This window comes from Nycticebus coucang, chromosome 13, assembly GCF_027406575.1.
Source record: "Nycticebus coucang isolate mNycCou1 chromosome 13, mNycCou1.pri, whole genome shotgun sequence".
In the NCBI taxonomy this organism is placed as follows: Eukaryota; Metazoa; Chordata; class Mammalia; order Primates; family Lorisidae; genus Nycticebus; species Nycticebus coucang.
Genome location: NC_069792.1, coordinates 48,387,610 through 48,531,788, shown reverse-complemented (window position 1 = coordinate 48,531,788; position 144,179 = coordinate 48,387,610). Strand labels below are relative to the sequence as shown.

Below are 144,179 nucleotides of genomic sequence, written 5' to 3'. Positions count from 1 at the left end.
GTTTGCCTTTATTGATGTTTATAGGAAGGCTCCTTCTGCTTGTATTTCAATTTCTTATAGTTATCTTGAGATGTGATGACATTGTATTACAGTAAAGGGAAAAAAATATCTGTTTAGTATGTCAAAATTCTTCCCTCATAATAATAACTGTAATACTATAACTGTATAATATTATAACTGTATAATATAACTATATATTATAACTGTATAATATAACTGTATAATATTATTATAACTGTATAATATAATATAAAATAACTGTAATAATAATAATAAATAACTGTAATACAAATTTAATCTGAAATGCCCTTATGCATATCAGTAGATACAGTTTAGATGAACATTGTGTTTCCTCATACATCAGGATGCTGGTGTATGGGAATATATATATATGTGTGTGTGTATGCAGAGTATCAAACGTGCTAAGTTCTTGGGGGGTTTGGTGGATAAAGTAGTTGAAAAATATTTAGTATGATCTGAATAACATCACTGCTAGCTACACTTTAACATACTGAGTTTCAGAAAGAGTCTCTATAGATTAGAATCAAAGTAGTAAGGGCTGGAGTATGAACATATTTTAAAATGTTAAAAGCATGGGGGTAATAAGTTACAAGTTTTTGGAGACTAAAGAAAGAGATTTATCTAAATGTTTTTTCAAGTCAAGTGGAAATAAAAGTATGATGTATTGAGCAAAACAAATCAAAAACAAAAATGAATTCCAGAATAGTATTTAAAAATGAAGTGAACCTCATTAAAGGGAGAAATATATAAACATAGATGTAAATGTGGTGTGTATGTGTATATGTGTGTATATATATATATAGATATAGATATAGATACATAGAAGGATATATATTAACAAGGTGAGAGAGTTATTTCAGACTTAGGAGGCAGGTTTTGTTTCATTTGTTATAAACTGATTATACCAGAAAATGTGTGGATATTAAAATGTCAGAACTATAGGAAACTCTTGATGTTCTTAATCATAAACCAAATATATAGACAGATTGGGACTACACTTTTTAAAAATGTATTTTTATACCAGCAAATACTACTATGGTGCTTATTATCATAAAAAGAAAGCAGCCACCCAAGAGTAAATAGAATTTATCACCTTCTTAGACCTCACGGGCCTTCTTTTCTTCTAAATAAAAATGTAGGAAAGCTTGGGCAATTTTGAGCAACTCACAGAATCTTAGCAGTCGCTGAAATACTGCACTAGCACATTGCTGTGAAGCCTTGAAAAATAAATGGACTGTCCATGTGCTCTTCAGTGAGGAGGTAAGTACTATCCCATTGATCCTTTGTATTTAGCTGGGTGAGTCTTGCCTGTCCTTTGAAGATGGAAAGTAAGAGATAAGCCCAGACTGACTGTGTTAATTTTTTTTTAATAATTCTTCTTCTGCATATGAACTTTTTGAAAAATGCCAGAGCCTTAAACACATTTTTCTTACATGTAATAGTACAGGGCATCTCAAAAATCACCTCTGAAGTTGCCATACATAGGGAAAATGGGAAATTATCACTAAAGGTAATTTTATTTCCAAAATTCATTACAAAATTTTACAAAGAGGTGGCCAACACGTATAGAATATTTTGTAACTATTTTGTAAAATTTTGTAATGAATATTTCAAAAACAAAGGTACGTTTAGCTACAGTTTCACGTTTTCCCCATATGAAGAAGTAAATCTTCCTGAGCTTTAAGTTGGCCATGACTCATCTCATCATCTCACCTTTCCACCATGTAACAAAGTGAGTGCAATAGAAAAATAATCATAACTGTGTACGTTACTGCATTGATGGGGTACAATGTGCTGATTTTTACATACCCTTTGGAATGTTTACATCAAACTGGTTAACATAGCATTCACTTCACTTACTTAATTATTATGTTTAGACATTTTGTTTTCTCAGATGGGAATGATGTTTCCACTTTTTGCTTTACGAGCTCTAATTTTCTAATTTTTGCACATTATGTAAATTAATTTAAAAATTTTAAAAATGGGGGAAAAAAGAAAACTAATCTCTCCTGAGAACAGTAACCAAAGTCAAAAACACATCCCTTCTGTGGTTAATGCTACTAATAATTGGAGAAGGGGAATGAAATATCAGTTGCCTTAGGGGATTTCTTTTGTTCTCTCTTTCTCTATTTATTTTAATCTTTAAAGCGAGACCTTGATGATAGCTGGGGGTGTGCTTCGCTGGTGCCAGGTGGGGTTAGCTAGTTAGAGTACATACAAAGGAAGAGCATCTCAGTCTCCTCTACTGTCTTTAAATTATGGAAAGCAATAGGCATGGCAACTGCATTTTTAAAGTTCAAAATATTAAGGGGGTACAAATGTTTTTGTTACATGGACACACTGTCTTTACATCAGTCCTTACATCAGGACTTTCAGTGTGCCTGTCACTTGGATAGTGGACACCTGTGTTTAATAGCAGTAGATACAAAATAATTTCCGATGATCTTATTCATCTTCTCTATTATTAGTTGCATAATTTAAAATATTTCTAATAATTGTATTCCTCTGAAAAAAATCTTTAAGGCTCAGCATTTTGCACAAAATTCATTTGAAAATTTGAAAGGCATCATATAGGATGTCATGAAATAACTGTTTGGAGAAAAATGTGTTTCTATATAATACGTAAAATGAAATCCACCTATCAAAGACTGCAAGCTGAAGAGAGTTCCCGGGCCTAAGACTTTCAATACAATGCTAGGTTATTGGTTTATGTAATTTTCTATATTGCTTATGGCAATTACCAAAGTTACAGAACTGGAAACCAATGGAAAAAAGAAAATCCAGTTAATGAAAAAAAGCATAGTGGATGTATTGAATTAGTCTAAGAGCAAGTGCTGAGGAAGGAAGAAACACTCTTCTATCTCCTTACACACTCTCAGTTTATTCCCTGAAGCGTGAGATTTGAGTGCCAATAGACAATATTACTGTTTGGCTCACAGAGCTATAAAATACTCTTGGCACCCTCATTTGAAAAATGTGGCTGTTGACATTTAAATGACTCTGTTAAGATTTGACCTGGAAAATTACAGTTGATGCTCTGTACTTTATTACCAGAAGAATTAGAAGGAGTTGAAAAAGGGTAACACAATTAAGGAGTGAAATGGGAAGGGGAACGTTAAAATTGTATTACTAGAATAAATGATGAGGAAACAGACATATAGAAATCTTGTGTCCAAAGAATGATGATGTAAGTATGAAGATAACATTGAGATTATGTTCAGTAGTTTAAAGTAAGTACAAGACACCAAGATTAAAGATAACTAAACCCACTTTTAACACATCCATTTTACTAACATGAAAAGTTACTGTATTGTTGTTCTTTGGTGTAAAGTATAGTAAGCTCTTCTTGAAACAAAACAAAACAAAAAATGTCACTTTTATTGTATAAAAAACTGATTTTCTCATGTCTATTAAATTAAAAAATATATTGTGTATTGCAACTGTTTTGGGGATAATACTTATCAACATAATGTGTGACTAAGAATATGACTTATCATTGAAATAAGGCACATTCTATATTTAGTGGGCCCTCCTACTTTGAAAATATATAGTGTTGTCAGGCAATAAACATTAAGAATATTAAATATTTGGAATACCTATTTCTATGTCTGGTAATTACTTACAATTCAGAGCATTAAAAATCTAAGTCTTAGGTTGAAATGAAAATTTATTTGGCTATCTCAGAGTAGATGATTTTCTGTACAAAGTACTGCATGTTTTTCTTCAACGAAATTTGTAGATATAGATAAGTTTTCAGTTTTCCTGTTTGGCATTCATTCCCTATCTCCTTCACGTGATCACACTTTGTGAACAAATTTTTATCTGTCACAACAGGAGTTACAGTTTTAGTAGCTAAGGAAAACACACTCAGTTCTACCACAAGTTGGGCTAGCCCTTGGAAAATTGCATGCACGTGGTAAAATTAGGAAAGCCGGGTAAAACCATCATTGCCCATAAAACTTTCATGTTTGTGCAGGTGACTTGCAAAGGTATATTTTCTAACCCTTGATAGTTGCAGTTAGGGTTATATTTCTAGATCTCTGTTGCATCCTTCCACTTGCATATTGTGATCACCAGAAATTAATCCCTGAAATAGCTCCCCTCTTCATCACCAGATCTACTCATGACACCACCCTGCATTCCATGGTCCAGCATCAGAGTTCTTGCTGCCATCCTGACTCATCACTTGCTCTTGCCACATTCAGTTATTTACCACGTCTTGACTGGTCCTCCACATGCATACACTGCTTCATTCTTTGCCTCATACCCATAGTCCCCTTCAGTAGGAATTCTCTTCTCATCTCACCTTTCTAAGCCACAATTGGGTAGTTAAAGAATATCACAGCTGGGTTTAAGAATGATTCCCCATTGCCTATAGGATAAATCCCAAACCTGTTAGCCTAAAATTCAAAGGTTTCCGTGACATGACTTCATCCCATGTTTCCAACCTCATTCTTCATACATAGTTTTATAGTTACCATCCCTCAAAGAGACTTGGGCTTTCCCAGTTCCGTGTGCTTCAACCACATTTTGTTCTTATCTTGAAATACTCTTTTCTTCACCAATCAAAATTCTGAAAAGTTTTGCTTAAATCTTATTTACTCCATGAAGCCTTTCTTGATTACTTTAGGCAGAAGAGTCTTTGTTCTCTTTTAAACTATAATGCATTATCTGATATGCATTTATTCTAGCAAATGGTAACATTTAGAAAAGACACATTCTCTTCTATCATATCATACAGGATTTGCAATATATGTATTAAATACCATCTCATAATTACTTTTCATTGAGAGTTTCAAAGATTATCTGTTTCTCTCATTGGGTGATCAGATTCCTAAGAGAAATTTAGTAGAGAAAAAAAATAGAAAACCACAGCTATGAAATTACAACCATTTATAAAGCTCAGAGCAAACTCAAAAAGCATTGCTGTGAGAATGGGCAAGTTACATAGTATTTAGCTTCTTTAAACCTCAGATTTCTGGTTTATAAAATGGAAGAGAATACACTCAACTTAAAAGGTTATTTTAAATGTTAATTAAAATAACATATGCAAAACAAAATGAGGTTTATATATATACATATACACACATATACATATATATACATACCTATATACACACAATGGTATACTATTCAGCCAAAAAAATAACTAAATAAAATAAAATCCTACCATTTGCAACAATATGAATAGAACTGGAAGTCATTTTGTTAAGTGAAATAAGTCGGACAAAAATGGCATATTTTCACTCAAATGTGGGACCTAAAACAGGTGTTCTCATGGAAATAGAGACCCAAATGATAGAGGCTGGGAAAGGTAGAATGCAGGGTAAAATGGAGGGGTGACTAATGGGTGAAAACATAAAGTTATATAGAATGAATAGGATCTAGTGTGCAATAGCCCGGGAGGGTGACTATAGTTAATTTATTGTTCATTTCAAAATAGCTAGAATAGAAGATTTGAAATGTCTCCAACACAAAGAAATGATCAATGAGGTGACGGTTATCTTACCTACTCTGATTTGGTCATTATACATTATATATGTATAATGTATATGTATCAAAATATCACATGTACTCCATAATATGTATTATTATATATCAATTTAAAAAATATATATGTAAGATCCCAATCACAGAAGGCACTCAATAAGTACTAAAACTTCTTTCTCTTTGTGTCCTCTAAGCAGTTCACTCTAAGTGGGGACTCGGTCAAAATCCATTGTTAGCACAAATTTTTGTAACAATTTATATTTCTCAGGAAAAAAGTTGCTCAGTCTCATTAGAGAAAGAGTGCGTGTAGAGATTGGAGAGTAATAAGGTTGACAAGGTAGGTGAGTGCGAGACTGTAGAAATCCTGGATTGTTAAGCCATAGATTATTTTTCACACTTAATCTGAAATAAGATATGCAGAAACATTTGAATCAAAGGTTATATGGGCTGTTCTCTCTTTTTAATTTTCCTTCACTGTAGTATATGGAAAACAACCAGATTACATGCTAGGTATTTGCAAAAGCATGGAGTTGGTTTCAGGAGGTTGAGCTAACACCCTGGCCTAACCTCTCTAATCTCTGTCTTCTCATCTGTAAAATAAGATTAATAATTCTCTTCTCATGGAATTTATGTGAGAATTAAGTGAAATTAAATATGTAAAATAGTATTCATAAGAAGCAAAGTGCCACATGAACATAAAATATTCACAACGACATATGTGTCCTGTTTTACACATTATAGTATTACTACAGTTAGATTTGGTGAGCTGTAACACATGGTTTGTATCTTTCCACAATGAAAATTAAAATGCAAGTCTATATTTATGGTGGAATGGAGTTTAACAATAAAATAGCGATGGCCTTGACTCTCATATCAGAGGAGGGCCACAGCTACAAAGAAAACAATAGTACCAATAATGATCCCTATAAGATGGGATCTTTCAACTGTTATTTTGCCCTTTTCTTCTTTTTCTGGCCTCAGTGCTGCCAGATTTCAAAAGCAGGCTGAAATCACATAACAAAATAGGCAATCTGACTGTTTACTAAATGCATAAGACAACATTGACTACTGGAAGAAAGTAACAACATTACATCAAGTTAAACTAAATCCAGTGGGCAGAGAATTCAATGGAATGTTGCAAAGCAAAAGCATGCATTTTGCTTTGAACCCTAAAGACCAACAAAGGAACAGTGGAGATGAAGCCTCCATGTGTGAACGTTGCCTTGAGACTCTATATTTAGGTATGAGAACAGTTGACAGCAGCACCCTGTCTGATTCTGCTGCTGTGATGTTGGATACAAAAGGAATTAGGCCTCAAATCTTCTATAGCTGAAGGAGTACAGATAAGTCGATCCAAATTCGACTGGCATCTGAAATCACCCTAGATTGTAAACTGAATTAAGGAACAAATAATAACCATAGGTATTATTTAAGTTTCTTGATATGATTTAGAATTCATTTATCATTAACTTTCAGGCTATAGAAAAGAAGATATGCTTATCTAGTAACAGTAAGGAAGACAAGAGCAATGCTGTATAAGTTTATGGATGTCTGGGTTGTAATGTCCCTTCAGTACATAGAATATTTAGAAAACATTTCAACTATGTTAATATCCCTGGTTGTGTAAAATAAACTGGGAGCATAAGGACATGGAAAAAAATTTACTCAAAAGTCTAGCTCTTACTATGTATTTTCATTATTTCTGATTTATATATAAGCCTTTAGGCTTGGCAGTCTTCTCATTTACAGGAAGGAAATGAAAAATTGAAACACATCATTTTAATTAAAATTCTAGGATCAAAAGATGTTGAACAGTCTCCCTTGATAAAATCAGTCTAATAGTGTTTTGTCTTTATAGTTACTGATTAGTTTCATGGTTTTTCTGGGCTATTTTTTATATTAGGATCTATAGTGCTTGACTAGGAGGTAGGAATTCATTATTTCTAAGCTACAACACAGCATAACAAGAAAAATTACCCACATACAATTCGAACTCCTATTGGAAAAGGTATGGAAGATCTTGTCTTAATTGGATATGCATGGCCAATTAGTTGCCATGTATGAAGATAAGTTATTTTTAAATACCAGAACCAATTTTTAGATTTCTTTTTTTTTCAATTTTATTTATCAGTAATTTAGCTATTATTTTCAGTTTTTTACATTGACCAATAATAACTGTACATATTCATAGGGTACATCTTGATGTTTCACTACACGTGATGTATAGTGATCCCATCAGTGTAATTAGCATATTCATCATCTCAGACATTTACTATGTTTCTTTTTTTTCATGTTAGGAATGTTCAATATCACTATCCTAATAGTTTCTAACTATTAGAAACTGTATATGTTAGCGTTAATGATAATAATCTTACAGAGGTAAAGAAAGCTAAAACTTATTCCTCCTATCTAGCTGTAATTTTGTACCATTTAACATTTATTTCTTTCTCCTACGCTTCCCGCCTGTAGTATCCTCAGTTCTACTTTTTCCTTCTATGAGATCAACTTTTTTTAGTTCCCACATGAGTGAGAACATGTGGTGTTTAACTGCCTGCTCTCGGCTTATTTCACATTACATACTTTCCCCCATTTCCATCCATGTTGCCATGAATAAAGTTCTACGTAGAACCTCTGTAAATTGACCACCCAAGTGATTGTAACCAACTGGTCAACATGCAGAGGCAGTCGACATAAGGAAGTAGGCTTACTGTACTGATACCCACACGTGGTGCATGTCTGGTCTATGAAAATTAGATCAACTTAATGGAGAGGTGAATGTAGGGAGGTGATCAACTATGGAGGTTCTTCTGTATTTCATTATTTTTTCTGGCTGAATAGTACTCCATGGTGTGTTATGTACCACATTTTATTTACCAGTTCATCTGTTGTCGGACACTTAGGTTGGTTCCATATCTTGGCTATTTAAATAGTGCTGCAATAAACATGGAGGTGCAGATGTCTCTTTGCTATAACAATTTCCTTTCCTTTGGGTAAATTCCCACTAGTGTAATTGCTAGATCATGCAGTAGTCTTATTTGTGGGGTTTTTGTTTGTTTGTTTTTGTTTTTGGCTGGGGCTGGGTTTCAACCCGCCACCTCCGGCATATGTGGCTAGCACAGGGGCTGCCCTTATTTTTTTTTTTTTTTTTTAAGGAAACTCCATATTGTTCTTTGTAATGGCTGTACAAGTTTATAGTTCTACCACCAGTGTATGAGATTTCCTTTTTCTTCACATCTTGATCAGCATTTGTTATTTTTTGTCTTCTTGATAGTTCTACTTGGGCTGAGATGACACTTAATTGTGGTTTTGGTTCTGATTTGCATTTCCATGATGATTAGTGGTGTTGAATATTTTTTCATATTTGTATTTGTTGGCTGTCTTTTGAGAAATATCTGTTCAGATCATTTGCTGATTTTTAAATCAGGTTTTTATTTTTTGATGTTGAGATGTTTGAGTTCCTTGCATATTCAAATACTTTTTCCCATTCTATACATTATCTTTTCACTTTGTTGATTCTTTCCTTTACTGTGTAGAAGCCTTTTAGTTTGATGTACTTCCGTGTGTTCAACTTTGCTTTTACTGCCTATGCTCTTCATGTCTTATTTAAAAAATAATCTTCTCTAACCAATGTCTGCAGCATTTCCCATACATTCGAGTACGTCTTTGATTCATTTTGAGTTGATTTTTGTGCATGGTGTGAGGTGGGAATCTAGTTTTATTCTTCTGCATGTGGACATCCAGTTTTTTCAGCACCATTTATTGAAGAGACAATCTGTTCCCTAATGAGTGTTCTTGGCACCTTTGTCAAAAATCAGTCGGTGTAGATATATAGATTAATATCTGAGTTTTGTGTTCTGTCAGATTTTTTAAATTTGAAGGTTTATCCTTTGCTGAAAATATAAAGGAAAAGTCTACCCTGAATTTCCCAGGTCTTCAACAGGTAGGTCTTACTTTAAGAAAATCTACCACATTCCTGGAAGCTTTCAAGAGACATGAAATAAGAACTCAGGCTGCCTTTACAGTTTTCTTATAGGAAAAGTCTTCAGATTTCTGAGTAAAACCATTTTTAACCTAGAATTCTATACTTGGCTAAACTATCCATAAAATTTGAGGGTGCATTATAGAGATTTTTAGACTCTTAATGTCTCAATTTTTTTTTTAATTTTCTTCTCACTTATCATTTTTAAAATAGATTCTAAATCGCTTACCTATGCTTTTCCTATTCTTAATTTTTTTTTATTGTGATAAGTATACACAGCATAAAATTTCCTATTTTGAGTGATATTAAGCACATTTCCATTGTTGTGCAACCCTCACTACCATCCACTCTGGAACTATTTTTTACCAACCCAAACAGAAACTGTGTACCCACAATGACTACTCCTTATCCCCTCCCTCTAGCCCTGGTAATATCCTACTTTCTGTCCCTATGGATTTTACTATTCTAGGTATCTCATGTGAAAGGAATCATATAATGTTTGACCTTCTGTGTCTGGCTTCTTTCGTTTGGCATAATGTTTTCAAGATTCATCCATGTTGTAACATATATCAAAATTTCATTCCTTTTTACGCCTTCATCATATTCTTACTCAGATATGAGCAAGAACATGAGTTTTTAAATTTTCCTTTTGGGCTTTTTTCATTTAACATAATATCCTCATCATGTTACATTTTGTTTCTCCATTCATCCATCAGTGGGTTTGGAGTCTTTCTACCTTTTGGCTACTGAGAATATTGTTGATACAAACAGTGGTACAAATACCTGTTCTAGTCCCTACTCTAAACTCTCTTTAGTGTATAACAAGAAGCGGAATTGCTGGGTCATATGGTAATTATATGTTTAATTCTTTGAGGAAGTACCACACTGTTTTCCATAGCAGCTGTACTATTTTGCATTCCCACCAGCAATGTGCAAGGGTTTCAATTTCTCCACATTCTCCTCCACTTTATATATTTTTTGTTTCATTTTGTTTTTTGTAATAGCCATCCTCATGGATATGAAGTGGTATCACAGTGTAGTTTTGATTTGCATTTCCCTAATGATTAGTTACATTGAGCATCTTTTCACATGCTTTTTGGCCATTTTTATATCTTCTTTGGAGAAATGTCTGTCGAATTCTTTGGCCATTAATAAATTCAGATTTTGGTTTTACTGGTTTTAAGTTGTAGGGATTGTTTATATTTACTGGATATTAATTATTTATCAGACATAAGATTTACAAGTACTTTCTCCCATTTTATGAGTTGCCTTTTCAATCTCTTAATATTGTGCTTTGACATGAAACGTTTTTATTCTAATGAAGTTCACTTTAACTTTTTTTTTTTCTTCTATTGCCTGTGATTTTGGTGTTTTATCCACAAAATCTTGCAAATTCAATGTCACAAAATTTTCCACTATATTTTTTCCAAAGAATTTTACAGTTTTAGCTCTCATGTTAAATAAAGGTTTTGAGATGTTGACTTTTGTATGTGGTATTATTTAAGGATACAACTTCACTCTTTAGCATATAGATGTCTGGTTTTCCTCGCATCATTTTTTGAAAAGACTGTTCTTTCCCCCAGTGAATGGCCTTGAAAACCTTGTTGGAAATCCTTTGACCATATGTGTGAAAGTTTATTTTTGTTTTTTAAGTTCTATTCTAGTGGTCTGTATATCATCTTTATGATGCTCTTCATTTCTTAAACTATTACTTAAGGAAGTGTTTTAACCAAACCAAGGAAGAGGACAAGATAGGTTTAGGAGATAGAAGTTCCATACCAGAAAAATAGTGGTATCCAATCCCAAAACGATAGTTTTACTGAGGACTACTGAGTAATAAGTCCAGATTAGAGCAAAGAGTCAGGGGTTTTCCAATGCAGGTCTTAGAAAAAGAAGGGGATTCAGTTAATTAAACAGAACAATCGTTTTGATTAACTTGAAAAAATGGTAAAGGCATATGATGGAACAGAGAAAAGGAGAATCCATTCTAACCTGATGGTAGGCATGTTTCCTTTGAGTAGGAAAAGGATTGTCTCATTGAAGAAGAAATATAATCCTATCATATAACCTGGCTCTACAGGAAACAAAATTTATATATTCATAATACTATAAACTTCTAATTGGTCATTAAACTTTCAATTTCAAAAAGTATCCCATAGATAAATCAAGAACTTAACTAATATTAAAAAATGCAAGGATTATTTAGCTACTTGATAATATAAATGATAAAGCATTGGGAGTTGAGATTGGAGTTGAAATAGAGAGAAAGCTTGTAATTCCATGTCCTGATCACTTAGAAAGTTGGGGAGGAGATGCTGGCTATGGGCGTTGGGCTAGAAAGTGGAGGTTTATTTAAGTTGTATAAAAATGCAGCGTTGTCCAACAGAAGTATGAATAATAATAACAACACAGAGAGGTAAGGAAAAAGGGGATGTGTGGTGAAGCAGTACAGGTGAGATAAACCCTCATTTATCAGAGTAGGAAGTCAATAGACACTGTGAAAAACATTTAAAACCACAAACATCAACATGCAATGAGCATTAATGAGCAAGAAGAGATTGTTGGAGGAACTAGAAACAGACATTTTAAAAGGTTGCCTCTAAAGAACAAGCTAGTGGGCTAGAAATACAAAGTAACAGACCTTTTTTTTTTTTTCATTAGAAGCAATTCTGTTTGATTTTTCAACTACATGCATACATTTGTTATTGTTTCTTTTATTCAAAATCTTAAGTTTATACATGTTTTTGCCACGTGTATAAACTGTATAATGCTGAAGTCAGGGCTTTCAGTGTTCCTGTTGTTTTAATAATGTCAAATAAAACACAATTGTAATCCTAGCACTCTGGGAGGCCAAGGCGGGAGGACTGCTTGAGTTCAGGAGTTCAAGACTAGCCTGAATAAGAGTGAGACCCCATCTCTACTAAGAATACAAATACTAGCTGGGTGTGGTGGTGGTCACCCATCAGCCCAGCTACAAGGGAGGCTAAGGCAAGAGGATTGCTCAAGTCCAAGAGTTTGAGGTTGCTGTGAGCTATGACACCATAGCACTCTACTGAGTGTGACAGAGTGAGACTCTGTCTTTTAAAAAAAAAAAAATACAGGGAGGCGCCTGTGGCTCAGTGAGTAGGGCGCCGGCCCCATATGCCGAGGGTGGCGGGTTCAAACCCAGCCCCGGCCAAACTGCAACAAAAAAATAGCCAGGCGTTGTGGCAGGCTCCTGTAGTCCCAGCTACTTGGGAGGCTGAGGCAAGAGAATAGCGTAAGCCCAAGAGCTAGAGGTTGCTGTGAGCTGTGACACCAACCACGGCACTCTACCCGAGGGCAGTACAGTGAGACTCTGTCTCTAAAAAAAAAAAAAAAAAATACAAAATGTAATGCCAAATTAAAGAGAATATAAAATCAGATTAGAATTCACAAATCAGAATAATTCACGGTAATGATTTGATTACAAAATATTATTCCACTTGCTAAGGAGTCAGAGATGGGTCTCCTTAGATGATGAGGGCATCATATATATTCACTATTATTCCAATGTCATATACTACTTGATGAAGAAAAATCTTTGAGTTTAAATGATCAAAGAAGGACTACCCATGATTCCTCTTAAAGCATCTCTAAAATGAAAATGTAAGTCTCTGAGCTAAAACCTTTTCTTTAGAAGTTCAATTCACAAGCAGCTTATTTATACAGTGAAGACAGTTAAAAATGCCGAGATTACGTTGGAGCTTATTCATAGACTCAATGATCCAGAACTCAAGGATTGGTTTAGCCTATCCTAAAAACCACACCAGAATCAGGATGTAAGCCACAAACTTCCAAAAACCATGAAGTTTCTGTCTCAGTGTTTTACTAATAGAAATCCTCACCTTCCTCCTGTCAGGTACACTAATAGCTATTGATTTTAATATCCACCATACACACAATCCTAAAGATTCTTTTTGGTTTTCTGATTTCTATGTACATAATTTTTTTAAAGCTAGGAAAGAAAGGGTATAATAGGAGGTACTTGACAGCACTAAGAAGTGATAACTAAAAGCAAGGGAAGAGACATTTTTTAAAAAACAATAAAGCAGGCACAAGAGTTTCAAAAAATAGCAGTTGGAGACCGTTTAGTTGCTGACAAACCGTCCCCTACACTAGAAAGCCTAGAGAGCTGGTGTAGCTTAACATGCTTTAATCCCTATCAGTGGGTGACTTTCAAATCTAGATTTCTAACTCAGATGATGCTTCCACACTCAAGACACCTTTATCCAGCTGCCCATGGAATGTCTCTGGCTGGGAATTCCATGGGCTTTTCAAATTCTTCATCTTCATTCTCTTTCAGAACCTTCAACGACTCCTCCTGGTTCTCCTGATTTCCTAGCTCGGTGGTTTTATTCTCGGCATGAATCACACTTTCCACATCTGCATGGCTTTGTACACATCTTTTTTTCAATGCCTCTTTCTCTTTTTTTTACAATAACTTTTATTTTTTTAAAGTTAATATATGCAGTATAGGAAACTGAAAAACACAGGAAGCAAAGAACAAAGTCATAAACAATCACAAGCTTGATTAAGCTATAATTAAATCATAGCTGTGTACATTGATATGATCATGGGGCATCATTCACTAGCTTCACAGACCGTTTGACACACTTTCATCACACTGGTTAACATAGCCTTCCTGGCATTCTCTCAGTTACTGTGCCAAAACACTTACATTCCACATTTACCAAGTTTCACATATACCCTTGTAAGATGCACCGCTGGTGTAATCCCACCGATTCCTTTCCCTCTACCCACCTTCCCCCTCCCTCCCCTCCTTTTCCCCCTTCCCCCTATTCTTAGGTTGTAACTGGGTTATAGATTTCATGTGAAAACCCTAAATTAGTTTCATAGTAGCGCTGAGTACATTGGGTACTTTTTCTTCCATTCTTGAGATACTTTACTAAGAAGAATATATACCAGCTCCATCCATGTGAACTTGAAAGAGGTAAAGTCTCCATATTTCTTTAAGGCTGCATAATATTCCATGGTGTACATATACCACAATTTATTAATCCATTCGTGGATTGATGGGCATTTGGGCTTTTTCCATGACTTAGCAATTATAAATTGGGCTGTAATAAACACTCTGGTACAAATATCTTTGTTATGATGTGATTTTTGGTCTTCTGGGTATATGCCCAGTAGAGGGATTACAGGATTGAATGGCAGATCTATTTTTAGATCTCTAAGTGTTCTCCATATCTCCTTCCAAAAGGAATGTATTAATTTGCATTCCCACCAGCAGTGCAAAAGTGTTCCCTTTTTTCCACATCCACGCCAACATCTCTGGTCTTGGGATTTTGCGATATAGGCTAGTCTCAGTAGAGTTAGATGATATCTCAATGTAGTTTTCATTTTTATTTCTCTATGATTAAAGATGATGAGCATTTTTTCTTATGTCCGAAGGCCAAGCACCTGTCTTCTTCAGAGAAGTTTCTCTTCAAATCCCTTGCCCAGCCTGCGATGGGATCCCTTGTTCTATTCTTGCTAAGGTGTTTGAGTTCTCTGTGGATTCTGGTTATTAAAATTTTGTCGGAGACATAACCTGCAAATATCTTCTTCCATTCTGTGGGCTGTTTGCTTGCTTTACTTACTGTGCTCTTGGCTGTGCAGAAGCTTTTTAGTTTTTCTCTTCACCAATTCCCAGCTGTGCAGAACACCTGGCAAATGTCTGCTCATTTGCAAAAGCCAACCATGAAAGCAGCATGTGCTATTTCAAGATTTCCTGGACCAGGCTGGGGGCTCACACTTGTTGTCCTAGAATTCTGGGAGGCCAAGGCAGGAGGATCCCTTGAGAATAGGAATTTGTGACTGGCCTGAGCAACAGCAAGACCCCATCTCTACTAAAAATAGAAGAATCAAGCTGGTGTGGTGGCAGGCACCTATAGTAACAAGTGCTTGGGAGGTTGAGGCAGGAGAATCTCTTGAACCCAGGAGTTTGAGGTTGTTGTGAGCTGTGACACCATGGCCTTCTACCCAGGGCAACAGAGTGACATCCTGGGTAGAAAAAAATCAATTCCAGAGCTTCCTGGGTTTCCAAAAGCAGCTCATTATGCTCTGTTTAGACAGACATTTCTTGCGGTGCCTTTACCATTTTATTACTCAAATTTGAACGTCTCCCTGTAGTAGCTTGTAAGCTCCTTGAAGGTGCAATCTCTATCTTAATTGCCATTGATCACTCAGCATGTAACTTAGTCCCAGGAACACATTATCTGTTCCATAAATGTTTCCTGAACAAATGAGTGAATTATACAGCAGATACCAAATTATTGTTAGTAAGAGCAAAAAATTAATGCTAATAGGCTTCAGTTTTACAGGAGGAAACACAAATGTCCAGTAAACATAGGAAAGATACTTAAATGTACAAGTTGTCAGAGAAATGCAAACAAATCAAAACAAACAAAAAACCCAATAATTTAGAATGCCAACAATGGGAAAGATTGATAACTTCCAGTGCTGGCCAGAACGCATGGAACATATTGGGGGGTTGCTATAAAATATTACAACAATGTTTGTAAGCAATTTGATAATAGTTATTAAAATGTAAAATGTGCATTATTTATTGATACATGTGACTTTATTTATTTATTTGACTCATGAAACTCACTTCAATTCTGGGAATTTATCTGGCAGAAATATATTTGCAGCCCATAGAAATAAATATACAAGTTTATTTATTACATAAATGTTTTAGTAGCACTTTTCCCCTAAACAAAACAAACAGACTAAAAACTGAAAAAATAAAAAAAAAAAACATAAAAAGCAATGTTTCTGGAAATGTAAATGCTTATCAATAGAAGAATCAGTGTACAAAACTGTGATACACCTAAATTGTGAAAAGACAAAGAATGAAGTGTATCTCTGTATGGACTTAGAAGAAATCATAAAGTCAAAAATCAAGTTACGGAATAATGTGCAGAACATGATAGAAGTTAAAATATATGCACATACATTCTTGTACAAGCAAAAGAACAATACAGAAAGATAACATTTTCAGAGAAGAAGGGAAAACTGATTTTTCTTTATATAACTTATAATGATTTGAATTGTTTTTAAATGTTGTCAAGTAAACAACTATTTAACATATGGAAAATACAGACGCTATAAGACACCTGTCTACCCAATATAGATGTATCAAATGTCAATATTTTGACATATTTGGTTCAGATCTCTTATTTTTAAAGAAAGGAATAAAGTGTCATAGATAGAGCTAAAGTCATTTTACCCACATCTCTGTTCCCACTCTTTCTCCTACCCTCCCAGAGGCAACAACCATTGTCACAGGAGAATGAATTCTTCTTGTGCCCGATTCAGTGATTTGCCTAAGCACGTATATGCATTCATAAACAACAGAGATCTCTTTTGTCTGTAATTGGTATCAGTTTTACCTATCATTCTGCTACTTTTTTTTTTGTACTGAACATTTCTTTCCAGCATTATCCACACTGATGTAGTTAATACATTTTGATTGCCTGTAGTGTTCTGCTGTACAGCCTTACCACAATTTATTCTGCTGTTGATGGATGAAGACTAGGGCTATAACCAACGTTGTCATCTGTATATTCCTGTGTGCTTGTGCCAGAGTTTCTCCAGGTTATGTAGCTAGAGGTAGATGAATGAATTGTAGGATCTGGACTTGTGGGATCACAGAGCATTTCTTTTGGTCAAGTTTTCTTTATTCTCCACCATTTTACCCCTTGGCTTCTTTAGTATTATAGCTTTTTTCTTTTTTGTCTGGTAATCATCCTAATATTTTTAACCTGCATGTTTAACTGTAAGAATGAATAGCAATCAATAGGTCTGACTTCATCTTGAATAGGAGCAAGAGAGAACACTTGAACTCAAATTACCATTCTTTCTATTCCACACCATGACTTTTTTTTTTTTTTTTTTGGCCGGGGCTGGGTTTGAACCCGCCACCTCCGGCATATGGGACCGGCGCCCTACCCGCTGAGCCACAGGAGCCGCCCCACACCATGACTTTCTAATGTATTTGTTTAATGGTCTGTTTAAGTCATTTCACCCTAAATCTTTGTTTTTGTTGTTTTTATAGTCATTATTTATTTAGACTTCTGCCAATGTTTTCTAATTCTTTCGTTTACCTGTTTCTGACATTCCTTCTTTCCACGTTCCATTTACTTCTTCCTAAAGTACATCAGTTAGTATGTATTTTTAAAAAAACCAACCCTAAAATGTATTTAATTTTCACTAATTCCTAACTGATAGTTTAGCTACTTTTATTTTTATTTATTTATTTATTTATTTATTTATTTATTTTTTGAGACAGAATCTCACTATGTCACCTTGGTAGAGTGCTGTGGAGTCAGCTCATAGCAACCTCAAACTCTTGGGCTTAAGTGATTCTCTTGCCTCAGCCTCCCAAGTAGCTGTGACTGCAGGTACCTGTGAAGATGCCCAGTTACTTTTTTGCTGTCGTAGTCATCATTGTTGTTTAGCAGGCCCAGGCTGGGTTTGAACCCGCCAGCCCCAGTGTATGTGGCCCGTGCTACTGAGCTACGGGTGCTGAGCAGTTTAGCTACTTTTAAAATTCAAGATAGTGGCGATTTTCTCTTGGTGGTTTGAAGATATACTCTTGTTTTCACCCTCTCCTGTTGTCAGCTGTCAGCATATTTCTTTGTTGACAGTCTAGCTTCTATCTCTGGGTGATTTTTAACAATTTTCTCTTTGTTGTTGATGTTTCCTACTTTCACTATGATTTTTCCAAGTGTGAAATTACTTTTATTTATCCAAACTAGACTGTTTTTTCTTTAATCTGAGGACTTGTCTTACATAAATTCTGAAAACGTATTAGTCATTATCTTTCTTAATAGTGCTATTCTTTATACACTCTCCTTCATTATTTTCTTCTTGTCTCTTATTAAGTATTTTATAATTTTCATCTGTTTTTTCTTCTGTGCTCCATTTCAGTAAATTTCCTTAGATCAATATTCCAGTTCATTAATTCTTCGTGTCTCATCTACACTCTAATTTATCACTGAGTTTTTAGTATCAAATAATTGAATTTTTATTTCTAAATATTCTTTCTTTGTTATGTAAGAAAAATCTGTTATACTTTTCTATAGTGTCCTGCCTTTTCATGTTTGTGACTTTATTTATACACTAATATTCTCAAAGTGTCATCTTTTTTTAATTTAATTTAATTTTATTTTTGAGACAGAGTCTCAAGCTGTCTGCCCTCAGTAGAGTGCTATGGCATCACAGCTCACAGCAACCTCAAACTCTTGGGCTTAAGCAATTCTCTTGCCTCAGCCACCCGAGTAGCTGGGACTACAGGAACCCCACACAATGCCCAGCTATTTTTTAGTTAGTTGTCATTGTTGTTTGGCAGGCCCAGGCTGGATTTGAACCCTCCATCTCAGGTGTATGTTGCTAACGCCCTAGCTGCTTGAGCTACAGGCATCGAGCCTCAAAGAGTCATCTTGCCGTTTCTTATTTCTGCTGATTCTTACATAAGGCAACCATTTCCTTTTACATCTTATAATTTTAGAAAGAGAGATTAACTTTAATAGGGATTGTTTTTCTACGACATCCACGTGTGCTTTGAGTTGACTGGTGCTCCAAGTGTTTCTCAAGATCAAGTCCAGTATTTGACATCAATTTTTTGTTGTTGTGGTTTTCATACTATGCATGTAGTAATATTCATTGGTACATGCCTCAAATTTTTAAAAATTTCCTTCTTCACTCAAGGCTTCTTATTAGTTCCCTGGCCAGATGTGCTGACAGAGAAAGTTTTTTAATTTCCTTATTTTTGAGGAGCCAGCCCTCCCAGAACTCATTTTTTAAAATTATATCATAGCTGTGTACATTCATGCATTTATGGGGTACAATGTGCTGGTTAGTCCATTGTACAAGGGTACATGTCAAATATACTACGTGTAGAGTACAACTGTCTTAACACAATAATTAAGCAAGTGCGGTCAAGGCTATGTTAATCAGAACTCATTTTTATGCAGGTAGCTCAGGTCCAGCTACCCACTTAGAGTAGATGGACCCCAAAGTCACAACTTTCCTCCTGGCTACATCCCAGATCAGAGAGCTTACCTGTGTTTCCATTGCTCTCCAGTATGCCACAACCTCAGCTTGTGATTTCATAGCTCTTCTGTCAAGTTCTCCTCTTGTCTTTAGCAGCAGAGACGACCCTTTTCTTTCTTTCTAGCTCACTCCTGTATTTTTTCAAATTTGTTGATATCTCACTCCCCGTTTCTTTGAATTTATAGTAATGAAGTCTTAAAAAAATTATTTTAGTCTACAATAGTGCCCAAATCAAAAGTCTCCCTATAGTTTAAATTGTTACAAGGAACAGTTATCAGATGTATAAATTCAAAGGGTAAACATAAAGTAAGCTTAGTAAAATACAGATATTTCATGTAGATTAATAGTCTTTCAAAACTGATGAAAAGTGTTCTACCTTAAAATGCTGCCCCTTTACGTGAGATTTTATAAAGATTTTGGTATTTTTCAGCTTTGAAATTTTGAGAACTTCTGTTTTTTCAAATTCTAAAAATAATTATTGCCATAAAAGTTTTATATCTTCAGTATTGTTTGTATTCTTTTTCTTAAAAAGCACTCCCACAATAAAATGAGCATTAAGCTCTATAAAACTTGGACCTACCCGGGCCAGGGCTTCATCTGATCGTGTTTCAAAAATGGTTACACAAGTTTGTAATCTTGTTACAAATTTAACACACTGTAATATTAAAAAAAAAAAATCTGTCTTCTTTTATTATCAATACCCAGTATAATCTTTTTATGACCCAACTCTCATCAAATAATTTAAATAGTCTTTTCCATTACCCAAGTTCATTTCAGGTTAATACTTAGTCTTTCAGATTGTATCTTCTTTCAAATTTAGTATTGGGGTGATTTGGGTGTTTGTGGGGGGTTGAACAAGGCTTATTGTATGTTTTTGTAACAGAGGGGAATGGGAGAGGTTTGGATCCATACATTTAAGTGATTGTACTGGGCAAGGGGTTTATTAGTTAGCTATGGCCACAGTAGTGCTGCATAACAAGCAACCTCAGAACTTACTGATTTGAAAGCACAATAATTTATTAGTGTGAACTTGCAGTTTGGCTGGGGTGCTTCTGCAGACACCGGCCGCTGGTCTTCCTTCTGGCCAGGTGGCTCTGACCCTCGTGTCTCTCATTCTCCTTGGATAGGCTGGAGCATTATCTTTCATGGCTGAGAAGGAGGCTTAGCAAAGAAAATCCAAGTAAAGAAGCACTTTTTAAATCTTTGGTCATGTCATGTTCATTACCCTTTCAGCCTTTCGTTGTCCCAAGTGGCCTGGCCAAGTGTAATGTCAACAGGGAAAATGGCTACACTGCAGCTGTAGAGGTTAAAAAGAAAGAAGTGAACGTCTCTGAACAAAAACCTGATCTGCTACAGTAGGTAGATGCCCCTGGTTGGTGTATTAAGAGACCAAATGCTCATTTACATGTATAAATGAGGTGTCAGCTTTCTACCATTGTCAGCCTGCCGCGCCCACGGCATATAGCCGTAGTGAGGCGGTGCTGTCCGCGTTATAGAACTACGGGAAGGTGGATTGTGCTCCACGGAGCTTTGCCCCCAGCGCCCCCAGTATGCACAGCATCAGAAATGTTGCCTAGCATGCTCAGTTACCCGCTTAAGTTTAAAGATTGTGGCGTCTACTCATGTGTTTGTCATTCTGTACCAGAAGTCTGTTTGTTCTAATAAACTATCAATATGTACTTTCTTAAAAAAGAGCACAATGCACTATAGATCCAGATAAAGCCCAGCCTCATGAGCTACTAGACTCAGTAGCACCAACAATGAGCACATAAAGATGTTTTCCCACCATAAATACCAGTGAGCTAAGACGATAAGCCTAAGGACACGAAATACAAATTATCTACATAAGTTACAAAGTCACTGAAACACATCCACCCACCATGAAGTCCTGTTCAGAACATCTTACTTCACCAACTGTCACGCATAATAAAAATCAATAGAAAAACTAATACTTGTCAAGAAATTTACTCTAAATCAAAATTATAATTATCAATAACAATAAGATCAAATAGTAAATGTAGAATTAGTCAAGCATTAACATAAAGAAGATATCAAGCTGTTCTAAAAAGATAATAAGAAACTAAGAAAAGAGTTGGAGGCGGTAACATTCCTGAGATAGGAGGAAGCGGGCAGAGTTGACTAATAACCGCTACCCTCCGGGAAGCGGAACGTTAAGACATAACAATGCATGATAAATCACACTTGCAAACACAAAGATAACCCGCGCACGTAAGCAAAAAGATTGCATTATGTAAGCTCTGTAAAAATGTATAAATACCAACATGTATACCCAGTAAATTTGCAGCTGCATACTTTAACCCGTGGTATGTCAGACTGTCATTCCTTCGCCGATCTCTCAACCTTCCTCGTTCCTTCTCCCTGCTTTCCCTCGGACTGAAGCCCACCGACAGGGCGGTCCGTTGCATCAGCCAAAGTTGGAGAGATTGCCCTCCCCCACCTCACCCTCCTGCTTATCATAATATAGTTTGATCTCTGCAGCTTCTTTCTCCTTCTAGGCTACTCTTGGTATTAAATTTAATAAAAAGACTCTAGTATAGCAATTTTGTGAAGGGCCATTGTGTGAGTTATTCCAAGTCCTAAAGCTTCTATATGGATGGTCCTGGTGTTATTTTGTTCATGAAAAACTTTGCAGATGACAGTTGCCTCTCCTTACACATCACTGGAAAGCTACCCTTCCTTCTTACTTGCCTGGAAACTCTTACCATTAAATTATTTCTCTGTAAGAAGCCACAAAGGTGGGCCACATTTCCAGTTAAAATGTTAAACAGTGTGCTTTACCACTTTGGAATGAAGGTGAGATCAGCGTCTTAGTTGGTATAGGATTTGTTTTTGTTAGAACATGAAGAGACCCAGTACCGGGTAATGAGGTGCTGAGCAAATAATTCTAGAATAAAAGAAGTGTGCACTTAGAAAGTGAAAGAGAAATGTTGCTGGTAAGAGAGGGGTAGGGTTTTGTCACTGGGAGGAGACAGAGAGGGTGTGTATGAAAGAAAGGATGGAGGGAAGGAGTCTCTGGGGCAATGGTGTGATCTTAGAATTCCATAGAAAGGTGGGATTTCTACTCCTCCCTTGAAGAGGGACAGACCTGGGGTGGACATCTCTGGTACCTCTCTGCCCCGCTTACCCATGAAGCAGAATAAATTACCTAAAATTTGAAAAAGTACTTCATTTTTTCAAAGATATTTGTATTTCTTTTAAGAGTATTCCAGATAGTATTTTTATAACTTAAACAAAACTTACAAACAGAGATTTCTAAGATATTTTCATGAAAATAAGAATTTTTATGAAAAAGATGAGATGATTCATTTTTAGTAATAGCGAAATGCCCAAATGGTAAGTTCTTTGTAGCCAAAGGCAGATCCCACCAAATTATTGATGGCTGGTTCCCAAAATACAGGCCTAATGTCCAGGAGACACCAAGCTACCTCAACAGGGCTGGCCTGCATTATGATAAAAACCAGCACTAACACCAATAATGATGTTTTCAGCTCATGTGCCAGATGCTACAGTTAGTGTTGGCCACATCTTATCTTATTGATTTTATTACCAACAGAACTAGACCCTATTCTTGTTGTTTCTGTTATTATTATGGATAAAGAATTGGAGGCAGACAGAACTAAAGTAGTTCACTAAATCATGAATAGTAGAGGTGGGACATGAACTCAGATTGTCCTACAATGAATCCTAAACTCTCATCACCTAACCTGAGAGCAGGTACCATCAAAGACAAATCTTACCAACTTTGTCATTTCATCACAATTTTCATTAGCAGTATAATTCTATTCCTTCACTCTGTCCTTGCCTCCATGAATGAATAAATCATTTGTATACATGTCCCTCTTTTCTCAAGATACAGCATGGTTATGACTCCATGAAGCCCAGCTGAATGAAACCTGCTTGATTAAGCCTTCCTTGATGTTATATGTGGTTTTGTGACGGTTCACTGACGCACTTGTTTCTGTGTCTGTTTCCCTCAGCACATGGAGAGGGATCTGTAGGAGGCCAGGAGTTGGGAAACTAGTGTCCTGCATCCCTGTAAAATGCAGGAATGTACATGTGGTCAGTTACACCAAGATGTTAAGAGAAGCAATCAGTGCTACATCATGTGGTCATTTTCTTTTCTTTTCTTTTTTTTTTTCTATTTTTACTAAATCATAGCTGTGTACATTAATGCGATCATGGGGCACCATACACTGGTTTTAAAGACTGTTTGACACATTTTCATCCCACCGGTTAACATAGCCTTCCTGGCATTTTCTTAGTTGTTGTTTTAAGACATTCATATTCTACATTTACTAAGTTTCACAATATACCCTTGCAAGATGCACCGCAGCTGTAATCCCACCAATCACTCTCCGTCCGCCCAACTCCTACCTCCCTCCCCACCCTTCCCCCCTTCCCCCTATTCTTGGTTTATAACTGGGTTATAGCTTCATGTGAAAGCCAGAAATTAGTTTCATAGTAGGGCTGAGTACAGTGGATACTTTTTCTTCCATTCTTGAGATACTTTACTAAGAAGAATATGTTCCAGTTCCATCCATGTAAACATGAAAGAGGTAAAGTCTCCATCTTTCTTTAAGGCTGCATAATATTCCATGATGTACATATACCACAATTTATTAATCCATCGTGAATCGATGGGCACTTGGGATTTTTCCATGACTTAGCAATTATGAATTGGGCTGCAATAAACATTCTGGTACAAATATCTTTGTTATGATGTGATATTTAGTCTTCTGGGTATATGCCTAGAAGAGGAATTATAGGATTAAATGGCAGGTCTATTTTTAGATCTCTAAGTGTTCTCCAAACATCTTTCCAAAAGGGATGTATTAATTTGCATTCCAACCAGCAGTTTAGAAGTGTTCCCTTTTCTCCACATCCATGCCAACATCTCTGGTCTTGGGATTTTGTGATATAGGAGTTAGATGATATCGTACCGGAGTTAGATGATATCTCAAAGTAGTTTTGATTTGCATTTCTCTGATGATTAAAGATAATGAGCATTTTTTCATATGTCTGTAGGCCACGCAACTGTCTTCTTCAGAGAAGTTTCTCTTCAAGTCCCTTGCCCAAACTGTGATGGGATCACTGGTTCTTTTCTTGCTTATACGTTTGAGTTCTCTGTGAATTCTGGTTATTAAACCTTTGTCGGAGACATAACCTGCAAATATCTTCTCCCATTCTGAGGGCTGATTGCTTGCTTTACTTACTGTGTTCTTGGCTGTGCAGAAGCTTTTTAGTTTGATCAGGTCCCAGTAGTGTATTTTTGAAGCTGCTTCAATTGCCCGGGGGGGCCTTCTCATAAAATACTTGCCCAGACTGATTTCTTCAAGGGTTATCCCTGCACTCTCTTCTAGGATTTTTATAGCTTCATCTCTTAAGTGAAAATCTTTAATCCAGTGAGAGTCTATCTTAGTTAATGGTGAAAGGTGTGGGTCCAGTTTCAGTCTTCTACAGGTTGCCAGCCAGTTCACCCAGCACCATTTATGAAATAGGGAATCTTTTCCTCACTGAATGTTTTTAATTGGCTTGTCAAAGATCAGATAACGGTAAGTAGCTGGATTCATCTCTTGGTTCTCTATTCTGTTCCAGACATCTACTTTTCTGTTTTTGTGCCAGTACCATGCTGTTTTGATCACTATTGATTTGTAGTATAGTCTGAGGTCTGGTAGCATAATTCCTCCTGCTTTGTTTTTATTTCTGAGTAATGGCTTGGCTATTCGAGGTTTTTTCCATATAAAACGAAGTATTGTTTTTTCAAGTTCTTTAAAGTTTGACAGTGGAGCTTTAATAGGGATTGCATTAAAATTATATATTGCTTTGGGTAGTATGGACATTTTAACAATGTTGATTCTTCCCAGGCATGAGCATGGTAGGTTTTTCCATTTGTTAACATTTTCAGCTATTTCTTTTCTTAGAGTTTCATAGTTCTCTTTATAGAGAACTTTCACGTCCTTTGTTAGATAAACTCCCAAATACTTCATCTTCTTTGGCACTACTGTGAATGGAATAGAGTCCTTAGCTGTTTTTTCAGCTTGACTATTGTTGGTATATATAAAGGCTACAGATTTATCAATGTTGATTTTGTAAACTGAGACACTGCTGTATTCCTTGATCACTTCTAAGAGTTTTGTAGTAGAATCCCTGGTGTTTTCCAGATATACAATCATATCATCTGCGAAGAGCGAAAGTTTGATCTCTTCTGACCTTGTATTGATACCCTTGATCACCTTTTCTTCCCTAATTGTGGTGGCTAACATTCTATTACAATGTTAAAGAGCAGTGGAGACAATGGGCAGCCTTGTCTGGTTCCTGATCTGAGTGGAAATGATTTCAGTTTAACTCCATTCAATACGATATTGGCTGTGGGTTTGCTGTAGATGGCCTCTATCAGTTTAAAAAATGTTCCCTCTATACCAGTTTTCTTAAGTGTTCTGACAATATCAAGCATGAAGGCCTGCTTGATATTATCAAAAGCTTTTTCTGCATCAATTGAGAGAATTATAGGTCTTTGTTTTTTAATTTGTTTATGTACTGAATTACATTTATAGATTTACGTATATTGAACCAGCCTTGAGACCCTGGGATAAAACCGACTTGGTCATGATGTATAATTTGTTTGATGTGTTGCTGGATTCTGTTTGTTAGGATCTTGTTGAAATTTTTGTATGTATATTCATTAGTGATATTGGTCTATAATTTTCTTATCTTGTTGGGTCTTTTCCTGGTTTGGTGATCAGGGTGACGTTTGCTTCATAGAACATTGTGGGTAATCTTCCTTCTTTTTCTGCCTTTTGGAAAAGGTTGAGTATTATAGGTATTAATTCCTCTTTAAAGGTTTGGTAGAATTCTGACATGAAATCATCTGGTCCCGGGCTTTTCTTTTTAGGGAGGTTTTGTATGGTTGATGCTATTTCAGAACTTTATATGGGCCTGTTGAATATTTCCACTTGATTCTGGCTAAATTTTGGAAGGTGATGTGCTTCCAAGTATTGGTCAATTTTCTTCAGATTTTTATATTTCTGAGAATAAAGTTTATTGTAATATTCATTAAGGATTTTTTTAATTTCTGAGGAGTCTTTTGTTATTTCATCTTTGTCGTTTCCTATTGATGAGATTAGAGATTTTACTCTTTGTTTCCTGGTTAGGTTAGCCAAAGGTTTATCTATTTTATTGACCTTTTCAAAAAACCAAGTTTTTGATTTACTGATCTGTTGTATAATTCTTTTGTTTTCAATTTCATTTAATTCTGCTCTAATTTTGGTTATTTCTTTTCTTCTACTGGGTTTGGGGTTGGATTGATCTTCCTTTTCCACTTGCTTGAGATGTCCCTTTAAGTTGTTAACTTCCTCTCTTTCCGTTCTCTTGAGGAAGGCTTGCAGTGCTATAAATTTCCCTCTTAGGACTGCCTTTGCAGTATCCCAGAGGTTCTGATAATTCATGTCTTCATTGTCATTTTATTCCAAAAATTTGGCAATTTCCCTCTTAATCTCATCTCTGACCCAACTATCATTCAGCATAAGGTTATTTAACTTCCATGTTTTGTATCAGTATGCAGATTCCTGTTGTTACTGAGTTCAACTTTTATTCCATGGTGGTCCAAGAAGATGCAAGGAATAATTTCTATTCCTTTAAATTTACTGAGGTTAGACTTGTGACCTAAGATGTGATTGATTTTGGAGTATGTTCCGTGGGCTGATGAGAAGTATGTGTATTCAGTTTTGTTGGGATGAAATGTTCTGTAGATGCCTGCTAAATCCAAATGTTGGATGGTTAGGTTTAAACATAAAATTTCTTTGCTCAGCTTCTTATTGGAGGATCGATCCAACACTGCCAAAGGTGTGTTGAAATCTCCAACTATTATGGAGCTGGAGGAAATCCAGTTGCTCATGTCTGTTAGATTTTTTTCTTATAAATTGAGGTGCATTCTGGTTGGGTACATAGATATTAATAATTGAAATCTCATCATATTGAGTATTACCCTTAAGAAATATGAAGTGACCATTCTTGTCCTTCCTTACTTTTGTTGGTTTAAAGCCTATTGTATCTGCAAATAAAATTGCAACACCTGCTTTTTTCTGATTACCATTTGCCTGAAATATGGACGACCGTCCTTTTACCCTGAGTCTATATTTTCTAAGGTAAGATGTGACTCTTGTATGCAACAAATATCTGGCCTGAGTTTTTGTATACAGTCAGCTAATCTGTGCCTCTTTAGAGGACAGGTTAAGCCATTCACATTAATGGAGAATATCGATAACTCTGGCAAAATTTTGGGTATTGAGTTTTTTGAAAGTCCAGTGGACATTTTTAATCCTTTCACCACTGTGGAAGTTGGAGTTTGATCAAAAGTTTCTGAGTGAGTTTACTTTTGTGGTAGAGGATTGGGGTGATCATTACGGAGGATAGGTCTGAGAATATCCTGAAGAGCTGATTTGTTTATGGCAAATTTCTTCAACATATGAATGTCATTAAAGTGTTTAATTTCTCCATCATAAATGAAACTCAATTTAGCTGGATACGGGATCCAGGGTTGAAAGTTATTTTGCTTTATGAGGTTAAAAGTTTATGACCACCCTCTTCTGGTTTGAAAAGTTTCAGCAGAGAGATCTGCAGTCATTCTAATATTCTTCCCTTCGTAGGTAATGGATTTCTTATGTCTGGCTGCTTTCAGAATTTTCTACTTTATATTAACGTTAGTGAAGTCAACTTTGATATGTCTGGAGGATGTCTTATTGGGATTGAGTCGTGCTGGGGTTATGAAACTGTCTGCTACCTGAATTTCAGAATGTGTAGCCATGTGTGGAAAATTCTCTTTCATAATTTCATGGAGAAGGTCCTCTGTGCTTAGTGAGGTCACTTCATCAGTTTCATGGATTCCAATAAGGCAGATATTATCCTTCTTCAAATTATCCCAGAGCTCTCTGAGAGAATGATCCATTTTTGCTCTCCATTTCTCTTCCTCTTTGAGAGTTTGGGAGCATTCGAAGGCTTTGTCTTCACTGTCAGAAATCCTTTCTTCTGCTTGCTCCACTCTGTTACTGAGGGATTCTACTGTATTTTTCAGATCTTTGAGGGCTGCAAATTCTTGCTTCAGTGCGTAAAAATCTTTGGTGGGTTTGTCTTTAAATTCGTTAAATTCCTGAGACAACTTCTGAATTTCACCTCGAATTTCTAATTCCAACTTTTGAATTGCTGCTTGAATTTCTAAGTCCAAATTTTACTCCATTTTATTAATCTTGTTTGCAATCCGAATTCTGAATTTTATTTCTGACATCTTGGCCAGTGTTTAAGAATGGGATCTTCAGTTACATCTGCCATATCTTTCCTTGTAGGGGTTGATATATTCTGGTTATTCATGTTACCAGAGTTTTTCCGCTGATTCCACCCCATGATTGTTTTACACTGTTTGATTTTCCCCCTGGAGCTTTGTCGAGGACCCTTACAGTGCTATGGCCTGAGAAAATGGGTACCTGTTTGGTGTGGTGGGGCTAAGTGGTTCTGTCTTGTTTTTAGCTGGTTTCCGTTTGACCCTAGTGAAACAGTTACTCTGGGTTGAAGTCTCAGCTGTGGAGAAATAATAGCAATTAAGTCACCCTGGCCCCCACAGGCAACAATTGGAAAAGGAAAACCAAACCTTCCTACAACCACACACCTAGGGCACCACCTGAATAGTCCATGGGTGATTGGCTTAGTTGAAAAGGTCCAAATCAATTGTCTCAGTCAACACCTGTCTCAGGTGGGAGAGTTTACAAGGTTTCTGGCAACTGGATCACAGGAGTCTGGTGACTACTCTGATATGGCTTGCTCCAGTGCTGTGTGGAGTCTGGAGGAGCCACCCAGCAAATATATCAGTCTGGGAAGGTTGATGCCTCCTTCCCCACCTTGCACCTCTGTCACACCCAGTCACTGATAGCCCCGCAGCTGGCTGACCCAGTTGCCTATAGGGAACAGATATTCCAGGGGTTTGTACCTGTCTGAATCACAGGGAAATCTATTTCTGCTCAGCCAGGCCATTGTGCTCTACCTCTATCTAGCAGGAGGAGGTGAGGCCTGAAAACCTCGGGCCCTTGATGGCGTCTGGGGGGGTGTTCACTCAGTTCCAGCCCCACCCCTGATTGATGTTACTGACAGAACAGAACAGAACAACTTTGTGGGATTTTGTTTCTGTCCCTGCTAAATTCCCCTGCAGAAGAGAAGCTGTTTTGAGTTCCCAGAGCCTGCACCTCAGGCCCTGTCTTTGCTCCTGCAGGTTTGTATTCAGTTACCTATCAGTTCTAGCCTGCTGCCTTCCTTTGTCTATAGGCTGACAATCCCCTGAGGGCTGGGTTTGTCTTAGGCTCAGCAAAGCGGTCCTCTGGGTCAACCCCACCGTGGGAACTTCCTGGGCCTGTGAGTGCATTTCTAGTCCCTCAACTCTACCCAGGTCAGTACTGCCTCAGGCAAACCTTTACTCATGGGGCCTGCGTTTCCATCCCAGATCTATTCCGTGGTGGTTGCCACCTGAGTAGATGCCTGGCATCCTCTGGTTGCCCAGGGAGACAGGGGGTGTGGCTTCAGAATATCCAGAGTGAGCTGTATTATTGCTAAAAGATGGCTGCTGCTCTGCCCCTCAGGGCACTGCTGCTCTGGTGTGGTTCCCTCTCAGCCGACTATCCTCTCCTTGTTCCCGTGCCCCAGAGTCAGACTGAACAGCTGCAGTTTAGGCACTGTCCACACCCCTTGAGAAATCACCCAAGAATCTGGACTCCTGCAGGACAGGCCTCCAGACCTCAGAATGAGAGCGGAGGGGAGAGCTGGGAGCTCAGAGTTGCAGGTAGAGAATATATACAGTTTTATACAGTTTTATGCCTGGCAGGAGAACACTGTGGCACCCTAGTTGGGGAGGCAGGTCCAATTTTTAGAGGGTCTGTCCTGTGGAATGTAGTAGGAGGACCTTTGAACTCTGCTTGTTTGTTTGTGGGGCACTCTGAGCCATTCTGATGGGGGAGGGGACTCCCGTAGGCTTGGTGATGGATTTTGTACCTTTTGTTTGTATGCTTGGGGTCACAGCTACCCTCAGCGGGGTTGATGTGGATTCTTCAACCTTCTCTCTTGGTGCAGCTCAAACCCACCAGGTTACTTACTAAATTTCTGTCCTTTAACTCTCCTTCTGGATGAGAGCCTCTGTGGAAAGCTGGCATCAGTCAGCCATCTTGCCTCCACCCCCTGGGTTCTCTATGTGGTCATTTTCTAAATACACTGTTTTAGTCTTTTCCTTCTGTCTATATCTCTGCACTGTACAAAAATCTAGAAGTCTTTTAATAGCCCTAAAATTATATCACCACTTTGCCTGTAAAAATGTTTATATTCTGTTGGTGAGAGGGAGAATAAAAATAAAGGGTTCAGTTTCTGAAAATAAGGCCAACTCGATGGAGCAGAAATGTGTATAATTAATTATCTATTCTTACTATTATTTATATCTCTCCATAGGCATCCATAGATATAAATATGGTTATATGATTGGGGCAACTATACAATAAGTCCTCATTTAACATTGCTGATAAGTTCTTGGAAACTGTGACTTTAAGAGAAACTATGTATAACAAAACCAATTTCGCCATAGGCCAATTGATATAAGCAAGATTTTTGTGTTTTAGGGGGAAAGGCAACAGAGGTGAAGTGCCATTCTCACCACATCACACTATTGAGATGGCTTATTGCTACTTATTTTTATTTGTATTTATTTTATTTTATTTTTTATTAAATCATAGCTGTGTACATACATATGATCATCGGGCATCATACACTAGCTTCATAGACCATTTGACATATTTTTATCACAATGGTTAATATAGCCTTCCTGGCATTTTCTTAGTTATTGTGCTAATATATTTACATTCCACAATTACTAAGTTTCACATATACCCTTGTAAGATGCACCACAGGTGTAATCCCACCAACCCCTTCCCTTTACCCCCCTCCCCCTTCCCTCCCCTCCCTTTCCCCTTCCCCCTATTCTTAGGTTGTAACTGGGTTATAGCTTTCATGTGAAAGCCTTAAATTAGTTTCATAGTAGGGCTGAGTACATTGGGTACTTTTCTATTGACGTAGATGTTGGTCACCCAGCTGAGGAGCTGTTTGTCTAGTTTTCCACTGTAAGGCTACTCTTCCTGCCCGGCTCACACAGCACTCTGTGGAAGGCAGGTGCTATGTGCAGCCTACACTTAAGGAATGAGGAACTGGGCTCCACCGCCTCAGGGGTTGGGGTTGGGGGGAGGTAGCTACATCAATTATCAGAATTCTTCTGCAGAGGAGGTTTATCTCTTCTCCTTATTTATTTATCATTTTTATGTCACACTTCACTCACAGATATTTGTTTTATGCTTTGGGTTATAATCCGATATTACTTTATTTTGTCGTTTGAATTGTTTCAGCTTTGCCCAGTGGGAGACTTTTTGCTTGGCATCTGTGCCCCTTTGACATACTATACCTATCATTGTGGGGATTTTTTGAGTACTTTCTTTACTTTCCAGCACTACAAGATGCTTCAAGCTCTTCTTGTATGTTTTTTGCTCCAATCTGATAACCAGCTATTTCTCTAAAGAGCCCACATTCCTTGTATTAGAGAATGGCATTAGAAACCAAGATCTGGGCACTGGTGTGCTCATTGCTACTGGGGTGCTGTTATTTCTAGGCCTTCTCAGCAGACAGAGCAAGGAAATATGTATGTGCATGCTAACCTCTGCAAGGACTTGGTGTACACATATCTACAAATATATCTATGATTCACCTGTATTTATGATAAATATGTGTTCACACTGATGTCTCTAATCTGTTATCACAGGGATCATTCTAGTCTTTTCTTTTTGCTTGCTTGTAAACTCCCACTTTAACAGTGAGAAACCTGCCTCTCACCTTCTGATGTTAATTGATTTAATTTTCCAGTTCCAGTATACATATATTTTAGCTTCAGAGTGTGATATTTTATTGAAGAAAACTGAAGTCAAGTATTTCTTCCTAAGTGTCATTACTGGCTGCCTATAGCAATGGAAATAAGTATTGATTTGCCATTCTTTGTGCTGTTTGGAGAGTGCTAAGAAAATTAAAACAATCCTTAAATATTTGTCTTACATATAAATGGATTCTATTCAATTGTGCAAACATTTGCAAGAGGCACCCATATGACAGGCACTGATGGAGTGAAGGGACCTTTTGAAAAGAGTAACATATGGTGAAGACAGTCTTTGAGTGCCAACTGTGTCACATGCACTTTATGGGTACTGGATTCATTCTAAGAATTTAAAGTATAATAGGGTAGACAGACAAGAAGCAGGCACAGAACTGAACATAGACACACAGACTCTGGTAAGTCTTAAAATACTTGTACAGGGGCGGCGCCTGTGGCTCAGTCGGTAAGGCACTGGCCCCATATACTGAGGGTGGCGGGTTCAAACCCGGCCCCAGCTGAACTGCAACCAAAAAATAGCCAGGCGTTGTGGTGGGCACCTGTAGTCCCAGCTACTCGGGAGGCTGAGGCAAGAGAATCGCTGAAGCCCAGGAGTTGGAGGTTGCTGTGAGCTGTGTGATGCCACGGCACTCTACTGAGGGCCATAAAGTGAGACTCTGTCTCCACAAAAAAAAAAAAAAAAAAAAAAAATACTTGTACAGGCAAAGAGAAGGGTGAGAATGCTTTTGATTGGGGAGAATAGGCAAAGTTTCACAGAGCTGATATTTGATCTTAGGCTTGAATACAAGCAGAAATTCAATAGCAGAGAGAGGTAAAGAGGGTCCTGGTCCCCAGGGGACAGCACATACTAAGGCACAGGCATGAAAGTGCACACTGCTCTTAAGGAATTTGCAGTATCCCATTACGTTATTCTAATAATATCCTAGTACCACTTAGTGACATTAGTTCTCAGTAACTAAAAACATAAATGATTAATGGAGGTGTGTGCTTTGGAAACACAGTGACATTTACAACACCTGCATTATTGGCAGTGTGAGACATATGGTATAGAAGTGATGTACTAATAGCATCCTTGGAGAATTAGCATCTGAAACAACAGACACAGAGATTATGCCAGAAGGAGCAGTGTAATAATTAGGTTTGTGATCTCTTCAGTCTAATGGAACAAATCTTTCACTTAATGGTTTTCATCACTACAAATAATTTTCCTACTATATCACCCCAGTACCCATCCTGAAACTAGAGCCTTATAACTACTGAGAGCTCTGTACAATATCCACTGTAATCAAAAAGTTATTTTGGTGAAAATGCCATCAGTAATGGCACCTTCACTCCAAAATATTGGGTTTAAACCTAGAAAATGCAATAGCCTGAGGCCTAAAGATTTTAAATAATAATAATAGTAGTACCAAATGCTAGTATTAAAGTGGAATAAAGAAAACTAACTCCATTTTCTTCTGCTGAGTTTGGGGTTCGAATGTTCTTCCTTTTCCAATTGCTTAAGATGTCCCATTAAGTTGTTGATTCCTCTCTTTCCATTTTTTTGAGAAAAGCTTGCAACACTATAAATTTCCCTCTCAGGACTGCCTTTGTGGTATCCTAGAGGTTCTGATAATTCATGTCTTCATTATCATTTTATTCCAAAAATTTGGTAATTTCCTTCTTAATCTCATCTATGACCCAGCTATCATTCAGCATGAGGTTATTTAGTTTCCATGATTTTGTATGAGTATGCTGATTCCTGTTATTACTGAGTTTAACTTTTATTCCATGATGGTTCAAGAAAATAGAAGGAATGATTTCTATTCTTTTAAATTTGCTGAGGTTAGACTTATGACCTAAGATGTGATTGATTTTGGAGGATGTTCCATGGGCTGATGAGAAGAATGTGTATTCAGTTTTGTTATGATAAAATGTTCTGCAAATGTCTGTTAAACCCAATGGTAAATGGTTAAGTCTAAAATTTCTTTGCTTACCTTCTTATTGGAGGATCTATCCAACACTGCCAAAGGGGTGTTAAAATCTCCAACTATTGTGCTGCTGGAGGAAATCAAGTTGCTCATGTCTGTTAGAGTCTCTCTTATAAATTGAGGCACATTTTGGTTGGGTGCATAAATGTTAATAATTGAAATCTCATCATGTTGAGTGTTGCCCTTAACAAATATGAAGCGACCACCCTTATCTTTCCTTACTTTTGTTGGTTTAAAGCCTATTGTATCTGCGAATAGAATTGCAACACCTGCTTTTTTCTGATTTCCATTTGCCTGAAATATAGATGATCATCCCTTCACCCTGAGTCTATATTTATCTTTTAAGGTAAGATGAGATTCTTGTATACAGCAGATATATGGCCCGAGTTATTTTAGCCAGTCAGCCATCCTGTGCCTCTTGAACACAGTAAGTAAAGCAAGTCGACAGCCCTCAGAATGGGAGAGAATTTTTGCAGGTTATATTTCTGACTAAGGTCTAACAACCAGAATCCACAGAGAACTCAAACTTATTAATAAGAAAAGAAAAAGTGATCCCATTTCATTGTGGGTAAGAGACATGAACAGAAGCTTCTCTGAAGAAGACAGGCACACAGTCTACAGGCACATAAAAAATGCTCATCATCTTTAATCATCAGAGAAATGCAAAACAAAACCACTTTAAGATATCATCTAACTCCAGTAAGAGTAGCCCACATCACAGAATCCCAGAACTACAGATGTTGGCGTGGATGTGGAGAAAAGGGAACACTTCTGCACTGCTGGTGGGAATGCAAACTAGTACATTCCTTTTGGAAAGAAGTTTGGAGAACACTCAGGGATCTAAACGTAGCTCTGCTGTTTGATCCTGCAATTCCTCTACTAGTTGTATATCCAAAAGAACAAAAATCACTTGGCAACAAAGATATTTGCACCAGATTGTTCATGGCGGCTCAGTTCATAATTGCCAAGTCTTGGAAGAAGCCCAAGTGCCCACTGACCCATGAATGGATTATTAAATTATGGTATTTGTATAACATGGAATACTATGCAGCATTAAAAAAAGATGGAGACTTCACCTCTTTTATGTTAACATGGATGGAGCTGGAAAATATTTTTCTTAGTAAAGTATCTCAGGAATGGAAAAATATATATCGAAGATACTCGGTAATACTATAAAACCAATTTATAATCAGTCACATTCTTATTATGAGAGATGAATCACAAGTATAGCCCAGGATGAAGATGGAAAGGGGAGGAGGATGGGAAGGGAGGGGGCTGGTTTGATAGAGGGAGGGTTAATAGTGGGACCACACCTATGGAGCATATTTCAAGGATACAAATCAAATCTACCAAGTATTGAACACAAATGGCTTAACATTGTGATTAAGTAAATGAGGTGAAAGCTATGTTAATTAGTAGGATGTAAGCACTCCAATTTGTACAAATAATCAACATATTGAATCCCACAAAGACATAAAGGTATTCATGATACATATATATATGACTTAATTTTAAAAAAAATAAGAAAAAAATAAAGCCATGACAAAGTAAAAAAGAAAAGAAAAGAAAACTAACTCCAAGGAATAAAGTGAATGAATTTACAACATAGAGAATTCCTCTTGTGAACAAAGAATCAAAAAAGGAATAGAGTAAAATTGGAGGGATTAGCAAAGATTACATGTATTTATACACATCCTATAGAAAAGTACAGAATTTGATGGAGAGTGTTTTGGGATTTAATATATATTTTTGTTGGCACTGAGGATTCTTTTGGTTGGGGGGATTTGCTGTGGCATCTGATTCACACCTTTGGTAAATGCCATGCTTGGACCAGCTATAAGGGACCATGTTGGTGCTCTGCACCAGGCATCTCAGAGTCGTTCACCATCTTCCTACTTCAGTGGACTTCACTGCTACTGGATTGCTCATGAGACTTTCTTTGAGAACCACCATCAGGCTATTTAAATTCTTTCATCTGGACAACTGAGAGACAGGAATTTGCCTACCTCTTCCCAAGCTGGATCAACCCAATGACTGATACCTAAATAGGAAGGACCAGCTTACTTCCCTAAAACAGAAAAAAACATGCTGTTGTTTATACTGCTCAGCTCCACACAGGATCATCGGCTTTGGCTGAGGGTTCTCCTGAAGTCACACCTTGCTGCCTAGGCACATGGCAGAGCCCATGATGCTAGAAGGATCTGCTGGAAGATGAAAATTCCACATAGAGTCTCTGAGAAGCCACAGGACAATAATAACAAAAGAGGAAAAGAAACTTGTCCAAGTAGATATCAACATTAATTATAAAGCTGTAATCATTAGAATAATGCATGGTTTATGCAAAGATCTACAGATATTAATGAAAATAATAACTTAAAATTATTTTAATTTTTACTATGTGCTCTGTGCTAATCAAAGTAATAGACATGTATGAACTCACCTGATTCTCATAAAAGCAGCAGTGTAAAATACACACTATTCCTAGCTGTACAAGGAGATTAAATGTCTTGCCTTTCTGGAAGTGAATGAATAGCCAAAAACATACCCAAATGTATGTGCTGTCTTGGAATGCGATAGAGGTGACAAGTCAGTAAATACTGGCCTATTCAACAAATAGTATTGGGCACATAGTTTTCCAAAGGGGAAAAAAATAAAATTAGTTCCTCACCTTGTACCATACATATAAACAAATTTTTTAAAAAACATGGAAAATTATAGAAGAATATATAGGAGAATATATTCATGATTATATTGATTAGGGTCTGGGCGAGAAACAAGTGGTCATTCAAAGGTGGCAACTAAGGAAAGTTTAATGACTATACTAGACTCTTTACAAGGTGTGGAGATGGTCCAGGGAAACTAGTGTGTGATACTGATGCATCCTGAAACTGGTAGCAGCAAACAGTCCTCACCGTGTCAGTCCCCAAGCTTGAAGGGAAAGAGAAGGGAATAGGGAGTGGTCACGGAAAGGCAGAAACCTCTAGTGTCACAGGAGAGACACATGACAATAGCCGTGATCTTAGGCTGAGAAATGCAATCATTTCCCAACTTCCACAATCAGGAATATACAGACTTTGACTGTTCCTTTTCCAACCCCCAGTTTTCCTGTGGATACCTCTCATTGGCCAAATCCAACTGGAAGCTGGAGGCCAAGGGAGCCCAGCTGAGGCATTCTACACAGGGTGGATTGACAGAATGTGGAGCAGAGTACAGAAGGGGGGAGGTGGGTCTGGGCTGGCAAACAGTGAACAGCCAACACAATGTCTGTGTGTCAAAAAAGTACATCTGGATAGACCACAAAAGAGCACGATTCTTAGAAGAAAAGATTGATAAATTTGATTATAATCAAATGGGAAACTTATATGATAATCTAGTTTAAAAGGAAAAGATATATTTAAAAGAAGATATTTCAAACATAACCAACATTCATATCCAGAATATGTGTAGATGCGTGTGTGTATTTATGTATATGTATGGATAGCCATACCATATTCTGGCAGGCATGTGAGGGAAAAAGAGCTCTCATGTACTGGTAGTAATGTTAATGAGTACAATCATGGTAAGGACAGTATTTGGGCAAAATCAAGTGAAGCTATAAATTGTGTATACCTCATGATCTCACAATTTCTCCTCTAAAAATATTGCCCAGAGAAATTCTTACAAAGGTGCTCCTGAAAGTCATATTTTAAGAATATCCACTATAGTGTTTTCTGAATATAAGAGAAAAAATTGAAAAGAACTAAATGTTATTTGAAGGGAATAAATAAATTGTGGTCTAGTCATATTGTGAAATATTAGATAGCAGTTACAATTCATGAACAATGCACTCATTTATGACAATATGGATAGGTCAAAATATAAGATTGAATGAAAAAAAAAACAGTACTGAAGAGATTTGTAGTATAGTATAGTAGCATTTATGTGAAAATTTAAAAACACAAAAGTAATATAATGTGCATATGCCTGTATATTAGCAAAATATAAAATTCTGACTTGAAGGTTATGTGTCCTCTTTTTTATAATGGTTGGCTCTGGGGATGGATCTGGAAAGGAATATAAAAGTACTTCAATTTTATTTAGAGCATTTATAATGTGCAAAAACCCTATAAAAATAAATTGGTGAGTGGTATAATAAAATATTCATCAGTAGGATCTCTGGAGAGTGACATTTGGGGCAATATTTTTCTTACACTTTGTATTTTTCTTCATTTTGTAAGTTTTCTAAAATGATTATGTATTACAGTTATAATCCCCCCTCCTATTTTTATAAACTATCCACATTACTAGAAGCCATCATGGACACCTTCATTTTAGCAGAAAAACTGAGTATCAGTCAGCATGGGACACTTGGAAAGCCTTTTAATTTCTACTTGGTGCCCCTCTCTAGTGGGGTGAAAGTCACAATGGGTTTGAGGTGCTGACAATTTCAAATTTTCTATGTGAATGATGATTCTTTCTTTATTCTGTACTCAGACAACCCAGAAAAGGCTGTCATTGTAATTTTTGTAGGTCACATTCAGGTTAATGAAATATATGAGTTACTCTCATTTTTAAGGCATGAGTTCTTGTTTTAGATAGGTCCAGAAGTAAAACTTTTTTTAATTAATATTAAATCATAGCTGTGTACATTAATGCGATCATGGGGCACCATACACTGGTTTTATAAACAGTTTGACACATTTTCATCACACTGGTTAACATAGCCTTCCTAGCATTTTCTTAGTTATTGTGTTAAGACAATTATATGGGAATGCAAATTAATACATTCCTTTTGGAAAGATGTTTGGAGAACACTTTGAGATCTAAAAATAGATCTGCCATTCAATCCTATAATTCCTCTACTAGGTATATACCCAGAAGACCAAAAATTACACTATAACAAAGATATTTGTACCAGAATGTTTATTGCAGCCCAATTCATAATTGGTAAGTCATGGAAAAAGCCCAAGTGCCTATCGATCCATGAATGGATTAATAAACTGTGGTATATGTACACCATGGAATATTATGCAGCCTTAAAGAAAGATGGAACATATTCTTCTTAGTAAAGTAAAACTTTTTTGATACTCTTCCTAAATTTATTTTGGCCTGATATTTTCCTCTTCTCAAAGTCTTCTCATGCTCTCACAATTAGAGCTCTTAAGGCAGTTTCTCTGTTTCCACGTGTCTTTCTTCTTCATCATTATTTAATCAGGCCAAGAGGAAGCATGTCACAATGTGAGTAATGTGGGATCTGATACTGGAAACCCCGGTCTAAGTTCAGGCTCTAAGTTAGAATTTAAACCATCTGGACCTCAGGTGAATAACTTCATCATAGGTGTCAATGTGATTTATAAACCATGAAATCTCAACGCCAAGGCTTACCAGCTTTCTTGGACAAATCAAGGCTTACCAGCTTTCTTGGACAAAGTGAGCAGCTGCAGGATTGCCAAGGAGCGACAGGGTCATATCCTTAACAATGAAGCAGCTAGGTGTCCCTAGAAACAAAATACTAAGCACGCTGTGAGGATAGGCTGCTAGATAGTCAGTGACCACATAAATCCTAGGCAGTAAGACAGCAGATCAATTGCATTGAGACTCACTCCCCCTTTTTAATAGCTTTATTCTCTTCTACTCTTAGGCATCTTGACCCATATCTTATGCACTCAATTGCATACAGCCACAATCCAAACCAAATGGAAATGCAGCAGAATTAACCTTCATTTACTCATTCGATTTTAATAAATATTTTATTATGTTCTAGGTACTGTTTGAAGCCCAGGAGTGAACACAATGGATAAACATTCTTGTCCTTTTGAAGGGAAATTGGCAAAAACAAAATAAATCAGTAAATTATATAGACTATCAGAAAGTGAGGTGATGTGGAGAGTAATAAGACAGGGGTCGGAGTTAAGGGGAAAAGAGTAAGGCTGCACTTTGAATGGAATGGTGTGGGGCATAGAGGATGTCCCTCACAGTCTTCCAGCCAGGGAGTGTGTATTAGTTTTCTACTGCTGCTGTAACAAGTTACCCTGAACCTTGTGGCTCAAAATAACAATTATTATGTCATAATTCCTATAGGGCAACAACCCTGGTGGGTTTGGCTAGTTTCTCACTCTGGACCTCATGGGGATAAAATCAAGCTGCTGACAGGTCTGAACTCTTATCTGGAGGATTGGAGGGAGAAATCACTTCCCAGTTCACTGACACCATTGGACAAATTCAGTTCCCAATGGTTGTAGGACTGATCTCCTTGCTGGACATAAGCTGGAGCTTCTCTTGTCTCCCAAAGGCCATCTGCATTCATGTAATGGCACAACTAGTCCTTCTTATGCTTTGAATTTCTCTGACTTATCCTTTTGTCTCAGTCCTTCTACCTTTAGCCAGAGAAACTTATCTGCTGTTACAGGCTCATGTGGTTACCTCCAATAACTTCCCTGTCTTAAAGTCTTTAACCTCAATTACATCTTTGCCATGTGATGTAACATGTATAGGTTCCAGGGATGATGATATGGACATTAAGAACCAAAGATGTTAGTGAGTAAAAATGATTTTTTACATAGTTATTCTATTTGAAGAACTGAAACCTAATATCAGGGCAAGAGGCTGATTTTCTTATTAAGTTCATTTCTACATATCCTGAATACCTGAATTGCATCTTTCAGTATTTTCCAATCTCTTTGATCCCTTCTGTATAAAGACTAAAATAAAATCTATTTTCTTTATTCTATATATTGAAAAAATTGTGTTAACTATTTTGAATCAGTCTTTACTGAAATTCTGGGCAGGGCTACCTTGCCCATATACTTCACAGAACAATTCACAGGAAATTTTCTTGTATCTATTCCTGGAGAAAAGATTTTCTGAGTGGGTATATTCAGCTTGTACTGCAGGGGAGCCTTGATGGGACCTGGCCAAGCTAAGGGAGCACATCAGAATTCCATCTCGCTCATGTTTCCTTAGTTCCTTAAAAATACATTGGATGAGTATTTAGTGCAAAGCCTTTATAGACTCATGAATGTTTTGGGCTAGAAGGAATCGCAGTCATCACTTACTAATGCCTCATTTTATAAATTATGCAAAAGATTAAGATATTTCCAAGTACTTGTAATTCTTTCGTGCTCTCCTTCTTTGCCTTTGTATTTAGGCTCCTAGGACTGCTATGGAGCAAATGTCTATAAATCTGGTGGCTTAAGGTAAGAGAAATCTATTCTTTCACAGTTGTGGGTGGTAAGGTGTCGGCAGTGCCACACTCCTTCCTACGGCACTAGAGGAGGGTCCTTCTGTGGGTCCTTGGTTTTACGGCAGCATCACTCCAATCTCTCCCTCTGTCTTCCCATGCCCTTCTTCCCTGGGTGGCCATGTGTCTCAAACATCCTTCTCCTTTCTCTCACAGGGACACCAGCCATTGGATTTTGGCCCATCCTCAATCCAAAATAATACTGTCCTAAGATCCTTAACTTCATCCTATCCTTCCCTATTTCCAATTAAGGTCACATTCACAGGTATTGGGGAGTAAGGACTTGGACATCTTTGGGGGGCATGATTTAACCCACTACACCCTTTCTTCTTTCTTTCCCTCCCTCCCTTCCCTCCTTCCTTCCTTCCTTCCACTCTATCCACACGGCATACCAGTCAATTCCTTTTATCCTTTCATGCTAATTTCAATCTGTCACAGACTCTTCAAAGTAGTCACAATTTCTCTTAAAAAAAAAAAAAAGATAGCAAGGTTGGGGTAACAGAAGATTTAGCTGAGAAAACTATAGTTTTTACTTTTTTCAGTTGGTCCAGATAACATTCTATTATTTGCCTCTTCTAAAACCTATTCTGTAATTTCTTCACCTTTGACTTTTAAAATGCTCTGGTTCAGTTTGCTTGCCTGATGGAAGAACATAGACCTTCATGCCTACGGACTCTGAGCCTTCAGTTATCTTGCTTTATCAGGCTGAACTATGGTTGTGGCAATCACCTGCTTGCTATTATAATGGATATGAAAGCAACAAAAGATGTTCTGGTGAGTCTGCTATGCTTCAGGCACACGTCTCCTGGGCCCTACACGAGCAGCAACCTTAGCTTATTTGCCATGATCCTTAGGGCTGATTGCTCTGCCCGCATAAATGTTTCCTGGTGTTCCAGTAACAGGGTCTCAAAGTGAGAGACAGTCGTCATAGCTTTAAGTCAATGGAACTGTTGTGTGCTTCTTAATGAAAGTGTCCCCCACTTCCCTTGGAACTAAGACCTCTGTGGTATCCATCTATTGTGTAAGATACCATGTCAAAGGTCAGTAGCCTCCAAAAATATACACTTATCATCATGATCACAGACCTATTGGGGAAGCTCTGTTTTAAGCTGTGGATCTTCTGATTGTCTGGGATGATTCTGTTTCATGTTTTTTTTAATCATCTGGGACCAGTAGGCTACCTGGGCATGCTCTTCTTCTGGTAATGGCAGAAGTATAGGTGGGCAAGGCCAGCTGCCCCAGCACACACCAGCTTGTGTCATCTGTGCTACTCTAGCACTGGCTAACGCAAGTCACTTCTCTGAGACCAAAGCTAATATGTGGGAATTTGTAGGCCAAGAGGACCAAGTACACCACATTGCCAAGTTCAATATCAATACAGCAGAAAATTATACTGTTGCCATGGACTGTGTGTATGTGTGTGTGTTGGGGGAGTGGAAAGAGTGACTATTTACTGAATGATGTTCTAATTTATACAACCTCCAGGAGGGATGAGAAACATGACTTTTGCGAATGGAACAGTAGATAAAGTCAGGAGCCACTAGCCTTACCACACAACGAATCATCCTCGGCTTCATAGTTAAGCTGCATCCTGGAACATGTTACTCCCATTACTCCACCCTACTAGCTTTATCCCTAGCAAAGTCTTTCATAGGCCATTTCTGTGTTCTTTCAGGCCAAATGCATCTGGATGATGTGGCATATGGGAGAGAGGGTGGATCCTAGGGTCGTATACCATTCAAGGCACTTCCTATAGCATAAAGCAGGTCAAAACCCCACACGTAGTAAACCAGGCACTCACAGTGCTCTCCCTGTGGTACAGGCAGGGGCACAGTGGACAGAGAACATACTCCTCTCTGGTCCGAGTGTTCACTGAAGACCACCTACTAACCTCTCTAGGATGATAGCCATCCATTGCAATCACCTCCTAGTAGTCTGGTCCCTTGAAAGGGCTAAAATTTTGTCTCTGCTGTTGATAAGTCAGGCTTTAGAAGTAGCATTGGTGGTGGTGGTGGGTTCATGTCCATAAATAAGTTTCAATCCTTCCAGAAACCAGCCTAGCAAAGTTATTAGGAAAACCCGGGAGTAGATCAGCATGAGATGGAAAAGAGAGACAGAAAATAGTGGGATCAGGAGGACCTTTCCTCAATAGGACAAGGCAACCTCAACTTTACTGCACAGCTTTTATATACAGTAGCTTGAAGCCACTATTTTGTCATAATTTCATAACTTGATTAAAAACAGCCTAAGAGCAGAATAGTATTCTCAGCAGTCTGTGCTGACCAAAAGGGCAGGTCTCCTTTCTAATCTGGTTCAGGAACCAGCCATAACAGGAAACAGTGGGGGCCAGGTTGCATTTGGTCCTTGACTCAAATGTGGTTCCTCAAAATTGAGGGTCAGTGCCTCCCAGGTCAGCTCCCGACACAATCCCACAGTGGTCATTGTTCTCCTGTGCACTGGGGTGGCTAAAGACAGAGTCTAGCTGACATTTGCTGGAAGACCCATCCAGTCCATTGGATTTGCGAGTGCATCACCTATAAAGCATAATCTTTTCATAGGAGGAGCTAATGGCATAAGCACAGATATCATTCCACGTTGTGCCACTTGCAGGTCCATTCGTACGTTACTTCCCTCAAACCCCTTCACTCCATTATTCTAATATTCTAAACCTGCTTTAGTTTATTCAAACTAGTACAAGAGAACACCATGAACTGGGCAGCTCATAAACAGCAGAAATTTATTTCTCACAGTTATTGAAGGCAAGCCCAAGATCGAGGCACCTGCAGATTCGGGGTGTGACAAGGGCTTGCTCGCCACTTCATAGACGTAGTCTTCTCAGTGTATCTAACACGGTGCCTCCATTCCTGAGGGCTCCACCTTCACAGCCTAGTCACCTCCCAAAGGGTCCACCTCTGAATACCTTCACTGGAGATCAAATTTCAATGTATGAATTTGGGGAGAATACAAACATTCAGACCAAAATAGGGCCCTTCACCAACCAGCTAAGCCATTGCATATATTGTAACGTCAGGCTAATTAATTCCTTTATACAAAGCTGATGACCTGGAATCCTCACAGATCTACCCCCTAAGAGGATTTCCCCTTGCTACTATCATAGCAGCCACCCAATTTTGGCTTTCCCCAAGAGTATCCATGTAATCAGGCACAAGCATTTTCCTACCCCATTATCTAGTGGGGGGGAAATCCCCATAAGATTATAGGCAGAAAGTGATGATGCAATAGTGGTAGGTAAAATGGGGTCTGAGGCACATTTTCATCCAGGTCACTAATACCTGCTGAACCAGGCTAGGCTGGATTCCCAAAGCATTATTTCCATTGTCTAAGGGATTGCTCTTGAACCAACTGACCTTAAGAGGATCTGACAATCTCAATTTATGATAGGTGGCTATTGCATAGTTATTGATATTTCACTGTAGTCAGGCTCTTAGTTCCTAGCAGGGATGAAGAACTAAGGATTTATTTTATTTTTTATTTTAATAAATTTTCTTTTAAAGCAGCTTTAAGTTCAAAGCAAAATTGAATGGAAAGTACAGAAAGTTCCCATACACCCCCTGTTCCCACACACGTCCAATCTCCCCCGCTCTCAGTGTCCTGCACTAGGAACCAGCGTAGTACATTGATTACACTGACGCTGTCAGTTCTATGTGTTTGGACAGATGTAGAATGACATATATCCACCATACAGGGTACTTTACTGTCTTAAAAATCCACTGTGCTCTCCCTATTCATCCCTCCCTTCCCACTAACCTCTGGCAACCACTGATCTTCTTTCTTTTGCATGGTTTTGTCTTTTCCAGAATGTCAAGAGATTTGGAATCATACAGTATGTAGGCTTTTCATAATGATTTCTTTCTCTCGGTCATATGCTTCTTCCATGTCTTTTCATGGTTTGAGAGCTCATTTCTTTTAAGCACTGCATGATATCCCACTGTGTAGATGGAAATATGAGTCTGTTTATCCATTTACCCACTGACGGACATCTTGGTTGTTTCCAACTTTGAGCAATTATGAGTGAATGTTATAAATATCTATGTGTAGGGTTTCATGCAGACACAAATTTTCTGTTCATGTGGATAATTATTAAGGAGCATTATTGCAGGATTGTATGTAAGAGTATATTTCTTTCTGTAAGAAACTCCCAAACTGTCTTCTAAAGCAGCTGTACTATTCTGCATTCCCATTGGCAAAGAATGTGAGTTCCTGTCACTGTACAACCTTATCAGTATTTGGTGTTGTCAGTGTTTTGGATTTTGGTCATTTCGTAGGTGTGAAGTGGTGTCTCATTTTTGCTTTAATTTGAGACCCCTAATGGCAAATGATGTTCAAGATGTTTTGATGGAGCACATCTGCCCAGGAAAGCATCTTTCAGGTGTGGGCACAGAGCTGTGTAAGGGCAGGAGGTGTTCTGGAACTAGCAGGGGTAAGACATGAGGTGGAACAAGGAGGCACGTCTTTCGCCACAAGAATTGATAAGGCATTTTGATCTTATCATTTGGTGTGACGAGGAGCCCTTGAAACACTTAGAAATAGGCCAATGACATGGTCCAAACTATGAACTAGAAAAGTACTCTAGCAGAGAGATGACTGGAGATGGGTCACATATGAAGCAGAGAGACTGTCAGAGTTCTGGTTGTTCTTGCATAAGGAAAAACAGAAAAAGGTGCATGATATGTTAGTAGGGAAATTGCAGCCATGGAGGTTTTATAAGAGAAAGAATTGATAGAAAGTGATGGCTGATTCAACAAAGGGAGAGGAGAGAAAGGACAGATTTAGGGTGACTCCCAAGTTTCTGGCTTCAGAAAGTGGGTGATGGTGATACGATTCTATATAAGATAATGAATGTAAGCTGTAATATACTTGTGAGGGAAGAGAAATCCCTTTTGAACATGTTGAATTTGAGAATTCACCTTGTCAAGCTGACTGGAAGGCATTGGCATTGGACATATGGATCTGGAACAGGCAAGATGTTACAGTTACCTATAAATGTGGAAGTCACATGCAGCAAGATTGTAATAAAGCCATAGAACGCATAAGACTGTCCAGGGAGAAAATATAGAGTAAGGGAGAGGAGGAGTGAGGAAGCGGAGAACAGAGAGAGCTTTGAGAACATCTACACCAAGAATGAGAAGCCTACCTCCTACAGGGGATACTGAGTGGCAATCAATGAAAAGGACCAAAGTGGGGGGGGGAGGGAGGAAATAAAAAAAGAAAAGAAAAGAAAAGGACCAAAGGGGATCTATTAAGTGAGGGAAGAACCAGACCTGGGTGGGTTCAGACGCAAATGGGAGGTCAAGAGCCAATAAGTGGAAACCACTGTTCTTGGAAGTATGTCCAGGAAAGAAATAGAATAGAAGGGAAATGTGCTGCTCAAAGAAAGGTTGTAGTTAGAAGGGGATAATGGAGAGCTAAAATGATGAACAGAGTAAATACGTAAACAAAGTAATTACAGAGGAGGCAAGAATTACCATCTCACATAGTCCGATGGTTAGCCTCAGGCAAGAGGCAGCAGTGTAAACCACATAAATATTTAATAAGAGAAATTTTAATGTAGGTACTTGGTTACTCAGGTTGATGGAAGAGTTAAGAAGGCAAGCAGGATTGGTAATTTGCCCCAGAAATTAGCATCTGTGGGAAACTACTTCCACCTCTAGGGCAAAGTGGTGGCCCTAGATTCAGTGCCTGAATTTCTGGGAAGGCCAGATCCTGAGGCCTGGAGGCTAGACCAGAGGCCATGGAAGAACAGTTGCTGCCTGAAGAAGGGAGGAAGATTGAAAGGCTCTTCTGTTCCACCTTTGACTTCACTCTTGCACTTCCTTGGAAAGAAGCAGCCTGCAGAAATCAGCCTCTGTTGCAGTGACTTCAACAGAGGAGTGAAGTTCTGGAATAGTGTTTGAGGAGAGAAGGAGCTGATAGTCCATTAAGGACATGGTAGAATCTAAAGGTGAACATGGGATTGATATCCATTAATTTCTACTAGCATCCAAATCTATAGGACCACAAGGTATGCACCGTTGTTCAGAGCAACACCCGTTTAAAAAGAGAGAAGATGTAGGCTTCCTTAATTTCACTCTCAACTCAACAGCTCCTGACCCTTCATTCTTCCTTCTGTGTACCCCTGTCTTCTTGCTCTGATTGACCCATCCATCTTTGCGTGACCTCCTCACTCCTGCAGCATTCCCTGGCAGTTCTGGCCCATTGATCTTACTCATGCTAGCATTGTTTTTCTCCTTTCCTATAAGATCCAGGCTCCCAAACTAATTACACCCCTCCAGCCCACTCTTGTCTTCCTACGCTCAATATTTTCTATCCTTGCTCATCTATTCTTATTTTATTCTGTCCATTACTGGGAGGGGAGATGATGAAATCTCTGAGTATAGCCAAGGGTTTATCTATTTCTTAATTCTGTTCTTTCTGGTTTCACTTTGTGCATTTTAAAGCTCTCATACTAAGAACATAGCTATTTATGATTCTTATGTCCTCTTGAGGAATTGACACTGTTATCATTATGAAATGATCCTAAGTCCTAGTAATGTGCTTTGCTCTGAAATATACTTTGATGGTATAGCCTTGCAGCTTACTTTATAGTATTAGTATACCCTTGGATTGTGCCCATTAGGTGAGAATTTACCAATCCTCCTCTCTCTTCTCCTCCAACTTGTATTTATTGTTTTTTTCTCCTGTGGGTATGTAGTTGTTTATCTATTGATTTCATGTTAGTATTGACTGTGTTCTCGATTTTCCTTTTTTCCTCTTTGTAATAACTCTTAGCTAGTTGAGTAATTTTTATGATTCTGTTTTATCTAATTTTAGTTATCTCTTTTATTTTTACAAAGTTTGCTTTGGGATAATTGAATAAACTTTAAATATACCAGACTTCCATCAAGTCATTTATAACTTCACATATGATATAAAAACTTCTCGGCGCCTGTGGTTCAAGTGGCTAAGGCACCAGCCACATACACCTGAGCTGGTGGGTTCGAATCCAGCCTGGGCCTGCCAAACAACAATGATGGCTGCAATCAAAAAAATAGCCAGGCATTGTGGCAGGTGCCTGTAGTCCCAGCTACTTGGGAGGTGGAGGCAGGAGAATCGCTCGAGCCCAGGAGTTAGAGGTTGCTGTGAGTTGTGATGCCATGGTACTCTACCCAGGACGACAGCTTGAGGCTCTGTCTCAAAAAAAAAAAAAAAAAAATACTTCTCAACACTATACTTCCAATTTTTCCTTGTAAATTCTTGTCATTGATTTTACTTCTGTGTATTTTATTAATGTCACAATATTTGTAGTTTGAAAAATTATCTTTTGAAGACTTGAAAATCAGAGGAAAAGTTTTTGTATTTATTTACAAATTTGCCATTTCCTGGGCTCTCATTCCTTGTCCTTTCCTCCTGCTTAAAAACTTTGATAGTTCTTATAGGTTAGTTCTCCTGGTGATGAATTATTTCAAATGGTTTTTCATCTTAAAAGGTCCTTATTATACCTTTGTTTTTGAATTATATTTTTTCTCGGTGTGGAATCTGGGCTGATGGCTTTTTTTCTTTCAGTATTTTAAGATGTTGTTTCTCTGTCTTCTGGCTTGCTTTTTTTTTTTTTTTTCCAGTAAGAAGTCTGTTATTATTCTTATCTTTATTTTCTGTACATATGTATTCCCCCTTCACTACTGATTTTAATGTTTTCTCTTTTTCGTCTGTTTTAAGTAATATGATTGTGATGTGTTTCAGAGTAGTTTTATTCATGCTGGTTATGTTTGGAGCTCATTGAATTGAACCCTTAGGCTTAACGTTTTCATCAGATTTGAACATTTCCCCCCCCATTACTCCTTCAGATAGTTTTCTTTCTGTCTGCGGTTGGTGGCTCTGAGAGGCCAAGGCAGGAGGATCCCTTGAGGTCGGGTGTTTAAGGCTACTAAACACCCTGTCTCTACTAAAAATAGAAAATTTTTCTCAGGTGTTGTGATGAGTGCCTGTAGTCCCAGCTAGCTACTCAGGGAGGCTGAGCCAAGAGGATTGCTTGACCTCAAGAGTTTGAGGTTTCTGTGAGATGTGATGACACTAGGGCACTATAGCCTGGGGCAACAGAGTAAGACTCTCTCTCAAAAAAACAAAACAAAAGGGCTAGCGCATTGGCTCAGGACTGTAATCTTAGTACTTTGGGAAGCCCAGGAGGATGGATCATTTGAGTTCAGGAATTTGAGACCAGCCTGAGCAAGTGAGCGACCCTGTCTCTACTTGGTGTAGTGGCAGATGCCTATAATTCCAGCTACTTGGGAGGCTGAGGCAAAGAGGATCCCTTTAGCCCAAGATTTTGAGGTTGCTGTAAGCTGTACAGTGTCACAGCAGTCTACTCAGGGTGAGTAAGACTGTCTCGAAAAAACAAAACAAAACAAAATGTCTCAAAAAAACAAAACAAAGCAACCCTCAAAACAACAGAAAAGCACAAAGCTTTTCCTCCATCTCCCATTTTTTTCCCCTTCTGGGACTTCAGTTTCACAATAGTCCACTTTAACTTGCCACACAGCTCACGAATGCTCTCTTCATTCTTTGGTCAATCTTTGAAAAATTTGGGATACTTTGTATTGCTTTGCCTTTAAGTTCACAGATGATATCATACAGGGTATTTTCACTGCGTTATAAATGTGAATCATAATATCATACAGGGTATTGATGCATTTCACGTTTGTCCAAACCCATAGACATACAGAATCAAGAGGGAACCATAATGTAAATTGCAGATATAGGGTGGTAATGATGCATCAGGGTTCATTGATTGTAACTAATGTGCCGCTCAGGTGGGGAATGTGATAATGAAGGAGGCTGTGTACACAGGTGCGGGAAGCGGGTATTTGAAAACTCTCTCTATTTTTTACTTAATTTTTCTGTGCATGCAACATTGCTCTAAAATAGTCTATTTTAAAAAGGATAACTTGGTAATGTGACTTCATATAAAATCAATGTACAAAAGCTGATTGCATATTTCTGTACTACCAATAAAAACTTAGGAAACAATTATAAAACAATTGACCATAACTGATGCAAAGTATATAAGGTAAAGTTATTTCTACCATACTGCTATTAACACATTTTCAGGAATCCTTACTTTCTTTAAATTGCACACTAAGAAATTTGGGGACTTATGGAGAAAATCTCAACAAATGTGTAGTTGGGCCACTGACAAAACAATAGCAGTCCTAAATAAAATACTAGCACAGTTTAAAGGGATGTTTTTTCCATATAAAGAGATGCTATAATATATGTAACATCTTAGTCTTTAAAAAGATGAAGGAATCTTGATATAAGAGGAATAGAAGGAAATGTTGTAATTGCTGAGTTTACTAAGAACAAAGTGGAGAAAGTTTGGGGAGAACTGCACAGGAAGTTCTACCAGGAAAGAGAAAACCTGGGTTGAGAGATTCAGTATATTTAAACTTGGCTTATAAGAGACATTGTAGATCTTTGAAGAAAGGATGCTTAATCAATAAATGATTCTGGGACAATGAAACAGAAGTAACCCTACTTCACACCACAGACAAAAGCCAATTCCTAATAGATTAAAGGTGAACATGTAAAAGACAAAAATTTAAACTTGTAGAAGAAAACACAGGAAAATATTTTTGACACTCAGGAAGGGATTTCTTAAATAAGAGAAACAGGCATCAACTGTAATAAAAAAGAGGAATACATGCTATTTTGTCAGACTTATTAACTTTTGTTCATCAAAAGATACCATAAAAACACGAAAGGAAAAGTCACAAAGTTCAAAAAGATATTTGAGAGTTTGGAGAAGCACAAAAATCAAGAAACATAAAATCAGAATGGACAGAAAGAAATGAAGCCGTCTTAGCAGCACCAATAAGCTGAGCAAGTTGAAATCTGCATAGGTCAATCAGAAAGACACTTTCAACTGTGTTTCTTGGGAGTGAAATAATAGACTATAACACAGTCTGTCTGAAACTTCTGTAGTGACCCACATACACACACACGTATACAGAATTGTATGCATAAAATCTCCAGCAATTCAATAATAAAAAGGTGAATCACTTAAAATGAAAATGGACAAAAGCATGGTTATGCTCTTTATAGAAGAGGCAACATAAATGACCAATAAGCACATGAAACGATACTCAACTTCATTAACAGGAAGAGGAGCACACACGGAAATCACGAAGCAAACCATTTCCTTCCATCACAGTCACAAAAATGAAAATGTTTGGTAAACTGGATGTTGGTTAGGTGGCATTGGTCTGCTAAGTCTGTCATAGCTGAACACCACAGACTGGATAGTCATTAATTTTCCTTACAGTCCTGGAAGCTTGAAATCAAGGTGCCCACAGAGTTGGTGTCTGATAAGACCTCCCTTCCTGGTTTGTAAACGGCCACCTTCCTGCTGTACCCTCACGTGTCCTTTCCTCTGTGTGCACGGGAAGAGAGAAAAACCTCTGCTGTCTCTTCCTTTTCCTATAGAGACATCAGTTCTAACAAATTAGGGCCCCATCCTTATGACCGTATTTACCCTTGATTACCAATTTATTTATTTTTCTGAGACAGAGCCTCAAGCTGTCGCCCTGGGTAGAGTGCGGTGGCATCACAGCTCACAGCAACCTCCAACTCCTGGGCTCAAGTGATTCTCCTGCCTCCGCCTCCCAAGCAACGGGGACTACAGACACCTGCCACAATGCCCAGCTATTTTTTTGTTGTAGCTGTCATTGCTGTTTGGCGGGCCTGGGCTGGATTCGAACCCACCAGCTCAGGTGTATGTGGCTGGTGCCTTAGCCGCTTGAGCCACAGATGCCAAGTCTTGATTACCTCTTTAAAGGTCCTGTCTCCAAATGTAGTCACATTGGAGGTTAGGGCTTCAACATACGAATTCCAGGGGGCATAATTTAGTCTATAATAGTGGCTTGGTAATTCCACTTTGTAGGTATGAGAATTTCATAGGGTTGCCGATTTAGCCTATAAAAATATAGGCTGCCTAAATTTAATTCCAGAAAAATGACAAATAAATTTTAGTATACGTCCCCAACATTGCATGAGGTATATTTATAGTTTTAAAAATTATATGTTGTTTCTTTAAAATTCAGTTTTAATTGAATGCCCTGTATTTTATTTGGCAATGCTTGCAACTCATGCACATGTGCATAGGAAACATGTACAAGGTTGCTTATATAAGAGCGTTGTTTGTAATACAAAACAAACAAACTGGAAATAAGCAGAGAATGGGTAAACATTCCGTGGGACATTTAGAAGCAAATGTGTTATGCACATCCTCTTGGGTGAGTATGTGTATTGTGAACTTGACACTGAGGGGAACAAAGCAAGTCATAGAAGAAATATGCACAGAGCAATATATAAAGAAACAGTTGTTAAAGACTTGTATAAATGAGGGGAACATTGCAGCCAAGCAAGGGAAGATGGACACGAACTTCAGTACAGTAATCACTTTGGGGAGAAAGAAGAGGGACATGATGGGAGGAGAACATCAGGTATTTGGAAGGTGTGGGCAACGTTTTATTTCTGTCAGTACCATGCGCTAACCAATTGTGCCACTGGAGCACTGCAATGTTTTATTTCTGCTGGGTATGTGAATTTATGTTCTTTCCTAATTCTTTAAACACACATTCATGTATGCGTGTATACACATATAATGGTATTCTTTTGGATGTTTGAAACAACTTTATAATGAAACTATAACAGGTCCTGTTTAATAATGTCTTTCATAAATGTTTCACACACACAAACACACACATTCAATTCTGAACTAATGTATTCCGGATTTGGTTTCTAGGGTCCATCCTACCTAATCAGAACAATAATCCTCTAATTTGATGTTACTATTATAACTCATACTTCCTCATTTGTTGTATGAACTAGTAGAGGGCCTGGTGTGGAGAAAATACTTAATCATGATAATTGGTATCATCATCATGAGTCTCCAAGGGGTTAGTATATTGGCTCAGGCAGTGTAGTTTGTAAATCGTGAATCCAGGATGGAACGCAAGTCTGATTTCAAAGTCCATATCTTTTTCTATACATTTTCTTGGGTAAAGAAAGCATATAATTTCTTGGGTAAATCCTTCTTTTCTAAGGGACAAAATGTTGAACTTTTTAAGCTGAACTTTTATAGTCACAATTATGAAATGCACTGTGTTATAAAAAGATAATAAAATAGCATCAGAATAGAAAACGTCATAGCGTATGTATTCTACCTAATGAAGGAATTACTTTTGGTCAAGTTTCCATTTTTGTGTATCAGTGAATAATGAGACAAAACACAATTCCTACTGTGGGTTGCATTCAACAATTCATATGCTTCTGAAATAGAGAAATTATCTTGTCCTCTTAATTGGACTTTTCCTAATTTTCCCTTAATTGGACTTTTAATAAGACTAAGAACTATAAAAGCCCACACAAAGAGGATGGATGTGTTTCAGTTGTCCCGTGGAGAATTCTAACTTTCAGTTTCCCAAACTGATTTTGAGAACTGCCCTGACATTCCCTGTCCTGCCGATGACAATGCCCATCAGCTTGTGTTCTACTTCACTCCCCTGTTTTGGTCCTTCCCTTACTTTTTGGGCCACCACTATCATACAACCTCTTCCAGGAAAGCCTGTCATAATAGGACTTCTGGTCTTCCTTTTTTGTTTCCATTTATTTCTTTTCTTTTTTTTTTTGTAGAGTCTCACTTTGTGGCCCTCGGTAGAGTGCCATGGCCTCACACAGCTCACAGCAACCTCCATCTCCTGGGCTTAAGCGATTCTGTTGCCTCAGCCACCCGAGTAGCTGGGACTACAGGCGCCCGCCACAATGCCCGGCTATTTTTTGGTTGCAGTTTGGCCGGGGCCGGGTTTGAACCCGTCACCCTCAGTATATGGGGCCAGCGCCTTACCGACTGAGCCACAGGCGCCACCCTTGTTTCTGTTTATTTCATAATCATTTAAAATTCCTCCACCTTTTACAGAAGAGTAAACATTCTGAAGGGCATATTGTTCCTCTGGTTCCAACACCAGAAGCCTTCTTTGTGTGCAAAATGGAGTTCCATCTCCTTTGCACATTCAATGGAATCCTCTGTCCTACCCCTATCTGTCTCCCCATCTAATGCACCATACTCATTATTACCTTAACTGCCCGTCCTTGCTAATTTCTGGCCCACCAAACCTGGGTTAGGACACTCTGAGCATCTGACTTTCACACCATATGAAGGCATTAGAGCAACATTTTCCTGGTGACTTGTCTTTACTTTCACCACTGGCCTGCCAGTTCCTGGAGGAATGGAGATTTGCTCACTTCATCATCCCAACACTTAGCCCAGTTCCAGACACACAGTTGATTGGGGGTTGATTGGAAAAGTGCACAGGCAAATAGATCGAAAATAAATTATAAAAAATTAATTCTGAAAGATTTGGGATCAGGTCATCTGTAATGAGTTATTCCAAACCCGTCTCTCGTGAGGCGGTTTTTGTGAATATGCACCCTTCGGTGATAACAGCAGCTCTGAAATGGTTCTCAGAGGTATATAAATAAACAACGGGATTACGCAGTGGTGGGTTGTTTAATCTTTTCCAGAATCATACCGATCCTATGAGAGGATGGAGGACTTTATCCACGGTAACATTTCTTTAAACACAAAAGATCCGTGTACTCTCAAAGCAGCCACTCAGGGATGCTATTCCTGCCAACTCCAAATCTTGATTAGCTGGAACCTTGGACCAAAAAGAATGCCCAGAGAACAAGTGATACCTCATGTTCTGCTTACTGATGAGATGAAAAGACAACACCAACTGTGCCTGTGGATCTCTGCATCACAGTCATTGCCGCAGAAGACTGACAAACAATACCTGCTCTAAGCAAGAAACCAAATACAACAAATAAGTCCTTTATTTTGGGTAATGAATCAATAGCAGAGCCAACTGATTCCAGTGTCCCCTCACCCTGATGAAAGATTCTGTGCCTCTAACTTGCATAAGAGTTTGTAATTTATGAGGGTAAATATTGGACAAGCCTCTAACACTCTGAAATGCCAGCACTGGTGCAAATACAGGGAGGCAGAAAGAGATGAAGTGCCCAGTAGGCTATTGCTACAGCTTTTAATGCTATAGCATTAAAAAGATAGAGGACATGAGGTGAGGCACAGGGGAGTCTAACCAGTAATTAAGGTGATTACAAGAGCCAAGATACCCAGAGAGGTAAATATTTGATTTTAGACATATTCAATTTAGATTCTTCGTTTTGGAGAGATTTGGATGCAAACCAGGAACAAAAGTTTTTATGAAATAGTAAATAGCTGGGTTGTTCTGCCCATAATTTCTAAAATCCATAACAATACTCTAGAAATTGTTGGAAACAAGTCTTCACATAAAAGCTCTATCAAATGTGTCACTCCTTGGCAGATTAAAGTCCAAGGTTTAATTTTATTGGTGTTCGACTTGGTAAACTGTAGAAATGAAATAAATTAAGGTAATGTGTTCATTTAGCAAATATTTCTAGACTATTTACTATGTCTCAGATGATGCTCTAGACCAGCAGTCTCCAGTGTTTTCTGGCACCGGGGACAGGGTTCATGAAAGACAATTTTTCTATGGACCCAAGAGGACAAGTTTCCCTAGTTTGCCTCCCACTCACCTCCTGCTGTGTGACCTGGTCCCTAATAGGCCGTGAACTGGTACCTGGGGTTTGGGGACTGCAGCCCCAGACTCTTTAAAACGAAATTCTCAACCCTTATGAAACTGATGTTCTAGTTATCCTAGTACAGGAGTCAAAACATAAAATAAGAATAAAAGAAATGAGTATAAATAATAGAGTATAAATTAAAAGGTGATGATACTTTGGCAAATAAAAAGGAAGAGGAGAGAGGTATGATGGATGGGATGATATATATTTTTTTATAAATAGAATTAAATTTATTTATTTATTTAATTTTTTTTTGTTAAATCATAGCTGTGTACATCAATATGATCATGGGGCACCATACACTTGGTTCATAGAATATTTGACACATTTTCATCTCATTAGTTGACATAGCCCTCCTAGCATTTTCCTAGTTACTTTGCCAAGACATTTACATTCCACATTTGCCAAGCCTCACATGTACCCTTGTAAGATGCACCACAGGTGTGATCCTTTCAATCCCCCTCCCTCTACCCACTTCCCCCCTCCTTCCCCATGCTTTCCCCCTTCCCCCTGTTCTTAGGTTGTAACTTGGTTATAGCTTTCATGTGAAGGTCCCAAGTTAGTTTCATAGTAGGGGTGAATACATTGGATATTTTTTCTTCCATTCTTGAGACACTTTACTGAGAAGAATATGTTCCACCTCCATCCATGTAAACATGAAAGAGATAAAGTCTCCATCTTTCTTCAAGGCTGCATAGTATTCCATGGTGTACATATACCATGGAATTTGTTAATCCATTCGTGGATCGATGGGCACTTGGGTTTTTTCCATGACTTAGCAATTATGAATAGGGCTGCAATAAAGATTCTGGTACAAATATCTTTGTTATGATGTGGTTTTTGGTTTTCTGGGTATATGCCCAGCAGAGGAATTACAGGATTGAATGGCAGATCTATTTTTAGATCTCAAAGTGTTCTCCATATATCTTTCCAAAAGGTATGTATTAGTTTGCATTCCCACCAGCAGTGCAAAAGTGTTCCCTTTTCTCCTCATCCACGCCAACATCTCTGGTCTTGGGATTTTGTGATATAGGCTAGTCTCACTGGAGTTAGATGATACCTCAAAGTAGTTTTGATTTGCATTTCTCTGATGATTAAGGATGATGAGCATTTTTTCATATGTCTGAAGGCCGCTCACCTGTCTTCTTCGGAGAAGTTTCTTTTCAAGTCGCTTGCCCAGCCTGCGATGGGATCCATTGTTCTTTTCTTGATAATGCATTTGAGTTCTCTGTGGATTCTGGTTATTAAACCTTTGTCAGAGACATAACCAGCAAATATCTTCTCCCATTCTGTGGGCTGTTTGCTTGCTTTACTTACTGGGTTCTTGGCTGTGCAGAAGCTTTTTAGTTTGATCAAGTCCCAATAGTGTATTTTTGAAGCTGCTTCAATTGCCCGGGGGGTCCTTCTCATAAAAAACTCACCCAACCCAATTTCTTCAAGGGTTTTCCCTGCACTCTCTTCTAGTATTTTTATAGTTTCATGTCTTAAGTTTAGGTCTTTAATCCAGTAAGAGTCTATCTTGGTTAGTGTGAAAGGTGTGGATCCAGTTTCAGTCTTCTACAGGTTGCCAGCCAGTTCACCCAGCACCATTTGTTAAATAGGGAATCTTTTACCCACTGAATGTTTTTAATTGGCTTGTCAAAGATCAGATAACGGTAAGTAGCTGGATTCATCTCTTGGTTCTCTATTCTGTTCCAGACATCTACTTCTCTGTTTTTGTGCCAATACCATGCTGTTTTGATCACTATCGATTTGTAGTATAGTCTGAGGTCTGGTAGCGTAATTCCTCCTGCTTTGTTTTTATTTTTGAGTAATGTCTTGGCTATTCGAGGTTTTTTCTGATTCCATATAAAATGAAGTATTGTTTTTTCAAGATCTTTAAAGTATGATAGTGGAACTTTAATAGGGATTGCGTTGAAGTTATATATTGCTTTGGGTAGTATGGACATTCTAACAATGTTAATTCTTCCTAGCCATGAGCATGGTATGTTTTTCCATTTATTAACATTCTCAGCTATCTCTTTTCTTAGAGTTTCATAGTTCTCTTTATATAGATCTTTCACATCCTTTGTTAGATAAACTCCCAAATATTTCATCTTCTTTGGCATTACTGTGAATGGGATAGAGTCCTTAATTGTTTTTTCAGCTTGACTATTGTTGGTACATATAAAGGCTATCGATTTATGAATGTTGATTTTGTAACCTGAGACGTTGCTGTATTCCTTGATCACTTCTAGGAGTTTTGTAGTAGAGTCCCTAGTGTTTTCCAGATACACAATCATATCATCTGTGAAGAGCGAAAGTTTAGTCTCTTCTGACCCTATGTGGATGCCCTTGATCGCCTTTTCTTCCCTAATTGCGGTGGCTAAAACTTCCATTACAATGTTAAAAGGCAATGGAGACAATGGGCAGCCTTGTCTGGTTCCTGATCTGAGTGGAAATGATTCCAATTTAACTCCGTTCAATATGATATTGGCTGTTGGTTTGCTGTAGATGGCCTCTATCAGTTTAAGAAATGTCCCTTCTATACCGATTTTCTATTTTAAATAAACTGGTTGAGTAGGTGCCATAGAAAACAAGAGTTCAAGCAAAGAAAGACTGGAGGTGAGGAAGTCAGCCATGAAGACGTCTGAAAAGGAACATTCTGACCAGAGTAAACAGCCAGTGAATCTTTTTTTTTTTTTCTTTTTTTTTTGGAGAGACAGAGTCTCACTTTATGGCCCTCTGTAGTGCCGTGGCCTCACACAGCTCACAGCAACCTCCAACTCCTAGGCTTAAGAGATTCTCTTGCCTCAGCCTCCCGAGCAGCTGGGACTACAGACGCCCGCCACAACGGCCGGCTATTTTTTGGTTGCAGTTTGGCCGGGACCGGGTTTGAACCTGCCACCCTCAGTATATGGGGCCGGCACCTTACCGACTGAGCCATAGGCGCCACCCAGCCAGTGAATCTTAATTTTGTTGTGGGAACAAGGAGGCTAGAATGACCAACACAGTAGTTAGTTTATTGGTTAAGCTATGCAATGGAACCTTAGTGGTTTATCAGAATAGAAATTTATTTTTGCTTACATAAAGTCCAGTGAGAAAAGAGGCAGTAACTCAGCTTCATTCAGAAGCCCAGGCTGGTGGTGGTTCTGTTATCTCCAACATGTGAATTTCACGGTTGCCCTGGACATGGATATCCAGCAGATAGAAAAAGAGAGTATGAAGAATTATAAGGGGTTTTGAGAAGGCAGGATCAAGATGACTGTCCATTTTCACAGGAGTGAGGGGTTTCCTCTCTGTCAAAACCTGGACAGTTGTAGGCATGCCAGCATGGTTGGTGATCCCAGCAGGCCTAGAAGTGCCTTATCATAGGCTCTGTGCTATGGCCAGAAGTCGCTTACCTGACCTCACATGATACAAAGGGGCCCAGAAAGTGCACCCTGAGTACCCAGACAGAGGAAATGAAACAGATCGCACGGGACAGGCTGTTGGAAGGACTTTGTATTTTACTCAGAGAAGAAATTAGAAGGTTTGAAGGCTCCAGAGGTGTCCAACCTTTTTTCTTTTCTGCTTCACATTGAAAGAAGAGTTGTCTTGGGCACATTAAATATGCAAATACTAACAAGCTGATGAGCCAAAAAAAAAAAATCCACACTTAAATTTTGTGATATCTGGCAATACAGATAAGCAAAACAGTCCTCAAATAAGATGCATGTTGCCCACAGACCACAGACTGGATACCCCTATGAGGAGTGTATTGATATTTTAGTTACTGTATTTTTAAATTTGACAAAACACATTTTAAAATACTAGGTACTCTTGTGAGCATTTCAAATACATAAGTAATTTAATCCCCATAGCAACCTAACGAAATAAGTCCTTCCCCACGTGAGAGGAAGAAACTGAGGCACAGAGAGAGTTGGTAACTTGCCCAAGGTCATTGAACAGTGGGTGAAGCTGACATTCAATCCAGGCAGCCTAGACTGCATGCTTTCCACTACTGTGATATTCACCAGAGATCACTTCCAGTGCTTTGCCAGACCTTTAGGGAAGAAAGTGATAAATGTGGTTTATATGTTATTGGCCTTTCACATTCTAGGGCAGCTTTTCTCTCTCCTGCAGGTTCACATGCTGTCCTGTCACTCGACCTGGGCCTACCCTTGGCATCAGTACCTGTCCTCCAGAGAAATGACGGCCCAAAGCAATAACCACAGTGTGCATCTTTGTGGTGGATGGAAGGAACAACAGTGAACGGAAAGGGAAGATACTTCAGCACAATCCCAAAGACCTCTGCCCACTACTGACTTCCAGACTTCCACTATTTCCTGCCTTCCTTTCCCTTCCCTTTCCTTCCTTTCCTTTCCCTCTCTTTCTCTTTCTTCCTTTCTTTTTTTGCACTCCTTCCCTCTCACTTTTCCTTCCTTCCTTCCTTCCTTTCATGTCAGACTAAATTCCCTTGCCTAACAATATTTAACTTTTGCTTCATGTCTATAAAATTTTGCTTTATTACTATTTCAATATAGTTTTGTAATTTAAGTTCATGCTTTTGTGAATGCAAATAAAAGGATCTAAATATTGGAAAACTCTGCCATGTGTTAACATACATTAATAATTTTGGAATACAAGTGATGGTGCCAGTTCTCAATACTATTACTTTGAAAGTCAAGTGAGCTTTGTAAATGGGTTTGGGCCAAATTCATACTAGATGGAGTAAGCATTCATTAGTGTTCACAACCGAGAAGTGCTACAGACATGAAAAAATAAGTCTGGCACATAGTTTACTTTCTAAATAATCTTTAAAAAATGAGATACCATGGGAAAAATCAAAAGTTAGAAAAAGAAATTAAAAAAACAAACCAAACTGGGGCAAGGCAGTCAGAAAAACTCAGTGTGAACAACAAAGAAAAAAGTTTACTAATCTTGAGAGGTAAGAAATAGGTCTCCCTGAGAACTGGTTATGAAATAAGTAACAAGGTCAAATTATACTTTGCATCAGTTTCCAGGAGGCAAGTTGATGGTTTTCAACCAACCTTCGCAAGAAAGTTGAATCAGCAATTTTCATTGCTAGATAAACAAGATAAAAAATAAAACATGTTTATTGCTTACATAATTTTTTTTTGTAAAAACATGAGAATTCCCCTCTTGTATTCTTGAACACGGAGGGAGCCAAAAAACGTATACCTATTTTTAAAAAAGAAAAACCTGTATGAACATTGTATTACTCAATATATATCCTAGCACTTGTTATCTTGTATACTGTACCTCATATCTTTTGTAATTGCAGAAGTCAAACATGACTTGAGTATTACATTGTTCAGTTATATATATATATGACATTCTACAGTTTTTTCTTAAAATGTGTGTCCATTTTTTTTGGCACCCTCTGTGTTAGTGAAAGTTTCTAGTATGAGTGTGGAATTGCTAACATTTCCTTCTGAGGACTGAACAGAATATTACTTACATTGATTCGTGGCATTACTGAGATATAATGTGTCCTTTCATTTCATTCACAAATTAAGAGGAGAATACATTTCCAAGCCAGATTAGTGGAGCAGAAGTTAAACTACACAAACTCTGAAGAAAAAAAAAAAAAAAAAAAAGAGTTGTTTATATAAATATCAAAATTCTTATTCTTCAAAATAGGAGTATGTCAGATGATATATCAAGGTTGAAAAGAAATGATTAGAAGTTACATTTATATTTATTTAAACCTTACTAAAATTATTTTGTATATGATACTATTTATATAATGTAATAGTATGATAATAATTGTATGTGATTCACAGACAACCAAATTGCACGTATTTGGTATTTGGATTAAGTTCTTAACATTTTTTTTTGATTGATAGAATATATGAGTATAATCCAGAAAGCAAGGAGGCATTTAATGTCACATGATATTCTTTTTATCTTCTGTACAATGGTCTCTTTAGCTACTTCGATGTGATAATAAAACCAGTAAACATTCCCCAAAGAGAGAAAATAGTAACAGCTAAAGTAGAAAAGTTCTAGATGGATACAAGGATACAGGGCAATGTTTGTGCATCTCTGTAGATGGCCTTGCTGCCTCAGCACACGCCCTTCGCCTCCCTCTGAGTCTGTGGGCACAGTTGAGTGGGACTCAGACTCACACTGACAGCTGCCACTACCAGCCTGGCCTCTGTTTCTCTTGATTTCTGCCCCTAAAAAACATTTCATTTAGAAAAAAAATATAGGTGGAAACCGTTCAGTATTACTGTCTAAACACATTTGTTAAGAATGTATGCTGGCAATTATTAAGTATTTCTGGTTTAAAATTATGGATATGAATGGTTTTAATAATATAAATTGTACGCCCCAAATAATGTTTATGTGAGCGTGAAATACTCCATTTGCAAAACTAAACTTTTAGTGGAGAAACTAAACTGAGTGTTTTGTAATTAAAAGGTAGGAATAGCTGTAAATGGAAAGCGTGGCTAATTTAAGATGCCAATACTCAGAATGAATGGCCCTTCTAGAAAATTGTCCGAGTGCCAGATCCAACTGGCTGCTGGTACATGTGCACAGTGGAACTCTTCGACATTGCCCAGCTTCATATGGTAGCCAGAATAAACTCGTGTGCTAACCTAGGATAATACAGTAGGCTCTTTGAAAATGACTTAATTATATACAAAAATGAACATCCATAAAAATGCATACCATCTAACCAATACAAACTACAAAGGGTTTGCATTTTGAATCAATTCTCAGTCTGTTCTAGGGTCCCTAACAGCAGTAGGCAGGCCCCAGGTTGCACCATCTCTAGACTACACTGGCTACAGTAGAGTCTAGAGCCTCACTTGCAGAAGATACGATGTTGTATCAGCTCTTACAGAGGCTCCTGGCTTCTTATTTGCTCTTGTTTTCCATCTTCTGTGGTTATATTTTAATCTTTCTTATATCTTTGGCTCTTTGCATTTGTACACTGCTGAGTGGGAGACAGTACCCTCTATCTATTTTGGAAAAACAAGGCTCCTCTTTTTATCTTTAGTAAGCTGTAGTGAGCTAGCTGTCTGTATCTGTGTGGGGCTCCATTTCCAAGTGCACCTCTAAATCCTGGATTGGGCTCACTGAACTTCTGTTTAGTGATACTTTTTTGGTTTCATGTAAGACTTAGGCCTCCCAGCCTTTGCTGCGGGGTGGCGGTGTGGGGATACACCAAGAGCAGCAGAGTTATAGAGTCCTCACCCTTCTGACAGCAGCAGCTTCTTTGTACCTATCAGTTAACTTGGATATTCCCACCACTTAGGTCTCAAAGCCAATTTCCAGTTTGTTCTAAACAAGGGCCTCAGTTCTTTGGTCCTGCTCTACCAATGTAAGGTTTTTATGGAGAGGGAATAAATATGTTTTGAATAATACAAATTTGTAAATAATTCCATTTTAATAGTTTTATCTCTCTTACCTTTGATATTTTCCCGTAAAAACATTTTTGCTTTAAAAATACAAATAATCTGATTTTAAATGAAATAATTTTATTATTTATTATTAAATTATTATTGTCCATCAAAAGTGAGTTTATTTTCACAAAGGCAAACTGGAGACTTCAGACAACAATGACTGTCAAATGTCTCTTTTCAATTGGCAACAGTGATAAGGTCTTCATGATAATTGGTGGTGAGCTGCCTTTCAAGAGTTAGCCCATTTCAAATCAAATGTTTTTAGTATCTCTACTACATTTACAACATGCTAGGCCCTTTCTATTTTAATTTGTGCCTTTTTATTTTTTCTTTAACAGGAAGAAGCTTTTGAGTACAAGGAGAAAGAGTCAAGGGTAAAAGTATACTCCCTATTGTTTAATATTCTGAGCTCTAAAAGATGGCCTATCCCGGTGTTTAGTGAATACTATTCAGGAAAAATATTTGCAAACCTCCTCATGAGGTTCTCAAGGGATACGTTACAGAAGTTCCAATAGCAAATGAAAACCTGGCGAGTCCCTTCTCTACCAGAGGAGGTTCTGCCCATTGCTGTGGCTGGGCGTTCTCTGATAACCTGAGCTGGTTTCTTCCCCTTTCCAAGGCTGAGCCCAGATCTTGCCCTAATTGCCAAAAACTGAAGAAATGCAACCATTCAAATGTAAAATAGTTGTGTGTTTGTATTTGTACCTAAAGCCTCCCAAGTTTAAGAAGTGATGGGAGTTGAGGCAGTGCCTGGGCACCCTGCAGGGTGTGGCCATTGTTACAGGACATCTCACCTAAGCAGAAACTGTTTATCCAAGTCTCTTTGTGTAGGGAAGGTGCTGTGGGTCTTGTGCAAGTAACTAACTAGAGCAGGGCAAGTGTGAAGAAGGGCTGTTGAAAGCTGTTGAATTTTTGCTTTTTTGCCTATCCAACATCTAAAAGCTGTGTTTCTGTATAATTCTTCAATATCAAGGTATTGGCTCATATGCTGTCATACTGAATATTCATGGTTTTATTAATTAGCGATTAATGTCAAAAGTGAGGAGCAGGCATTTGCAAAGAGGCCAATTAAAGACTACATCATTGTCACAATGCCTGAGAAACAGAAACCCAGCAGGCAGGAGAATCATGGCAAGCAGTACCCTACTGAGCAATTGTTCTTACTCACATCTTCTACAGTATGAAAACTTGTCAAGCTGCCTTGAAAATACTTTTTTCCTGGGTTGATACTGGTGGAGATAATACCATCTTAGTCAAGTTCGTAAGGAAACATTTTTAGAAAGCAAAAGCATTTAACACATACATCCCTATTTCAGTTTTAAGCCATGCTGGGGAAGTTTCTTGCATAATTTTTAAGAAAAACACTAATTAGACAATTAAAATAACCTAAATAAATTAGATACTTATAAACACATCCTACCTTTCTATGATATTGCCTATTTTGTAAACAATGCCGCCAATGTGATCGGACATTTGTGGGTCACTCAGGTCTACAGTTATATTCTCAGTCTGCTATTTAATAGCTGTGTGATGTGGAAATGTTTTTATTTGTTTGTTTTTAACTACTCTGAATTTGTCTTCCTGTTTATAAAATTGAGACATTAACATGTGTGCCATTGGATCCTGGTGCTGACTTGGTGTGAGGCTGGATGTTGGAAGGCACTTTTTCTCCTTGCACTTTTCTTTACCTTTTCTTCTTTCTTCCTCCATCCTTTCTAAGGGGTCAGTTCCCTTGACTTATTCCAGTTGGGTGTGGAGAAGGCAGGAAGCAGAAATAGCCTGCAACTCTGTACGGATTTATCTTTCTCAAAGTGAAAGGCCATAGAACTTACAGGTTTTACAGAGGATGGAGAAGAAAGAGAAGGGTGTGTGGGGAGGAAAGAATTTGGAAAACTTGGAAGGGAAAGGATTTCCCTGAGTTTACACAAACACCCTGTCACTGCTGGAGGGACAGAGAGAGGTCCATGGATTCCGAAGGCAGGAGGTGTCCATGCTAAATTCTGGCAGCATCTGGAGAAGAAACAAAACTCCCGAGAGGAATGGCTGCAAGGTGAGTGCAGGCTGGGGAGGCTCCAGAAAACCCCAAAATCACGGCTGGCCCATGTGTGGCCAGGATTGTCTGAACACTGCCGGGCCTGAGAATCCCTGCAGGTATGGAGCCTGCACACTCCACTTGGACCTAGGAAAATTCCTTGTTTTTGTGTCTGATCTCAGGCAGTAGTGTAACTCTGTGCTGGTGAGGGAGAAAGCCAGAAAATGACATTAAGTTTCCTGCTAGCCAGAGGGATGGGTATTAAAGTAAAATGTAGTGAAAATTTATCTTTATTGAAAATAAAGATAAAGATACAAAATATTTCTTGCCTTGGTGACTATGCAGAATGAGATTGATACCCATGTCACATGCAAACCAGCATTGTCAGGGGTAAGTAGAAGAAGTTCCATTAATATTAGCTATCATTATTTGTTAACTGGCATTAACAATTAAAAGGATAATGTAAAAAACATTAAAAAATAAAGGATTCTGGGAGGGTTGGTATCTTAACTTTTAATATGAGATCCTATTCTACGAGAGACACGTTTAGATATGCTGAGCATATTTTCTTTGAACTCAAACTTGGAACTTGTTTCCCATGATGATACTTAACTGATTGCCAGAATGATCCAGAAACAATATTATATCCTGGGGGAGGGAGAAGAGCATCAGTAGACAAACATGACTGTATAGTTTGGATTTAAAAGTCGAAACCTTATTTAACTGGGTAACAGTAGGGCCTTAACACATACATCCCAGGGCTTCCTGACTGTTTTTGTTTTGCTTTTGGTATTTACCTCTGTTGATTCTAGCAGTGGTAATCTTAGATAAGTAAATAATACAATTCTGGGTAAATGATGCTTTTGACTGGTTTGGTGAAAAAAGTATTCAATTGAGATTCAAAACCAAGGAATTTTAGTCTTGGTTATGAACTTAGAATTTGGAGATCTATTTTGGGTAGTGTGTATTAGGTTATTAAAATAACTTTGTTTTTTCACCCAGGCAAAGGAGGCAATAATAGTTTTTCCTATTTGAATTCTTCCAGTATTTGCCTTTGTCTAAGACCCTGGGCTGGGATCTTATATGCTAAACAAGGAAAATCTGGTTAAGGAAGTAGAAGTTGTCTTTGGTTTTCTTTAGAGCTCATGCTCTGTGACTAGTCCCAACCTCCAGGGCTAAAGGAACTCAGAATGTCTTTGGGTTGTTCCAAATCCTTCTCATCAATATAGGCTCCACCATATCCCTACTATGACCACTGACCTGATTTGTCTAGGACAGTCTCAATTGGCGTGTGAAATTTTCCTACTTTTCCTTCTAATTTTAATGTCTCTTTTAGTCTCCAAGATGGCAATTAAGTAATCCAATGAATTAGTTCTCTGTTATTATTGCTACTAATAATACATACTCTTATTACAAATTTTAAACATCTTACCTGCAGGGTGGGGGATGAATTTTCCCTCTCTTAGAGTAGCATATGAATTGCAAATCAAGTCTTCTGTAGAAAATGCCTCTTCTCCATGGTTCTTAACTGAGGGTTATATCTAAGGAAAATAAAAAATGTGGGGCAGCATTTTTGGCTATCCCCATGAGGGAAGATGTGCTACCAGTCTTTATATTCCAGAGTCAAGGTTTCTAACAATGCCACATTGAGAAGTACTGGAACCTCTGATGCAAAAAGGACCTTCAAAAAGAACACCATAAACCATGCAGGATGGGATGGAATTGACTAATAGGCCAGAAGGTAAAATAAGGTACAGCCTTATGGAAAAGTCAAGGAGTTGGTCTCATAGTTTTTGAGGGATCATAAAGCTTCAGACCAAAGCTATAGAAGTGAAAGCAAACTTTTTACCTCCAAGCCAAAGACATGATGAAAGGAATGGCTTTCTCTTGGTTTCCCTGCACCTAAGAAAATCTTAACTTTCTGAGGTCTCCTTGGAAAGCAGAGCTGTGTGAAACAAACAGGGACACAGACAACTTTTTTTGGAAAATGTTTTCTCAATTTCACAATGCAAATTCATTAGACTGGAATGTATATTATAATACATAGAGTTTAGTGGTTAAGGGCACAGGTTTCTGGGTGAGGGACAAAAGCGTAGATTTCAGCTCCACTATTTACTGTGTGATCTTGTTCAATCTACTTACATTCTTTTTTATTATTATTGTTTATTTATTTATTTAATAAATCATAGCTGTGTACATTAGTATGATCATGGGGCACCATACACTTGGTTCATAGACCGTTTGACACATTTTCATCACACTAGTTAACATAGCTCTCGTGGCATTTTCTTAGTTATTTTGCTAAGACCTTAACATTCCACTTTTACTAGGATTCACAAGTTCCCTTGTAAGATGCACCACAGGTGTAATCCCATTAATCCCCCTCCCTCCACCCACCTCCCCCCCTCCCCTCCCTTTCCCCCTTCTACCTATTCTTAGGTTGTAACTGGGTTATAGCTTTCATGTGAAGGTCCTACATTAGTTTCATAATAAGGGTGAGTACATTGGGAACTTTTTCTTCCATTCTTGAGACACTTTACTAAGAAGAATACATATACCCAGAAGACCAAAAATCACATCATAACAAAGATATTTGTATTAGAATATTTATTGCAGCCCTATTCATAATTGCTAAGTCATGGAAAAAGCCCAAGTGCCCATCGATCCACGAATGGATTAATAAATTGTGGTATATGTACACCATGGAATTTTATGCAGCCTTAAAAAAAGATGGAGACTTTACCTCTTTCATGTTTACATGGATGGAGCTGGAACATATTCTACTTACATTCTGATCCTGTTTTCTTATTTATAAAACAGAGTGAAAGAGACAACCAACATCTTTGCAGTATTTTTCAAAATAGTTTCAAACTTGTAGACCCCTGATAGGATCTTGAAGACATTCCATCCGCTCCTGCCTGAGGATCCCTGACTACCTGAACTAGGCCATGAGATTATAAGAACTGCCTACGTAAACCATAAAATTGTGATAAGAATTAAATGAAGATCATATATGAGGACTTATAACAATGCGTGGTGCATAATAGAATTTTAGTATATGATAACTATTGTTTAATTTAGTTACTAATTGTCATAAAAAGACTTTATAATACTGAGGTGAAATTATACCCTAATGATAGTGGACATGATGCTGTGGCCCAGAGTTTACCAGATTGATGACTTTCCTACAGTTTTTCCTGTGTGGCATCATTCTGCAAAATATACAAATGTTGAATTTCCAAGACTATTATTGTTGCTACCCAACCAGGTTCATCTGCCCACTGCCAGAGAGAAAGCCAATACCCTGAAACAGCAGAGTTTGCAGCAGAGAAAGGGTTTAATCTGCATAGCTAGATAGCACCAAGTGAGAAGACAGGAAATTTCTCAAATCTGCCTCCTCAAAAATTTGGGAGACAGTTGGGTTTTTTTTTTGTCTTTTTTGCAGTTTTTGGCTGGGGCTGGGTTTGAACCCACCACCTCCAGCATATGGGGCTGGCGCCCTACCCCTTTGAGCCACAGGGCAGTTTGACAGGAAGAGGATTAGGCAACCAGAGCCTATAATTGTCTGGGTTTGGGGTAGAATCATTAGGATCTTACTATGGGCTGCTTCCTGGGTGGGTCAGCCAATCCCCTGGAATGCAGCATCAGGTTCTTGGGTGTGGGGTTCACAAGATCAGTTGAGTCAGTTGCTTGGTCTGGATGGGCCACCCAATCCACCAGATGCAGGACCTGAAAGACATCTCAGAAACTAAACTTATGTGTCACAAAGGTGATACTGTAGAGAGACAATGTTAAGAATCTTTATGATCACTAATTATGTGACTCCAGAGGAGCAGATGGGGGACAATGGCTAATTAATAGCACGATTTCTAGCTGGGCCTCTACCTTATTTTTAGCTCGGCCCTCCCTACAGTTCTCACCTTGTACCCCATCATTAATTTGTAATGGTGGTTTCATTTTTTTTTATCTCACTGATATTATTTGCATTTTTATATTCTATTTTATAGAATACATTTTATTTTTAATTTAAACAATTTATTTCATTGTAGAAAACTGGGAAATTAGAAATGCAAAAATAATACTATTTCCAGTCTTAACTACTGAAAGAAACCACAGTGAACATTTTTATGTATTTTCTTCTAGTCTGTTTTTTCCAAGCAAGCATATATACTTCAACAGGACTACTTATAAAGTACAAAAATAATTTTATTTTCAAAGTTAATTTATATACCTAAATTAGCAAGATTTTCGAATTAAAAATTTATTTGAAAACAATTTCAATCCATAGTTCTGTTCCTGATTTTTAACTTGTCAGAATGCCTTGGATTTGTTAGGTTTTAATTCATCATGAACAGGAAGTGCTTTTTCCTTATTCCACGTACTAACAGAAGTTGCTTCCCATAGCTTAACTAGCAACCATGAAATCAAAGGTGATGTACCTGCTTCCAATGAAATATGACATAAAGGATATTAAATTAATATAAAAAACTGATTATAGAAATTCACAATATAAATTTGTTAAGACTTTTATATACTTAACAACACTCTCCTGAATATATTATTTTCTAACTTAAATATACAAAATTGACCCTTGAACAACCTGAACATGAGAGATGCCAACCCCTAATACAGTAAAAAAATACAAGTATTACTTTTGATTCCACAAAAACTTAACCAGTAGTAGCCTACAGTTGAATGGAAGCCCTACAGATAACATAACAGTTGATTAATGTTGTATGTTATATATATTATATACTGTAATCTGACAACAAAATAAGCTAGACAAAAAATGTTATTAAGAAAATAATAAGGTTGGGCGGTGGCTCAGTGGGTAGGGTACTGTTATTTTGTTGGTCTTTGTTTGTTTTTGTTTATTTTGTTTCTGTTTTTTTTTTTTTTATTGTTGGGGATTCATTGAGGGTACAATAAGCCAGGTTACACTGATTGCAATAGTTAGGTAAAGTCCCAGTTGCAATCATGTCTTGCCCCCATAAAGTGTGACACACACCAAGGCCCCACCCCCCTCCCTCCTTCCTTCTTTCTGTTCCCCCCCCATAACCATAATTGTCATTAATTGTCCTCATATCAAAATTGAGTACATAGGATTCATGCTTCTCCATTCTTGTGATGCTTTACTAAGAATAATGTCTTCCACGTCCGTCCAGGTTAATACGAAGGATGTAAAGTCTCCATTTTTTTTAATGGCTGAATAGTATGCCATGGTATACATATACCACAGCTTGTTAATCCATTCCTGGGTTGGTGGGCATTTAGGCTGTTTCCACATTTTGGAGATTGTAAATTGAGCTGCAATAAACAGTCTAGTACAAGTGTCCTTATGATAAAAGGATTTCTTTCCTTCTGGGTAGATGCCCAGTAATGGGATTGCAGGATCAAATGGGAGGTCTAGCTTGAGTGCTTTGAGGTTTCTCCATACTTCCTTCCAGAAAGGTTGTACTAGTTTGCAGTCCCACCAGCAGTGTAAAAGTGTTCCCTTCTCTCCACATCCACGCCAGCATCTGCAGTTTTGAGATTTTGTGATGTGGGCCATTCTCACTGGGGTTAGATGATATCTCAGGGTTGTTTTGATTTGCATTTCTCTAATATATAGAGATGATGAACATTTTTTCATGTGTTTGTTAGCCATTCATCTGTCGTCTTTAGAGAAAGTTCTATTCATGTCTCTTGCCCATTGATATAAGGGATTGTTGGCTTTTTTCATGTGGATTAATTTGAGTTCTCTATCAATCCTACTTATCAAGCTTTTGTCTGATTGAAAATATGCAAATATCCTTTCCCATTGTGTAGGTTGTCTCTTTGCTTTGGTTATTGTCTCCTTAGCTGTACAGAAGCTTTTCAGTTTCATGAAGTCCCATTTGTTTATTTTTGTTGCTGTTGCAATTGCCATGGCAGTCTTCTTCATGAAGTCTTTCCCCAGGCCAATATCTTCCAGTGTTTTTCCTATGCTTTCTTGGAGGATTTTTATTGTTTCATGCCTTAAGTCCTTTATCCATCTTGAGTCAATTTTTGTGAGTGGGGAAAGGTGTGGGTCCAGTTTCAGTCTTTTACATGTAGACATCCAGTTCTCCCAACACCATTTATTGAATAGGGAGTCTTTCCCCCAAGGTATGTTCTTGTTTGGTTTATCTAAGATTAGGTGGTTGTAAAAGGTTAGTTTCATTTCTTGGTTTTCAATTCGATTCCAAGTGTCTATGTCTCTGTTTTTGTGCCAGTACCATGCTGTCTTGACCACTATGGCTTTGTAGTACAGACTAAAATCTGGTATGCTGATGCCCCCAGCTTTATTTTTGTTACAGAGAACTGCTTTAGCTATACGGGGTTTTTTCCGGTTCCATACAAAACGCAGAATCATTTTTTCCAAATCTTGAAAGTACGATGTTGGTATTTTGATAGGAATGGCATTGAATAGGTAGATTGCTTTGGGAAGTATAGACATTTTAACAATGTTGATTCTTCCCATCCATGAGCATGGTATGTTCTTCCATTTGTTAATATCCTCTGCTATTTCCTTTCTGAGGATTTCATAGTTTTCTTTATAGAGGTCCTTCACCTCCTTCGTTAGGTATATTCCTAGGTATTTCATTTTCTTTGAGACTATGGTGAAGGGAGTTGTGTCCATAATTAGCTTCTTATCTTGACTGTTATTGGTGTACACAAAGGCTACTGACTTGTGGACATTGATTTTATATCCTGAAACATTACTATATTTTTTGATGACTTCTAGGAGTCTTGAGGTTGTCTTTGGGGTTCTCTAAGTATAAGATCATGTCATCAGCAAAGAGGGAGAGTTTGACCTCCTCTGCTCCCATTTGGATTCCCTTTATTTCCTTGTCTTGCCTAATTGTATTGGTGAGAACTTCCAGCACTACATTGAATAGTAATGGTGACAGAGGACAACCTTGTCTGGTTCCAGTTCTAAGAGGAAAACCTTTCAGTTTTACTCCATTCAGTAAAATATTGGCTGTGGGTTTGTCATAGATAGCTTCAATCGGTTTTAGAAATGTGCCACCTATGCCTATACTCTTCATTGTTCTAATCAGAAAAGGATGCTGGATTTTATCAAATGCTTTTTCTGCATCTACTGAGAGGATCATGTGATCTTTATTTTTGCCTCTGTTAATATGGTGGATAACGTTAGACTTGCGTATGTTAAACCAGCCCTGCATCCCTGGGATGAAGCCTACTTGATCATGATGAATGACTTTTTTGATGATAAGCTGTAATCTACTGGCTAGGATTTTGTTGAGAATTTTTGCGTCTATGTTCATGAGTGAGATTGGTCAGAAATTCTCCTTTTTGTTTGGGTCTTTTTCTGGTTTTGGTATCAGGGTGATGTTTGCTTCATAGAATGTGTTGGGGAAGATTCCTTCTTCCTCAATTTTTTGGAATAATTTCTGCATTACAGGAATAAGCTCTTCCTTGAAGGTTTGATAGAATTCTGGAGTGAAACCATCTGGACCAGGGCATTTTTTAGTTGGAAGCTTTTTTACTGTTTCTTTGATCTCAGTGCTTGAAATTGGTCTGTTCAGGAGCTCTATTTCTTCCTGGCTGAGTCTAGGGAGAGGGTGTGATTCCAAATATTGATCCATTTCTTTCACATTGTCAAATTTCTGGGCATAGAGTTTCTGGTAGTATTCAGAGATGATCTCTTGTATCTCTGTGGGATCAGTTGTTATTTCCCCTTTATCGTTTCTGATTGAGGTTACTAGAGATTTTACTTTTCTATTTCTAGTTAGTCTGGCCAATGGTTTATCTATTTTATTTATTTTTTCAAAAAACCGACTCCTTGTTTCATTAATTTTCTGAATGATTCTTTTGTTTTCAATTTCATTGATCTCTGATTTGATTTTGGAGATTTCTTTTCTTCTACTGAGTTTAGGCTTAGATTGTTCTTCTTTTTCCAATTCCATAAGGTGGCTTGTGAGATTGTTGATGTGCTCTCTTTCTGTTTTTCGAATGCAGGCATCTAAAGCGATGAATTTTCCTCTCAAAACTGCTTTTGCAGTATCCCACAGGTTTTGGTAGCTTGTGTCTTCATTGTTGTTATGCTCAAGGAAGTTAATGATTTCCTGTTTTATTTCTTCCTTCACCCATCTGTTATTCAACAGAAGATTGTTTAGTTTCCATGCCTTTGGGTGGGGTCGAGCATTTTTGTTAGAGTTGAGTTCCACCTTTAGTGCCTTATGGTCTGAGAAGATACAAGGTAAAATTTCAATTCTTTTGATTCTGTTGATATTTGTTTTGTGTCCCAGGATATGATCAATTTTGGAGAATGTTCCATGGGGTGATGAGAAGAATGTATATTCTTTATCTTTGGGATGGAGTGTTCTATACGCGTCTATCAAGCACAGTTGTTCTAGGGTCTCATTTAAGTCTCTTATATCCTTGTTTAATTTCTGTTTAGAGGATCTGTCCAGCTCTGTAAGAGGAGTGTTAAGGTCCCCTTTTATAATGGTATTATCAGATATCATATTGCTCAGACTGAGTAAGGTCTGTTTCAAAAATCTGGGAGCATTTAAACTGGGTGCATAGGTATTTAGAATTGAAATGTCTTCTTGTTGTATTTTTCCCTTGACCAATATAAAGTGACCACCTTTGTCTTTTTTGACTTTAGTTGCTTTAAATCCACATGTATCTGAAAATAAGATTGCAACTCCTCTTTTCTTCTGAATTCCATTTGCCTGAAAAATTGTCTTCCAACCCTTGACTCGGAGCTTTAATTTGTCTTTTGAAGCCAGGTGTGTTTCTTGCAGACAGCAAATGGATGGCTTGTGTTTTTTAATCCAGTCAACCAATCTATGTCTCTTCAGTGGGGAATTCAAGCCATTAACATTTATTGACATAATTGATAAGTGTGGTAGTTTTCTATTCGTCTTATTTGGTGAGAGTCCATTGCTTAGTTTTATCTTTTGCGTCGGTGTGGAGGTTTGGTTCTGTCCTTTAATTTCTGAGTTCTTACTTTGCTGCTGATCCATTGTGGTGGTCAGTGTGCAGAACAGCTTGAAGTATTTCCTGTAGAGCTGGTCTTGTTGTGGCGAATTTCCTCAATGTTTGTATATCTGTAAATGATTTGATTTCTCCGTCAATTTTTAAGCTTAGCTTAGCAGGGTACAGAGTTCTGGGCTGGAAATTGTTCTGTTTAAGTAGATAAAGGTAGATGACCATTGTCTTCTTGCTTGAAAAGTTTCATTAGAGAAGTCTGCGGTCAATCTGATGGATTTGCCCCTGTAGGTCAACTGGTGCTTACTCCTGGCAGCTTGCAGAATCTTTTCTTTTGTCTTGACTTTGGACAGGTTCATCACAATGTGTCTTGGAGAAGCTCGGTTAGAGTTGAGGCGACCTGGGGTCCGATAGCCCTCTGAAAGCAGTGTGTCAGAATCTTTGGTGATATTTGGGAAATTTTCTTTTATAATATTCTCTAGTATGGCTTCCATTCCTCTGGGGCATTCTTCTTCCCCTTCTGGAATTCCTATAACTCGTATGTTGGAACGCTTCATAAAGTCCCATAATTCTGACAGTGAACGTTCTGCTTTCTCTCTCTTCTTTTCTGCCTCTTTTACTATCTGAGTTACCTCAAAAACTTTGTCTTCTACCTCTGAAATTCTTTCTTCTGCATGGTCTAACCTGTTGCTGATACTTTCCATTGCATCTTTAAGTTCCCTGATTGAGTGTTTCATTTCCTTCAGCTCTGCTATATCCTTTTTGTATTCTTCATATCTTTCATCTCTGATTTGATTCTGTTTTTGGATTTCCTTTTGGTTATTTTCCACTTTATTAGCAGTTTCATTCATTGTTTCCATCATTTCTTTCATTGTTTTCAACATGTGTATTCTAAATTCCCTTTTTGTCATTCCTAACATTTCTGTATAGGTGGAATCCTCTGTAGTAGCTACCTCATGGTCCCTTGGCAGGGTTGTTCTGGACTGGTTCTTCATGTTGTCTAGAGTTTTCTGCTGATTCTTCCTCATGGGTGATTTCTTTTATCTGTTTCCTTGCCCTAATTTTCCTTTCACTTCCTCTTGCTCTTTAAGTTCTCGTGCCTGTGGACTAAGGGTTACAGGACCAGAATGGTGAGAAGGTTTAAGAGCAAAAAAGGGATGAAAGAAAGGAGGACCGAGTGATAAGGAATAAAAAAGAAAAATAGAGAAAGGAGAGGGGGTGGGTAAAAGGAATATTGACAAAAAGAAGAGAGGCACAGAGAGAGGGAGACAGAGCAATATAGGTGTACAGTAGGGTTCTTTGATACAACCTTAAAAAAAAAAACACCTTCTGGGGGTGCCCATTTGGGTGTTCCCTTGAGGTCAGCAGCTCCTTGCTAACCTGATCAGACACAGTACCCCACCTCCACCAAGTAGAGAGGAAAGACAAAAATGCTATAAATCAAACCAAAACAAGCAAACAGAAACCTTTACAGGGTAAAATTGGCTGGAAAAACCAAATAATAGCGGTAGAAACACTAACAAAAATGAAAGTTCTAATTATTGAAATAGGCAGCAATGGGAAATTATAATTAAACTAGAAAAATTGAGAAAGAAAAGGGATCTGTATGGAAAAGGTTGAACTTAAAAAACAAAACAACAATCCCCAACATCAAAATAAACAAAAAAAACAACCAACCCCCCCCAAAAAAAAAAAAAAAACAACCAAAAACAAAGCAGTATGTATATGTTATTGAATATTGTCTGGGCAACACGTGGTGTTGTGGGGTATGAGATGTTAATCACAGTTCTGATACGACTGGAGGCTGCTAGTTTCTCAAACCCCAGCAGGAAGACCCCCTAAATCTCTCTTCAGCCCACTTAAAAGGCACTTTGAACTTGTTCACTTACTGAGCAGAAGCTTTCTCAGGGAAGTGCATGTCGCTGGAAACACTGCTGAAGTGGCTATCCACTTACCCTGTTTGCCAAAACTGGTCTCCCTCTGCCCCAGAGGGTTAGGGCTGCAAGGCGGCTCAGACCCTGCCCTTAGGCTACTTGGTTGCTGGGTTACCAGCTCCCACCCAATTCCAGCTCTGCGACCCTGAGGGCGGAGCTTGCTGGGGCAGATCGCTCACAATGTCTGCCTGTGACCCAGCGCCAAACACTATTAGCTCCGTGTGGCTCAGCGGCTCAGACTGGGGCCCTAGACAAAGGCCAAAGTTCTCCACACTCCCGCTCAGGCTCTCCCCAAGGCAGTTCAGCTGAGTGCCAAGTCCAAAGACACCAAAGCAGTTCACAGGTAAGGCCTTTCTGGTTTGCAGTCTCGCTGCTACTGAACTTACAGTTGCGGGCGGGTTTAGACAGATTGAACACACGCGACCACTTGCCGGTTTTCCACTGTTTTAGTCCTCCTCTTGGTGTCCAGAAGTCTCTCGCTGACTCCCTGTATATTCTCAGGGGTGATGATAGGCAGATCCCACCAGCCAGAGATGCCTGGAGTCCTATATCCCCAGACTCACAGTGCCCAGATGCAAGGAACAGATGCAAGGAAGCTGATACTCCGCTGCCATCTTGCTCCACCTCCCTGATTTTTTAATTTCAACCTTTTCCATACAGATTTTTTCTTTTCTTTTCTATCTCCATTTTTCTAGTTAAAATACAATTTCCCATTGCTGCCTTTTTCAATAATTAGAACTACATTTTTGCTAGTGTTTCTACCCTATTATTTGGTTTGTCACCCAATTTTCTCCCGAAAAGTTTTCTGTTTGCTTGTTTTGGTTTGATTTATAGCATTTTTGTCTTTCCTCTCTACTTGGTGGAGGTGGGTACTTTGTCCGATCAGGTTAGCAAAGAGCTGCTGACCTCAAGGGAACCACCCAACCAGGCACCCCCAGAGGTTGGGATTTTTTTAAGGTTGTGTTAAAGTACCCTACTGTGCACCTATATTGCTCTGTCTCCCTCTTTATGTGCTTCTCTTCTTTCTGTCAATATTCCCTTTTACTCACCCTCTGTCTTTTCTCTATTTTCTTTTCTTTTCTTTTCTTTTCCTTCCCTTCCCCTTCCCCTTCCTCTTTCTTTCTTTCTTTCTCTTTCTTTTATCCCTTCTTAATCTTCAACCTTCTCATCCTTCTGGTCATGAACCAAAAGGACTCATCGAACCCTTAATCCATATTTATGGGAACTTAAAGAAAAGGAAAATTAGGGCAAGGAAACAGATAAAAGAAATCACTTGAGGAAGAATCAGCAGAAAACTCCAGGCAACATGAAGAACCAGTCAAGAGCAGCCCCTTCAAGGAACCATGAGGTAGCTACTGCAAAGGGTTCCACCTATAAAGAAATGTTAGGAATGACATAAAGGGAATTTAGAACACACACGATGAAAACAATGAAGGAAATTATGGAAACAATAAAGGAAACTGCTAATAAAGTGGAAAATAACCGAAAGGAAATCCAAAAACAGAATCAAATAAGAGATGAACGATATGAAGAACATAGAAAGGATATAGCGAAGCTGAAGGAACTGAAGCAGTCAATTAGGGAACTTAAAGATGCAATGGAAAGTATCAGCAACAGGTTAGATCATGCAGAAGAAAGAATTTCGGAGGTAAAGGACAAAGTTCTTGAGATAATTCAGATAGTTAAAGAGATAGAAAAGAAGAGAGAGAAAGCAGAACATTCACTGTCAGAATTATGGGACTTTATGAAACATTCCAACATACGAGTTATAGGAATCCCAGAAGGGGGAGAAGAATGCCCCAGAAGAATGGAAGGCATACTAGAGAATATTATAAATGAAAATTTCCCAAATATCACCAAAGATTTTGACACACTGCTTTCAGAGGGATATTGGACCTAGGTTGCCTCAACTCTAACTGAGCTTCTCCAAGACACATTGTGATGAAACTGTCCAAAGTCAAGACAAAAGAAAAGCTGCTGAAAGCTGCTGGGAGTAAGTGCCAGTTGATCTACGGGGCAAATTCAACAGAATGACTGCAGAATTCTCTAATGAACCTTTCCAAGAAAGAACACAATGGTCATCTACCTTTAAATGACTTAAACAGAATAATTTCCAACGCAGAATACTATACCCTGCTAAACTAAGCTTTAAAATCGATGGAGAAATCAAATCATTTACGGATATACAAACATTGAGGAATTTCGCCACAACAAGACCAGCTCTACAGGAAATACTTCAACCTGTTCTGCGCACTGACCATCACAATGAATCAGCAGCAAACTAAGAACTGCACAATTAAAGGACAGAACCTAACCACCACACTGATGCAAAAGATAAAACTAAGCAATGGACTCTCACAAAATAAGATGAATAGAATACTACCACACTTACCAATTATCTCAGGAAATGTTAATGGCTTGATTTCCCCACTGAAGAGGCATAGATTGGCTGACTGGATTAAAAAACACAAGCCATCTATTTGCTGTCTGCAAGAAACACACCTGGCTTCAAAAGACAAATTAAAACTCTGAGTCAAGTTGGAAGACAATTTTTCAGGCAAATGGAATTCAGAAGAAAAGAGTTGCAATCTTATTTTCAGATACATGTGGATTTAAAGCAGCTAAACTCAAAAAAGACAAAGATGGTCACTTTATACTGGTTAAGGGAAAAATACAACAGGAAGACATTTCAATTCTAAATATTTATGCACCCAATGTAAATGCACCCAGATTCTTGAAACAGACCTTATTCAGTCTGAGCAATATGATATCCGATAATAGAATAATAACTGTGGACTTTAACACTCCTCTTAGAGCTGGACAGGTCTTCTAAACAGAAATTAAACAAAGATGTAAGTGATTTATTTATTTTTTTTTATTGTTGGGGATTCATTGAGGGTACAATAAGCCAGTTACACTGATTGTAATTGTTAGGTAAAGTCCCTCTTGCAATCATGTCTTGCCCCCATAAAGTGTGACACACACTAAGGCCCCACCCCCCTCCCTCCATCCCTCTTTCTGCTTCCCCCCCATAACCTTAATTGTCATTAATTGTCCTCATATCAAGATTGAGTACATAGGATTCATGCTTCTCCATTCTTGTGATGCTTTACTAAGAATAATGTCTTCCACTTCCATCCAGGTTAATACGAAGGATGTAAAGTCTCCATTTTTTTAATGGCTGAATAGTATTCCATGGTATACATATACCACAGCTTGTTAATCCATTCCTGGATTGGTGGACATTTAGGCTGTTTCCACATTTTCGCGATTGTAAATTGAGCTGCAATAAATAGTCTAGTACAAGTGTCCTTATGATAAAAGGATTTTTTTCCTTCTGGGTAGATGCCCAGTAATGGGATTGCAGGATCGAATGGGAGGTCTAGGTTGAGTGCTTTGAGGTTTCTCCATACTTCCTTCCAGAAAGGTTGTACTAGTTTGCAGTCCCACCAGCAGTGGAAAAGTGTTCCCTTCTCTCCACATCCACGCCAGCATCTGCAGTTTTGAGATTTTGTGATGTGGGCCATTCTCACTGGGCTTAGATGATATCTCAGGGTTGTTTTGATTTGCATTTCTCTAATATATAGAGATGATGAACATTTTTTCATGTGTTTGTTAGCCATTCATCTGTCGTCTTTAGAGAAAGTTCTATTCATGTCTCTTGCCCATTGACATAAGGGATTGTTGGCTTTTTTCATGTGGATTAATTTGAGTTCTCTATAGATCCTGGTTATCAAGCTTTTGTCTGATTGAAAATATGCAAATATCCTTTCCCATTGTGTGGGTTGTCTCTTTGCTTTGGTTATTGTCTCCTTAGCTGTACAGAAGCTTTTCAGTTTAATGAAGTCCCATTTGTTTACTTTTGTTGTTGCAATTGCCATGGTGGTGTTCTTCATGAAGTCTTCCCCCAGGCCAATATCTTCCAGTGTTTTTCCTATGCTTTCTTTGAGGATTTTTATTGTTTCATGCCTTAAATTTAAGTCCTTTATCCATCTTGAGTCAATTTTTGTGAGTGGAGAAAGGTGTGGGTCCAGTTTCAGTCTTTTACATGTAGACATCCAGTTCTCCCAACACCATTTATTGAATAGGGAGTCTTTCCCCCAAGGTAAATTCTTGTTTGGTTTATCGAAGATTAGGTGGTTGTAAGATGTTAGTTTCATTTCTTGGTGTTCAATTCGATTCCAAGTGTCTATGACTCTGTTTTTGTGCCAGTACCATGCTGTCTTGACCACTATGGCTTTGTAGTACAGACTAAAATCTGGTATGCTGATGCCCCCAGCTTTATTTTTGTTACTAAGAACTGCCTTAGCTATACGGGGTTTTTTCCGGTTCCATACAAAACGCAGAATCATTTTTTCCAAATCTTGAAAGTAAGATGTAGGTACTTTGATAGGAATGGCATTGAATAGGTAGATTGTTTTGGGAAGTATAGACATTTTAACAATGTTGATTCTTCCCATCCATGAGCATGGTATGTTCTTCCATTTGTTAATATCCTCTGCTATTTCCTTTCTGAGGATTTCATAGTTTTCTTTATAGAGGTCCTTCACCTCCTTCGTTAGGTATATTCCTAGGTATTTCATTTTCTTTGACACTATGGTGAAGTGGGTTGTGTCCTTAATTAGCTTCTCATCTTGACTGTTATTGGTGTATACAAAGGCTACTGACTTGTGGACATTGATTTTATATCCTGAATCATTACTGTATGTTTTGATGACTTCTGGGAGTCTTGTGGTTGAGTCTCGGGGGTTCTCTAAGTATAAGATCATGTCGTCAGCAAAGAGGGAGAGTTTGACCTCCTCTGCTCCCATTTAGATTCCCTTTATTTCCTTGTCTTGCCTAATTGTATTGGCTAGAACTTCCAGCACTATGTTGAATAGTAAAGGTGACAGAGGACAACCTTGTCTGGTTCCAGTTCTAAGAGGAAAAGCTTTCAGTTTTACTCCATTCAGTAAAATATTGGCTGTGGGTTTGTCATAGATAGCTTCAATCAGTTTTAGAAATGTGCCACCTATGCCTATACTCTTCAGTGTTCTAATTAGAAAAGGATGCTGGATTTTATCAAATGCTTTTTCTGCATCTATTGAGAGGATCATGTGATCTTTATTTTTGCCTCTGTTAATATGGTGGATAACGTTTATGGACTTGCGTATGTTAAACCAGCCTTGCATCCCTGGGATGAAGCCTACTTGATCATGATGAATGACCTTTTTGATGATAAGCTGTAATCTATTGGGTAGGATTTTGTTGAGAATTTTCCCGTCTATATTCATGAGTGAGATTGGTCTGAAATTCTCCTTTTTGTTTGGGTCTTTTCCTGGTTTTGGTATCAGGGTGATGTTTGCTTCATAGAATGTGTTGGGGAAGATTCATTCTTCCTCAATTTTTTGGAATAATTTCTGCAGTACAGGAATAAGCTCTTCCTTGAAGGTTTGATAGAATTCTGGAGTGAAGCCATCTGGACCAGGGCATTTTTTAGTTGGAAGCTTTTTTACTGTTTCTTTGATCTCAGTGCTTGAAATTGGTCTGTTCAGGAGGTCTATTTCTTCCTGGCTAAGTCTAGGGAGAGGGTGTGATTCCAAATATTGATCCATATCCTTCACATTGTCCAATTTCTGGGCATAGAGTTTCTGGTAGTATTCAGAGATGATCTCTTGTATCTCTGTGGAATCAGTTGTTATTTCCCCTTTATCGTTTCTGATTGAGGTTACTAGAGATTTTACTTTTCTATTTCTAGTTAGTCTGGCCAATGGTTTATCTATTTTATTTATTTTTTCAAAAAACCAACTCCTTGTTTCATTAATTTTCTGAATGATTCTTTTGTTTCCAATTTCATTGATCTCTGATTTGATTTTGGATATTTCTTTTCTTCTACTGAGTTTAGGCTTAGATTGTTCTTCTTTTTCCAATTCCATAAGATCTCTTGTGAGATTGTTGATGTGCTCTCTTTCTGTTTTTCGAATGTAGGCATCGAAAGCGATGAATTTTCCTCTCAAAACTGCTTTTGCAGTATCCCACAGGTTTTGGCAGCTTGTGTCTTCATTGTTGTTATGCTCAAGGAAGTTAATGATTTCCTGTTTTATTTCTTCCTGCACCCATCTGTTATTCAACAGAAGATTGTTTAATTTCCTTGCCTTTGGGTGGGGTCGAGCATTTTTGTTAGAGTTGAGTTCCACCTTTAGTGCCTTATGGTCTGAGAAGATACAAGGTAAAATTTCAATTCTTTTGATTCTGTTGATATTTGTTTTGTGTCCCAGGATATGATCAATTTTGGAGAATGTTCCATGGGGTGATGAGAAGAATGTATATTTTTTATCTTTGGGGTGGAGTGTTCTATATCCGTCTATCAAGCACAGTTGTTCTAGGGTCTCATTTAAATGTCTTGTATCTTTGTTTAATTTCTGTTTAGAGGATCTGTCCAGCTCTGTAAGAGGTGTGTTTAAGTCCCCTGTTATGATGGTATTATCAGATATCATATTGCTCAGACTGAGTAAGGTCTGCTTCAAGAATCTGGGAGCATTTAAATTGGGTGCATAAATATTTAGAATTGAAATGTCTTCTTGTTGTATTTTTCCCTTGACCAATATAAAGTGACCATCTTTGTCTTTTTTGACTTTAGTTGCTTTAAATCCACATGTATCTGAAAATAAGATTGCCACTCCTCTTTTCTTCTGAATTCCATTTGCCAGAAAAATTGTCTTCCAACCCTTGACTCGGAGCTTTAATTTGTCTTTTGAAGCCAGGTGTGTTTCTTGCAGACAGCAAATGGATGGCTTGTGTTTTTTAATCCAGTCAACCAATCTATGTCTCTTCAGTGGGGAATTCAAGCCATTAACATTTATTGACATAATTGATAAGTGTGGTAGTTTTCTATTCGTCTTATTTGGTGAGAGTCCATTGCTTAGTTTTATCTTTTGCGTCGGTGTGGAGGTTTGGTTCTGTCCTTTAATTTCTGAGTTCTTACTTTGCTGCTGATCCATTGTGGTGGTCAGTGTGCAGAACAGCTTGAAGTATTTCCTGTAGAGCTGGTCTTGTTGTGGCGAATTTCCTCAATGTTTGTATATCTGTAAATGATTTGATTTCTCCATCAATTTTGAAGCTTAGCTTAGCAGGGTACAGAATTCTGGGCTGGAAATTGTTCTGTTTAAGTAGATTAAAGGTAGATGACCATTGTCTTCTTGCTTGGAAAGTTTCATTAGAGAACTCTGTGGTCACTCTGATGGATTTTCCCCTGTAGGTCAACTGGTGCTTACTCCTGGCAGCTTGCAGAATCTTTTCTTTTGTCTTGACTTTGGACAGGTTCATCACAATGTGTCTTGGAGAAGCTCGGTTAGAGTTGAGGCGACCTGGGGTCCGATATCCCTCTGAAAGCAGAGTGTCAGAATCTTTGGTGATGTTTGGGAAATTTTCATTTATAATATTCTCTGGTATAGCTTCCATTCCTCTGGGGCATTCTTCTTCCCCTTCTGGAATTCCTATAACTCGTATGTTGGAACGCTTCATAAAGTCCCATAATTCTGACAGTGAACATTCTGCTTTCTCTCTCTTCTTTTCTGCCTCTTTTACTATCTGAGTTATCTCAAGATCTTTGTCTTCTACCTCTGAAATTCTTTCTTCTGCATGGTCTAACCTGTTCCTGATACTTTCCATTGCATCTTTAAGTTCGCTGATTGACAGTTTCATTTCCTTCAGCTCTGCTATATCATTTTTATATTCCTCATATCGTTCATCTCTGATTTGATTCTGTTTTCCAATTTCCTTTTGGTTATTTTCCACTTTATTAGCAGTTTCCTTCATTGTTTCCATCATTTCTTTCATTGTTTTCAACATGTGTATTCTAAATTCCCTTTCTGTCATTCCTAACATTTCTGTATAGGTGGAATCCTCTGCAGTAGCTACCTCATGGTCCCTTGACGGGGTTGTTCTGGACTGGTTCTTCATGTTGCCTGGAGTTTTCTGCTGATTCTTCCTCATGAGTGATTTCTTTTATCTGTTTCCTTGCCCTAATTTTCCTTTCACTTCCTCTTGCTGTATAAGTTTTTGTGCCTGTGGACTAAGGGTTACAGGACCAGAAGGGTGAGAAGGTTGAGGAGCAAAAAAGGGATGAAAGAAAGGAGTACCAAGTCATAAGAAAAAAAAGAAAGATAGAGAAAGGAGAGGGGGTGGGGATAAGGAATATTGACAAAAAGAAGAGAGGTAAAGAAAGAGGGATACAGGGCAATATAGGTGTACAGTAGGGTACTTTGACACAACCTTAAAAAACCCCACCTTCTTGGAGTGCCCAGTTGGGTGGTTCCCTTGAGGTCAGCAGCTCTTTGCTAACCTGATCAGACACAGTACCCCACCTCCACCAAGTAGAGAGGAAAGACAAAAATGCTATAAATCAAACCAAAACAAGCAAACAGAAAACTTTACGGGGATACAGTTGGGTGAAAAACCAAATGATAGCGGTAGAAACAGTAGCAAAAATGAAGTTGTAGTTATTAAAAAAGGCAGCAATGGGAAATTATAATTAAACTAGAAAAGTTGAGAAAGAAAAAGGGATCTGTGTGGAAAAGATTGAAATTAAAAAACAAAAGAACCTCAACAACGTCAAAATAAACAAAAAAAAGAAAAAAAAAACAACCAAACCAAAAAAAAAGAAAAAATACACAACCAAAAACAAAGCAGTTTGTATATGTTATTGAATATTGTCTGGGCAACACGTGGTCTTCTGGGGGTATGAGATGTTAGTCACAGTTCTGATACGACTGGAGGCTGCTGATTTCTCAAACCCCAGCAGGTAGACACCCTAAATGTCTCTTCAGCCCACTTAAAAGGCACTTTGAACTTGTAAACTTGCTGAGCAGAAGCTTTCCCAGCTTTCTCGCTGGAATCACTGCTGAAGTGGCTATCCGCTTACCCAAAGTACCAAAACCGGTCTCACTCTGTCCCTGAGGGTTAGGGATGCAAGGTGGCACAGACCCCGCCCTTAGGCTACTTGGTTGCTGGGTTACAAGCTCCCACCCGTTTCTAGCTCTGCGACCCTGAGGGCGGAGCTTGCCGGGGCAGATCACTGACAATGGTTCCGTGTGACCCACCGCCAAACACTATCAGCTCCGTCTGGCTCAGTGGCTCAGACTGGGGCCCTAGACAACGGCCAAAGTTCTCCGCACTCCCGCTCAGGCCTTCCCCAGGGCAGTTCAACTCAGTGCCAAGTCCAAGGACATCAAAACAGTTCACAGGTAAGGCCTTTCTGGTTTGCAGTCTCACTGCTACTGAACTTACAGTTGTGGAAGGGTTTAGACGGATTGAACACACGCGACCACTTGCCGGTTTTGCACTGTTTAAGTACTCCTCTTGGGGTCCAGAAGTCTCTCGCTGACTCCCTGTATCCTCACAGGAGTGATGATAGGCAGTTCCCACCAGCCAGAAATGCCTGGAATCCTATCTCCCCAGACTCACGGTGCCCAGATGCAAGGAAGCTGTTACTCGGCTGCCATCTTGCTCCGCCTCCGGAAGTAGATTTCAAGATGTAAGTGATTTAAATGAGACCACAGAACAACTGTCCTTGATATGTGAATATAGAACACTCCATTCCAAAGATAAAGAATATACATTCTTCTTGTCACCTCATGGAACATTCTTCAAAATTGATCATATGCTGGGACACAATACAAATATCAACAGAATCAAAAGAATTGAAATTTTGCCTTGTATCTTCTCAGACCATAAGGTACTGGTACTAAAGGTGGAACTCAACTATAACAAATACGTTCGACCCTACACAAAGGCATGGAAATTAAACAACTTTCTGTTGAATAACAGATGGGTGCAGGAAGAAGTAAAACAGGAAATCATTAACTTTCTTGAGCATAACAACAATTAAGACACAAGCTACCAAAACCTGTGGGATACTGCAAAAGCAGTTTTGAGAGGAAAATTTATCGCTTTAGATGCCTACATTCGAAAAACAGAAAGAGAGCACATCAACAAACTCACAAGCCATCTTATGGAATTGGAAAAAGAAGAACAATCTAAGCCTAAACCCAGTAGAAGAAAAGAAATCTCCAAAATCAAATCAGAGATCAATGAAATTAAAAACAAAAGAATCATTCAGAAAATTAATGTAACAAGGAGGTGGTTATTTGAAAAAATAAATAAAATAGATAAAACATTTGCAAGACTAACTAGAAATAGAAAAGTAAAATCTCTAGTAACTTCAATCAGAAATGATAAAGGGGAAATAACATCTGAACCCATACAGATAGAAGAGATCATCTCTCAATACTATCAGAAACTCTATGCCCAGAAATTTGACAATGTGAAGGAAATGGATCAATATTTGGAATCATACCCTCTCTCTAGACTTAGCCAGGAAGAAATAGAGTTCTTGAACAGACCAATATCAAGAACTGAGATTAAAGAAACAATAAAAAAGCTTCCAACCAAAAAATGCACTGGTCCAGATGGCTTCACACCAGAATTCTATCAAACCTTCAAGGAAGAGCTTATTCCTGTACTTCAGAAATTATTCCAAAAAATCATGGAAGAAGGAATCTTCCCCAATATATTCTATGAAGCAAACATCACCCTGATACCAAAACCAGGAAAAGACCAAAGCAAAAAGGAGAATTTCAGACCAATCACACTCATGAATATCTACGCAAAAATTCTCAACAAAATCCTAGCCAATAGATTACAGCTTATCATCAAAAAAGTCATACATCATGATCAAGTAGGTTTCATCCCAGTGATGCAAGGCTGGTTTAACATAGGCAAGTCCATAAACATTATCCACCGTTATAACAGAGGCAAAAATAAGGATCATATGATCCTATCAATAGACGCAGAAAAAGCATCTGATAAAATCCAGCATCCTTTTCTAATTAGAACACTGAAGAGTATATCCATAGGTCGAACATTTCTAAAACTGATTGAAGCTATCTATGACAAACCCACAGCTAACATTTTACTGAATGGAGTAAAACTGAAAGCTTTTCCTCTAAGAACTGGAACCAGACAAGGTTGTCCTCTGTCACCTTTACTATTCAAGATAGTGCTGGAAGTTCTAGCCAATACAATTAGGCAAGACAAGAAAATAAAGGGAATCCAAATGGGAGCAGAGGAAGTCAAACTCTCCCTCTTTGCTGAATATGACCTTATACATAGAGAATCCCAAAGACTCAACCACCAAGACTCCTAGAAGTCATCAAAAAATACAGTAATGTTTCAGGATATAAAATCAATGTCCACAAGTCAGTAGCCTTTGTATACGCCAATAACAGTGAAGATGAGAAGCTAATTAAGAACACAACCCCCTTCACCATAGTTTCAAAGAAAAGGAAATACCTAGGAATATACCTAACAAAGGAGGTGAAGCACCTCTATAAAGAAAATTATGAAACCCTCAGAAAGGAAATAGCAGAGGATATTAACAAATGGAAGAACATACCATGCTCATGGATGGGAAGAATCAACATTGTTAAAATGTCTATACTTCCCAAAGCAATCTACTTATTCAATGCCATTCCTATTAAAATACTAACTTGTACTTTCAAGATTTGGAAAAAATGTTTCTGCGTTTGTTGCGTGAACCGAGACGCGAACGAGCAGCAGCTTTGCTGTAGGTGTAAACTCGCTCCTGTAATTATTAAATCAAGAAACAGACTATACACCGTTTGATGGCATATAGCAAAGTTCTTTATTCCACGTTTTAGTTTTATACTCTTCCAGTCACGTACACACCTAATCCATTATCTATAAGCTGAATTTGAACTTGAAAGGAAATTTATCATATCAATGTAACCACTTGTGTAGTAAATCTCTTCCTCTAAACAGTGACTAGTTTTCCGAGCAGAGCACAAAGACGAAAACAGCTATAGGGGAACAGAGTTAATCTTCAAGCATTCACTCAGTTTACTCAGTGTGAAGTAACGACTGTGACCTTCCTTCAGGGCAGAGCACCTATAGACCTCTGACAATATGTTGTCAACATATGTCAACCCTCTGGCCCGTATCTCTGAGAAAGGGCGACATGCCCTTGGATCTCAGGCTTCATGGGGTGTACTGCTTCAGAGAAAAGGCCTAAGGAATTTTCCAAAAAGCCTAACTCTGTGAGTAACCCAGGGGGGTCCAAGTGTCTTAAGCCTCTGAAAGAAAAGCATGCCATTTTAAACTCACACTGAATTTACTTTGTGTGCTTGATGTAGGATAAGTTTATTTCTAAATATTATCCTACAGCGTTTTGTATGGAACCAGAGAAAATCCCATATAGCTAAGGCAGCACTTAGTAGTAAAAATAAAGCTAGGAACATCAACATACCATATTTTAGGTTATACTACAAAGCCATGGTGGTCAAGACAGCATGGTACTGGCACAAAAATGGAGACATAGACACTTGCAATCGAATAGAAAACCAGGAAATGAAACTAACATCTTACAACCACCTAATCTTTGATAAACCAAACAAGAACATATCTTGGGGGAAAGAATCCCTATTCAATAAATGGTGTTGGGAGAACTGGATATCCACATGTAAAAGACTGAAACTGGAACTACACCTTTCCCCACTCACAAAAATTGATTCAAGATGGATAAAGGACTTAAATTTAAGGCATGGAACAATAGAAATCCTCAAATAAAGCATAGGAAAAACACTGGAAGATACTGGCCTGAGGAAAGACTTGAAGAAGAAGAGCGCCATGGCAATTGCAAAAACGACAAAAATAAACAAATGGGACTTCATTAAACTGAAAAGCTTGTGTACAGCTAAGGAGACAATAACCAAAACAAATAGACAACCTACACAATGGGAATTGTTATTTGCATATTTTGAATCAGACAAAAGCTTGGTAACTAGGATCTATAGAGAACTAAAATTAATCCACATGAAAAAGGCCAACAATCCCATATATCAATCGCCAAGAGACATGAATAGAACCTTTTCTAAAGAAGACAGACAAATGGGCTTTGCAGATGCTGTGGCCTCTTATAGTCGTCTGGTATCAGCCATGGTCAATCCCACCGTGTTCTTCAATATTGCCGCCGATGGCGAGCCCGTGGGCCGCCTCTCCTTCGAGCTGTTTGCAGACAAAGTTCCAAAGACAGCAGAAAACTTTCATGCTCTGAGCACTGGAGAAAAAGGATTTGGTTAACGGGTTCCTGCTTTCACAGGATTATTCCAGGGTTTATGTGCCAGGGTGGTGACTTCACACGCCATAATGGCACTGGTGCCAAGTCTATCTACGGGGAGAAATTTGAAGATGAAAACTTTGTCCTGAAGCATACAGGTCCTCGCATCTTGTCCATGGCAAATGCTGGACCAAACACAAATGGTTCCCAGTTTTTCATCTGCACTACCAAGACTGAGTGGTTGGATGGCAAGCATGTGGTCTTTGGCAAGGTGAAAGAAGGCATGAATGTTGTGGAGTGCTTTGGGTCCAAGAATGGCAAGACCAGCAAGAAGATCACCATTACTGACTGTGGACAGCTGTAATAAATTTGACTTAATGTTTCAACCACCAAACCATTCCTTCTGTAGCTCAGGAGAGCACCCCTCTACCCCATTTGCTCGCGATGTCCTGTAATCTCTGCTCTCACTGCAGTTCTTTGGGTTGCATATTTTCCTTAATCCTCTCCATGTCTAGCTGGATTGCAAAGTTTATCATTATGAAATAAAAACTAAACAATAATAATAAAAAAAGAAGACAGACAAATGGCTAACAAACATATGAAAAGATGTTTATCATCCCTATCTATTAGAGAAATGCAAATCAAAACCACCCTGAGATACCATCTAAACCCCATGAGAAAGGCCCACATCATAAAATCTCAAAACTGTTGATGCTGGCGTGGATGTGGAGAGAAGGGAACACTTTTATACTGATGGTGGGACTGCAAACTAGTACAACCTTTCTGGAAGGAAGTATGGAGAAACCTCAAAGCACTCACTAGACCCCCCATTTGATCCTGCAATCCCATTACTGGGCATCTACCCAGAAGGAAAAAAAAATCCTTTTATCATAAGGACCCTTGTACTAGACTGTTTATTGCAGCTCAACCTACAATCGCCAAAATGTGGAAACAGCCTAAATGCCCACCAACCCAGGAATGGATTAACAAGCTGTGGTATATGTCTACCATGGAATACTATTCAGCTATTAGAAAAATGGAGACTTTACATCCTTCGTATTAACCTGGATGGAAGTGGAAGATATTATTCTTAGTAAAGCACCACAAGAATGTGAGAAACATGAATCCTACGTACTCAATTTTGGTATAACGACAATTAATGACAATTAAGGTCACGGTGCAGGTAGGGGAAGGGGAGAGCAGAGAGAGAAAGAAGGAGGGAGGGGTTGGGAAAGGAAGAGCAGAGACAGGGAAGGAGGGAGGAGGTTGGGGTCTTGGTGTGTGCCACACCTTTTGGGGTCAAGACAGGATTGCAAGAGGGACTTTACCTAACAAACGCAATGAGTGTAACCTGGCTTATTGTACCCTCATTGAATCCCCAACAATAAAAAACAAACAAACAAAACAAAACTATGAACAAGTTCCTATGCACACTGCACATATCTTATTAGTGAGCAGGTCATGCTGCAAAGTTCCCACGTGCTTTCAGCTTTCTCACAGCATCTTTCTTTAGCTCAGATTGAGAAAAGTGATTTAAATGTTTAGATATTTCTGCTGGGTGCAGTGGCTCACACCTGTTATCTCAGCACTCCGGGAGGCCGAGGTGGGTGGATTGCTTGATCTCATGAGTTGGAGAACAGCCTGAGTAGGATCAAGACCCCATCTCTACTAAAAATAGAAAAATTAGCCCGGTGTCCCGGCAGGCGCCTGTAATCTCAACTACTAGGGAGGCTTAAGTAGGAGGATAGCGTAAGCCCCAATTTAAGGTTGCTGTGACCTATGATGCTACAGCCCTCTACCCAGGGTGATAGAGTGTGATCCTGTCTAAGACATGAATGAATGAATAAATAAATAAATATTGACAAATTTTAAACATATGAAACAAAATAATAACAATTTGCTGGCTGAACAAGATCTAGTTCCCTATAAAATTTTAGGAGTTTTTATTTTTAATACATTTGTATTGCTTTTTTTTTGTAGAATAATTTATTTTGTTCCTTGGCGCCTGTAGCTCAGCAGCTATGCCATGAGTACATACACCAGGGCTGGGGGGTTTGAATCCAGCCCAGGCCTGCAAAATAATGACAACTCCACCCAAAAAAATCACTGGGCTGGGCACTGTGGCAAGCCCCTGAAGTCCAAGCTACTTGGCAGGCTGAGACAAGAGAATCGCTTAAGCCCGAGAGTTAGAGACTGCTGTGAACTGTGATGCCATGGCACCGTAATGGGCAACAGAGTGAGACTCTGTCACAAAAAAAGAAATCATTTATTTTGTAAGATCATTACAGATATTAAAAATTAACCTTAATAAAAATTATAGTAGAAAACTTGAAATGGTATATAGCAAGTTTCACTACTTGCTCATGTATGTTCTGGTCCCTTTAGGACACTTTTTACTTTCTGATATTGTCAAAAGAAAAAAAAATAAAACAAGAAGGAATTAAGAGAGAAATCTAAAACTTATTAGAGCAGATAATCTGCTGTCAGTGGTATCATGGAAGGTGTATTCTTATTTTCTTTGAGGGATTTTCTTCATCATCATCATTTCAACCAATCATTACACCAAGGCTACATCAAAACACCTTCCTTGTTTATCCTACACATGACCATTTTTGAATTGGAGACATTCTCATTAAACATGGAAATTTTTCTTATGGAACTTTTTCCTAAATTCTGCAGTAAAATATCCTAGAAGGCTATCTTGCTTCATAGTTTAATAGAGTGAATATGTAGAATGTCTATCAGAATTGATTAATTCTTCTATACTGTTGATTGGTCCACTTGAAATACATGTGTATTTTCCAATGGGACAATTTCTGCATGTATACTATAATACATGTACATATTGTTGGGCTCCAGATTTGTATACTCTCCTTTTACAATCTGCTTCTCAGTTTCTCTCTAGAATGCTATGCAGTTAGAGAGATGGTTAGAAGACGATCTTGTTCTCTCCGTGTCCCTGGGTTATTTGTAAAGTGATTGACTTACACTTCTACTATCCCTGCTTTGAAGTGACGGGGAATCACAATTATATGAAACCCAGACAATGACAGTCTAGGGAAGGTGGAGACTCACACCTGTGCAGTTGCATTCCCCTGCCTCAGAGTGCTCTCAGGGATTAGAGCAGATGTGTTTATTTTTTCCCCCAAGGAATTCATATCGCTTTAATACCAGAACATGGTAAACTTGTAGCTGTTTCAAATATCTGGTGGGCTTTTTGAATAGCCTCATCAACTGGTACCATTCAGTGTTCTGTCTCCACCCCTTCTTGTGATTCTTCCACCCACAAGTCTGTGTGTTATCCAGAGGTGACAAGACACTGTGAGCTTTCTACGTTGTTTTCAAGTACACTTGATGAATTCCCTAGGATATAGAGGATAGCACGATCCCCACTGTGCACGTATTCAACTGGGGGACAGAATGGAAAAACACACAGGACTTGTCTAGGGTGACCTTCAAGGTCAGGAAGGGAGATTGAGAGCCAGCCCTGTCTCCACAGGGTGGGGGACCGTGCACTGAGGGGGCTGTGTTTGTATAACAGTGTACAGGTGAGGAGTAGATATAGTGAAGAGGGTGAGGGCTAAATGTGGAATCTTGGAAAAGTGACTTCACTTCCTTGGTGACAGACCCCAACAGTACTTAGAACCCTTGGTAGCCAGGCACCCACATTCTAGACACAGACCTGTGTCTGGCTCATTTGGTGGGAGACGCTCAAGAGAGCAAGATGTTCTCCTGTTGCGTAGCACCTTCTCGGGATTCTGACGTCCGGAACGCCCCAAGTGGGTGCCTTATCCAACTTGGACGATGTTGGTGCTCCCTCTACTCCTGTTGCCTGCGGAGACCTGGCAGGGGGCATCTACAGGTAACACAGGGCAGCCCCATGTAGTCTCTTGCAGGCACAGTCTCACCTGTGAGTCCATCTGGGAAGGTCCACCCACCTCATATCACTATGTTTGCGGAAGGAAGAGAGAAGGGGACTCCTAGTGAACAGGAGCAGCGTGTCACCAATGGGAATCCTGGTGGGGCTGTCAGGTTGATACCCCAGAACTCCAGGTCCTGGCTGTTGGGACAGAAAGGTGAGTGTCAAGGACAAGTTTGTCTATTGAGATGTCATCCCTAGACATCCCGCTGTCATCTGTCTTCTTTCCTGGTGGGAGGTCTGTTCAGACGCCCCACTGTGTGTGTTCTAGGGAGCAGAATCTCCCAGGGGGTTTCCCCTGTGGAGAGCGCAAGGAAGCCATTGATGCCTCTCGCCCTGGCATTGGGCCTTCTGTTTACAGAGGTGCGTGGGGATGCAGGACCTCCGTGAGGAGCCCCTGGAGGACTCCACACAATCTCTGATCTCAGATGAAGAACAGGTGCACCAGTCCACCGACTACGTCCAGCGCCAGACTGGGGTGAGAATGTGCACAGAGGGGGTCCCCACAGACCCAAAGAGGGATGCCCCAGGCTCTATCCTGGGCAGTTTTCCCGCTTGAGGGATCCACAATCCCCTCCCTAAAGAATCCAGCCTTCGTGTGTCCCCAGTGGCAACTTGCTAATATGCATCAAAACTGCTCACATACTTGCAGGGATGACAGAGAAAATGGTTCCTGTAGTTTTCACTTTACACGAGTCCAGGAATAGTTCCCAATGTGGCTGCTGCCCTCACAGTTTAACCTGGCCCAGGGGTCTCCCGGAGTAGGCAGGCAGTTCCCTTCCGGCCAGGCCTCTCCAACACTAACAGCCACTCTACACCAGGGTGGCTAAACAAAATGGGAGGGGTCACACACAGAAGGAGACAAAGATGCTGCCTGCTCTTGTCTGCAAAGTGACATCTTGGGAATAGATCCTTGTAACCCCAGCGGGCAGGAGCTCTGCCCTCCGGTCTTGGCCATTTTTCTTTAGGGAGGCCATTTCCCATTGCCGCCCAGCCTTTCAATGCCGGGGGAGCCTGACCGGACACAATCCTTTTTCTCAGTCAGCCATGCTGCAGAGAACCTGCTGTGTACCAAGTGGCTGGGACAGTTCGGGGAGCTGGCAGAACTTAGCCCCAAGGCTGAAGGGCTCCTTCAATAGAAATTGACTTCCTTTCAGTCCTGGAGGCCGGAATTCCCACATGACGCTGCCGGCTGGGGAGGTCTCTCAGAGGCCTCTCTCCTCAGCTTCTGTGGCCACGTTTCATCTCCACATTCACAGAGAGGTCCTCTGTCATGCCTGTCTGTGTCCTTAGTACCTCCTCTTATAAGGACACCAGTCATATGTTATTAGGGACATGTAACTACAAGGACCTTTTGTCCTAATGCAGTCACATTCTGAGGGCATCAGACATGAGGGTCTGAATTTCGGCCCATGACATGTGCTCAGGTGGGCTCCCAGGAAGGGGGTGCTTGCCAACAGTTTACATTGGAGAGTTGTAATGGCTGTGTTCAGTATAACATCCAGACTTGCTGTGGCACAGACCGATTAGCAGTGGTCTTTCAATGTCACACTGCTCTGTAGCCAGCCTCCCTGTTGTTAATATTGTTTTAAGTGTTTTCCAATGTAGGTTTGGTAGGAAATGCAATCACATCATTGCTTCCATTTTTAGCTTTGCGACTGACACCTGGGAGTCACATTTCAGTGTCTTCATACCTATTTGGGATTTCTCTCCCGTGAGTCACCTGCTCAGCCCTGTGGCCCTGTAACAAGCTTTCTTCCACCCTGGGGTTTCATAGAATTTGCACCTATGCCAGGCCCAGAGTTGCTGAGGCTGTTTCTCAGGAATCCGTTCAATATAACGAAGACAGACACCGGCGCTGTTATCAGTAGAGAGCTTTCTCCTGGCATGTCTGGTCCTGGGCATGGTCTCTACAGAGAGGGGGAAAACAGGCTGGCCCAAGAACCTCTCCCCAAGTGAGAGCAGGCTGAGTCTCTGTGAGCTTAGAGGGAAATTCATGGAGGCCTCCCTTGGAGGGCCGCAGCCATGTCCCACATGCTGGTGACAGCCAGGTGACATCCCAGAGCCTGAGTTTTCTCATTTGCACAGTGAGGGCCATTTGGGGACTCACTGAACAGTGCTCCTCATCCATGGTGTGTGAGCAGGGTATTGTTGTTCTGCCTAACAACCTCCCTGAAGCAGCCTGGAAGGTGTCAGTGGTTTCATGTAGCGATTTGTGCCCATCACTTTTCACGTGTGGTGAAAAGTGTAGAATCATGGACACCCATGACTTCTAAGAGCACGAGTCTCTGAAGGGCTGGAGCTGCCTGCATTGAGGATCAGAGCCCATTCTCTGGAAGATCAGGGTCACTGATGGTGTGTCTCTCTTTGTCCATGCTAGAATAGAGATGAATCTCCATTGGTGGTTCCCCTGAGGAGAGCACCTGGCTGCCATCGAAGGCTCTCGACACGATGTCGGGGCCTCTCTTTCCAGAGCTCCCTGGAGGTAATCCATGAGGAGCTGCTGGAGGAGTCCGCACAATCTCTGTCTTTGGATAAAGAACTGGTGCACCAGGCCACTGACCGTGGCCAGCACCAGACTGGGGTGAGAATGGGCGCAAAGGGGTCTCCACAGACCCAAAGAGGGATGCCCCGGGCTCTGTTCTTGGCAGTTTTACCCCTTGAGTGACCCACAATCCCCTCCCTAAATATTCTGGCCTTCGTGTGTCCCCAGTGGCAACTTGGTAAGAGGCACCTTCACTACTCACATACTTGTGGGGATGTCAGAGGAAATGCTTCCTGTAGCTTTCACTTTACACAAGTCCAGGAATAGTTCCCCATGTGGCTGCTGCTCTCACAGATTTAATATGGCCCAGGGGTCTCCCGGATTAGGCAGGCAGTTCCCTTCCCGGCCTCTCCAACACTAACAGCCAACACTAAACCAGGGGGCCTAAACAAAATGGGAGGTGGTCACACACAGAAGGAGACAAAGCTGCTGTCTGCTCTTGTCTGCAAAGTGACATCTCGGAAACAGACGCTTGTAGCCCCACCAGGCAGGTGCTCCGCCCTCCAGTCTTGGCCATTTTCCCTCAGGGAGGCCGTTTCCCTCTGCTGCCCAGCCTTTCAATGCCCGTGGAGCCTGGCTGGACACAATCCTATTTCTCAGTCAGCCATGCTACAGGGAACCTGATGTGTCCCAATTGGCTGGGACAGTTCGGGGAGCTGGCACAACTCAGCCTCAAGGTTGAAGGGCTCCCTCAGTAGAAATTGACTTCTTCTCCATTCTGGAGGCTCAAAGTCCCACGTGATGCTACCAGCTGGGGAGGTCTCTCAGAGGCCTCTCTCCTTGGCTTCTGTGGCCACGTTTCATCTCTGCAGTCACAGAGAGGTCCTCTGTCATGCCTGTCTGTGTCCTTAGCACCTCTTCTTAGAAGGACACCAGTCATATGTTATTAGGGACATGTAACTACAAGGACCTTTTGTCCTAATGCAGTCATCTTCTGGGGACATCAGACATGAAGTTATGAATTTCAGCCCATGACATGTGCTCAGGTGGGCTCCCAGGAAGTGGGTGCTTGGCAACTGTTCACTATAACCTCCAGACTTCCTGGGGCACGGACTGGTTAGCAGTGGTCTTTGAATGTCACTGCTGCTCTGTAGCCAGCCTCCCTGGTTTTAATATTGTTTGAAGTGTTTTCCAATGTAGGTTTGGTAGGAAATGCAATCACATCATGGCTTCCATTTCCAGTTTTGCAACTGACACCTGGGAGTCACATTTCGGTCTTACCTATACATTTCTGCATACCTATTTGAGATGTCTCCCTGCTGAGTCACCTCCTCAACCCTGTGGCCTTGTGACAAGCTTTCTTCCACCCTGGGGTCTCGCTGCATTTGCCCCTATGCCAAGCAGAGAGTTGCTCAGGCTGTCTCTCAAGACTTCTTTTAAAGTAACAAAGACAGACACTGCACGGTTCTCAGTGGAGAGTCCTCTTCTAGGATGCATGGCCCTGTGCATGGTCTCTACAGAGAGGGGGGAAACAGGCTGGGCCAAGACCCTCTCCCTGAGTGAGAGCGGGCTGAGCTGCTGCAAGCTTAGGGGAAAATTATGCAGCCCTCCCTGGGAGGGCCACAGCTCTGATCCACGTGCGGGTGACAGCCAGGTGACATCCCAGAGCCTGAATTTTCTCATTTGCACAGTGAGGGTCATTTGGGGGCTCACAGGCACTGGGCTCTTCATACAGGGTGTCTGAGCGGGGGCATTGTTGTTCTGCCCAACAAGCCCCCTGAAGCAGCCTGCAGGGTATCAGTGGTTTCATGCAGCTCTTTGGGTCATCACATTTTACGTCCTAAGTATAGAATTGGGGACACCCATGACTTCTAAAGGCCCAAGTCTCTGAAGGGCTGGAGCTTCCTGCATTGAGCATCAGACCCCATTCTCTGGAGGGTCAGGGTCACTGACTGTGTGTCCCTCTTTGTCCCGGCTAGTATGGAAATGAGTTGACCCTCTGCTTTACGAAGGTCCAAGTGATGAGGACCTCCCAGCCAGCCACCCGGGACATGCTGGTGAGCTCCCTGGTGCCAGTCCTTCCGGCACAAACCATCTGCTCCATGACCTCCCAGGGCTCCTACCACGATGTCAACACCATGGCATGCTTCCTAGAGAAACTGGTCAAGAGGTGAGTGGCCAAGGGACAGCTCTGCCCACCACCTGACATCTATGTCTGTGGGTGTCATTCAGTTCCCTGAGCCTCGCCTCACTCCTCTGAAAAGTGGAGTGGTCAGAGGATGAGCTTTATGAGGTTTTGGTGGAAAATAAATAGAATAAGAGGTAGCAGGTGGGTCCCTCACTGCTGGCTCTGTGGAGAGGCTTCAGGGGCTGCTGTGGCTGTTCACATTTACCGTCTGTCTCCTCACAGAAGGCGCCCTCTGCCTCACAACTCAGTAGCCCATACGTCTGTCTCCCTTTGTGGGAAAAGCACAGAGAGAGCAAACCTGGTCCCACTCGCAGAGGTTTGAGTTTCCTTCCACCTTGTCCCTGTCCTTGAGAGAACGGGGTTTCCTGGGGTGGGGAAAGAGTCCTGAGAACCACTTAGATATCTGCCAAGGTTCTGTCGGAGTCATTCAGTAACCAGCTGCTTGTGCAGACATGTGCTAGAAACTTAATTTAATGAACAAAGAATGTGACAGTCTTCGGGCTGCAGTTCTATGCAGGGAGGCAGGAAGTCAGAGCAGACACGAGGAGGTAACGTCCTCCTCCTGGAGGACCACCCAGCATCTTCTATGCACAGAGAAAGATCCCAGATTCTGGGATTTTTCCATCATGAACCTCACGAGTAACTCAAAAGGCATGCTTTGTGGTCCAAGGAAAGAACTCCTTTTCCACTCAGAGTATGGGGCTCTGTGAACTGTGGCTGGGGAGACAAAACAGAGCCTGGGTCTCTGCCACTTGAGGATGCTCATGAGAGGGCTAAGGTCAGGGGATTTCAGGGAAGAAATGACTCGGTTAGAGCTGTGGGAGGGTCGCAGGTCCCTGCAGAGAGGAGAAGTGGGGCTCAGAGTTGCCCCTGAGGGGCCCATCCTCAGCACAGTCCCTTCCCAGCTCTGCCTGTCTCCTCCAGCCCACATCCCCTCCGTGACCACAGCACTAGGAGCCCAGACTGGTGTGATGATGAGTACCCTGCTGACCCTCCCGCCTCCAGTCACAGCCCTGAGGGCCCAGGGGTGCAGAGGTCCTTGCGGTTGACCTGGGGTGACAATGGCAGTGGGAGGGTGAGGCCCACAATAATGTGTCCAATCCTGATCCATGACCCATTATGTCCCTGCCAGGGCAGCAGAGACAGCCAGGGAGTTCAGACAGTCCTCTAGACTGGAGGAGCAGGCCCAGGGACACATAAATACACAGGAATGTCCTGGGAAGGGTATTGGAGGAAAAGCCAGGCCTCTGACTCAGCTTCCACTTGTCATCCCCACAACCACCTCTTCTATCTATATCTCCTGGCCAGAAGGATGTGGCGTGGTCTTCGACCAGTATGTGAACGTTCCAGTGCTCAGGTTTGAGGTGGCTGACATACAGGTCACCGCGTCCATATCACACCTGGGGCATCTAGCCACAATTGCCCTTGCCTGGCTGTACCAACTCGGGCCCATTGGCACAAACCCAGAGGGTGGGATGGCCACAGTTTACCAGCTTCAGAAAGGTAGAGTTTGGGGCTGAAATTCTCTTTGTCATGGGGAGGTAATGGGGTGTTTGGATAACCCAGTAGGGAGTGACAGATGCAGCTGACTTCATCTCCTTTTCCATCTCCTGCTCAATCTCCAGAACAACAGGCATTCCTAGTGCTGGCCATAGAACCAGTGCCGCCCGCAGATCTGGGCAAGCAGAGGCCTGCTCTGGAGCCAGGGGCGCCTGCATCCCTGGATCTGCCAATGTTTATAGAGCCAGCTCCAGGGCCAGGGTCAAGGGCAGCACCACCAACTTGGACAGAGCCATCTGGAAAGCCAGTGACAACTTGAAAGGCACAACCAAAGGCAATTCTAGGCCTCAGCCATCCGCAGACTGTGCCTGAAAAAATGCTGCACAGGGCAGGGCCATCTCCCATCCTGGCATACACAGCGAAGTATGTGGCTGAGCAGCTAACGCTGCTGGATGTGGGGAGCAGCTGCTCAAACCCCATTCCCTGAGCAGAGGCCAACGATTTTGTCCCACCCTGCTGCACGTCTTATGAGCCAGGCCAGCTGTTTGAGTTTCTTTCTGTAGATACTGTCCCTGTATCTGTGGCAGCTACACACATCTGCTGGGCACATCCCATGGGAGGGGACAGAGCACAGGGTGGGGGCCTGGCCCACAAGATGCAGGAATAGCCCACTGAGCACGCTCCCTCCTGCTGCTAAGCCTCCCACCCAGGAGGCCTCACCAGCCTCAGCGATTACTACACATCTGACACAGACTCCATATCAGACCAGACACCCACACTGAGACCCTGGAGGTGGCTGCCACAGGCAACGTGCGTGTCCACAGAAAGAAGGCCTGGCACACAGGTGGCCTCAGGAAGGGTCCGGCTGAGCCATCTTGCGGAGTGTGGGGTCCGTGAGGCCGGCCTGGGGGAAACACCACATGCTGTTATCTACTTGCCCGGCTCTATGCGTTCAATGCCGTCCGTGAAAGGGGAATGAAACCCGGGGCTCCGACTACTCTGGGAGAGCCAATGCCAAAGCTCAGAGTCTGGTCACCTGCCTGAGTCAAGGGGTGACTTTAGACTCAGAGCTGTCCTGGGCCTTGCCCATGTGGATCTTTCTTCCTCCCCAGGAGCAATTCACGAAGGTGCTGCCCTGGGAGTGCCTGGGGTCCATTTGGATTGAGTGGAAGTGGATGGACCTGAAGCAGGTGGCACCCACAGTCTAAGCTGCCCTCCTTCACTTTGACAGTATAAGGTACTTTGTAATAACGACATTCTTGGGGACCCGCAACATGAAGGACCAGGACAGGGCCAGGGTGCTGGAGCTTTGAATTGAGGTGGCCAGGGTAAGCCGTGGATGGGCCCGGGACAGGGCCAGGGTGCTGGGGCTCTGGATCCAGGTGGCCCCAGAAAAGCATGGGAGGCCCTATGACACTCGTTATCTCTTCTGTCAGATGTCAAATTTGCTGAACAGAGTCCAAGCCCCTGAACAGCCCCCAGCCCTTCCTTCCTGTCAGGGGCAAACTAACCTTGACTTCCATGCCCAGTGTTGGTGCGTCCTTTCCACCTGAACACCTACCTTGGGTTGAACTGTAATTGTCCTCCCAGAGTGTGAAACTCACTGGGGCCCAACTGCTCTCCTGTGCCTCCCTGGGCCTCTGCGTCCCCACAGAGGAAAGGTCAGCACAGGGGGCACAGCTGGGGCAGTGGGGCTCCAACCCCCCACCTCACGGTGCATCCTCTTCCCTCCCCAGGAGGGTAACAAGTTGAGAAACTACTCATCTTCGCATGGCACAGTCCAAGCCCTGAAGACTGCGCCCATCCTTATGCTCCAGGGAACCTGGAGGGCAGTATCCAGGTGGGTGGGCGTCTGTCTCCTGAGCTGCACCCAGCACCTCTCCCAGGTCTGCCATGCTCCCTCACTGCACTGGGAGGGGAGGGGAGCCCAGCGCCTCCGGAGACAGGAATGGGCGGCCTGGCAGGGTCTCTCAGTCCAATGGGGTGTTAGCACTGAATGTCTAACTCAGCACCATGTTTTCTTAACTGTGGGGCATGGGTTTTTGCTACATTGGAGATATTCCCATGTCTAGTGCACAGCACATGTAAATTGAGAAACTGAGCTGCCCAGTTGACATTGGGCTGGGCCAGATGAACAGCAGGTCAGCGCCCACCCCGGTCCTGTAGAGCCCCCGGGAATCAGGAACCCAGAGGAAAGACAAATCCTGCCAGTTTGGATCCTTTGCATTCCCAGTTAAAGGAATGTGAACTCACCCTCCTCCTGGTTACTCCCTGATTTATCGGACTTTGACTTCCTTTCCCCTCTGCAAAGGGAAAGCTCCAGAGCATATGAAAAACTATGTGCAGAAGATGATGGCATGAGCCGGGGAAAGCTGCTAAAGGTAAAGGGGGACTGGAGATGGAGGCAGGAAGAGGTGAATTTAGAAAGGGTACTGGGCCAGGTGTTTTTGGTTAATTTTCTCACTCAACGTTTACCTGAAAATTACCAGTCTCCAGTCCTGTTCAGAAAGGAAGGGAGGCCCTGCCCTCTGTCCCAGCAGCCCTCCCCACCCACACCAGAGGAGGCTCACTTTCAGTATCAAGCCTAACATCAGCCTCCAGTCCCTGCTCCCCAGGCAGATGCTGCAGAGCTGCCTGACTGCTGAGCTGCCCGAGCGTCTGGCTGAGCCAGACTCAGCCTCTCCCTCAGGTGCTGCCCACGGGAGGAGTTGAAATTGGCCCCTCCACACTCAGGCAGCTCCCATGTGGCTCCAAACACTCTGTGTGCAAGGAGAGTTTGTGTGTTCCTACTTGTCACGAGCGAATGCTGAAACAGAAGGCCCAGCTTCAGCTCTCCCCACCCACTACATCACAACCCACATCGTGATGTGGGTGCAAGTGCTTTTCTGTGCAGGTCCCCTGGCCGGTGACCCTGGATGACACGCAGCAAGAGAGCCCAAGGAGGGGGGAGTCATGGGTAGGGGGCCTCTCTCCCGGGCATTGGCTGTGCCTTGCATGGAAATGTGCTCAACATAACAAAAAGGGAAAGCTCCAGGAATGTGAACTCACCCTCCTCCCCATTACTCCCTGATTTATCCAACTTCCTTTCCCCCCTGCAAAGGGAAAGCTCCAGGGCGTATGAAAAACTATGTGCAGAAGATGATGGCATGAGCCGGGGAAAGCTGCTAAAGGTAAAGGGGGACTGGAGATGGGGGCAGGAAGAGGTGAATTTGGAAAGGGTGCCGAGTCAGGTGTTTTTGGTTAATTTTCTCATTCAAAGTTTACCTGAAAATTACCAGTCTCCAGTCCTGTTCAGAAGAGAGAAGGTTCTGTCCGGGGGCAGGTGGGTGCAGGCAGGGGCTCTGGCCATAGGGCTTTGCTGGCTGCTCATCAGGGATGAGCTGGATAATTAGCAGGGCTCTGGCTCCTGCACTGGTCCCTCTGGTTATGGAGCCTCCACCAGGCGATGGGGAAACATCATGGTGGCGGCGGTGGTGGTACGCTGCTTTCTTTCCCGAAACCAGCCAGAGATCCTTTAGAAATCCAGGCCTCTATTGCTGGTGTGTGGTGTGGGCAGCTGTGGCAGTGTCTCCAGACAAACGAGGGGCTGAGCTGCATGCCCCAAGTGACACAGCAAGTGGGTGTAGGACACGGGGCTGGGTCTAGATCCAGAGCTCACTGAGTGACTGTGGCACCTCACCAGCTGACTGTGGCCAGGTGTCCACAGTACGAGGTCAGGGTCCTGGGAGTAGCTGAGTTAGGGCAAGATAGTCTCACTGACCTTGTCCTGACCCTGGCAGCGGGGCATCTCCAAGCTGGCCAGCATGGAAAGAAACCCCCAGAGAGCCCAGATGAGGCAGCGGAGACAGAAAGTGAGCCTCCTCTGGTGTGGGTGGGGAGGGCTGCTGGGACAGAGGGCAGGGCCTCCCTTCCAGCTGGAGTCTCCCCATCAGGAGAGCAAGGGCCTCCTCCTAGGCCCTCCTTCCTATAGCTGGTGCCTCAAAGGCCCTCAGCAGAGGGACCAGGACAGAGGCCTGGAAGAGTGGCCTCAACATGCCCTTTGGGAAGGGTGGCATCAGGGATCACAAGACATTGTGACCTGTTAACATCCCAGGGCTGTAGGTGACCAAGGGTGCAGCTGGGGGAGGAGACGGATAGAATTGAAGGAGGAGCTGAAGGTCTATGGCTGCTCCAAGTCAGAGATCTTTAGTAGGAGTCTAGGAGACAGGGGTGGTGAGATTCTGAGCAACAGAGCTGGGAAGGCCACCTGCAGGTGGGTGCTCATCACCATTCCCACCCCAATGACACAGGGCATCATTCCCTATCTTGTGATCTTGCTCAATGACCTAATCCGGCTGCACCAGTGGACACACAATGATCTGGCTGTGAGTGAGCCTGGGGCTGGCACACTGGGGCCCAGAATCCTAAGGCTGGGGGGAGACATTCCTAGATGGAGCCCTGAGAACTCAGCACTCAGCAAAACTGCTCCCAGGCAGCCCTGTGAGCTCGGGTATCAGGCCTGACATCAGCCTCCAGTCCCTGCTCCCCAGGCAGATGCTGCAGAGCTGCCTGACTGCTGAGCTGCCCGAGCGTCTGGCTGAGCCAGACTCAGCCTCTCCCTCAGGTGCTGCCCACGGGAGGAGTTGAAATTGGCCCCTCCACACTCAGGCAGCTCCCATGTGGCTCCAAACACTCTGTGTGCAAGGAGAGTTTGTGTGTTCCTACTTGTCACGAGCGAATGCTGAAACAGAAGGCCCAGCTTCAGCTCTCCCCACCCCCTACATCACAACCCACATCATGATGTGGGTGCAAGTGCTTTTCTGTGCAGGTCCCCTGGCCGGTGACCCTGGATGACACGCAGCAAGAGAGCCCAAGGAGGGGGGAGTCATGGGTAGGGGGTCTCTCTCCCGGGCATTGGCTGTGCCTTGCACGGAAATGTGCTCGACATAACACAAAGGGGAAGGTGGGCAACTGGGGGCCTCTCTCTGGGGAAGCACAACATGTGGAAGTCAGAGACTGCCCTGGGAGGACATTCCCTGGCTCCATCCTCCACATCGTAGATTTCCTGGGAGGGTTTGACATACAGGGAAGGGGCAGTCCACCCCATGAAACGTGCAGGATGGGAATGAAAACCAACTCCTGGAGAAAGGCAGTTTATATCCAACTCTGAGGACAGACTGGGCCTTCATAGGATGGGAGGGGAGAAGGGAACCACTCCAGAGAAAGGCCCCAGAGATCGGCCCCTTGCCCTCCCCAACATGGCCCCTTCAGAATCTTCCCCCCCGGCTCAGTCAGCATCCATCCTTCTCTCTGGCTCCAGGCCAGCAAGATCCTCCAGCAGCTGCAGTTGTTACAGGTGACTGCCAGTAATTTCGGTTTTCAACCAGACAAAGAATTTCAGTCCTGGTTCCAAAGCATGAACCCACTAGAGTGGTACAGTAGGTGATTGCCTACAAGGTTGGCGGAGGGAGGGTAGTGGGACCTTTATGCATCTCTGCTCAGGACTCTGTCTGGTGGCCAGCTGAAAAGAACCTGTGGCCGTTGTTCCTTGGTCACCAACAGTCCCTGGGGCATGGTGACTGCTGGGCGCCAGGAGTGCAGGCCTGCCAGGCAGACCCTGGGCGGGGGACCTGAATTCTGTTCCTGGTGGCCTCATAGCTGCCTCTCTGTCCTGCAGCCACAGCTTCTCCTGGTAGCCGGAGCCACCATTTCAATAGGCCAACAACAACATCAAGGCCGAGGAGACCTGTCCTGGGACTGTGTCCACCTGTGAGCTACCTTCATTTACTCTCCCCTGCCACTCCCTTACACCCCCTGGAAACATGTTCATTTACTCCGCCCTTCCACTCCCTTCTCCTGTTATCTATACTCCGTATTCCTTGCTCCTCATTTCTGGCTTTTACTTTGTAATAAATGTATGTTACACATTGTTATCATTTGTCTTCGTGATTTTTTCTCTATAGCTGTCGTTGATAGTCTGTATAATTTTGAGAGTGTGCTCTGTCAACGCATGGCTGACACAGACATGAAACTCTTCATGGTCTGAGACTGTTGCACATCTATGTGAACTGAAGGTAGTTTTGTGGAGCTCCATTTCTCCTGTTTGCCAAAAGCCTGCAGTTCCTTCTCTCCCCATCTGCACACACACAAATCTTTATCGAATTTGGTTCTGGGGACACTGTTATAGCCTCATTTCACCCCTTGATGGTGTGCTGTGAATTTAGAAATGGAGATATTTAGACCGATATTAAACCAAGGCTGGGAAACGCTGCTCTGAGTACTTTGGCAACCTGTATTCAGTGCAATTCTCCCTTTTCTAGTCCCGGCCTTTATAACGACCTCTGCATTCAACAAGAAGAGGGTGAGGCAAGCGGTGTCTCCAGTGGTCCCCTCACACAGAGGATGCCGGGTAAGTGTTCTCAAGATGTTTTTTCAGGAGTATGGTCAATTCTATCTGATAGTATCAAGTTGGTTTAATTATGTTTTCTTCTGTTACTTGTTCTTTGACTCCGGATAAAATTTGACTCTTTATCACAGAGTTGAGAAAGTACTTGTCCCCTCACTGCTGATGTGGGGCTATCAAGATTTATTTATCTCTGAGGTGGGAACAAGAAGAAGCTATATAAAAGTGAGATGATGTTATTTTATCAGTCATGCTAAGGATCCTGTCTTATAATCTTTATGGAACTGTAGACTCTAGTACCACCTCTGTTCGGTGAATTTGAAGGTGGCACACACTTACTTTAGAGGATTTCTTTTTTTTTTTTTTCATTTCTTGCCCCCAGAAGGTGTGGCGCACACCAAGGCCCCACCCCCCTCCCTCCTTCCCTCTCTCTGCTTTTCCTCCCCTCCCCCCCACGACCTTAATTGTCGTTAATTGTCTTATCATAACCTTAAAGGCTTCCACACTCCCCTGAGGCGCACTCTTCCTATGTCAGATAAAGGATACCAGATGGCTGCTTGATCAGATCCTCTTGTTCTGCCGGGCATGTAGTAGGTACTTAATAATTATTTGATAAACGAATACTTGAAGAAATTGTCCCTTAGGATTTCTGATCCAGGCAACAACATGTAAATGAGAAACTGCATCGCTGACAGTGACCTTTGAGGAGTCATAGAAAAGGAATGTTAGGAAACTAACCCGTATAAATAGCACTCAAATATTTACCAAACAATGAAGGTGAACTGTGCTAACGATGAAGCCACTGGGGTACAGCTAATCCTTAACCACATTTCAGAAATGATTATTGAAGGAACAGACAATGTGAAGAGAAAGTTATAATCACAGGGTGCTAGCACAGGTTTTCTGGGTGTGGTAGGCAAACGAATAGTTCCCACAAAGATGTCCATGTCCTGATCCCCAGGACCTGTGACCAGGTTACATTGAATGCCAAAGGGGAATGAAGGTTGCAGTGAAAGTAAGGTGAATAATCAGCTGTCTTTAGACCAGCTGTTCTCAACCTATGGTCAAGACCCCTTTGTAACAATGAAAATACATCCTGCGTTATCAAATATTTACATTACGATTCAGAACACTAGCAAAATTACAGTCATGAAGCAGCAACGAAAATAATTATATGGTTGGAGATCACCACAACATGAGGAACTGTATTAAAGGATCACAGAGTTAAGAGGCATTAGGAAGGTTGAGAACCACTGCTTTAGATTCTTCCTGCACCATCTGGGTGGGCCCAATGTTACCACACAGGTCTTTTAAATGTGGACGAGAGAAGCAGAAAGTTGAAAAGAGAGATGTGAAGATGAAGGACACAGGCCAGGAACATAAGCAGCTTCTACAAGCTGAAAAAGACAAGGAAATCGACTCTACCTTAGAGCCTCCAGAAGCAATGCAGTCTTGCCAACACCTTGATTATAGCCCAGTGAAACCCACTGGGACCTCTGACCTCCAAAACCGTACAAAGTTAAATCTGTGTTGTTTTAGGCCACCTAGTTGTGGTCATTTGTTACAGTGGTAATAGGAAACTAATACACTATGGCTAAGCCATGAAACATTCATTTCCTTTTTTGCTCTGGTTCCTGGCCTAGTCAAGCAGGAACAGAGTAAATATCTTCAAGTTTTCTCTACCAAAGTGTTTGATTACACGCTTTATGAGATCATAAGACAAAGAAATACATATTAAATGTCAAGTCAGTAAAATAAATTTAAAAACTGTGAAATGCTCACCTCCCAAGGGTGCTGATTAATGGAATAACTTCTATCATCCTAGGTTTTTAATAGCACACTACAAAAGGTCTGTCCATTCACTCTTCAGTACTTTAACCAATAACTTAACACAGGGATTCTTAATTTGGGGTCCACGGACCACTTGGGGCTTTAAGAGGCAAATGAACCTTCTAAACCTTATTAAAGTTTTGTGTTCACCTACATATGTATTTTTCTGCAGAAAGGTCTACAGCTTTAAAAGTCTTAAAGGGGATTTTTAAAACCCAGAAGGTTAAGAACCACTAATTTGGATAAAGATACAGAAAGCATATTCATGACATTTATTAGTGACACAAGCAGCTAAAAAGTAAAGACTGTGGATGACACATTGGGATTCAAAAAATATCTTGAAAAGCTGAACAAACAGGCTGAATCTAACAAAGACAAAATTATACAGCTTAGGAGCAGCCTCTACGAAAGACTCCAAAGCTTTAATCAACAGCAAGCTCAGTATGAGTCAGTGATTAGGAATACCAAAATAACTTATATGACTTTAGGCATATATCCAGGAAGATGGATAAAAGTAGTTCCACTCTCTCTTGCACTAGCAAAATGAAACCTGCAAGACTGTATTCACTTTGGGTCTTCCTTTTATATTAGTTTCCTGGGGCTACCATAACATTGTAACAAACTTAAAAAGAAAATCCAAAAATGAGAAGTAAAAGCTGGTCCAGATGAGAAGAAATCAACAGAATATCTCCAGATACACAGAAAACTGAGTGGAAGATCACCACTAAAAAAAAAAAAAAAAAAAAAAAAAACACAAAAGCTCTGTATCAACAGAAACCAACCAAAACAATAATATTTAAATGGATGGTAAAGAATTTTGAACATGGATTTTAAGGAAGCTCAATGAAGTACAGGAGAAAACAGAAACCCAACACAAAGAAACCACAAAAACCATGCAAGAAATGAATATAGAAATACAATTATTTTTAAAAAATCAAGCAGAGCTTCTGGAAATGAAAAATTCATTTGAAGAAATACAAAACACAGCGGAAAGACTTAAGAACAGGCTAGATTAGGCAGAAGAAAAAAACCTCAGAGCAAGGAAACAACATCCTTGAATTAAACAAGTCAGTCAAAAAGAAAGAACAAAAAAAATAAGAGAAACAAACAAAGCCCACATCCCTGAGAGTCAAAAAGAAAATACACAAAACCTATTTGAAGAAATACTGAAGGAGAATTTCCCAGTCTTGCTAGAAATCTGGACATCTAAGGCACTAGAAGCACAATAGGATTCATCATCAAGAGACATAAACATAACATACAGTCATGGGACTGGCCAAAGTTAACACAACAGAACTCCTATGAACAGTAAGGTGAAAGCATCATGTGGCCTAACAAAGGAAAATCCATCCAACAAACTGAAGACTTCTCAACTGAGACTTTACATGCCAGAGGGGACTGGAGTCCCACTCTCTGTATTCTCAAATAGAACAGACAGCCTAGAATTTTGTATCCTGCAAAACTAAGTTCCTTATCTGAGACAGAAATGAAAACTTTCTCAGAATAGCAAATGTTGAAGGAAACTGTCAAGACCAGACCTGTGGAAAGTGTCAGATCAGCATTCTAACTGATGAACACAATAACACTCAGCAGAGTAAAGCCATCCAAATGCTCAAGTTTAGAGCCCAGACACCACAACGGCTCAAGAGCTAAAACAAAGCAATAAAGTTATACACAACAGGATGAATAGAAATCCATCCCACTTATCAATTCTTTCAATAAATGTGAATGGCTTGAACTCCCCACTTAAGAGACAAAGATTGCCTAAATGGATAAAAAAAATACAAGCCAAGTACCTACTGTCTCCAGGAAACACATCTTACCCACAAGGACTCATTCAGACTCAAGGTGAAGGGATGGAAACAATACTCCATGCAAATGGAAATCAAATGAAAGCTGTTGTGGCCATGCTCGTATCCGCTAACATGGACTTAAAAGCAATAAAAAGAAAGACAGATAAATATGGTCATTATAGAATAATGAATTCAATTCATAAGAAACTAGAACAATCCCAAATATCTATGCATTTAACACAGGTGCTCCCAGAGTCATACAGCAAATCCTACCTAATCTAAATAAAATGATAAACTGCAGGACGGTAATAGCCAGGGACTTCAACACTACACTGATAGGACAGACCTCAAAGCAGAAAAAAAAAAAAAAAAAAAAATATATATATATATATATAAACAGGACTCTAAAACAAACAGGCCTAACAAATATTTACAGAACATTCTACCCCCAAACTACTGAATGTACATTCTTTTTTTTTTTTTTTTTATTGTTGGAGATTCACTGAGGGTACAATAAACCAGGTTACACTGATTGAATTTGTTAGGTAAAGTCCCTCTTGCAATCGTGCCTTGCCCCCAAAAGGTGTGGCACACACCAAGGCCCCACCCCCCTCCCTAAGACTGATCACATCCTAAGCCACAAAACATGTCTCAAAAAATTAAAAAAACAAACAAACAAAAAAACCCCACACATACCTTCTTAGACCACAGTGGAATAAAATTAGAAATAAATTCCAACAGAAACACTCAGCGTGGGGAGGGAGGGGGGAGGTGGGTAGAGGGAGGGGGATTGTAAGGATCACACATGTGGTGCATCTTACAAAGGTACATGTGAGCCTCGGCAAATGTGGAATGTAAATGTCTTGACAAAGTAACTAGGAAAATGCCAGGACGGCTATGTCAACTAATGAGATGAAAATGTGTCAAATATTCTATGAAACAAGTGTATGGTGCCCCATGATCATATTGATGTACACAGCTATGATTTAATAAAAAAATAAAATAAAATAAAATAAAATAAAATGAGAATTACAATATAAACATCAGAAAACAAACAAACAAACAAAAAAAAACTGTTCAACATAGCCTTCATGGCATTTTCTTAGTTACTGTATGTAGACATTTGTATTCTGCATTTAGTAAGTTTCGCCTGTACCCATTCTAAGATGCACCATAGATGTGGCCCCACGCATTACCCTCCCTCCACCAAAACCTCTCCCCTCCCTTCCCCTTCTTTGGCCCTTTCCCCATAGTCACCACTATCTTTTTTTTCTTTTTTGTAGAGACAGAGTCTCACTGTACTGCCCTCGGGTAGAGTGTCGTGGCGTCACACGGCTCACAGCAACCTCTAACTCTTGGGCTTATGCGATTCTCTTGCCTCTGCCTCCCGAGCAGTTGGGACTACAGGTGCCCGCCACAACGCCCAGCTATTTTTTGGTTGCAGTTTGGCCGGGGCTGGGTTTGAACCCGCCACCCTCGGCATATGGGGCTGGCGCCCTACTCACTGAGCCACAGGCATCGCCCACCACTATCTTTAAATGGTATATTTTGGCAGATTTGTTTAAGATTTGTCTTATTACTAGGTAGAGAAATCTTAGATGCTATTTAGTCTAACCTTCTTTCAAATGAAGAGTTTCCTTTTAAACAATCAAAATGATGCTTTCTCTGTGGTTTGTTTATCCCTTAAAACTAGTATTCAGAGGTAAACATAAACTGAAGGTGCACGGTTTAGACTACATGAAGTGGGACTGGTGCTGCCTTCGATCCAGATTCCCAAATGCAGCACAAGACTAGACACGGCAAAGTCAGAAACAGCTCATACATAAGCTTTGCTTAGCTAGTGACATCATAGCTAAGCCTCATCTCCCTCAAGGCGGGTGATTTTTTTTTTTTTAAAACCATATTCAGTACTATATATTTCTTCCCATGAACTTCTTTCGTTAGCTCTAGTCCATCATTCCACACATTGAGATCTTTGGAATCCTGACCCTGTCATCAACTATATCAGTTAAATATACCACATCTTTACCAAAATCACCTGCATGACAATCAAAGATCTTCACAATACAAAGAACAGCAGGAAGAAAAATTGGGGTATAGGGCCGCGCCTGTGGCTCAAAGGAGTAGGGCGCTGGCCCCGTATGCCGGAGGTGGCGGGTTCAAACGCAGCCCCAGCCAAAAACTGCCAAAAAAAAAAATTGGGGTATAGATAACATTTCTGAGAAGCCTCTGTTTCTCTTAACAGAGAAATGGGATGACAGCAAGAGAAGGATTTGGTGGGGAGATTGAGTGGCTTTTTAAAAACATTCTAATATTTACGTGCTAATGGAAATCATCCACGAATGAAGGAAAAACACACTATGTAACACATCTTCAAAGCTGCAAGTTCAATATAATTTACTGTAAATATCTCCTCTTTCTTCTTTCCTGGTTATTTAACTTATGTCAAAATTTGGTTTTGAGAGCCTCCAGCTCTTTCTGAATTCTCCTTCTGAATGTTCAGCATTCTTGCTCCCAGGATCATATATACACTTTTTCTCTGAATATTTTCAAATCTCTATGTCGGAAAGCCCTTGCTTTTGCCATTATGAATTCTAACATAACCCTTTTTATCCAAATTCCTATTTCGCATCAATCTTCTGCACTGCTTATGAGAAGTTCTAAAACCAATTACAGGTTCATCTAACAGGATCACTTTTTAAAAATATAAAAAACAAAGTTTTTGTTTTTTTTTTTTTTTTGAAATTTATTGCATTCCTACAGTCAGCAAGTTAGCAGAAAAGGTTTATCGTTGGGTCAAATTATTCTCTAAGGCTGAACAACCAATCCTGAACATTTTTATTCAAAGCAATTCTTTCCACCAGAACATCTACATACATAATCACATCATCAACATAGAGCCTTCTCCTCTCCCAAGCCCTACTCTGTGCCCAAACAAGAAGTTTGTGTGCATATACATAAAAAGCACATTTACAACATCTGCTCCACAGCAGACACTAGCAAGTGTGCTCTGCAAAGGTATTAAAAGTTTTGTACCTAAGAGGCCGGGCCCAGTGGCTCACGCCTATAATCCTAGCACTCCTCTAGCACTCTGGAAGGCCTTAGGCAGGTGGATTGCTTGAGCTCAGGAGTTGGAGACCAGCTTGAGCAAGAGTGAGACCCTGTCTCTAACACTAGCTGGGCTTTGTGGCAGGCGCCTGTAGTCCCAGATACTCAGGAGGCTGAGGCAAGAGTATCACTTGAACCCCCAAGAGTTTGAGGTTGCTGTGAGCTATGACACCACAGTACCCTACCCAGGGCAACAGAGTGAGACTCTGTCTCAAAAATTTGTTCCTAGTTCTAAGTTTACTGTTTAAGTAGTAAAAAAGCAACTGTAAATCTGTGCATAAACACAAGACAGACTCTTTTCAAAACTCAGTTTCTAAGAATGAATTCTTTATCAGTTAAAATACAAAAATTGTGGGGCAGTTCTTTCACAATGGCTTCCTGCACCCAGCTCAGTGGTTCAGTCTGGGGCCCCAGACAATGCCCAAAGTTCTCCACACTCCTGCTCAAGCTCTCCCCAAGGCAGTTCAACTGAGTGCCAAGTCCAAGAACACCAAAACAGTTCACAGGGATATACTGCACAGTTTTTCAGAGGCTCCCTGACAAGTGACAATGTCTCTGCTGTGACGTGAGTGCGTAATGGAGGTATGATTAGAAGTGACATGACTGCTGTGGGTTAACTCATTCACCACCAGTTCCTGGCACTCCAAAGAGATGCAACCAAGTAAAGATGAGATCATACTGGATTGGGGTGGGCCCAAGTCCAGATATTGGTGTTCTGATGAGGAGAAGGAGAATTGGAGACACAGACACACAGGAAAACTGCCATGTGAAGACAGAAGCGGAAACTGGGTTGGTGCTGCCACTGCCAAGGAATGCCTAGGGCTACTGGAAGCTGCAAGAGACAAGGACTCTTTTCTAGAACCTTTGGAGGTTGCTGACATCTTCATTTCCAACTCCTACCTTCTAGAACTAAGAGAGAATAAATTTCTGTTGTTTGGTTAAAAAAAATAAATACAAAAATTGTAAGCCCCCTCAAAAATGCATCTCCACTCACCAGAGCCTTTCACTAAGCACACAGATATTATTTTCAGAGTACAGCACTTGTTTATGAAGTACTCCGTAAAGTGTACTATGTAAAGTGTGATGTTGTTCAAAAGGTCCTTTTTTGGGGGCGGGGGGGCAGGCAGAGTCTCAGTCTGTTCCCCAGGATAGAGTGCAGTGGAGTCAGCCAGTTCACAAACTCCTGTGTTCATGTGATCCTCCTGCCTCAGCCTCCCAACCTAATTTTTCTATTTTTAGTAGAGATAGGGTCTCCCTCTTGCTCAGGCTGGTATTGAACTCCTGACCTCAAGGGATCCTCCCCCCTTGGCTCCCCACATTGCTGGGATTACAGGATTGAGTCCTGCCCAACCCAAAATATCAAAGAGTCTAATAAAAAATTGCCAGTTTGCCCCTTTAAAAGTACAGGACAAATAAATCTGATTCAATAATTCACACATGCCTACCTTTGTAATTCACATATGTAGTAGTAGTGCTGCAAAACAGAAAACTTACTAATTTCACAAATCAAGATTTAAAATGAGGCTCTGGGTCCATAGCTCAATGGTCAGGGTGGCGACCACATACACCGGGGTTGGCGGGTTCGAACCCGGCCCAGGCCTGCTAAACAACAAAGACAACTACAACAACAAAAAAATAGCCAAGTGTTGTGGCGGGCACCTTTAGTCCCAGCTACTTGGGAGGCTGAGGCAAGACAATCACTTAAGCCCAAGATTCTGAAGTTGCTGTGAACTGTGACACCACAGCACTCTACCCAGGGCAACATGAGACTCTGTCTCAAAAAAAAAAAAAAAAAAAAAAAAAAAGATTTAAAATGAGCCATCATTTTAAAGCTCTAGGAAAACTATAAAGTTCTTTTGTTTTTACATTTGTACCAAACATCTAACCTCAAGATGAAGTTTCATAAACTTCACATTATTGACTATAGCTGTTTTTGAGCCAGGAATCTGCCTCATTACTTTCATGTTTGTGTAATTTGAACATCACTTTGCTTGATGTCAATGCACAATAAATCCTCAATAAATACCAAGAACTCAATTCAAAATTATAAGCACATAAAGAGCATAGGAATGAACTATTTTTCCCAAAAGTAAAAGAAACTTTGAAACTCACTAAAACGATACTATAATGTGAAATACCCAAATATTGTTACAATTTCAAACCATTATTTTAAACATGAATAATTTTACAGATTTCTATCACCATACTTGCTTTTAAAATACATTTCAAAGTTCCTACTGCAAAAGCAGAACGCCTTGGATTTCACATAAACCCACAGGCTTAGAAACAATTTACAGGTAGCCTAACTTATAAAAACTTTTTATGTTTTCTCACCGCTGTTTTCTCACTGCTGTTACCCTTCCTTCTTCAGTAGTTCCTTGATTGGTGCTGACAGTAGGATTCAATCAGTATTTGTTGAACTGAAAGATCTCATGTGTGAATACTCCTTGGTACAAAGCCAGACTCAGATTACCTATGGCAGCGGTTCTCAACCTGTGGGAACTGTATTAAAGGGTTGCGGCATTAGGACAGTTGAGAACCACTGACCTGTAGGATAGATACCACCACCAACACCAAGAGAAAACCTGAAAGAAACTCATTTTGGAACCAGGTGGGAAACGTACAAAATGACCACCCTTGAGAATCAAGGAAAGGAAGAAAGAGACTCGGAGGAACTGATCTCACACTCAAATCTCCACACACTGTACAAATTTGTTCATTTTGCCGCAGTGTCTAAAACTCCACCAACAGAGATTTCTTTAGGTTAACATATCTCCTCTTTTCAGAATGAAGCAACCATTTAAATCGGTCAAAAACCTGAAGAGATAAGTACTCCATTATTCCAGTTTACATGAAGGAACTGAGGCTATGCACAATTACTTTTTCCAATGTCACACAGGCATATAGCACAGGTGTGACTCAGAACCTTTACTCCTATAATGCTCTTCCCATATGAAGACTAGCCTTCACCCACACATCAGTTCACATCAGCTAGTTTCCAATTCCCTTCTATCGAAACACCTAAAATAGCTTTGCTTTCTCAAAGATATGGGAATTTTTATTTGGGGTGGGAGGTAAGCAACAAGTAATTTAAGCATATTGGGAACACTTGGAGGCAACAATCCAAAGTTAAGGCTATGGATTTGTGGTGCTTGAGGGAACCAAGCCTCCCTCAAAGACAAACCAGAGATTTCAAAACACTGCACAGGGCCAGCAGCTCTTGCTCCAGAACTGCTTGCCTCTCTTCCTCTTTCTACTCTTCCACGTGACTCCATGGTTTCCCCCACCAGAAAATAGGCTACCATTGTTATTGCCCTAGTTTGCAGACATTATGCATCCCAACCACAGTGACTGGCACAGAGCAGGCAGACAATGTGTACTGAATGAACCCAAGACAAAAGTTGTTTCTATGGCCAAGATGGCATCCTGACTGCCATTTTTAACAAAGTGGAGATGAAAAATGCACATTAAGGTGAAAAACTTGGAAAAGCCTGGCCTATGTTAGAGACAAGCTACACAAAAAGCCTTCTGTGATTCTTTTTTCCCAGCCCGATTACTTCAAAGAAGAAACAGCTTACTACTTTAGCACACAGATACAGATCTCAGAAGGGCACGATATGTTAATATTTTAGAGTATAAAAACAAACACCATTACCTTATTTAGGTTGCCTAGTTTAGGTCATCCTAACATGAACAGTAGTGAAAAAAAAAAATCTTTCAGCTTTCCCAGGATGAGAATGCGGTGGTGAACATTTCCCAAAAGAAACCCCCCAAAATCATATTACACAACGTGGAAAATATTTCCTTAAAAATATGACCAGCAATTTAAAAAAATATATATATGTATACATATATGTATGTTTTACACCAAATAATTAAACAGAACCCCACTTTATTAAAAAAAAAAAGGAACAAGACGTTAAGGCAAACGGTTTCAAAGACAATTCTTGAAAATTTTAGCTATTTCCCTCTTGGTTGTCAACTGTAAACCGAACGAAGACTTCGTTAGTAGTTCCAATTAGCATCAGATTATTCATAATGTGAAAATTTCAGGCGTCAAATTACAAAACCACGGCGGCAGAACAAGAGCCAAAAGCAACAGGGAAGATGCCCATTTTCTCCTACCCACCGCCCCATGACCATTTAAGAAAAAATGGCACGGTTTTTCCACCAGAAAAAGATCTCAGACTTGGAGAGCCAATCCAGGGTTAGGTCCTTGATTTCGGGAACAAACTGCAGATTCCAAAACACAGGTTGCGATCTCACCCACCATGAATTAGTTTTGCACTCTTGCACCACCTCCTTTGTCTAGCTGTCCCTACAAACTCGCAGTTCAATGCCCTCCAGTAAACAAGCTACTTAAACCGAAAAAAGAACGTTCCAAGTCTTTTTCTTTTTCTTTTTTTTTTTTTTTTTTTGTGGTTTTTGGCCAGGGCTAGATTTGAACCCGCCACCTTTGGCATATGGGACTGGCGTCCTACTCCTTGAGCCAAAGGCACCGCCCCCAAGTCTTTCTTAAAATAAGGGGGAAAACCCAATACCGCCTCTGGAGCCTCATTCCCAGGCACGAGCAGGCCGGCTCTACACCACAGAACCCCTACCCTGCCCGGGCCGTCTGCCAAGCGGCGCACCGCGGCCAGTCCGCACCCGGGGGCCGGAGGCCGGGCCCGCCGCCGCATCCCAGGCTGCCCTTTCCGCGGCCCCAAACTCACCTCCGTGCAGGGGCAGCGTTGCCAGCACCTGACCGCGCAACTCGGCCTTTGGCGAGTCGAGCCTGTAGCACCCGCGGTCGATGCGGAACGTTGAGCGGGGCACCGCGGCCGGGCTCCTGCACCGTCACATTGATGAGCGCCATGTAGTACTCATGGCTCGCGTTGTCCGCCCGCGCCGGCCACAGGCTGCAGGTCAGCAGTGTGAGCGCCCTGAGCCGCGCCAGGCCCGCCCGCGCCGCGCCGCTCATCGTCCCTCCGGTAGCCTTTGCTGCCGCTCGCGGACGGGGCTCTGCGGCCGGTTCTGAGAGGCGGGACGCCGCGGCCGGGGCTTGTGCGGGCGCGAGCACGAGCACGGCTCTCCTCGGTGCCGCGGCCCCGCCGCCCGCCGCCCTCACGTCCGCGGTCCGCTTGCGGGGTTCGCGACTATCGATCCCTCGCCCAGGACCGCGGTTAAGGCCACACGCGGTCGTTTACTCAGTGTCCCGCAAGAACTAAGGTGGGTGGCCCTCTCCATCCCTCTGAGAGGGGGCCGCTCTCCATCCCTCTGAGAGGGGGCCGCCTGGCCTGGATGCGGCGGGGATATAGAGGGGCAGCTCTGTGAGGATGCTCCCCAAGCTTGGCCTCAGCGGACGATTACGTCCGCTCGGCTGGCGCCGCCGTAGCGCCTCCCCCGCTGCCCCTCCCAGCCGACCTAACGGCAACCCGCGTGCATGCACGAGGGTCCGAGGCGACCACTAGCCTTTTGCACTCGCGCTCGATTCTGTTTGTTTGGCAGGGGTGACAGTCACTGGGCCTAGAGCCCGGGAGCTTTCCAATAGTGTATGGAAACGTTTGAGCACGGAATACAAAAAAGCCAAAACTTTAAAATAAGTATTTAAAATTACATGTCTAAGAGATTTAATACCCAACTATTCAACTCCAAGTCGTACAGTTGACATCATGGTTGGGAGATGTCTCTGTACGTAAGAGTGTGTGGGCCTACTAAACCCAGAACTGCAGGGGCACTTCAGTGGTTGGGAATGACCTCTACAGACAAGATGAAAACCTCCAGGGGCCCTGGACCAGAAGATCCTAGTGAGATCTGCTGCTCATCTGTCTCCACACACACACCCATGTTAGTTAAAGCGTGCATAATTCTAAAGCAAAAGCTAGGGGGTAGAATGGGTGTATCTTCAAGTGCGGCTGAATTCAGGGTCTTACAGGGTCGTTGTGGAGAGCAGGGGAGGAAGGATGACATCTGACTAGCTGGGGCTAGGTCTCCTGCCTCCTACTGTGAGGAGTGGGTGGATTCAGCCTTGCGCAACCAAATATACTGAGAATGGAGAAGAGACAGTTTCCCAAAGTACAGTGCAAACTGAAGCACTGTTTCCAGGAAAAGGGCATGGATGCAGTGCAGGCTAAAACAGCAGACGTCTACTGGTGCCTTCTTTTTGCAGTTTTTTTTTTTGGGGGGGGCTGGGGCTGGGTTTGAACCCAGCACCTCTAGTATATGGGGCTGGCGCCCTACTCATTTGAGCCACAGGCACCACCCTACTGGTGCCTTCTTGGCTACATCGTTCACAGTTTCTCCTTCCAGTTCTCTCTCTTCCATCGGGTCTACTGTGCCCTGGCCGATTGAGACTGACTTTTACCTATTCACTTACCTCCAGGCCCCTAGTCCAGAGCAATGGAGTCCCCACCCTAGAGGGAGGGGTCCCAGTTGGAGGCCCCTCCCTTTAGGGCAAGGAGTACCTGGAGAATTCCTTGATGAAACAGCCTGGGCCATTTCTAGGACCTCATGGGGTCCTTTGCTTCCCCCACTGGGTTTGGTCTGGCCTGCTTTGCATGAACTGCTCTTGGTCCCTATACCCTTGTCCTGAATGGGGGAGTGTGTGTCTTTCAAAGTGTAGGATGCCCAGGATCCCTAGCTTAAGAAATGGTTCTAATCCCCCACAGACATCCCCCTGATAGACCAATGGGGAGAAGGTGGCTCTCTCTAAGGCTCTCTTTCAGTCTTGAATTTGCCAAGGACAGAATTGATTCCAGAGTGCTTTTAACGCTTCCTAGCACTTGCTGATTTCCCCTTTAATTAAAGAGAGATGAGGTCTCTGTGCACAGCTTTAGCAGGCTTCAGCACCTAATTGTCTTTAGGGAGACCTTTCCTTTAGGACAAAAAGTTTTTATTTATAATAGTGATATAAAGCTACCTTTTATAAAAATATTGTAAAATACACAAAGCATAAAATTTACCATCTTATCCATTTTTATGTGCACAGTCGAGTGGCTTAAGTACATTCACATTGTTGTATGACCTTTACCGCCATCCATTTCGGAACTCTTTTCACATTGCAAAATTTAAACTTTTTACCCAATCATTATCCCCTCACTACCAACTGCCATTCTACTTTCTGTCTCTGTGAGTTTGACTGCTCTAGGTTCCCACATAAGTGTCCTTTTATGAGTAGCTTATTTCACTTAGCATGTCCTCGAGGTTCATCTATGTTGTGGTATGTGTCAGAATTTCCTCTTTTTTTCAAGGTTGAATAATATCTCATTGTTTGCATATAACACATTTGGTTTATCCTTTCATCTATCAATGGACAATGGGTTGCCTACACCTTTTGGCCTCTGTGAATAATGATGCTATGAACACAGAGTATATAAATGTCTCTTCAAACCCTGCTTTATTTTGAGTATATTCTCAGAAGCGAAATGGCTAAATCAAATACTAATTCTATGCTTATTTTCTTCAGGAGCTGCCATAATGTTTTTCATAGAGGCTGTACCATTTTCCATTCCCACCAACAGTGCACAAGTCTTCCAATTTCTCCACATCCTTACACCTTCTTCTCCTCCTTTTTGTTTCTTTGATGCAGAGTCTCACTCTGTTGCCCTCCCCAGGCTAGAGTGCCATGGCATCATAACTCACAGCAACCTCAAACTCTTGGGCTCAAGTAATCCTCTTGTCTCAGCCTCCTAAGTAGCTGGGACCATAGACACTTGCCACACGCCCAGCTATTTTTATGTTTATTTATTTATTTATTTTGAGACAGAGCCTCAAGCTGTCACCCTGGGTAGAGTGCTGTGACATCACAGCTCACAGCAACCTCCAATTCCTAGGCTCAAGCTATTCTTCTGCCTTGCCTCCAAGTAGCTGGGACTACAGGTGACCACCATAATGCCCGGCTATTTTTTGGTTGCAGCCATCATTGTAGTTTGGCGGGCCCAAGCTGGATTTGAACCCACCAGCTCAGGAGTATGTGGCTGGCACCTTAGCTGCTTGAGCCACAGGCGCTGAGCCCCATCTATTTTTAGAGTCAAGGTCTTGCTGTGGTTCAGGCTGGTCTCAAACTCCTGAGCTCAAGCAATCCACTCACCTAGGTCTCCCAGAGTGCTAGGATTACAGGCATAAGCCACCATGCCTGCCCACTTTCTTTCTTCTTATTAATTAATAGAAGCTATTCTAATGGATTGGGGTGGCATCTTATTGTGGTTTTGATTTGCATTTCCCAAATGATTAGGTATGTTAAGACTCTTTTTCTTTTCTTTTCTTTTCTTTCCTTTTTTTTTGAGACAGAGTCTTACTATGTCACCCTCAGTAGAGTACTATGGCATCACAGCTCACAGCAACCTCAAACTCTTGAGCTTAAGCGATTCTCTTGCCTCAGCCTCCCAGGTAGCTAGGACTACAGGCGCCCGCCACAATGCCCGGCTATTTTTTGTTACAGTTGTCATTGTTGTTTTAGCTGGCCCAGGCCAGTTTTGAACCTGCCAGCCTTGGTGTATGTGGCTAGCTTCGTAACCACTGTGCTATGGGTACCAAACATCTTTTTAATGTGCTTATTTGCCATTTGTTATTTGTCATTTAAAAGTGTTAGGTAAATAAAAGCACCAATAGTACTTGGATATGTGCTGAGGTCTAAGTCCAGGCCTTGCTGTTCTGTGAGTAGATTGCTTACCTCTCTTACCTCTCTCCTTGATGGGGTCATTCTCTGTCTCTGCCACACACTGTTCTCCCCTGCCTCTGCTGGTTTCTCAGCTCACAAAAAATCCTAGGTCACCTGTTAAGTCCCAACTTCAATTCCCCTTCTCCGCAGAGCTCCAGTGGGACCCCAGTGGCCAGCCTCCTACTTTGAGCTAAGGGCCTCAGACCTTCGGGGGGAGGAATCTGTCTCCTCTGTGAGCAGTCTATTGTCTCAGGACTGAAAACAGGAGTAATGTATGTAAAGCACACTGCATAGCACTTGAGGTGGAGCTTCAGCATCCAGAGCCCAAATGGGGTCCCCTAGACAGTGTTGGAAATCTCAATGGATTGTCCAGATTTCCCAAAGCCCTCCTCCTGTTTTCTTTCTTGGATGGTACATAATCCCCAGGCTTCAGCTCAGTGCCTGTAGCACAGTGGTTACAATACTGGCTGCATACACTCAGGCTGGTGGGTTCAAACCCAGTCGGCGGGCCAGCAAATGATGACAACTGCAACAACAACAATAAAACTAGCCAGGTGTTGTGATGGGTGCCTGTAGTCCCAGCTACTTGGGAGACTGAGGCAAGAGAATCTCTTAAGCCCAAGAGTTGGAGGTTGCTGTGAGCTGTGGCACCACGGCACTCTACCGAGGGCAACATAGTGAGACTTTGTCTCAAAAAAAAAAAAAAAATACCCAGGCGTCCTGGGGCAAGGCCCTGCTCTTATTTTGTTACTGCCACATTTTCCTTTAAATGCAACAATTTTAATCCACCAATGTGTCTCTTTTGTTTCTGTTCTTGAAAAATGTGTTGTTGTTTATTGTGCTTGTATTTTTTGTATTATTAACAGTATTTATTGGGTTATAGATGTTATTCTGTTTCTCACTGTCTTCCCTCAACATTATGTGGTGTTGAAAAAAAATTGTTTCAGCTGGGCAGTGCCTGTGACTCAAAGAGGTAGGGCACTGGCCCCATGTGCTGGAGGTGGCAGGTTCAAACCCAGCCCTGGCCAAAAACCGCAAAAAAAAAAAAAAAAGTTTCAGCAAGACCCTGTCGCAAAAAAACCCTTTTTTTATACAGTCATTAACTTTTTATATTGAAATATAATATGCCTATAGTAAAGTGCAAAAGTCTTATGTGTACAGCTCAATAACCTTATAACCACCATCTAAATCAAGATGGGGAACATTATCAGCACCTCTGGAAGCTTCCTTGGGCTTCTCAGTCATGATTACCCCACTATTATTATTTATTTCTTTTCTTTCTTTCTGTAGGGACGGTGTCTTCCTGTGTCATTCAGGCTAGGTGTCTTGAACTCTTGGCCTCAACCATCCTTGTGCCTTAGCCTACTGATTGACTGGGGCTACAGTCAAGTGCTACCACACCCACCTACTATTATGATTTCTATTGCCATGGTTTGCCTGTTCTTGCACATTATGTAAACAGTTAAACACAGTATGTACTATTTGGTGTCTTGTTACTTTTACTTAACATTATGTCTGCAAGATTATTTTTGCATATACTAGTAGTTTTTTTTTTTTTTTTCTGTTGATTTATCCATTTTCCTGTGGATGGGCATTTGTATTGATTTCTGATTGGGGATATTAAGAATGGAGCTGTTGGCTCGGTGCCCATAGCACAGCTACGGGCTGGTTACTGGCAGCGACCACATACACTAAGGCTTGAGTGTTCGAGCCCGGCCCAGGCCAGCTAAACAAGAGTGACAACTGCAACCAAAAAACAGCTGGGCATTGTGACAGGCACCTGTAGTCCCAGCTACTTGGGAGGCTGAGGCAAGAGAATCACTTGAGCCCAAGAGTTTTAGTTTGCTGTGAGCTGTGATGCCACAGCACTCTACTGAGGGTGACATGGTGAAACTCTGTCTCAAAAAAATAACAATAATAATAAACTAAAAAAAACAAAATGGAGCTGTTCAGAAGCCTGTGTGTCTCTTGGTAGACATGTGTATGCATCTCTGAGAGCATATAGTCTGGAGTGGGATGATGCATCATAGTGATACAGGGAGGTGGTGGCCCTGGCGGCCCCATGCAGCTGAAGGGAGGACCTGCTGCACCTTCTGCATCTGCGCCCAATGTGTGTTGGTGCAGTGAATGAAGAGAGGTGAGAGCCAGAGAACCAAGTGCAGCAGCAAGCCTGCAGATCCCTAGTTAGTTGAGGGAGACCAGGGCACAGCCCGTGCTCTGGCCGTTGCCAACCCCAGAATCACCCTTGGACCTAGACAGCCCTCCTCTGGCTGCACTACTCCGCTGTGAGCATTTCACAGGCTCAAGGGTGATACAGGGTTCCCGCATTCTGGGCTGAACAGGGACCCCTCATTTCCTAGGCCTGGGCAATTTCATGAATGGACTGTATTGCCCATCCAACTTGCCCCTAGAGGAAGGGACTGTAGTCATTCGTTGATGTACTCATTCATCTTACCCCAGCTGAAGGGACTATATCCATTCATTTGTTACCAAGTCCTGGCCAAATGTAACTACAGAGGACCCATGTGATTACGTATACCCCTAGACAAAGAACCCCGGCAGAGAGCGGAGATTTTTTTCTGACTTTGGTTTTTCCCTCTGCCAGAAGCTCTGATGCTTTCTCTGTATTCTTTCCTGTAAAATAAATCCTGTCTTACCACTGATCTGTGGTCCGTGGATTCATTGTTTGAATCCCTGAGACCAAGGATCCAGTGAAGAAGAAATTCTGGTAACAACAGGACAGTTGTGTTTTGTGTTAGTAGAACACCCCACTGTCTTGTCTAGCTAGTGTCCCCACTACCCCCTACCCAAGCCTCTTTTCTGTTCCCCCCAGGGGCTCTGTCACTTACATGTCTTGGTCCATGCTGGCTGCTCCCAGTTTTGTTGATTAGTGCACCCCTTCCCCAAGCTGCAGCTGAAGGTAAAACCATTGCAGAAACCCAGTCCAGTCCCAAGGAGCAGGCTGCCTAGGCGAAGCTGTTTTCCTTATAGATCCTAAAGTCTCAGAGATGCTACAGGTCCCTAAGGACTCCTTAGGGACAAACAAGAGATATTTCTGACAGTAGGGCACAGCATAATAACACTTTATTCAGAAAAATTTATAATACATTTGTATAAGCATTCTAAAAACCTTAATCTTTTTTAACGAAAAATTTCAAATATGCTATATAAAAAAGTTGAAAGAATGGGGCTCGGCGCCCGGCCATTGCACAGTAATTATGGCACCAACCCCATACACATAGTGTGGCGGATTCAAACTCGGCCAGGCCAGCTAAACAGCAATGACAACTGCAACAAAAAATAACTGGGCATTGTCGTGGGCACCTGTGGTCCCAGCTACTTGGGAGGCTGAGGCAAGAGAATGGCTTAAGCCCAAATGTTTGAGGTTGTTTTGAGTTGTGACGCCATGGCACTCTACTGAGGGTGACATAGTGACACTCTGTCTCAAAAAAAAAAAAAAAAGTTGAAAGAATGTTACAATGAAGCCCCTGTATACCCATCACTTGGGTTCAGCACTGTTACCATGTGGTCATAAATGCTGTACCCATCTATCACTTTCATTTGTGAAATTTTTTCTTGAACCACTTTATGACCCTTTGGGCTCTTCTTCTATGCATCATGACCTAGACATGAACAGTAATTTCCTAAAATAATCCCATGTCCCCCCCTTATTCAAATGTTCCCAAACATCTAAAAAATGTTCCCCTCACCTTGTTTTCTCTGAACAAGATCCCATAAAGTCTCCACATTGGGTTTAGTTGAGTATTTTCCTAGAAATTTTGACCTGAAGGGTACAGCTCCAGCTCCCGCAGAAGTGGAATTGCACCGCTCAGAATTCACCAGAAATGGATGGAGTTCCGCAATTATCTTCTCAATAACACGGATATGTTGTACTCTACCCTATTTGTGTAGACATTGAAATTATACCTCGATTACTATAAACTTCCTAGTTTTTATTAATGCCAGAAACCTCACAAAATGGAATTGGCTCCAGTTCTTCTCATCTCCATGACGTCCCACTAGAATCTAGAAAGCTGCCTCCTCCCTTCCCTGTGGGGTCTCATTAGGAAGGTGAGGGCAGGGACATGGGGAGGGAAGACTACCCACGGCTCACAGGCCACACAAGTGACGGTATGGTGGGGTGACACTGTGAAAAGCCCTCTAGACCTGGAAGTGACAGACAAAATGGCTCAGATTTAGAGGCTGTCGTGTTCCAGAGAACAAAATGTGATTGTCATGAGAATGCTCAGACCTAGGGGCTATTATGCCCATTTTGCAGATCAAGGAACTGAAGCTCAGAGTACTGAAGCCTTATGTCCAGCTGATGAGGGGTGTCGGGGGCAAGGCTTCAGGACCCTCACTCATCTCACTACTGCAGGTTGGCACCGGGTGTAGGATTCAAACAACTTCTGGATTTCCTTGCACTTGGCCCAGCCAGAGGCTCATGGCCCAGCTCTGTCTAGGAATTTGGATGGGGCGTAGACCTGATCCCTCCTTGGGGATGTTGAGCAGGATGGCTGCCTCTTAGCAAGATCGAAGGCATTGCTTTATTCTTTGTCAAGATTTGTTTGGTCAGAATGATGAATGGCTGAGCCACAAAATGCTGTGAGAGAAGAGATGCCTGCCGGGCTGAGGCTGGCCTCAGGCCAGTGGCCACCACGTCTGACGACTAGCACTCAGGATGACTTGCAGGATTGATCCCTGGGGTCCTTTGCATACCTCCGCCAGGCAGCCTGCTGTATCCAGGAGGTTCCTTTGCTCAAAGGCAGAAGAGACAGACTTGGTCCAACTGGCACAGAAACACACTCCTTTAGAAGGTTTCAGGGCAGCTGAAGGGAACAGGTTAGGCTCAGAAAGGATGGCATCCAGATGGCTTTGAGATTTGGGCAGCTGGAACTGAGGGTAACTTCTGTAGGATGCTGCTGTTGCTAAGCCAGCATTGCATTGCTCTGGAAAGAAAGTATCTCACCTGTCATGAGTCAGGTGCCTGTACCTTGGCTGTAGGAATGCCTTAGCTATCAGCCTGGCCAAGGGAGCATCCAATGGAGGAGGAATAGTGCCCCCTATGGGGCTAACACAGCTCAGTGGGTACTGGGCAGGCAAGGGCAGCTTTTCTTCTACTGCAGGGGGAAGCCCATGCAGGTTGACCTTATCCCAGTTCCTGGCAGGTGAACACTGGCTAGTTTTTTCCAGAAGTAGAGGTGGATTTTGAACCCTCTCTCCTCAGACATGTCATTCAGTAGGGGACCATTCTGTTCCCAGCTCATTTGTGGTCAGCTGAGAGTCTGACCAGAGAGAAGCTGAAGACCTGGCAGCTTCTCCATGACTGGTGGCCTAGGGATTCCAGGTGGACAGGGCAATGCAAGCTGCCAGCCCAGAGCTGACACGGGTGTCCAGACTGCTTTAAAACTAACATTCAGTACGAGAACAAAAAAAACCAAGCAATATGCATAGATGTTTATGGCAGCATTAGTTACAAGGACAAAAAGTTGGGGAAAAACTCACTTATTTGTTAAGCAAATTATGGTGCAACAAATTTGAGGATTATAATGCGGCTATTAACCTACCAAGCAGGCTACAGCAAAGTGAAGAATACTTACTATGTTCTGTCCAGAGCAAAAGTAGAATACGAAATCAGTCTCTGGTGGTTACTATATACAATAAGTCAACATGCATGAAGAAGGTACTGAAAGGAACGAGCAAAATAAAAGTAGTTTGGTTTATTTGGGAGAATTATGAATGACCATTTTTTGGTTCCTAGGTATATATTTTTTCTATTTTCAAAATGAGTTCTTTTTTTTTTTTCTTTTAGACATAGCCTCACTCTGTTGCCCAGGCTAGAGTGCCATAGCATCATAGCTCACAGCAACTTCAAACTCCTATTTTCAAGTGATCCTCTTGCCTCAGCCTCCCAAGTAGCTGGGACTACTGGTGCCCACCATGGTTGTTCTATTTTAGGCTGAGATGGGGTCTTGCCCTTACTTAGGCTGGTCTTAAATGCCTGAGCTCAAGGGATCCTCCTACCTCAGCCTCCCAAAGTGCTAGAATTACAGGTGTGAGCCCAGCCAAAATGTATTCTGTTTGAAATTATAAAAAAAGCTCTCTGATGAACCATCAGGGGAAGGACCACTGAGGAACCTATTAGAAGTCATTGGATTGTGGTAGGGGAACCAAGTGCAGGAGGAGAGGGATATTGTTGGGGAGATGGAGGCTAGCAGAGTTGGGAGGCTCAAGTGACTCTTGGTCAAATTCTCCTTTATAGGTGGCTAGAGCTATTCATGGAAAATACTATAGACTAGCTGGCTTAAAACATAGGCATTTATGCAAATCATTTAGATACCATCCAACCCCAGCAAGAACGGCCCACATCACAAAATCTCAAAATTGCAGATGCTGGCGTGGATTTGGAGAGAAGGGAACACTTTTACACTGCTGGTGGGACTGCAAACTAATACAACATTTTGGAAGGAAGTATGGAGAACCCACAAAGAACTCAAGCTAGACCTCACATTTGATCCTGCAATCCCATTACTGAGCATCTACCCAGAAGGAAAAAATCCTTTTATCATAAGGACATTTGCACAAGACTGTTTATTGCAGCTCAGTTTACAATCTCCAAAATATGGAAACAGCCTAAATACCCACCATCCCAGGAATGGATTAACAAGCCGTGGTATATGTACACCATAGAATACTATTCAGCCATTAAAAAAATGGAAACTTTATAGCCTTTGTATTAATCTGGATAGAACACATTGTTCTTAGGAAAGCATCACAAGACTGGAGAAGCATGAATCCTATGTACTCAATTTTGATATGAGGACAATTAATGACAATTAAAGACATAGTGGGGGCGGAGGAAGGGGAGAGCAGAGAGAGAAAGGATGGAGGGGTGGGGAAAGGAAGAGCAGAGAGGGAAGGAGGGAATGGGGTGGGGTCTTGGTGTGTGCCACAACTATGGGGGGCAAGACACGATTATAAGAGGGACTTTACCTAACGAATGCAATCAGTGTAACCTGGTTTCTTGTACCCTCAATGAATCCCCAACAATAAAAGAAAAGAAGAAGAAGAAGAAGAAAAATAGGGATTTACTTCTCCATGTTCTACAATCTAGAAGTTTGAGACCAAGGTGCCAGAGATATGAGGGTTTGGTTTTGTTTTTATTTATTTATTTATTTTTTTAAGTCTCATTCTGTTGCCCAAGACTAGAGTGCCATGGCATCAATCTAGCTCACAGCAACTTCCAATTCCTTGATTCAAGCAATCCTCCAAACTAGTTGGGACTATAAGCATATGTCACAAAGCGCAGCTAATTTTTCTATTTTTAGTGGAGATAGGTTCTTGCTCTTGCTCAAGCTAGTCTGGAACTCCTGAGCTCAAAGGATCCTCCTGCCTTGGACTCCAAGAGTGCTAGGATTACAGGAATGAATGATCACACGTAGCCAGAGATTTGGTTTTGAAAAGGAAAATAAATATCTCAGAACTCCTTGCCCCACAGCTCTTTATGCAAAAGAGAAAATAAGCCTATGGGCTAAGTCATGCAATATCCCCTTCCAAATAAATAGTTGAATAACTGTTACCAGCATGAAGCATCAGCCAGATACCCACAAAAAGGTAAAAATTCCTTGCTAGCCTCCCATAAACAAGGATAAGCAAACTGAAACTTTGGGTCTGAAGGCTAGGCCTAGTTCCTAAAACTAAAGCCTGTTTGATTCCACACTAATAAAATTGATTACAAGTTTATCTTTCCAGGTGCAGAACAGGCACAAGACAAGATCAATCATTCTTCCACCCATTTGTGTAATTGATTCTTCCTTTACTTCAATGGTTCTCAACCCTCCTAATGCCGTGACCCTTTAGTACAGTTCCTCGTGTTGTGGTGACCCCCAACCATAAAATTATTTTCGTTGCCACAACTGTAATTTTGCTACTGTTCTGAATCATAATGTAAATATCTGATATGCAGGTTGTATTTAGGCAACCCCTGTGAAAGGGTCATTTGACTCCCAAAGGGGTTGCGACCCATAGGTTGAGAGCCACTGCTTTACTCCTTTCCTCTTTCAACATTCACCTTATCTTTTGTAAGGTGTAGATTTCCTGGGCACTAATTAAATCCTCATAAGATGTAATCCTTTGCCTCACTTCCTCCTCCTCCTTTTCCTTTCGACATGCCCTTTACTCCTAAATACTGAGTTTCTAAATCCCTCTTTGGAGAGCACAGGTCACAAATGCCTCTGCGATTTGTGTTTTTCCTTGACATGTCTTCAGATTTTGCCCTAATAAACCTCCATTGATTGAGATCTTTGCCTCAGTCACTTATTTTGAGTGGTCAGTTTGAAGAGAGAGCTGAGGGGTTTCTCCTGACTTGCAGACAACTCCTTCTCATTGTATCCTTGAGTGTCAGAAAGAGGGGAACCTTTCTCCATCTCTTCTTGTTAACCCACTAATTTCATCATGAGGCCCCCATCCTCAGAACCTCACTTACTTCTAGTCACCTTCCAAAGGTTCCATTTCCAGGTACCATCACATTGGGGCTTCTACACATTAGTCTGCAGGCAGGAGGAAAATCTCAGTCGGTAGCAAAGGCCTGAATATCTCTTAATACTCTCTACACATTAAAGGATTCTGTCTCTACCAGCTGGGGAAAAAGAGACATAAATTTGGTTTGATTCTGTGCATCTTTGTTAAAGATAAATCTTCCATTATTACAACATGTGTGTTAGGGATGATGGCAATGTTTCTATGAGAAGTCTGTGCACAAAGGTTGTGCTTGCTTGATGTTTAGCATCATTGCTAATTACAGAAAGGGGCCTGGTGTTATACCTGGTGAAGTCACAATTGGATGTTATTCCTGACAATCATTTTTGCCACAGGAATAGTTACCAGAAAATGGAGAACAAGTATTTCCAGTGAAGCATATACTCCAGGGTGAATAAGATTTTCCTAAGAAAGTTTGGGGCATGAGGTAGAGGTTCAGACCTGCTCAGATATGTGAAAAGAGAACTCTCCCAAGAGATCCCACTAATGGAAGATGAAGGCCCACTGGGATGCCTAGAGATTGCCCCTGAATGGGAAAGAGAGTGATAATGCCCCAAGGGGCAACTCATTGCTCATTTTTGTCCCTTCCTCCATGATTGATCCTATGCTCGAGGCTACAGGGAGGAGGTAAAAATTCAATTTTCCTGTATGTGTGTTAATACTATCATTGCACCAGAAGATGCCTGCAGGGGTTCAGCAGCAAAAGAGTCTAATATTACAAAGCTCCAAGCTAGGAAATGGGAGTCATTTCTCAAATCCATTTTCTGAAAATTTGAAGGCTATGTTTTTAAAGGATGATTTAACAGACAGGGAATAGGGAATCCATAATGCTGATTGGTTGGGTTGGGGGTGAAATCATGGGAGTGTAGGAATCGTCTTCTTGTGCTGAGTCAGTTCCCAGGTCTTGAGACTATTTGGGTTGGTTGGGCCAGCTGGTCCACTGGAATGCAGGGTCTGGAAGATATCTCAAAGACCAGCCTCAGGTTTTACAAGGGTGATGTAATTATGGAGCAATCAAGAAAGCTACAAATCTTGAGGGTAGAACAAGATGGTGGCCGAGTAACATCTTCCCTGCAACTGGGCACGGGGAGATTGAGGAGATAAGATTCCGGGCATCTCTGGCTGGTGGGATCTGCCTATAATCATCCCTTTGAAGATACAGGGAGTCAGCAAGGGACTTCTGGACCCCAAGAGAAGGACAAAAACAGTGGAAAACTGGCAAGTGGTTACGTGTGTTTGATTGACCTAATCCCGCCAGCAGCTGTAAGTACAAGCACCAGTGAGACTGCAAACCGGAAAGTCCTTACCTATGAACTGTTTCAGTGTTTTTGGACTTGGCACTCAGTTGAACTGCCTTGGGGAGAGCTTGAGCAGGAGTGCGGAGAACTCTGGGCATTGTCTAGGGCCCCAGACTGAGCCACTGAGCTGGATGGAGCTAATAGTGTTTGGCTGTGGGCCGCAGGGGGCATTGTGAGAGAATTGCCCAGGCAAGCTCTGCCCTCAGGGTTGCAGAGCAAGGATTGGGCGGGAGCTAATAACCTAGTGACTGAGCAGCCTAAAGGCAGGGACTGAGCTGCCTTACAGCCTTACCCTCAGGGGCAGAGTGAAACCGGTTTTGGCACACTGGAGCCCTGAGCTTTTGCACTGGGTAGAGTGCTGTGGTGTGACAGCTCATAGCAACCTCAAACTCATGGGCTTGGCACTGCCTGGACCTCCATGAGAGCTGCGCTGTGACCTCGCCTGCTGGGCCTCCGCATGCCCTGACCAGGAACTGCAGGAGCCGTGCAACCCTGCGTCCTCCCTCCTACACCTTCCCTGCCTCCACACCGGCCCGCTTGTCTGGCCAGGGACTCTGGTAGCCGTGTACCCTCCGGAGCCCTCCCTGCCTCTGCACAGAGCCCTTCTCCTGGCCAGAGATTGCTGGAGCCTTGGACTGTCTGTGCCAAAGTCACTGGGTGCCAGGCACTCCCAGAACCATGCACACCACCTCCTGCCCTGTTGCTGGATCTGGGTGTATCACACTCTGGAGCTGCTTCCACAACCAGAACTCCCTGGCCAGGGCAGCCCCAGAGGAACTACACGGGGTCACTCCCTACAAAGATCCAGCAACAACAGAGCGATCCCACTGGGGTCTAATCTTAGAGAGACACCTTTCCAACTCTGAGAACTGCCAGAGGCAACGGTGAAAAATAATCATGAGGCAAAATCAATATTGCCAAACTCTGGCAATATGAATAATCAGAGTAGACCAAATCCCCCAAGGATCAATGGGGCAGACACAGCACAAGATCCCGTGCACAAACAAATAGCTGAGATGTCAGAAATCGAATTCAGAATCTGGATAGCAAATAAGATCGAATTAGAATTCCAAGCAGTAACCCAAAAGATATCTCAAGAATTCAACGAATTCAAAGACCAAATAACCAAAGATTTTGATACATTGAGACAAGAAGTTGCAGCCCTCAAAGATCTGAGAAACACAGTAGAATCCCTCAGTAACAGAATGGAGCAAGCAGAAGAAAGGATTTCTGACATTGAAAACAAAGCTTTCGAATGCTCCCAAACTCTCAAAAGGAAGAGAAATGGAGGGCAAAAATAGATCACTCTCTCAGAGAGCTCTGGGATAATTTGAAGAAAACTAATATTCATCTTATAGGGATCCCCGAAACCAAGGAAGGGTTCCGGAAAAGCCAATTGTATGTGTGTGTGTATGTATATATATATACATATATATACATACACACACACATACATATATATACAATACATAAAAATATAAATATATATTATACATATATATATAAATATTTGTTGATGTTGTTGTTATTGTTGCAGTTTTGGTGAGGGCCAGGTTCAAACCCTCCATCTTTGGTGTATGGGGCCAGTGCTCTACTCCCTGAACCACAAGCGCCATCCCAAAGCCAATCTCAAAAGGAGGAAAAGGAGGGTGGTGCCTGCGGCTCAGTGGGTGGGAAACCGGCCCCATATACCGAGGGTGGTGGGTTTGAGGCCAGCCTTGGCCAAATTGCAACAAAAAAATAGCTGGGTGTCGTGGTGGGCGCCTGTAGTCCCACCTACTTGGGAGGCTGAGGCAAGAGAATCACCTAAGCCCAGGAGTTGGAGGTTGCTGTGAGCTGTGTGAGGCCATGGCAGTCTACTGAGGACAAGAAAGTGAGATTCTGTCTGTACATAAAAAAAGGAAGAAAAAGCTCAGCGCCGATATCAAGTGGTTACAGTGCCAGTCACATACCTTGAGGTTGGCAGTTTCGAACCCAGCCTGGACCAGCTAAATAACAATGACAACTGCAGCAAAAAATAGCCAGGCTTTGTGGCAAGTGCCTGTGGTCCCAGCTATTTGGGGGACTGAGGGAGGAGAACCATTTAAGCCCAGGAGTTGGAGGTTGCCATGAGCTGTGATGCCATGGCACTCTATTGAGGGCATCATGGTGAGACTCTGTCTCAAAAATAGATAAATAAAAACTATGGTGAAGGGAGTTGTGTCCTTAATTAGCTTCTGCAGATGCTGGCGTGGATGCGGAGAGAAGGGAACACTTTTACACTGCTGGTGGGACTGTAAACTAGTACAACCTTTCTGGAAGGAAGTATGGAGAAACCTCAAAGCACTCAACCTAGACCTCCCATTCGATCCTGCAATCCCATTACTGGGCATCTACCCAGAAGGAAAAAAATCCTTTTATCATAAGGACACTTGTACTAGACTCTTTATTGCAGCTCAATTTACAATCTCCAAAATGTGGAAACAGCCTAAATGCCCACCAACCCAGGAATGGATTAACAAGCTGTGGTATATGTATACCATGGAATACTATTCAGCCATTAAAAAAAATGGAGACTTTACATCCTTCGTATTAACCTGGATGGAAGTGGAAGACATTATTCTTAGTAAAGCATCACAAGAATGGAGAAGCATGAATCCTATGTACTCAATCTTGATATGAGGACAATTAATGACAATTAAGGTTATGGGGGGGGAAGCAGAAAGAGGGATGGAGGGAGGGGGGTGGGGCCTTAGTGTGTGTCACACTTTATGGGGGCAAGACATGATTGCAAGAGGGACTTTACCTAACAATTGCAATCAGTGTAACTGGCTTATTGTACCCTCAATGAATCCCCAACAATAAAAAAAAAAGAGAAAAAAATAGATAAATAAATAAAAGGAAGAAAAGCCTAGATGTTTAATAACTATTCTTGCTGCCCTTTATGCCAATAATCAGACCCAGTATACTGAAAGTACAGTTTATTTGGGCAATTAAATTGATTCTGCTATAATTTGTTTTTAGTAAAGTGAGAGATGAGAGACAGAAAAATGGTTCAAAAGAAAAGTAAAAACTGCAGCCCACCTGTATTAGATTCCAGCCTCGTCTGCAATGCCAGCTCATAAAATGAGACATAGCTGTTTAACTAAACTGATCTGTTAAATGGACTAAGAGACTGGCCAAAGAATATAGAATTATATACAGTAGTTATATTTCCTCTAAAAATTTAAGGCTCAACAAAGGTCGCCTGTTGGCTACACTGGAAAAATTTGTACAGAATTAAACTCTATCTACTGTGTCTATGAAGATACCTCAGGAAAAATTGGAACCTGAATATTCACTTAAATTGCCCCAGAATTTTAGATCAGTTCTGTAGGGACTCTTAAAACTAGGTATTATCTTAAGAACTGTTCTAAGACTGTAAAATGTTCTCACTGTGTGAACCTTAGCCTCAAAATCCAGAACTTGTAGATACTTGTAGGTGACTGTTAACTAGTTTCATTCTCTTCCCCTGGGCCCAACCTTGGCTTTGTTGCTGTCAATGTAGGAAAGCCAGAAAGCCACAAACATATGCAAAGTGGCTGAGGTCACACAGAAGCCAAATGAAAGCCCTAGAGATTTCTAAGAAAGATTGTGTGAGGCTTGGTGCCTGTGGCTCAAGCGGCTAAGGTACCAGCCACATACACCTGAGCTGGTGGGTTCGAATCCAGCCTGGGCCCGCCAAACAACAATGATGGCTGCAACTGAAAAATAGCTAGGTATGTGGCAGGTGCCTATAGTCCCAGCTACATGAGAGGCAGAGGCAGGAGAATCGCTTGAGCCCAGGAGTTAGAGGTTGCTGTAAGCTGTGATGCCACAGCACTCACCCAGGGCGAGAGCTTGAGGCTCTGTCTCAAAGAAAAAAAAAAAGAAAGATTGTGTGAAATATACAGACTGGCCAAACCATTGTATGAAACCACAAAGGGAGAAGGAAAAGGGCCAATTGAGTAGAAATCTGACCAACGAAAAACCTTCAAGAGGCTAAAGGAAAAACTGCTGGCAGCCTCCCTGACTTGGTGCAGCCTTTTGAACTGTATGTATCAGAAAGAAAGAAAACAGGTAAGGGAATGCCTACTCTTAATGTAGAATCCTGGGAAAGACCAGGTGCTTATCTCTCTAAGGAACTTGACACAGTCTCAAAAAGATGGCCCCCATGCCAAAGAACATTTACAGACACTACCATGCTGGTGAAAGAGGCTGATAAGTTGACTTTGGGACAAAACTCAAGAGTCTGGATACCATATGCAGTGGTCACTCTTATGAACACCAAAGGGCGCTATTGGTTGACCAACTCGTGCCTCACCAAATATCAAAGCTTACTGTGTAAAAATCTGAGGTTGCTTATAGAGGTTGTATGCATGAGGCATGCGCTTAGGATAGAAGGAAAAATAAAATTAAGAAGCTTCTGGGGAGATACTTCTACATTCCCCTGTTGGCCACCCTTGACAAGAAAGTCAGCCAGCATTGTGTGACATGCAACCAACACAATGCTAAACAGGCACCATCCCTGTTGCCTGAAATTCAGTCTTATAGAGAAGCATCTTTTTTTTTTTTTTTTCAAGACAGACTCTCAAGCAGTCACCGTAGGTAGAGGCCATGGCATCACAGCTCACAGCAACCTCAAACTCTTGGGCTTAAGTGGTTTTCTTGCCTCAGCCTCCCAAGTAGCTGAGACTACAGGCGCCAGCCACAAAGCCTTGCTATTTTTTTGTTGTAGTTGTCATTGTTGTTTAGCAGGCCCAGATGGGTTTGAACCCATCGGCCCCAGTGTCTGTGATTGGCACCCTAGCTGCTGAGCTACATGCGCTGACCCAAGGAAGCATCTTTTGAAAATGTGCGCGTGGACTATACTGAGTTGTCCAGATGTGGAGGAAATTGGTACCTACTAGTTTTGGTCTGCATGTACTCAGGATAGGTGGAAGCCTCCCCAGCAAGGTCTGAAGTAGTTAAAATGTTGCCCAGAGATATCATCCCATGATTTGGGTTGACAATGGACAATGGACCTGTCTCTGCAACAGAGATAGTGCAAATGACAACTAAAACCTTGAATAGCATCTGGAAACTACATGTGGCATAAAGGCCTCAAAGCTTAGGCAGGGTAGAGCACATGAACAGAGCCATAAAAGTAGGAATTGGTAAACTCTGTCAGGAAGCAAAGCTTGATAGGGTATAGACCTTGCCTCTGGTCTTGTTCAATATTAAATGTACCCCTTCTAAGAGGTCAGGGTACTCCCCTTATGAGATAATGTATAACAGGCCTCTACCAATCCTCTGCAATTTAGCAGGGACTCCTAAAAGAACTAGGAGAGACAGAATTGAACAGGCAGTTAGAAGCCCTAGGAAGAGTAGCAAAGAAGATCTCTACTTGGGTAATTAACTGTATTTTGGTTAGTCTTTTGTGTTGGTACACCCTTTCTCTCTGGGGGAGCAAGGAGAGCAAGCCTAGGTCAAGGATGGGAACCTGGTCCCCATCAAACCAAGATAGAAGGGACCCTACACTTTCATCCTGACCACATGCACAAAGGTGGAAGGGATTCTCTCCTGGATCCATCATAGCAGGTGGAGGAGAGCTTCACTGCCCTGTGAGAAGCAAAAACAGATCCAGCCAAACCCTGCAAGGTAACTTTTGAGGCAGTCAACATGCCCTGCTCCAGACACATACTGGGAGCTGGCTGGTCAACACATGGCTGAAGCCTGAGGAAATTCGTTGCAGGACTTGTCTTAATTGGTCTTTCAACTTTGGGAAAGAGGGAGGAGGAATGTAATCTGTGTATCCACACCACTAAGATAGGATAATAAGTGACTTTTATAGCTTTTATGAATGGGAAGGCACCCACAAGGGTACTTGCACTTATAATCTGATACAAGTCTCAGTGTGACACAGAGAATGGTGGAAAACCCATATGTATATTACAACCCCATGGAGCCCCCCACATGGTACGATCAAGGCCTGCAGGGGTAGAGGACCCAAGAGGAGTCACAGTCCCTCAAATCTGAATGCTGGTCCAGACCATGGAAATAGGAAATCCCAGCCAGGTGACTCTGAAGCTTAATGTCTATAATGGCATGAGAAGGTGCTATAGCGGAAGGACCTGAAAATACCTCTGTGCCTTAAATTTTACAGAAAAGTGGTGTGAGGCTGAATGTGAAATAAAAATGCATGATAGAAGGCACCTGAGACAGTGAGAACTGCAGCAAAAGAAATATCATGCTCAAAAAAGTAGTGGAGACAGATTGCTCCATAGGGTCAGTGTAACCCCTAGAGCTAGTCTTCCAAATTAATATCAGCTCCTGCAAGAGCAAGCTGATATTGAGACCCTGAATTAAAGTGAGAGAAGATACCTGAGAAGGGTGAGGTCTGGGAGAACAGGTCTTCTCAAGAAGACCACAAGGATACACCTGCAGGGTCCTCTCCATGGTGACTCAGCTCTTGGGAATTTGTAAACTTAATTTCCTGGAACTTGGAAATTTCCAAGTTCTTTGAAATCCTCTAGTTCTTTAGGGGCTGGAATAGTGTCTCCCACTTGAATCAAACTGGCCAATGAGAAGGATACCTGTGGGTTGGACTTTTTTGACTGTTGATTAAAAGGGAAAGAACAAGCCAATCAGGGAGCATGGCCATCTGCAATTCTTCTATGCCATAAGCTCCCAGCTGGTAAATAAAGCCCTTCCTTTTATAGATATAGTGTTTGGGTGCTCTTTCTGTCCATTGGGCCTAGTCTTCCTGCAGCATTTTTAGTTCCCTGACCAGGAAGCGAGATCACCCTTGGAAAGAACACATACCTGGTAGTTGCTGCAAATCCTCTGGACACTCATGTGGGGACCCCTGATTGGCCTGGTAACATGAACCACTGAGTGTGCCAGGGAGGCATTTTGGATCCAGTGTGGATGCCTTGACTGGGTGGAGAAAGAACCCCCTTGGCGGATCTTCAAGGAGGAACTGGCTTGCAGGAACAGGTACCTACAGAGGGAGACGTCTAAGGCAAGGTATGATCCATCTGGGGCTCTCACCACAGTTTTAGTGGAAGTAGGAGCCTGATTAACTCCTTGGGCATTAGATTGCCAGTAGGTCTGTTGAGAGGTGTGTGAGGGTGTGTGGATGTGGTGTGACTGAGAGAACTCTGAGGGTGGAGTTGGACCTTCTTTCACATGGCCTAGGGGAGGGTTGGTTTGCCTCCTATGGCTAAGTAGCAGTTCGAGTGGGAAATTGAGGCTGCCCAGGTTAAGAAATGGGTTGGAATCATGTGCACGTGAGTACTTGGAGACTGAGATGGGTAACTATAGGTGGGGTTTTTGCCTCCTCATTCACAAGGTGAAACGAATGTGTGAGTGTGCCCTTCTTCCCTGCTCCAACTTTGCCCCCTGGCTATTCTGAGAGAAACAGGAAGTTCCAGGTTTTCCACTTTCTGCCTTTAGTGGAGGCCACATGGCCATTAGGGACTTGGGGGAAAATGGAAAGATATTAGAAAGGATGACAGTGTTTTAGTTTTGTTACTGGGATTTCTTCAGTGAGTCCTTGGTCTCAGGAATTTGAGAATTGAACCCGCGGGCCACAGATTCGAGGTAAAATGGTATTTTGTTGGACTGAGTGGCATGCAGAGAGAGTGGAGAGTGCCAGAGCTATTGGCAGAGGGGCCGTGCCTTGGAAAGTGTTATGGTTTGGGCAGTCCAGTGAGCTCTGGATGACCCTTAAAAATCTGGGGGCAAGAGTGTAAATCTTGTGCTGGGAAGGGCTGCATCCATATCTCCAGCAGGTCTCCAAGGTGAACAGCCTCTGGAAGGTGGGAGGAGGGCCAGGTCAGAGGTTTCCTACATGAGTCCTTTGTCTAGGGGTAAATAATTGGCCGTAAGAGATATTTTGGCAGGACTTGGTAGATGGAAAAATACCTTTATAAACTGAATGGGTGTTCTAGCAAATGAATGAATGCAGGCCCTCACCTTGAGCAAGGTTATTAGGTCTTTGCTGTGGTTTTTATCTGGGGAAGGGATTAGGGTGTGTGCTCCCTAGTCAGGGTGGATCCATCCAAAATGTTTGGGGCTGCTTTGTTCATGACCTTGCTAGGGCACAGAGGGCATGGCCTGCAACATGTTTGTGCCTGGAAATGCTAGTCTGATGTCTGAGCTCACCTGAGCCTGAAAATTGGGACTTCCTTGTACAGCCCTGAGTGGGAAAATCCTGTATCAATGTTGTAACTCATAAAATGTCTCTTATTTGTAAAATGTAATAATTTGGTTGTTTAAATTATTGGGGAAACTGAGTCTTTGTCAAAGGCTAAGATTCTTGCCTTTTAAACCTAATTATCAGTTGGGTGGAGTAAATGTGTGACTAGGATCCTGTTTTGTGGAAAGTGGATTTTTGAGAGTAAGAGAAATTAGACAAAAAGGAAAATGGCATTGTGTATGGAAAGAATCGTGTGTGATACATTTTGTCCAAACAGAATAGTTCTTTAAGAAAATGAAAGGCAGGGCAAAAGTTAAAGAGACTTTAGAATGTTTGCAGGTTGTCCTTGCCGGTTAAATGAAACTCATAAAAGGGAATTTACGAAGGAATTTACATGTGATCCAGTTGACTATATATTTCCTTTAAAATCTTTTGGCTTGTAATTTCATTTAAACAAATGTTTTAAGCCTTTGCTATTTGACAAACCTTCCAAAATCAAAACTCTAAATTTAGGGATTGGTGCCTGCAGCACAGTGGTTGCAGAGCTGGCCACATGCACTGAGGCTGGTGGGTTCAACCTTGGCGTGGGCCAATTAAACAACAAAAAAACACAACTCTAAATTTGGTCTTCTTGAAACATTAAGACCACTGAAAGTCATAGGAAAACAAACTTATTTGATTTATTAAAAATGTGTAGGAAACTTTGTCAAGTATAAAATAGTGATTAATTTTGCATGAGTTATGGTTATATATATATGTTCCAATATTATAAAGCATTGGTCTGTCCTAACATATATTGTTGATAATAATTTTAATTCATCTCAAAAAAAAATAGGAAAGTGTTTTTTGTAACTGAGTCCAAAGTTTATTCCCAAAAAGAAAATAAATATTAAGAGAGGCTAATGAGGGTGGTGCCTGTGGCTCAGTGAGTGGGGCGCCAGCCCCATATACTGAGGATGGTGGGTTCAAACCCAGCCCCAGCCAAACTGCAACAGGGAAATAGCCAGGTGTTGTGGTGGGTGCCTGTAGTTCCAGCTACTCAGGAGGCTGAGGCAAGAGAATTATCTCAGCCCAAAGATTTGGAGGTTGATGTGAGCCGTGATGCCACGACACTCTACTGAGGGTTAATAAGTGAGACTCTGTCTAAAAAAAAAAAAAAAAAAAAGAGAGAGAGAGAGAGAGAGGCTAAAGAACTCTCTCAAAGTCAAATTATTCAAATTCCTGATGTCTTTGGAAATTGAGTACCTTCCGACTAAAAGAAGACTTTTAGAACTTTCATTGGAAATTTCACATGTCTATGAGTATTACTCACCTAACTTCAAACAGAACAGAAATCAGTTACATGGAATAGGGTTACTTTGTTAAGGCTTTTTGTTTGAAATATTGTTGATTCTTTCTATGTTCTGTTTTCCAGAAGTCAAGAAAACCATTTTATGTCTTCGGAGCTATTTGTAGCTTTTCAAGCAATGTATGTACTTATGAGAAGAATTTGAAACATGTATTTTTTTCTCTCTCCTTGATTTCTCCAGAATTTGAAAGCCATTTGTAAGTATGCTTTATTTGTGACAATACAGTTACTTGCATAAGTTCAATAAGAATCTGTTTTCTTCTATAGAACATGATGAAGCCACTGGTTACTTTACAAAGTGCCTGGAATAGCATTTCCAGAGGTGTCCAGACTGCATTAAGGAATTAAGGTTGACTTTATAAGGACAATATAAAAGCCCTTTGGAAACCTGGCCAGATACCCATTAAGTAACATTTCCTGATCTGCGGTAAATAACGAAGGTTGCTTGCTGATGGGTCCAGGAATTGAAATGTGCTTGGGGACCTCAAGAGAAGAGGAATTTACCCAGTGCATACAGGTATCTAATGGCAAAGATGCAACCTGGGCTCTGAAAGGCTTTCAAGTCTTAACCTGAGATTCCTTATAAAAGGTTTCAGCAAAGCCAATTTTAAAGGAAAGGAGAGCCTAGATGACTAATAATTATTCTTATTGCACTTTATGCAAAAATTAGACCCAGTATACTGAAGGTACACTTTATTTTGGCAACTGAGTTAGTTCTGCTATAATTTGTCTTTAGTAAAGACAGAAATTGGAGAGAGAAAAATAATTCAAAGAGAAAAGAGGCTGTGGCCCACCTGGTATTAAATCCCAGCCTTGTCTGTAACGTCAACTCACAAAATGAGACGTAACTGTTTTACTAAACTGATCTGTTAAATGGGACTAAAAGACTGGCCACAGAGTATAGAATTATATGCAGTAGCTATATTTCCTCTGAAACCTTAGACTCAAGGTCGCCTGATGGCTACACTGGAAAATTGGGGCAGTATTAAATGTTATCTACTGTGTCTGTATAAATACCTCAAGAAAAATTAGAACCTGAATGAGAATTTCTCAGTAAATTGTGTAACTGTAACACTGCACCCTACTGTGCCTAATTCATACACTCTGCTAAGTATGCTGCCGGCAGAAGCCAAATAGCCCACTTGCCTGGACTTAAAATATGCCTTTTTCAGTGTAAGGCTGGCTCTGGGAAATTAGAGGCTATTTGCTTTCCAGTGGGAGAGATGAGACATGGAGAATGTGATCCAGTACACATGGACCAGGTTGCCACAGGCGTTCAAAACAACCACAATTTTTATAGAAGCGCTGGCTTGAGACCTCCAGAAATTTCCAGCTGAGGAATTGGGGTGTGTACTGCTCCAATATGTTGATGACCTCCTCTTATGGTGCCCTACCCTAGAGGGCTGCAACCGAGGCATGGACTGTCTTTTATGACATCTAGAGGTATGTGGCTATAAAGTGTCTAAATGAAAAGCCCAGATTTGCCAGTAGCAAGTATGTTATCTAGGATTTGCTATCCAGCAGGGAGAGAGAAGTCTAGGCATGGAATAGAGGCAGGTCATTAATTGCCTCCCCACCCCCAGGAGCCGAAAGCAGGTTCGGGAATTCTTAGGTGCAGTTGGCGTTTGTTGTCCTTGGATCCCTAAGTTTGCCATCTTGGCTAAGCCCTTGTACAAGGCAACTAAAGGAGAGGAAAGAGAGCTCTTAGGGGCGGCACCTGTGGCTCAGTGAGCAGGGCGCCGGCCCCATATACCGAGGGTGGCGGGTTCAAACCCAGCCCCGGCCAAACTGCAAAAAAAAAAAAAAAAAATAGTCGGGCGTTGTGGTGGCCACCTGTAGTCCCAGCTACTCGGGAGGCTGAGGCAGGAGAATCGCCTAAGCCCAGGAGTCAGAGGTTGCTGTGAGCTCTGTGACGCCACGGCACTCTACCGGGGGCAATAAAGTGAAACTCTGTCTCTACAAAAAAAAAAAAAAAAAAAAGAAAGAGAGCTCTTAGAATGATGGGGAGAACAGGAACATGCCTTCTCCCAGCTAAAGATGAGGCTGATAAATGCACCTGCATTGGAGCTACCAGACTTGACCAAGCCCTTTACTCTGTATATCTCAGAGACAGAAAAGATGTCTGTGGGTGTGTTAACTCAGCTGGTTGGGTTATGCCCGAGTCCTGTAGCTTACCTCTCTAAGCAGTTGGATGGAGTGGGAAAAGGACGGCCACCATGCTTATGGGCTCTAGCCGCTACTGCTCTCCTTTAGCAAGAAGCTAATAAGCTGACTCTAGGGCAGAATCTCAGAGTGAAAGTACCCCACTCTGTTGTGGTCACTTTAATGGACACTAAGGGACATTTTTGGCTCTCTAATGCAAGAACACAAGTCAGTGGAAGAGAGCATGACTGTACGGAAGTTATGAATAATGTGTATTCTAGCAGACCTGACTCGCATGACCAGCCTCGGACAGATGCAGACTGGGACTTCTATGAAGCAGTTACATAATGGCTCAAGGTGAGCGGTGGGCTGGGAATGCAGTGGTTACCTTAGCAGAGCCTGTAGAGGCTACTAAGCCCTACCCCAAGGAACATCGGCTCAGAAGGCTGAGTTAATTGCCTCGACTCTAGCCTTAGAACTAAATCAAGGGAAAAATGTGAATGCTTTTCTGACTCTCCAAGTATGCAGGGCATTGTACAAGGAGAAGGAACTATAAAATTCTGGGGGAAAAGACATTAAGTATCATCAGGAGATACTTCACTTCTTAGAAGCAGTATGGAACCCCGAAAAGGTGGCAGTGATACACTGTTGTGGACATCAAGGAGATGCTTCCACCATCACTAAAGGGAACACTAGAGTTGGTACTGAGGCAAAAGGGCTGCATTCGAACTGTACCAGGTATTCGAGTGGCTCCCCTCATCCCATGGGTTTCGGAGCTCTCACCTATCTACTCCCGAGAAGAGAAGGAATAGTTGGCAGCAGAGAGGAGCCAGGAAATGGAATGAGGATAAATAAAGATGCCAGATGAACGAGTAGCAGTCCCCCAGCTTCTCAGAGCCACCGTGGTGACATGAGTCTTTGGTGAAGCTGCTAGGCCAGTACCTCTACTGGCAGCCCTGGCCAAAATTGGCAGTCTACA

At 41.1% G+C, this 144,179-nt stretch overlaps 1 long non-coding RNA gene and 1 pseudogene across 2 annotated transcripts; one reads left to right on the top strand and one right to left on the bottom strand.

Annotated features, from left to right (window-relative positions):
* Window positions 1-60,309: 60,309 nt before the first annotated feature.
* Window positions 60,310-118,016, bottom strand: LOC128563137 (uncharacterized). Its single transcript, XR_008373745.1, has 4 exons — window positions 117,770-118,016; window positions 67,276-67,384; window positions 61,858-61,970; window positions 60,310-60,438 (listed from the first exon to the last, which is right to left on the bottom strand). It is a non-coding gene; the product is annotated as an uncharacterized LOC128563137 (long non-coding RNA).
* On the top strand, window positions 89,708-90,371 carry LOC128563131 (peptidyl-prolyl cis-trans isomerase A-like; annotated as a pseudogene). The gene has a single exon (XR_008373742.1). The product of XR_008373742.1 is annotated as a peptidyl-prolyl cis-trans isomerase A-like (transcript).
* Window positions 118,017-144,179: the final 26,163 nt, after the last annotated feature.